The following is a 122,566-nucleotide window of genomic DNA, read 5'->3' as shown; positions in this document are numbered from 1 at the left end:
TTTGGTTGAATTTATTGTGAACAATCTAGAAAGGTTTTGCATTTGATTGAGAATTTACTTTGGTTAAATGCACGATCGCCCTCAAATTAATTAAGAATGTACTTTAATTAATTTGAGACTTAAACAATAATTAATTGAACAATTATTCGTGAATAACCGATGATGAATCTATCTTGGAAAAGCAGTGGAATTAGCCTTTTTAATCATAACTATTTTTAAGTTTCTTATTTATTCTTTAAACATTCTTCAACCATTACTTTTATTCTTAAGCATTGCATAACATTCATAAGAGTCAGATATTCGAAAGCAATTCCGTGTTCGTAGGGAGACGACTCAGGGTTACTTTAGCCCTATCTACTTTCTTGGATACTACTTGGCAATACTGAAGTTGCCTTGAAAAATAGTATTAATTTGATAGCTTCAATGACAGCGTATCAAATTTGGCGCTGTTGTTGGGGAATACGGTTAGTATTTTGAATATTTTGATTCTTTTTTTATTTTTTTTATTTTTATTTTTATCTTTATTTTTTTAACGCACATACATTTAATTTAATTTGAGTTATTTTGTAGTCTTTAGTCATTCTTGTTTTAGCAAAAATCTTTATTCTTGTTTTAATTAAGAATTTCTCTTGAGAAATACTTGAGGCTAGTTTGAATACACTCTGGCTAGGAAAGACTTGGTACTTAAGTTGTTCATTGTGACGCACATCTCTTTCCTGGGAGTAGACCCAACAAGTTTTTCTTATCTCTTATTTGAAATCTTTCTCTAAAGCAAGAACAAAAGAAAAAGAGAAGTAACAAAGAAACAACTTCAAGCAGATTGCGCAGTGCATGACCAGAGCTAACCTGGGATAATTTTATCAAATTAACCCGGTATTCGAAAGGAATTTGCGTAAGCTGCGGAGAAGATTGAAATTTGGGTGTTCTACTGAGGGAACACTTCTTACATATGAGGCCATACCACCTTCATTATCTCCAGTTATAAACATACCATCTAATCCTTTACCTCCTAACCCAAACAATATGGCACAAAGAACCATCAGACAGTTAGCCACCTCCCATAATACAGTTATCCGAAGTAACATTGAATACCTTAATGAGGAGTGGGAGTTGAGACCTGACCTGTTAAATGCCTTACCAAAGTTCAATGGGTTATCAAGGGAGAATCCACACAAGCACTTGAGACAATTTCACATGTTGTGTGAAAACTTTAGATCTCCCAAGATCACAATAGAGAGCCTTAAAATGAGAGCTTTTCCATTTACTCTTCAAGGAGCAGCTCAAGATTGGTGGTATTATCTCTCTGCACGTATTACAAATTGGGAAACTATTGAAAGACTCTTTCTTGAGAAGTATTTTCCTGCATCTAGATTATCAGCTATTGCCTAGGTGCATTTTTCAAATCTTCTAGTTCAGTTTTCAGACCTTTATTATCTTTTTTTAGGCTTTCTAATCTACTCTCTAGACACGTATTTTCACTTTTAAGCATGTTGTTTGCATATTGCAATTTTCTAGCTTCCTCATGCAATTCTTGAAAAGTATCAAGCAATTTATAATACATATCTTTTATGCATTCATTTTCAAAAGATATTGATCCAACCATCTAGCATAAATTTGTCTCCTCTTCAAAGCTTTCATAAGATTCACTTGAGGAGCTTGAGTCATTTTCTTTCCAAGCTATATAGACCTTTTTCTTTTTCTGATTTTTGGTGTCAAAGTTGTTCTTTTCTTCAAGCTTTTGCTTCATCTTTATCACTGGACATTCTAGTTTGAGTCCAACCTTGCCACATCCATAGCAAGTAGGTGCAACAACAAATTTTTCTCTCCTTCTATTTGATCTCCTATTTCCTGCAAAATCACTGTTAGCTTTATCTTTTAACTTCAAAAACTTTGAGAATTTCTTTACCATCAAACTCATTGCTTGACTATCAGAATTTTCAACATCTTGATCATGTTCAGAATCATGTTTTCTTCAGTTGGTTTTGGAGGCAGTTCTTGCAACTGTTTTAAAAGCAATGATGTGTCCTTTCTCTCCTTCTTCTTCTTCTTTCAGCCTTACTAATTAAAGTTCATGTTCCCTTAACGACGAATAGCGAACGACGTTATATCAGGAGTCGTTAACTTAACGTCGAATTTTATCATATTCGACGTTAAAGTTAACGTCGAATTTTGTCAATATTCGACGTTAATTAATTTTTTTATTTTTTTTAATTAATTGTGATCCTTTTTTACAACTCTACGAGACCTGAAAAGCAGAAAAACAAAAAATTTCAGTCTTTGGTATTTTTTAAAGTATGAACTATGAACGTGTAGTATCAACAACAAACAATACTAACCAACAACAAACAAGTTCAATCAAACAACAACAACAAACAAGTTCAATCAAACAACAACAACAAACAAGTTCAACAAAAAAACAACAAACAAGTTCTTCAAAACGAAAACGAAAACGACAACGAAAACGAAAACGACAACGAAAACGAAAACTAACCTTCAAAAGGTGGGTTCGTCGGAATAAAGTTTCGTCACAGTGAGAGAGAAAGCAGAATACGCCTATGAAAGACAAGAGAACGAAAATAATCGGTTCAAACAAACAAAAATCATACATAAAGTAATTAATTAACATGCATTTGTATAAAATTAAAGAAAGATTACATGTGATGCTCATCAAACCTCGTTTGAGAAAAGTTTGAGAAGAGAAGAGGGTATCACGCGCTAAGATAAAGTGAATGAATTTTCAATCTCCCGCTCAAATTTTTATTGAATTCACTAACATTTTGACGTCGAATTTAAAAGTCATTCGACGGTTTATATCCTTTTACGTCGAATTACAATTCTAAACGACATTTAATAATTGCATTTATTTACAAAAATGTCACCGCTTATTTTTAACGTTGGTAATTCAGTGGTTAGACGTTAAACGCATGACATTATAAGCTGCTTTTGTACGGCTGTAACCTTATGTGTGACCTCTAAAACATCACACATTTCTTTACCTGTTTCACACATAGAAATTCTATAGAATTCATCAATTGTTAGTGTAGGAGAAATAATACTTTTGGCCCTTACATCATAATGAGCTCTCTTATTTTCTTTTGTTGTCCATTCAGAGAAGTCTTTAGGTTTGGTCTTCCCATTCTCAATCTTGGTTGGTTTGTAGGGACCATTTATCACAACATCCCACACACCTTTGTCAATTGGTTCCAATAAAATCTTCATTCTAATTTTCCAAAAAGGATAGTTTTCATCAGCACATAAAGGTGGCCTATTTGTGGATGCATCTTCTCCAAAGGTTTGAGATATATTAGTCATTTGGATCTGTTTAATCGATTAAATTTCGGTAACCCAAGTTCTAGTGCCAACTGTTAGAAAATTAGCCTTTATATCTCAAACTAAGGGGGTTAATTGGATTTTAAAATCTTTTTCAAATATTTGAAGATCCTTAAATCTTGAAATCAATAAACAAATGAATCAGCCAAACAAAGAAAGATCGAAGAAAGATCAAAGCACACAAAGATTTATACTAGTTCAACTTTTCTCAAGCCTACATCTAGTCTTCCCTCAACAACCTTAGTTGGGGGGCAATCCACTAATCAAGATTTGAGTACAAGAATACAATGATGCTCTCAATTGCTATCCTCACACCACTCAAATATGAAAATAATAACACTAAAGAGAATACACTCACTCTCAATCAATACAAGAGATTATTCACTCAATCTCTAACCATACAAGAAAGGAAACACTCACTCTCTAACTTGGCCTACCTAGCACAGGTGCTAAATCAAATACAAGGTACAAGAACCTGATTGTATAACACTCCTATAGTGTAGAATAATCAGAACATATGAAGTCCAATGAATCTGGAATGAAGTTTTGATTGCTTGATCATCAATGTAGCTTGAATTCCTCCAAGAATGCTTCTTGAGAAAATATGTACTTAAAAATTAGAGAGAATATTAGTATATGTCAATGAAAATGTTAAAGTGTCAGGTCTCAAGTCTAGTTTATATAGAAAAACCAAATCTTGTCGTAGTTTAATCGATTATAGTTTAATCGATTATGTTAATTGCGTAATCTATTAGGCTTTTCTTTCTGTTTTAATCGATTAAGGTACTTATGTTATCGATTATTTTGACATTTATGCTTATAATTGCTTCTTTCAACTAATCTAACATATTAGGTTATTTGTATAATGGATTAGACCTTTCTTTCTGTTTTAATCAATTATGTAACTTATACAATCGATTATTTGCCACTATGCCTTATTTCTCATCCATTTTCCTTTCTTAACATATTATGTTATATGTATAATAGGTTATGTCTTTCTCTTTGTAATCGATTATGTAACTAATGTAATCGATTATAACAGACCATTTTGCCCTATTATGCATTCTTAGTGTTATGACTTAATCTAATGGATTATATCAATAATGTAATTGATTATTTCTACCAGAAACCTACATTTTCAATCTGTTTAGGCTTATTTCATTAATCATTTTATGATTAATACATCTAGCACTAACATGTTAATGATTTAAACACTTTTATGCAATTTTGTTGTGCAAAAATGATTAAAACCATTTCTAATCATTTTAAACCATTCATCGTCAAAAACTAATATAAGTAGAGTCTAGGATCCCCCTATCAACACATATAACGAAAGAAAATATTTCAAGTTACCAGATTTCATTGTATTGTATTTATCCTCTCTTTGAGAGTTACTAAAATTTGTACTTGTAATCAAACACAAATTGTGTTTGGATATTCTAAAGAGAATCAAAACACTTGTATTATTTAGCTCAGGAAAATTAAACGTTGTCTATGATTGATACCAGGAGTGGTTAAACTCGAACTAGTCAGGATGGACTAGGGAAACCAAGAGTGGTTACTCGTTTGTAATCTTTATAAGATTAGTGGAACCCCTTAAGAGTTTTTAAGGGAGATGGACGTAGCTTAGGATTGAATGAACCAGAATAAAATTCTTGTGTTATTCCTTTTTCTATCTAAATAGTTTTCCTAAATGCTTGCTTGAAAAACACAAATGTTTAACAACTACTACAGTTTAACAACACTCACATATGTGAAAAACATTGAAGATTACGATTACATTCTTCATTTTGGAGTCTTCTTTCACTTTTTTTATACAAAAACTGGGATGTATTCTTTAAATATTACTTTTTTCATAATTATTGAATAACAATTTTTAAAAAAATTAATTTTAACTCATTCAAAAATTATTTCATTTTTCTTTAAACATAAGGGCAATTTGGTAATATTTATTTACTATCTATTAAATCTTTTTCTTTTATCTATCACCAGAGTCAAGTTACTCAAACTTTCACAAACTTCACCCACAAATCACCTACTTTCATTTTCAAATCTCTTAAAAGAAACACAAAATCTTTACCTTCAAATCCACTTAAATTCATTCACCTAATCTTCCTCAAATCCTTCTTCACAAGAGAACACACCCTTAATTTGGCTCGAATAAACAATTTCAGAAAGTCTACAAAGAGGAAAAGCATAAGCATGTTGTTTTTGGCAGTTATGTAGTGATTGCTTTATTTTATTAGTATTTAGGGAATGAGGATCTACTTAAAGCTTTTTGTCACGCCAACAATATTTTAAAACTTAAGTTAAAGTTACTTTGTTTCATCAACAATATTTTCCTTAACGCTTGTATTATAGATATGTTATTTACGTAATTTCAGGTAAAGACTCTTTGAACAAGGCTTAATAAGTCTGACCAATATTAGGGATGTTTGAAAAAGAGAAGTGTACTTAATGGATCTTCCACTAGAAAGCTAATTAAATGTAAGGAAAATACTTAAGTGAGTATAAAACTGACTCCATTTTTTAAATTATGGATTAAATTAAATCCAATTCATTCAATCCACATGTTAAACGGATTTAAGTTGAGTTGAATGTGAATTGACTCGTAATCCTCTAGTAACAATCCATTATTAGTTTTTTAACCATTTTTCATAAGTTTTTTATTATAATTATTTACTACTTCTGATTATGTAAGCTAACAATTTGATATTTTAAAATACTATAATATTGTTCAATAATGTTTAAATATTTTAGATGTTTAATTTATTTTTAATGTTAAGTTACTATGTTGACACTAACTTTTATCTACTATTTTTATAACAATGTTTGGTGACATAGATGAACACTTTGACTATAGTGTTATATAAAAATAAATCAAGTCAATTTCATTATATAGTTGTTCCAGTAGATATTAAATTTCAATATATACTTTTTCTAAATGAAATCAAAATATAGTTGTTTCAAAAATTACTTCATTCAATTTCATTTATTAAATCAACTACCCATCTTAATTTCTTTTAGAGTGTGTTTTCTTTCAAGGAATTATTGTTGGCGAGGATGGAAGAGGTAGTGACTTGCATGTTTGAATCAAAGAGTTTGCATTGATTTGTAACGATGGATTAAAGGGAGGGAGGTCCCATAGCATCCTTGCTAAAATGAGAAGATTTACATGGATTGTGAGTGAACTAACATAAATGGCCCTTCTTGTTTGTCTTTTTCATACATCAAATCGTGTGTGTAGTTATGCTTGAAGGGCAGAACTGATTCAGTAGTTGGGGAATTGATTCTATTTTGAGAATACTTGTTGGTCTTATGGCGTACTTTTGACAAGTGAATGAATCTTGGTGGATTCAATTACCCCTTAGTCTTCCAGAAGGCAAGTTCATTTGTTCTTAAAGTATGCATGAGATGAGAAGGCCTACTGCATGAGATGTTTTGTGATGAAAGCTATAAAATGGAATGTGTGAATATGATTATGGAAAATAAATTCATAAATGAGTTTACACGTGATGTATATGTTTATGTATATGTCTTGGGTATCTGTTATTCGAAGTTAACTTACCCTTTCACTTTGTGGATGTGTGATTTCTACATGTCATGACCATGTTTATGCATGTGAGTAGATGGTGTAGCAAGTTAAATGGATGTTTCTTAATAACAGTAGCATGAGGAACCTTTGTAGTGTAGGAAAACCTTTGTTTGTAATTGTGAATCATGTTTTGTAACATCTTTTGGAAGTTTAATGGATATGATATGAATGTTTTGATTGTATGCTTAATTCGCTATGTTTCATATAAAATATAACTAAATTAACAATAAACTTAGTTGAACCTCATTAGATTCGTCTTGTGGTGCATAAAGATGGTAGACGAATCTATTGTTCATGTTCCTTTAGATGACCTTCTAGGTGTGATAACATGTAACACTATATTTGCAAGGTGTTACATATTAACCTTACTCCTAATCAGTGTTATGTAGTTTTTTTTATGATAAACTATTTGAAAGCGTGTATATTTTAATTTTGAAAGTTATATATATATATATATATATATATATATATATATATATATATATATATATATATATTAATATTCTTATACTACCGAAAAGGAAATATATTAAGTACTAAGACCACATGTGCAATTACATGAGTAATCATACTTTTATTATAAAAATGTCAGAGCATATGACCTTATAGACATTCAAAAGTTTAAATCAACTTAAATTATTAAAACTATTTTATTCAAAATATAAAACCTATTTTATTTAGTTTATAAACACTATATGTGAGATGACATACATGTATCTTATAAAGATAGTATAAACTAAATCTCTAATTTATAAAATTTTAAAAAATATAATATGATATAACGCTAAGGATCATATAGAGAATTACTAAATGTTCGACTATAGGAAGTGGGTAAATACATGTGAATGTAAAAGATGCACATACAAAAATTACCCCAAAGATTTAACTTAAAAAATGTGATTGTATTTGTAAGACCTAGGAATATAAGGATCTTAAAAATAAAGTTATATTGAGACTTGAGTATATTTCTTTTAAGAGTTTATATGTTTAACAAGGGGTTGTGTAGCTCACCTAGTGAGGGCCCTTTGATGGGTTAAGTGGTCTTGTGCGTACATTTTTGTTAGAACATAATTACTATGTTATTTCTTTGATTTTATTTTAATAAAGTGCAACACGTGTTTTGGTATGTTTGTTCGATTGTGAGATGTGCGTGTTATTACCAATGTGATGTGTTGACTTGTTGATAGAGATGTAGTCTAGGATTGAATGGTTGTGGGTTTAATTACTAGTGAGATAGTTTAAGTGAAAACCTTAGTTTTATGTATTATTTTTGCTTAGGGGCAAAAATGTATTTTTACTCTTATTAATTTTGTGTAAAAATTAATAAGGGGGTGTAGGAAGTAAAAACATGCATGAGTAATATGAACTAAAATTATAAGTCAAGTGAGTTTAAGATAGGTTGGCAAATTTGAAAATGGGATATTTGATGGGAGATATGATTTAGGTGGGTTCAAAGGATTTGAAACAAATTTTCTAAAAAGACAGAGATAGGGTTGGAAAATTAAATAGAGATAAAAGAGGAAGAGGAAAGAGGGGTTGCACTTTAAGAAACCCCAAACCTAACGTGAAAAGGAGAGGAAAAGAGAGAAAACTAACGTGAGAAAATAGAGAGGGAGAGAGGGAGAGAGCGAAGCTCTACGTGTGAGAAAAGAGAGGACTGCACGTGGGAGATGGAGGATTCAACTACAGAAACGTGTTAGGCTTGGGTGTTGTTGCTTGATCTTTGAGGATAAAGCCTTAATATTGACCAAGGTATGGAGAAGCTTACCTTGTTTTTATTGTATGTGTATATATTCTTGATTATCAAGAATGATAATCTTGTCTTTGATGCATGTGTATGTATGGTTAAGGGGTTGTGATATGTATGTATAAGAATGTGTTTTCGCATTATGATATGGTGAATATCATGGTGGTTGTTGGGTTTTACTATGAAAGTATGAATGATTTTTGTTGGGTTTTTCCATGATAATATTTATTGATGCAACGAAGGGATAAATGTATGTTGTTTGGAAGTTTTACTAAGCAAATATATGTTGTACCAAGTGGTATGATGATTATATGCAGTGTGTTGGGTTGTTGGGTTGTAATCTACATAATGATGGGTTTTGGATTTTTTAAATGATGTAGTGTATGTATTGTGGGTCTGTTTACGGGTATGTGAGGCTTGAATGCATGTATGATGTGTTAAGTATGTTTCCTCATGGTTTGAGATGATCTTTTTGTGTTTTGAATAATGAGTCTGGGTTCAACAATAATTTATTATTGTAAATGATAATCAATTATTTGCATGTTATTTTTGAGTCTCGTTACTGGAATAATCGTTTATCCTTTCATATGTTGTATATTTAGAAAATTGTTGTGTGAACCTTTCTGGAATAATCAAGTATCATCAGTGATAATCGATTATCCCAATGAATTTTTGCTAGAAAAGTGCATTTTTTAGAGGAATAGAGGAGGGACAAGCTTCAAGGGCTGCAAACCGTGATATTGAAAAGGGAATGGAGTTGTGTGACATGGTTGGGGTTAGATTGGACTCTTAGTTGACATTGGAACATGGATATGTGATGGGATGCACAAAGGTATGTGGTTGATCAATAAGCATGAGATGTGAATGACGTGTTTGCTTGTTGTACCTAGTAAATCCTAAGATTATCTACCATGCAATATGGTATAACGACTCTCTTTGGCCTTGTGTGGGAAAAAGGAGTGGTGTTCGAGTGTTAAACCTTCTTTATATGGGGGAATGATGTTTTTCCTGCTCCATGTGTGATAGGGAAGCATGTCCTTTAGCCGAAAGGTGAGACGACTTGAGCAAGCCTGTATGGGAAAACTACAAGTGTGGTGAGGTAGGGTACAAGTGTGTGACTGATTCTTTCATGATGGAGATCATGGTGTGGATGCTCATAGTGATGCTTATAATGGGGATATTCATAATGGAGGTACATGTATTAATGATCATGATGAAGATAATGCTCTAAAGGATGCTACGTTGTTATTGATTAGGCTATGATTGTGATGTTGTTAGCATAGGTGATGATGAATGGATAAATTGTTGGTCTATGTGTGTGATGTTCGTGATGAAATAAAGGATCAAAGGATCGCTGCTGATTTGCATTGGCGATGGAATCATTGATTCATTGTGTTGTTAGTGAATAAGATGGGGTTGCTTCTTGATGTGATATACTATTATTTGTTAATCATGTTTTATATTGTTATGACTTGTTTTATGTGTAGTTTACCTCATACTTGTTTGTGTTTGTGTTTGTAATTGAAATTATCGACTATAATTGTATGATGTATTATATGTGAGTATATAGTGTTGCATGTTTCATATGTATGATAGATTCGCGAGATGACAGAAAAAAAATTGAGTTTTCTTTAAAAGTTTTTTAGACTTTTGAAATAATATAATTCAAAATTATTTTTATTCTTTTAATATTTTAATTCGTGAATAATGAAATTTGAACATTGCTTTTGAAACTCATATGACTTTGAATTATTTTTGCAAATATAAATATTGAAGTTTTTGATAAATATATTTTCATGTTATGAGAAAATTTTGAAACGATCGATTTTTATAACAACTCATAACACCCTCATTTTTGGACACTACCTTCGTAAATATAAGAAGTACTATAATTTAGAAACTAAAGATGTCTAAGTTATAAAAGTTCAAAATATAATATGAAATTATGCGTACTTTCATACACATATTTTCATAATTTATTTTATTTATTTATAAAATAGTAAAATATAAAATGATTATTAATATATTTAAAGTTTAGATTTATAATTGTAATAAAAATGACGTGGTTATAAATAAAAACTTTACTATCTAATTATAAAGTAAACATTAGATTTGATAACTAATGCATTTTTTGTTAAAAGATGAAAGAATAGAGAAAAAGAACATATGTGAGTATGTTTTATTAAGCCATTTTTTCTTAAAATAACAAACGAACCTCATGGACTAGTACAAGTAGTAATAGACAAAATTAACAAATTAAACAATAATATTATTTTGTGTATCACAACCTCCACTTAAATAATTAAAATGTATATTAAAATAGTACTTTACCGTGCAATCACGGGATTATTTTTAATAATATATATATATATATATATATATATATATATATATATATATATATATATTTATTGCATAAAATATGTATGAGATTAAATTAAAATAAAGGGTAAAATAATAAATACCAAAAAGAGACAATATAATATATATTAAAGAATATGGATTATAGTAACATAAAATACAAATTGTTGTTTTCTAATCATACAAATTAAAAAATAATACAAATATGTAACTATAATTTTGTAATTACTTTTTGATTCTTTGCACTTTAAATAACAATCCAAACTTTCTTCCGATTTGAGTATTATAAACCTCCAGTCAAGGAAACATAGTTATTTGCTACAAAAGGCTGCAATTAAGTTGCACAAAAACTGAATTTTAAAATCAAAACCAATTATACATAACCATAATTTATTTAATATGTAAGTAAACAATTGACACAGAGATGAAAGTTGTATTGAAACAATAATGTATATATAATAATTAACATTAATTCGTGATATAATGATGAAATATATATTAGAAAACTTTTGAATGTTTCTATAACTCAAAATAGTTTATTGTTGATTGCACAAGTAGATTATTTTTTAACCACAAACTAAATTTGCTAAAAATCTCCACCATTAAATGGTTTTTCTTTGTTTGCATCATCAACATTTTTCATAATGGTTCTCGATGTTCTATCAAATGCTTCAAATCATAGTTTATTCATCATGGATGCTTTATCCCAAATAATCAATTTGGTTTATATTAACAATTTAGTACAAAGACTACCTTGAGTGATATTGTAAGTTGATTTCTCATTTATCAAGGTTGGTATGCAAAATGTAGATAGTGTTGATTTTCCATCGAGAAGTAGTAAATGATAATCCCACTTAAAGCTACGTTTAAAATAATTATTCTCCTACTTATAGTAGTTGTCAATGCCATGATGTGTCTCATACACACGTAGTTGTTCCCGAGTGAGTAATTTTAAAAGAGTTTCATTCTCCTTAGTCATCTCTTCTTTATTATAGTTTAACTCATCAACAATAATTTAATTTCAAATAAAATTGAATCCAAGTTCAATATGAGATAAGCAAGCACAATCTTTCAAAAACCCTGCCATTTGACATCAAGAATCCTTCAATTTGCAAAAGGCAAAGGTTTTTTTAATTCATTATCCCGAATTTGAAGACCTAAAAAACAATGAGTATTGAATGATATAAACTTGTAACAATATGAGCAACATAGAAATATGATTATGCATAATATTCAAGCAAGTTGAAGTTTTTTCTCTTTTGGTATAAAATTCCATCAAATAGTAACTTTCAAGCAACATTCCAAACTACATTTGGTTTAGACATTATATTCATTATTAACAAAGTAATAAATAATCTTGCAAGTTTATTTCTATATGCAAACTCACTTGTTTCTTAAATTGCATCAATAAATTCTTTATCACTTGTCAATAATCCCAAAGCATAACAAACTTCTTCGTACGTTTCAAAAGTTAGTCCATTAGTTGTTTTAGTGCTATCGTGATAAATACAACACTGACATGAATATTTTTTGGCATAGGTGAACTTTAGTCACCTCATTTTTTTCATTCATTCTTTTCTTATCTTTTGCAAGTGGAGGATTGTTGTTGAAATACAATATTAAAAAAGTGGCAATCATATACAACTACCGTGTTGAGTTTTTCTTTGCAAATGATCAACACATAAATATGAAGTTAATTCTCTTGTGTTTCTAGGTGGAACGCTTCATATGCAAATGCTCCATGTTATATGTCAATTATTATTTGTTGCAAATCTTTAAACGCAACATGCGGTTCTTCTTTCACAAGCTCCTATTTTTCATATTATGAGATTTCTGTGTAATTAGAGGGCTATTTAGTTGATGACCACAACTCCCTTCCTTATAAATAGTTCTTTATTCCTCATCCGGAAATTTACTTCACTAATTCATCTTCTTTTCATTTTTCCTCTATTTTCTTCTTTTATTATCCTGAGTTTATTTATTACTCATGTTTGTTGTTACTTTTGAGATTCTTGTAAATTTTGAGAAGTTTTATTGTATAACAATCTTAAAAGAAGAAAAAGGAAACTTGACCCACAATTAATTATATATGTATAATTTTAAAGTGTTGTTTTAAAATTTAAATATATTTTATATATTTGGTACATCTAAAACTTTTATATAACTATATGAAAGTTTTTACATATTCAAAATATTTGTTGAAAATTAACCACTAAAAAATTTACAAAATAAATCATGGTTAAGTCTCGAAGATAATGGATATACAAAGAAGTATATCTAATTCGTATTTTCATTAATTTTATACCAATAACAAAATAATAATATATCTTCCCAGTATTTCAAAATCATTATAATAACAAATCCTTAATTATTGAGATCTTAATTGATATTAGATATAAGCAAATTACATTCAACAACTATAATAAATAAAGAATATAAATAATTGTTTTTAGTCATAAGATAAAAGTGGACATATAGTTCATGTGTTCCCACTAGTGTGTATATATATATAGTTCATGTCTTCCCATTTAATTTTATTTTCAAAATATAAGTTCTTATTTATAAATTTTATTAAAAGTGTTAATTAATCTGTTTTTACAAACTGAGATAAATTCGCCGAAAACAATCAGGGTCGAAATTCACGAAATAAAAGGAAAACAAGAATGCAATAAAATGTTAATTCATTACAACAATATACTTTCTAACACCGTAAACGTTTTTTCATGTTAAATTTTATACACTTATTGCTTATATTTTCTTTATATGTTATTCATTTTCAATAATTTAATTAATAATTATCCTTCATTTAACAGTCGTTATTATGCTCATATCTATATTATGCTAATTTAATTCATGAAGTCACATTTATACATTTTCACATATTTTTACACAGTTTATTTAATAATTATAAATATTTCTTAGATTATACACAATTCTAGATCAAAATAGATTTTTGTTTAAATCCGACAATCTCTTACACAACAATTAGTGAACATACAATGAAAAATTCAATCAAATAAGGTTAATAATAATTAAAGTAGCGTTTAAAATTTAAATTGATGAATTCAAAATTTAAAATGAAATATATCCGTGAATATTAGTAATGGTGCAATTTCTTGAAAGGTCCCACGTTGAATTGAAACAGGACAGTTTAACACGCTAGCATGGAATAAGGGACAAGAGAATAAGAAAAGAAGTTTGAAACCAAAAACGTTGGGCTTGGTCCGATAAAAGCACATGTGTGAATAAATAAACCGGGTTTTTGGTTCATCTAAAGAACCGAACCAGAACAAAGGGAACAAAGCTTTATTCCCATGAACAAGAAACAACATAGAAAAGTTCGCCTATATATATATTCAATTTTTTCACGTTCGCCTTCGACAGAGATCTCACTCAACTCAACCGCCTCCACTCTAACCAAACCATCTTCTCTGAGCCATTCATCGCTCCCTCGGAGGTACCTCTTCTTTTCTTTCCTTCCATTTTCCTTTTAAATTATTGTATACGTTTTCCTAAGATAGTTTCACTATCGATTTTCGTATTCTTCTCTGATCCATTTTTACCTTATCTCAGTGATTAATCTCTCAGTTCCTTTTCTTTCTTTCTATCTCCGTCGTTAGGTTTTAGTTATTATACGTTTTTAGTGTATCCTGATGGTTGATTAGGGTTTGGTTGTTAGCCTGGTCTGTTTATGATTTAGGGTTTGTAAATGGAAAAGGTTTAAATAAAAATCGTGTGTGTTAGTCTCTTTTAGATGCTATTAATATTATTGTAGTTGTTTTTTTAATTTAAAAATACATGATTGAATGTTTTGGAATGGTCGTTGGCTGTGGCTCGTGTGTTTTGTATATATGTTACTTGTTAAGATTGAAGGTGTTGTGTTGGCGTTGGTTTTATTAATGAGGGTTGTGGTTGATTGCGTTTATTCTTTGAATGATTATTTGTTTTCTTTTTCTTTACTATGGTTTTCCGGAATAGTCGTGTATTTGCCTTCAAGACTAATCTTGTGTTGTCATGTTGTAGAGATGGCAGTGTCGGATGGATCACCAACCCCTCAGATGGTTGGGAATGCTTTTGTTGAGCAGTATTATTCTATACTGCATCAGGAGCCAGACCAAGTTCACAGATTTTATCACGAGTCTAGTGTCCTGAGTCGTCCTGAAGAAGACGGTTCCATGACAATGGTGACCACTACTGTGGTAAGTACAAGTGATGGAGTGTTAGTTATTGCAAGGGCATGTGGAGTTATGTAAGTGCAGATTTAGCACGGGCTTAATGTGGTTTGTTTTAAACTACTCCTTTAATTTATCATTTACCAAACTATTATTGGTGAACTAGCCATTTGCTTTTTCTTTTCAAAATGTGGTTACTTGTATAAACACAAATCAATCTAAAATATATGGAAATCACTTTGGGTTATGTGCATTTCATGAGAAGTGTTGTGCCATTTTTTTGAAGTTTGTTGTATATTATTAATTAATAACATGCATAGTCAGCAGGAAAAATTCGGGAGTTTCCCCTACTACCACCCTTTGCCTAAGCTCTAATTTTACAGCTTTTCCTGTCAAAGACCAAAGGAGTATGTAACATTCTTTGAAGTATTTGAAATCACGTGTCCCGTGTTAATTGATCCATGCTGGAAATTCCTTTTTTTAGTACCAATGCTCATGTTTATCTGAGTTTATTGGGAACACATGCTCAAATCTTGTGTATTTTATTTCCTTGACTAATATGTATTGTACAAATGATTTAAAATTCACTGATTCAAATGATCTTACTCTTCTATGCTACAGGAAATCAATAAAAAGATACTCTCTCAGGATTACACAAGCTTTAGGGTAGAAATTCTGAGTGCTGATGCCCAATCTTCACACAAGGATGGGGTAATAGTTGTAGTGACTGGCTGCTTAACTGGAAGTGACAATCTGAAAAGGAAGTTTACTCAGTCCTTTTTCCTAGCTCCGCAGGACAAAGGCTACTTTGTTTTGAATGATATTTTCAGATATATTGATGAGTATAAGTCAGTTGATATTGAGTCTGTGCCTGTGAATGATGCTGATGAAAGTGCTCCAACAGATTCTTTTACCCCTGAGCCTGGTAGATCTTCTGTTTACAACTTCTGGTTAAATATACCTCGTAGTCCTGTAGTTTTCATTTCCTTCTTCTAACATTTTACTTTTTGCGTGTTACACGATTTAATATTTTTTTTTTTTAATTTTGATTGTGAATAGAGGTCATTCAAGCTGCCGAAGATGTTCCAGATAGCCAAACTACTGTTGTTGATGATGACATTAGTGTCAGCAAAGATGTCAGCCAGCCACTGGAGAATGGAAAATTATCAGTTCCTGAAAAGATTGTTCCTGTCAATCATGTTAAAGAATCCAGTCACCTGGAACATCATTCACATGCTGAGAAAGCTGCTTCTAGTAACTCACAGGAGGATACTCCAAAGAAGTCTTTTGCATCAATAGTAAGTTTTAATTATTTGTTTTTATGCCATCAATGTACTTTTCATAGTGTCTGACCGTATTTCCTTTATGCCAACAATAGTAAATTTTAATTATTTTTGTGCTTTCATTGTACTTTTTGTGGTGTCTGATAATATTTGCATTTATTAATCTTAGGTGAATGCACTGAAAGAAAATGCTGCTCCCTTCCATATGAGGGCTTCCCCTGTGAAAGCTGTAGAACAGCCACGTGTTCTCAGCATACCTGCATCGGAAGCACCAACTCCTAGTGTTGAGAGTCCAACCGAAAAGAACAATGAGAATGGAGGTAGTTCCTATTCTGTGACTAGATTGGTTAATTATGAACTGAGTTTGTGATTATAGTTGATCCAGATGCTATATAACTTTCAAAATCTATGTTTCACAGGCAAGGCTTATGCAATATTTGTTGCAAATTTGCCCATGAATGCCACAGTAGAACAACTGGAACGTGTTTTCAAGAAATTTGGGCCCATTAAAAGGGATGGAATTCAAGTTAGAAGTAGTAAGGTTAGTCTGTTACAAGCATTGTACTTTCAGTTACTTCCCAAGCGATGATACAATATTTTGCCCTTCTTTCCAGCAACAGGGATCTTGTTTTGGGTTTGTGGAGTTCGAATCTGCTACTTCAATGCAAGGTGCACTTGAGGTACGGAAACATACTTGAAATCTCCCTCTTTAGATTTGGATTTGATGAAAATGAGTTTCTTGATGATAATGTTGCCTTCTGTAATTATATGCTTAGCCTTTGCCCATATGAAGGTGTTGTAACATGATTCCAAGTTCATTTTCTTTTTGAATGTCCCTTGACATTCTGCAGTTGTCTTTGTTCTTTGGCAAAAACATTATTTATTGTAAGTATTTTACAGTTGATTTCATGAGCTTTTTTCTTTTAATTATAGTGAAGTAGAGAATATATCTATGGAGAACATCTGCAATTGATGGGTTATCGGGGTTTAACATGCTAGGAGGAAAATTGAGGGTTTCAAGTTGTAGTTTTTCTTCCTGTATTGTGTGTTGGATCCTATTAACCTATTGCTATAAGAATTTGATATTAGTTCTTTGCTACTAATCCTTGGGTTGTTTTGGGTGCTTTTTCTACAAAAGCGTGTTATCTGATTTTGTTTTTTAGCCTAATTTTGCATGTTTATGGTTATCCTGTTTTATTTATTTCTGTGTATTATTTCAGGCTTCACCTCCTGTCACCTTGGACAACCGAAGGCTTTCAATTGAAGAACGAAGAGGCAAGCCAGCCTAACATTTCATGTCAAATTCAAACGTTTTTAAATAGTTTATCGATCTAGTTTATTATTTGCCACGACTGCAATGTCTTATTGATTTATGCTCTTAAGCATGCTGTTCCAGTTACTTGCTTTCCACCTTTAGATTCCATAAAATAAATGAATTTATATTCCATAAAATAAAAGTGTTCGTAAAGTTTCTAGGGATATAGATTCTTGCAAAAAGTTCTTGTGTGATATTGCAGACATGTCACAAGCTCACTGTGCTCCGGACCCTTTGTTCTGTGAAATGTGTATTTTTGTTTGTTGCAGCTAACAGTGATGGTTATTATGTCATGTGTATTCTTGTTTGTTGCAGCTAACAGTGATAGGGGGAGATATTCATCAGGAAGGGGTGGATACCGGAATGACAGAAATGATAACTTCAGGGGCCGTGGAAACTTCGGTGGTGGTGGTGGTGGCCGTGGTGGCTATGGAAATAGGAATGATAATTTTGAGAAGCGGGGTGAGTTCACTGGCAGGCCTAGAGGAGGAAACAATGGTGGTGGGCGTAGCAATGGAGAAGTTGTGGCAAGGAGTTATCAGAATGGAGGAAAAGTCACTCGTCAACCAGTGAAAGTTCAGTGAAGTACTTCATTTTGTTGGGAATTGAGTGACAACGGCATTTACTTATAGATAGCGGCATCTAAGGATTTTGGTTTGCAACTGCATCATTTAGAGTCTTTTTTTTTTTCTTTAATAGCTGCCATGATCCCTTCGTACAAGAGTTTTTCGGTTAATTCACATAATTCCCCATACCTACTTCTCTTCACTTTCATTTTTTCCAATTTTGTTACATTTTGTATCTATTATTCTGGAATAATTGTTTGGATTCGGCTACAATTATATGCCATTTTTTTTTATAATTCCTGTATGCTTTGTTTGCTTGTTTTTTTCAACTCGGTTCTGTTTGTTATATCTGTCATTTAGATAATGTTGGGTATTGAGAATTTTTCATCGTCATTAGATTACTTTGTTGGCTGTTCTAAAAATAATATTTTCTAAATTGTAAAATGTGTAGTTGTATAACTTGAAAATGTTTATGGGAAAAGTTTGATAATCTTAGAAATTTCTTTTTGAATTTTAATTGTTTGATGGAACCATTTATCACGTAACATTGAAATGCCTTATCAGTTAGTGTGTGATCTACGTCACTTTGCTCGAATTGACATTTTTTTTTTCTTTTTACCCTTTAACTCTGTCCCTCTCCTGAAGAAGTTTTCAGTATTGGGAAATATGCATATTCTGCAACTGTAAAGGTTAACATTGGCTTTTCAATGATTGAAAATCACTTACATGTTTACGTACACCACATAAGCTCAAGGGAAATCAAATGCTTTTATGAGCCATCTTTATTTTAATTTTCATGAACTTGTCCCACCTTAAATACAAGAGTGGGTGTTATTTTGTGGCAACTCACGTAAATGCAATCATGCATCTAATCCAACAGTATAAAATAACATTAATCCAACAACTGTTTTTCAACATAATTGCTTGGAATAAGTTTCAAGACATGCCAACAAACTGCCGTGTAGCCCAAATAACAGTAATAACAATCAGTTCAGAACATGTTATAGTGTTAATTATTCGGCTATTAAGGAACAAAGTTGGCTTAAGAAAATGAAAGTAATTTGATTTTATCTATTCTGCTAGTCAAATAACCTGATACACAAAATGTGTGGATAAAAGATTTTGGATCTCATCAATGAATGAAACTAATATGATATGGTAGCAGCTGAATTCGAAGAACCTAATCTATTAAATTAGATTCATGATGAATTCAACTCTAATTAATAATGACAAGCAAGTGCTACAGGAAAAAAAAAAGAGTAATACAATATATTTGACAGCGCACTTCCATCAAACTTTTACCTAACATAATCAGATAACCAATAAAATCAAATCCTAGAATCTCATAATGAGAAACAATATTAGTTGTGTCGCAATGGTCCTCACTTCTCACGCATATAAACAATTATGGCCACTAACTTGCAAGAGAAGGGAATTTGGTTAGTGTTTGCAAAGAGAAGTTTTATCAACTTCTTTTTAATCTAAAAAGGTTTTCCATCTTGGGTGCCTTGGTGGGTGTCAATTTGGAGTGCTGAGCTTTAAGAGTGATAGTTTTTTCTTTCTTGATTATGTCATCTTGTTCCAGCTTAGCTTTTCAGTGGACATGTCTCACTTAAGCACCAAAAATAACGTAAACAATCTAAATTTCTAAACAAAAGGTGTGCATAAAATGCAATAGAAATAGGTTTCTATAACAATAAAAAAATTAAACAAAGGATTTCTAAACTAAAAACAATACTAACAAGAGTAAAAGCACTGAAATAAACATGAAAAAAGTGCAAAAATGAAAAATAAATGATAAAACTTGCTATTCAATACTTTGAATCCTAAATTTATTTATAAACAAACATTATTCAATACTTAAACTAACTAGGATTGATCAAGGAAATAATACTTGTAATAAGGAGTAGGTTAAGATTAGTGAAAGCTTTTAAGAGTTTCTAAGAAAGAATTGGATGTACCTTAATTCATGTTTTATTGTCTTTGTTGTTCAAAAGCTTTTATAAAACTTTTTCTTAACGTTATTGTCCGAACATATTCTTATTTGTTAATCTTTTGAAAATTCATCAGATGAATTTTGCGAAAAGTTTTAATAAACACTATTCACCACTCCTCTAATGTTTACATGTGTATTTCAAAAGAACCTCTAAAAGTTAGGGAAGAGAAAATTTTAAGCGCTAGAGTTGAAGAAGTTCGAAGAGAGGAAATAAAAGCTAGAGTTGAAGAAGCTAAAGGAGTTAGAGAGGAGGAAGTTATAAGAGAAAGGGAGGAGAGAGAAAAGAAAGAGAAAGAAGAAAATGAGATAAGAGAAAAGGATGAGCGACAAAAGAAGGGAAAAGAAGAGATTGAGAGGAGAGAAAAGGAGAAGGAAGAAATCCTACTTAAAGAAGTGCTACTCAAGAAACCTCTCATTCCCCAGTCATAATTGAGTTAAGAGTTTTAAAAGGGGTTCTCTAATCTTTTAACTCTTCTCATGTCAACAATAATTCACATTTCTTGATTTCAACCTTTACTTTTGAAAATCTTTTAACTCCACTTCCACTTCCACTCCCCATTATTTTTAACTCCTTAATAACTTTTGAAAAATCACACTTTGAGTTGTTGTTTCCTAACAAGTTACAAACAATTCAATGTGAACAAAAACATTTTTGTAAAGTAGGTCCTATTACTTTAAAAGAAAAATCTAAAGAAACTAGAACAAGAGGTGTTAAGTGCTTCAAGTATTTTGAAAGAGGGAACAATTATTTTGAATATTTATTATGGCATTGGATAATCGATCATTTCCATCAGAAACTTCAAGTATGCTAGTTTTAAGCCTTTTGGACTGTCCTCTCGAGTAGGATGTGATCAAACTTAAATGTTTTCATCTTCAAATGAATTCACTCCTCTATCCTATAAATAGGAGTGACCACCTTTTGTAAACTTAACTTGAAATTAATGAAAAAAATCTATGCTAAAATCTGCAATCTCCTTTTCTTTAAGTTTATTATGATTGTCTTTTAGTTGACTTCTCTTAACCTTTTTCTCTTGATTGTTGGCTCAACCTCCTTCAAGATGCATTTCCATACCACTCTTCACATCTCATATCCTTCATCATCATATACTTCCACTAATAGATTTTTTTTCCATACCACTTTGTACAAGCCTATTCTCCCAAGCTTCATCATATGATAAATTATATACTATAACAACCCAATGTATTATATGATCTATCTCAAAGTAAATAATAACCTTCACCAAAAATAACTTTACAATGAAACTTCAAATATGTTTTTCTGAAAGTTATCCTATGTGATCAAAGAGCATCATCTAACTTATTATTCAATATCTCTTATTAAACTGCAGAGTTCTTTTAAAAAAATCTTAGTTGTAAAAATTATATGAAAAATCTCACATTTATTAATTAAAACATCACAGTAATGTCTTGCTACTAATGATGGCTCACTTACGAAGTTTACAAATTTTAACACTGCTAGTTTAAGTAACTTTTACTTTCACCAATTTAGGTACATAATCCACAATAAGTAAAATATAATTAAAAACAAAAAGAAGATTTTTTTTGGATAAAATCAATACTAAATATATTAAAGGTCTTACATTGGGATATTTGGTGCTTACCAGTTATATTTCCTCCAACTTATTTTCATTGGTCACATAACATCCATCTTTTATATTTTCATTTGTATTAATTAAATATATTATTATTTTTTCAAACAAAATAAGGCTAAATATTTTTTTCCAAAAATCTCAAAATATAGTAGATGACATTGCATGGAATAAAATTTAAATTTGGAGAATACATTTTTCTATGATTGAAGAATTTTATAATGTTATTATTGTAATAAATTTTATAATGGGATCAACTTATAAGAATTTTCTTTTTTTTGGAAATGTTTAGATTTGAATAATGAACATATTTTGGATTATTTTCCATATTTGATAATATCTTATTTATAATTTCATATTTGTTTTTGTTTCGGATGTGAAGGGTTGTGTCGTCCAATGTCTCCACGTCCTTCTCTGCTCGTACTCCGTATGTCCGGTCCTCCGTCCTCGCTCCTCAATTTCCTTCTCAGTGCACGGGTGGGAGACCTACGAAAGATTCTCCGATGCCAAAGTCAGTTTGAGAGCAATGGCTTTCTCTATCGAACAGTAATAAATATGTAGTAAATGCAACCTATCTACCACTCACCTTGGATCTGTATTTATAGTTTTCGCTATGGGCTTGGGATTAGTGTAAAGTTAATCACGACCCAAATTCAGCCCAATAGCTTTTAACCTCAACTTACCTTAAACCTGGTTAATTAGTAGCATGGCCGGCCGGTCTCCCAAAGTTTGGCCTTTCGGCCAGCCAATCCCTATAGGCAGCATGGTTAGCAAGCGGTATGACCGGCCGACCTCATTGCTGTTTACTCGGATGACGAACGACAAGGTTGCGTGATCGCGGACGTACGGGCGTCCGACTTGGCGCGCCCAACCCTTCTAGATGATAAGTAGAAGGGTAGCGTGTTTGGTACATTGTGGACGTCCGGCCTATCTGGCGTCCGGTCCCTACTGGTACACAAGCCCCCCAAGCCCTAGTATATGCAGTGTACGTAGGACTTTGAGCGTGCGGGGAGGATCAGCGGACTGGCATTGGGCCGAACTTCATGGGCTTTTGGATTTGGATTTTTGGCGGGAAATACGTGCCGCATCTGCAGTGGCGGAAGTTGAAACGGCTTCGAATCTGGAGCGTTGATCGTGCTGGCTTTCGATGGTGCAGATGCGCTTGATGGTTACCAAAATTGTTCTATAAATAGGGAGAGGAGTCGCTGTCATTTTTCACTTCACCTTCTTCGTTTTCACTTTCAACTTCGATATTCTTTTTCCCTCAGGTAATAAATGACCGTTGTCCATATTGATTCTTTTTCTGAGTCGTCGGGTGGGAGTTCGGCGAGGGGCGATGGTGGGCACGGGGCTTCTCTGAGTTCGGTGTCGTCATCATTTCTGGAAGAGACCGTCTGCGGGCATGGAGGGCGACCGAATCACCAACGGAATTCCCATATTTTTACTGAAGGGCGGGATTCGTGTCGACGGCTCCCCGTATGAGCCGGATGGTGATAATACCGTTGTGACAGAGTACGACTGGGCACCTTACGGTGCCAGCCTATTCGCTTCAGCGTACGGTCTCAGCGACGTGCTGGCCAGTAGGGTCAGCCGTCTCCATATCGTCCCGGACGTGGGGGATTCCCAACTGGTCCGGGCGGGGATTAGTATGAGGAACGAGAGAGTTTACTATGGGAAGAGGTCGAGTCCGGACGACTTCTTCTACATGTACGCCAACGTTTTCGCACAACTCTTCGTCTGGGTGCTTTTCACGGAGTTTCAGATGGCTGTCCTCCCAGAGGCTAACGTTGCCCCGACACAGCTTCATCCCAACTCTTGGGCGGCCGTGCAGGCATTCTTAGCGATGTGCCTGCCTGTGGGCGTGACTCCGACCATCCCCGTCTTTTTTCACTACTTCGAGGTCCGTCCGCCTCCTCAGGGCGGTTGGGTGTCCCTAACTTCTGTCCGGGATAGGACATTGTTCCACCCGTATTCCGACTCTTTCAAAAATTTTAAGAACCAATATTTCAAGATCATCATTGATGCCGCCGGCCGTCATGAATTCCACGATTCCGCGGGGAATCCTTTGTTCCCTTTTTACTGGACAAGGGTACCCCAAAAAATAAAAGCTTTCCCCGTGGGGGTGTTGGGTCCGGCCGATTTAGAGGCCGTGCGCACCATTAATGCCCTTCCGCGCCGAATTTCCGCTCGTTTCCTGGTCGAATGCCTTCGTCATGATGATTGTGAACGAAAGGCGTTCGGTATGGTATTAATATGTTGAATTCATTTTTCTTTAGTGTCAATCTTACGTTTCTGAATTTTCTTGTTTTTTCAGATCTAATGACTGCTCCTACCCCCGCCAATCCAACTTTATGGCCGCCCGGAAAGCCTCTCGAGCCAGCTCGTCCGCCCGGCCAAAAGGGGCGTCGAATGCTCCTCGCCCCCCTCTCGTGAGGCGATCTTCTTCCAGTGGCTGACTGCCCCCGACTCCCACAGCTCCACCTCAATCAGCCCCCGTCTAGGCGACCAAGGGACTTGCTACCGCAAGCCGGGCGCCCATTGTGGATGCAGTCGCGAACCTCGCGGCTGTGCTTGTGGATCCCTCTTCTGAGGCGGCCACCGACTCTATCGCCCCCTTGGTGAGAAAAAGGAAAGACCCATCAGGTCAGGGTCACAAAGACAAAGAAGCCTCGTCATCTCTGTTGGCGTCGAAAAAGGCTCGCAAGGGCAAAGAGAAGGTCCCCTTGGCGCCATTGCCGGGAGGTATATTTAGTCCGACATTCAACATGAGTGACCGAACCAAATTCCATATGAGCTCTTCGCAGCGAGCTCTAATCGAGCCGCTTTCTGAGGCGGAGCTTACCAACGCCATGCTTGAGATGTCCACTCGGGCGGCCTCCCTGGCGTGGTATTTGAAGGAGTTCGCCGACCGCCCGGGGGTGAAGGATGTTCGTGCTGAACTTTTGGCCGAGAAGAAGAATTCGGCTTCACTTCAGGCGGCCATGGAGCAGTTGATCTTGAACCAAGATGAATATGATAAGAGGATCGAGCAGCTGGAAGCCGACCTCGAGAAATCCAAGAGGGAATCTGCTGACGCCAACGACCGCCTGGCAGTCGCCCAGGTCGATCACGAACGGCTGCTGGAGGAATGTAGCCAATTGAAGTTGAAGGTTGCTCGCCACAGAAGCTCTGAGGTCGGGCTCCTGAAGGCAAACCAGGCGCTGACCGATGACCTTGCCTGATCAAAAGAGAAGATATCCGAGTTAGAGGCGGACATCATCTTTGAGCACGAGGAGGGTTTTAACAAAGCCCTTCGTCAGGCGGCCGTTCTTGCCGACATACACGAGCCTTTTGCCTTGGGGTTTGACATTGAGAAAGACATCTTTGATGGTGTCTTGCTCGATCTTAACTCCATGGCTGATGACGTGGGGCGGGAGAACGAAGAACCCTCTGGTGCCGCGGGAGCAGACGAGGCAGTGGTGGTGGAAGATGACGAGGAGGATGGTGGTGACCATTAGGATTTTTTGTTTTTTATACTCAGATTTTTTGCTACATGTATTCTTATGGCCGCCCGTCCAACATCTTGGGTTGTCAAAATGTTGGCTGGGTCGTCCTTTTATAAATGCTGGCATGTTTTGGTGCCTTTGCTAATGAATACATAACTTCTTCATTTGTTCAGCTTCTTTTAATTTCCTCGATGTATTTATTTTTGCTTCTTGCTCCATGTATTGGTCGTCCAGGGAGAAACCCTTTCTTTTATCAATCTTAGACTTTTTTAAGGCTCGGACGACAGTGGTTCTTCGGAAAGAACTCTCCGTTCACTGTCTGACCAAGTTGATAGTGGTTCCCGGAGGAACTCTCCGTTCATCAACTTGGACTTTTTGAAGGCTCGGACGGCAGTGGTTCTTCGGAAAGAACTCTTCGTTCACCGTCCGGCCAAGTTGATAGTGGTTCCCGGGGGAACTCTCCGTTGATCAACTTGGACTTTTTTGAAGGTCGGACGATAGTGGTTCTTTGGAAAGAACTCTCCGTTCACCGTCTGACCAAGTTGACAGTGGTTCCTGGGGGAACTCTCCGTTCATCAACTTGTGCTTTCGTCGTGCTTAATGAGACTAGTAATGAGAGAAGGCATACGTCCTGTCATTGAATTAATCGTTGAAAATGAAAATACAACTTTTTAAGAATGATTCAACTGAAATAAAACTTTAAATGCGTGGCGTTCCAAGTGTTTGGAATTGGCCGTCCGTCCGAGTGTTGTAGCCTGTACGCCCCATTTCCCAGTGCTTCAACTACCCGGAATGGTCCTTTCCATTTTGCTGCCAGTTTGCCGTGTGTAGTAACTCGGCGAGCCTCTCCAACCTTCCTCCATACTAGATCTCCCTCCTGAAAGCTCCTTGGTCGCACCTTGGAGTTGTACTTCCTCTCCACCATGCACTTGCATGCTTCCGCCCGATCTCTGCGCTCGTCCAGAGAGTCCAGTTCGATTCGCAGCTCTCGGTCGTTCAACTGTAGGTCCTCTACCTGTCGTCGTAATGAGGGTTCTCCTAGTTCGACCGACAACATGGCGTCTGTGCCATACGTCAGGTTAAAGGGGGTCTCCCCAGTCGTTCCATGGGGCGTGCATCGATAGGCCCATAGGACTTCGGGTAGCTCGTCGACCCATGCTCCCTTTCTTTCCCCTAATCGTCGCTTCAATTCGGCGACCACGGTCTTGTTCATCGCTTCCACTTGACCGTTTGTTTGGGGATGTTCTATAGAGCTAGTGACGTGTTTAATCCCCAAGCTCTTAAAGAATTCGGCCAGTTTCTTATCGATGAACTGGCAGCCATTATCCCTGATGATTGTTTGAGGGAGGCCGAAGCGACATACCAACCTCCAGCAGAACTTCTGGACCTGGGCGGCCGTTATGGTCGCTAAGGGTTCGGCCTCCACCCACTTAGTGAAGTAGTCCAAGGCTACCAGGAGGAACTTCTTCTAGGCCCGGCCTATGGGGAATGGTCCCACAATGTCCATGCCCCATTGAGCGAACGACCATGGCGACACAATCGTATGTAAGGTATGAGGAGGTAGGTGAGTGTTATTGGCGTGTTCTTGGCAGCTTAGGCATCTTTGGACGAACGTCTTCGTGTCTGCTTCCATGGTCGGCCAATAGTACCCTGCTCTCGTCACCTGGGTCTTTAGAGCCCGCCATCCGGTGTGAAAACCACAGATGTCGTTGTGGAGTTCGTCCATCACATAGCGTGCTTCTTCCTTCTAAGCACTTAAGAAGGGGGGTGGAGAACCCTCTCTTGTACAAGTTGTCCCCCACCAGTAGGTAGCGGGTGATCCTCTTTGCTTCGCTCGGTTTGATGGGCCGTCCGTCATCCTGCCGAGACATTATTTCTCTGATCTCAGATCACTAGTCCTTCTCCTCGCTTGATACCGCCAGGCACTCGATTGAGGGTTGGAGTAGTACTTGACGTACGATAGTCGTTAACTGCCCCTTCTCTTTTCCCGACCTGAGCTTGGATAGCGTATCCGCCCGGGTATTCTCTTCCCTTGGAATGTGTTGGATGTCGACCTTGTCGAATGATCTCGCCAATTCCGTTGCGCGATGGAAGTATCGCAGCAATTGTTCTTCTTTCACCTGGAAGTCACCATTCATCTGGCCGACGACCAGCTGGGAATCCGTCCGGCAGGTGATCCTTCTTGCCCCCATGTCTCTTGCCAACTCTAGGCCGGCGACCAGGGCTTCGTATTCAGCTTGATTATTAGAGACCTTGAACTTGAATATCAAGGAATGCTCCAACAGGAATCCGTTGGGGCCCTCCAATACTATGCCGGCACCGCTGATCGACCTACCGGACGCCCCGTCCACGTATAAACTCCACTCGTCCTGGTTGGTGGGGGGTAACTCCGCCGCGAAATCCGCTAAGTGCTGGCCTTTGACCGACCCTCTCGGTTCGTATCGTAAGCCGAACTCTGACAGCTCTACTGCCCATGCCACCATGCGCCCTGCAAGGTCTGGTTTCCTAAGGATTTTGGAGATGGGGAAATCGGTTCTGACGATCACCTGGTGACTTTGGAAATATGGCCAGAGCCACCTTGACGCATTTAGCAAAGCCAGCGCTATCTTCTCCACTTGCTGATAGCGAGTTTCTGCATCCAGGAGGGTGCAGCTGACAAAGTACACCATGCTTGGTTGGGGCCGTTCTTGCGTTAACACGACGCTGATGGCCGACTCCGATACGCCCAGGAAGACATGTAGATCTTCTTCCGACACAAGGCGGTTCATTACGGGCGGATTAAGTAGGATGGTCTTGACATCCTGAAAGGCTTGTTCGCACTCGGCGTCCCATACGGAGCCGGCTCCCTTCTTCATCTTCCGCAGGACAGGTTTGACTCTCTCGGACAACTTTGGGATGAATCGTGACAACGCTGTAAGCTGACCGACGAGCCTTTGGACTTCTTTAAGGGTGGTTGGGCTTTGCATCTGCAGTACTTCCTCACAGTTGTCGGGATTAGCCTCAATCCCCCTGGACATAAGCATGAAGCCCAGGAATTTTCTGGCGGCTACCCCGAATGTGCATTTGGCTGGGTTCAGTCACATCCCGAACTTCCTAACTTGGTGAAAGACTTCCTCCAAGTCCCTCACGTGGCCAACACCGTCCGCCGAACGGACGACCATGTCGTCCACGTAAACGTCCATGCATCTGCCGATTTGTTCCCTGAAGATCCGGTCCATTAATCGCTGATAGGTGGCCCCGGCGTTATTCAAACCGAAGGGCATTACCTCGTAACAGAAGTTTGCCCTCTCAGTGATGAAGGTCATCTTCTCCCGGTCAGGTTCGTACATCGGTATCTGATTATACCTAGAATAGGCGTTTAGGAAGCTCAACATTCGATGTCCAGAGGCGCCATCCACCAATGCGTCTATGCTTGGCAGGGGGTGAGAGTCCTTTGGACATGCCTTGTTCAAATCGGTGTAGTCCGTGCACATGCGCCACTTCCCACTGGTCTTTTTTACCATTACCACGTTGGCTAGCCAGGTGGTGTAGGTGACTTCTCTGACAAAGCCTGCCTCCTTCAGCTTTCCCACCTCCTCCTCGACAACTTTCCTCTTCTCCTCGCCCATCCCCCGCTTCTTCTGTGCCACCGGACGGGCCTCCTTAAATAGTGCCAACTTATGGGACATGACCGAGGGGTGGATCCCCGGCATGTCGGCCGCCGTCCATGCGAACAGGTCTCTGTTCTTCCACAAGAGCGACCTAAGTTCTTCCTCCACTCTGGGCTCCAAACCCCGTGCCATGGCAATCGTTTAGGAAGGATCCTTCCCTATTAGGATGGGTTGGGTCTCCCCCATAGGTTCCAACCGGTCTTCCGTGTTCATCCTTGGATCGAGGTCGACCATGGCCACTTCAGAACCGGTCACTCTTCTTTTTCCCTGTCGGGTATATAGCTTTAGCGTGGCGGCGTAACACTCCCTGGCGGTCTTCTGATCCGCTCGAACGGTGCATATGGTTCCCTTGTCGGAGGGATACTTCATTGTAAGGTGGTAGGTAGACACGATTGCTTCGAACGCATTAAGGCATGACCAGCCTAACAGCACGTTGTATGAGGTATTTGCTTCTACCAGCAAATACTGGACCCTCTTCTCCTTGCTGGACCGCCCGGTCCCCAACCTTGTCCTTAACTCCACATAGCCTCGATTGTCCACCCTCTCTCCCGCGAAGCCTACTATCTGTCCGTTATAGGGGACGATGAGATCCTCCGACATATCCATCTACTGGAAAGTTTTCCAGTAGAGGATATTTACCGAACTCCCCTGATCCACCAAGACCTTGCTGACACCGTAACGGGCGATCTCAACCGTTATCACCATCGGATCATCCTGGTCGGGATCGGGAGCGTGGAAGTCCTCGTCCGAGAATGTGATGGGCGGCATCGTGCAACGGGGCTTCTCTAATGAGTGTACGGACTACAAGGCCCGTACATGACACTTCCGTGCGGATAAGGATGACCCTCCCCCAGCGAAGCCTCCAGAGATGGTGTTGATGTGTCCCCTCAAAGGGCGCTCGAGGCTCCTACTACGGCTCCTGCTCCGTCGCCGCTCCGAGCGTGGGCGTTCGGCCCGATCATTTCTAAACCTGTCGGGTCTGTAAGCTTGCCGGGGGGTGGGTCGTTTCGCAGGTGCCTGAGGACGGTCAACCCGAATGTACTTTTTGAGTTGCCCCGCCTGGATCAACTCTTCAATTTTGTCCTTCAGGGTCACACACTCCTCGGTGGTGTGACCCATATTTTTGTGGTAGGCGCAGTGTTTGCTCTCGTCCGCTCCTGATGGAGTAGGTCGCTTTACAGGTTCGGGAAGCAAATCCGCGCTTAGTGCCTCCCGGAGGATCTTCTCCCTGGGGGCGTTCAGGGGAGTATACTGCTAAAAATGGGATCCTCGTCGTGGTTCCTTCTGCCTGTTGCCGCCCGACTTTCCTGCCAAATTGCCGGGCTTTCCCCCGTCCGCCCTTTCCCCCCTAAGCTCCTGGTTCTCCTTCTCATAAGATAATTTCATCTCTTCCACCCTGATCTCGTCCGTTGCACGCTCCCTCAACTCTTCCAGAGTTTTTGGAGCCCGTCGGCAAACGCTATCTTTAAACGGTCCGGGCTTGAGCGCCGGGAGGATGTAGTGGAGGGCGAGCTCCGGGCTTAATGCCTTCACTCGCTGGACGATCTTCTGGTACCGGTCCATAAACGCTCTTAGCGTTTCTTCCTTACCCTGTTTCAGGGTAACCAACTCGAACACGGTCAAGTCCTGCGTGCTGTTGGCCGCAAACTACCGGTTAAACAGTCGTTTTAGGCCGGCGAAGTTCTCTATGGAATTGGGGGGTAGAGAGTTAAACCATTCAAGTGCTTCGTCCTCCAATGACAATGAAAATGCCCGGCACCAGATAGCGTCGTGTCCTGTTCTAAATGCCATTGCGTTTGAGAACGTCTTGATGTGGGCCTCGGGATCCGTGGTCCCGTCATACATCTTGAATTGTGGTGCAATGAATTTTTCCGAAATCTGAACATCCATTATGTTTTGGGCGAAGGGAAGCAATAGTGTAGATGAAGGTTCCGACTTCACCACCATCCGCCTATCTCGGCAGTGCTCTCCTTATGCACTGATTTGGCCTTACTCCCTTCGGCCTCGGACTCCGTCGGCCTCCAGGTTCTGTCGCGTTCGCTGTTGCGTTCCGTGTGGTCCTCCGCGGCAGCCTTTCCCTTCTCCTTTGCCCGCTCGTCCTCTCCCTCCTTTCTGGCGATCTCCTGGGCTATCCGGGCCTCACAATCGGCCTTGACAGCCGCCAGTTCGTCTTCGTGACGCTGTTGCATCTCGTCCATCTTTTGTTGTAACACTCTGATCATCTTAATCGGGTCGTCCATGCTCATGTTTCTCGTGGTCACATTTGGGTTTTTAAAACTACACGGCCCCACGGTGGGCGCCAAATGTTTCGGATGTGAAGGGCTGTGTAATCCAATGTCTCCACGTCCTTCTCTGCTCATATTCCGTATGTCCAGTCCTCCGTCCTCGTTTCTCAATTTCCTTCTCAGTGCGCGGGTGAGAGACCTGCGAAAGATTCTCCGATGCCAAAGTCAGTTTGAGAGCAATGGCTTTCTCTATCGAACAATAATAAATGTGCAGTAAATGCAACCTATCTACCACTCACCCTGGATCTGTATTTATAGTTTTCGCTATGGGCTTGAGATTAGTGTAAAGTTAATCACGGCCCAAATTCAGCCCAATAGCTTTTAACCTCAACTTACCTTAAACCTGGTTAACTAGCAGCATGGCCGGCCGGTCTCCCAAAGTTTGGCCTTTCGACCAGCCAATCCCTATAGGCAGCATGGTTAGCAGGCGGTATGACCGGTCGACCTCATTGTTGTTTACCCGGATGACGAGCGACAAGGTTACATGATCGTGGACGTACGGGCGTCCGGCTTGGCGCGCCCAACCCTTCTAGATGATAAGCAGAAGGGTAGCGTGTTTGGTCCATTGTGGACGTCTGGCCTATCTGGCGTCCAATCCCTACCGGTACAGTTTTGAATTTTTTTAGAAAAGTATTTAGGGTTATTGAGCTTTGAAAAAGTATTTACATCATGCATACCTATAACGAATCTTCAAGTATATTAGGCTAATAAAAACCAACATCTAACATTTTTTTTATTGTTCTTTGTAAGCTTAAATGGCCCCTTACTAAAAAGAATGGAAAATTGTAGAACAGAGTATAAATGATTTAGAATACATTTCCTAACCACTATGCCATTATAAAAATTCGACAAGTATAAATCATCCTACATAGATTCATGTTTATTGTTATCTTTTTGTCTAAATAAAATATTATTAGAATAAAAATAATATTTTGAATATCTCTATAGTAATATGGGGAAATATATTTGGAATCTTCCTACTTATTTTGTCATAGGGTTTTAGTTATTACACATAAAAACGATGAGAATATAATTTGAATTTGAAATCAATAAAATAATTTTATATTTTCTAAGTTGGTATAAGATTCTTGATATTTTGAGCCTTATTTTCATAGTTTTTTTTAGGGTTAAATATGTTTTTAGTCCCTAAACTATTGGTCGTTTCTGGTTTTCGTCCCTATTTCAAAGTAAGGTACAATTTGGTCCTCATTCTTTTCGAAACGTTCGTTTTAGTCCTCGAAAACTAAACACTGTTTAAAAATTTGGTCCTCATTTAGCAACAAATGAGGACTAAAACCAAAATTCTGAGGATTAAAACGAACGTTTCAAAAAGAATGAGGACCAAATTGTACCTTACTTTGAAAGAGGGACGAAAACCAGAAACGACCAATAGTTTAGGGACTAAAAACATATTTAACCCTTTTTTTTAATTGTCATTATTGTCATTGTGTGGAGGGATATAAAGGTATGTCTCATTTGATGTTGCCATAGGTAGGGTTATTAATACCTCTTAAACACCAAATGTTTTGTTTAATAATTAAAACAATAAGGATTAAATCTTTATTATCTCTTTGTTGTCTATTTTATAATATTTAATTTGAAAGCTTTAAGGAAATAGATCATTAAAAAAAATGATTGAATTAATGATTAAGTCCTATTAATCACATACCCTTCCTACAAAAGGTCAGAGTACATTCAAAACTTGATCAAGGAGAAATTGATCATATGACCCATTTTCCTAAGCTCTTCATTTTGTATGTCAAAATGATTAAAGAAAAACTTATTACAATTACAAATGGTGATAATGTACCCACACGTGGATCTAAGAACGTAAATTTGGAATCATCTATTGTTTGAAAGGATGTTGTAAATGTATCACAACCGATCAATAATCTTATCTCCATACAAAAACTTACAAAAGATTTGAATTGTTTAATAACTTTTTTATCCACTTATTATGTATTTCTAGACCTTGGTATGAAAAAAATGATTTTAATTACTAATGAGCAAAATGAGTTGTATATATTGAAATCTATGGGTAGAGTTATCAACTTAATTCATGGTCCATGAGCCAATCCTAACCCACTTTTAAAAAGGTTCTCTTTTAAGAAACCCCTCAAGTGGGATAAAAAAACAAGTCTCAATCTCTAGAGCCTCGTCTCAAATTAGTTGGAGTCAGGATTAAGGTGAGTTTAGTCCCACTACAAATGTTACTTCCTGCAACATATAATTACTAAATGAACTCCGCTTAAAAGAATAAAAGTTTTTTTTTCAAAAGTTCTTTCCAGAACATTTTATATATTCTCGAAAATTTGTTCAAAAATTTCATTTGAACAAATTTGTTTCAGAAGGTATTATATGACAAACCAGTTCCAAAATGAAATTTATGCATTTTAGAAAGAAATCCCATTCCAGAAATATTGCTTTGAAAATTTGTTATTAAAATATAGTTATGAAAATTATACAGTGAAGATTCTAAAAATTTTCAAATGATCCAAAATTCACTTTTGAAAAGGATAAGATAGCTATTTTCAAAATTTAGGGATGCATTAAAAATTATGGGGTGGAGAAGAGAAAAAGGCTTCATTTTTGTAATGAAATATCGAAGAAAAGAACAAATTTCTCAATTGAAGTAGAATGGCTAACAAGATAATAGAGTAATTTTTAATTTAACTATAATCTACAAATAGTGCAAAATTCTATTTTTACAATGTTGCATGGTTATATATATTTCGTACTTTTAATAAAATATGTTTTTGATTTGATATGCCATAAGCTTGTTGAATTTTTTTTAAATTATATTTAAAATATTTTTCAATTTTTTAAATTATATTTCAAATGTTTTTCTATTAGTTAAGAGTTAAATTAACAGTACTAATACATAGCTACCACATTAAACCACATTAAATAAAAATTATAATGTGAAATGAAGAAATCTATGAATAGTCAACCAAAAAGTTAAATAATAATAAAACATTAAAGTAAGCTTTTAAAAGAGCCAAGATTGTTATTATTTGACATCCAATTTTTTTTAACTTTCATTTTAGGTTTAAATGTTTGCTTCGTCTCCAAATTAAGAGGTGAATTTCTGTTTAGTACCCTGTTTTAAAAGTGTAGACATTAGGTCCCAAAGTTGTCCAAATTGTATGAATTGAGTCCCTTCCATTAAATGAGTAATAACGAAGTTAATTTCCAGCTCACATGGCAAAGAAATATGCATTTTTTCTTCTCTCTCCTCTGCCTTTTCTTGAATTGCCCCCAACTTTTTCTCTCTTTTCTATATTTTTATTAAATATATTTTTTCTCTCTCTCTTTGCTCTCTACAACATCTACCTCCCAAATAATCATTTCTCTGGTGAGTTCCCTCTGAGTCTCACTCGCCTCACTCGCCTCGCTCGTCTCACTCGCCTCACTCGTCTCACTCGCTTGGATCTCTTCTCCAACAACTTCACCGGTCAAATCCCTTTCTCCGTCAACAACTTAACCCACCTCATCGGCCTCTTCTTGGAACACAATGGCCCGCAAGAAACGTAGATCTTTGTGGCCCGATGTTGAAGGCTTGCAACCCCTTTTTCTCGGCTCCGGCGCCGTCTCCCTCCTCCAATTCGACCCCGGCCACGACGCATAAGAAGTCCAAGAAGCTCTCCATGGGCACCATTGTCGCAATCGTTGTCGGGTTCGTTCTAGTTGTAGCGTTGCTGCTGCTGCTATGCCTCCGCGACGACAGCCAGCGAAACTGCCGAAGCCTGTTACGACAACACGTGCCATGCCCGTGGAGGCGGGAACGATGTCATCGTCGGAGGATATCACCAAAGGTTCTGCGGAGGCTGAGAGGAACAAGCTGGTATTCTTTGTTTTATTTGAAGATTTCACTTTTAAGGTTTTATTTGAATTCTTCTCTTTAGGGGGTTTTGTTTTTAACAAAAAAAAAAGACGATGTTTGATTTTAATTGAAGCCTCAGATTCGGCCGGAACCTGAATCAAGCTTGCCAACTGCAGTGAATGGATCCTATAGGCGTTACAGTATTGCAGACACATCACCAAGATTGATCTCAAAGCCTCTATTAGTTGTTGAAACTTCTAAGGACCTCCATCCACCAAAATACGTAGTTTCTTGTCAAATAAATACTCTGTAATTTTGTAATTTTCTTTTCCTTGTATGGTTTAGTTGTGTTTGATACCTAGTCAAATGGGGCAAAGTGGGGGAAAATAACCTACACTCTATGTGTTTGTGAATATTCCAATGTATATTTTACCAACATGGAGCAAACATTCATTTGATGGTTTCAACCTTATTCTATGTAATGCTGAAGTATTTTTCAGAAAAGTAATCTTAAAGGGTGGCCATGAAGTATTTCAACACAATTTTATTAGTTTTGTTGTTGTTATTGCCATGAAGTGTGTGTTGGGTGATTAGCTTATTTGCATGAAGTGTGTGTTGGGTGATTAGCTTATTTGCGGGCAGTAGCATGGAGGTGTTTTCTAAGTTGATAATGGAGGTAGGTTTTGCAGGAAAAACATTTAATAAAGATATATAAAAAAAAAGCTGGGGCATTTTAGGAAAAGGCAGAGGAGAGAGAAGAAAAAATGCAAATTCCTTTGCCACGTGAGCTGGAAGTTAACTCTGTTACTGCCCATTTAACGGAATGGACTTAATTCATACAATTTTGACAACTTTGGGACCTAATATCTACACTTTTAAAACCAGGTACTAAACAGAAATTCGCCTCTTAACATGGGGACGAAGTAAGCATTTAAGCCTTCATTTTACAACATATTTTAACAATAATACTATATTTAACTAATAAAAATAAATATAAATAAAATTTTAAATTCTTTTTACAAACTATACAGTGATACATATATAGTTTAATATGTTGTAATATAATTTATGCAATAATTTAATAGTTTAATATGTTGTATTTTGTTTATTCAAAATGCATATTTTTTTTTTAAAAAAGTTCATGGATTGGTCTTGATCCATAGAGCTTATCTAGATATTTTGGCTTAGTGAGCTTTTTCTATAGGATACTTTTTAGCTTGGTGAATTTTTTTGACTCCAACTCACATGAGTCAAGGTCAATCCATGTTAAGAGGACCAAATTGATGGGTCTATATATGGGCCAAAACACCATAAAGGTCATAATCCAATAAACAACATCTTAAAGATGGAAAAAATTCTAAAATAGGGCTTCATCATAAAAGACTTTTGCATCCGTCTTTCAACCTTATAAAATCTTTATTCTTTCAATTGCTCACTACAAATTCTTTTAAGTATTTAAAATGTAATATTTATCAATTGTTAAAGCATCATCGTACATCTTATCCCATATCTAGTAAAAAAAAGTAATTCTCCATTTAATTTGATCTCTCATTGGGACCTACTTTAGAATCTACTTTTAGAGTAAAATGGTTTCTTACTTTTATTGATGATTGTACTTGTGTTATGTGGACTACCTTATATAAAGTAAACATGAGGTATTCCAAATTATTATTATTTTTGTCTTGTCCAAAATCAATTTGCAAAAAATATCAAAAGAATTAAGTCTGGTGATGACACTGGACATGAGAATCAAGAATTGTTCAAATTTTTGTCTCATAATGATATTGTTCATGAATTAACATGTGTTAACACTCCACAACAAAACAAAGATGCAAGTAAGGAAAATTGTCATCTTCTAGAGATAGTTAAAACCCCTTTTTCTAGATGTCTATTCCTAAAACCTAATGGAGAGAAGTTGTGCTAACTGCTATTTACCTCGTCAACAATTTATCCACTTATATCTTAAATGACATTGAGTCTTTTTTGTCTTTTGTTCCCTTTATTCCTTTAGTGTGAAGTCTATCTAGTCAAGTACATGGATGTTCTACTTTTTGTTCACTCTCATCATCCTAATAACACATTATAAGAAATTACGTAATTATCAAAAAATTTATTAACAGAAAAAATATGTCGGTAAAACGAATACTTGTAAACCAGGAGTGGTCAGAATACTTGTAAACTAGAAGTGGTGAAACTTGACTAGGCAACATATCGAGGAGGTACCAAAATTGTCTATGATATCAGAAGTGGTGAGAATACTCATTATAAACCAGAAGTGATGAGAATACTTGTTTAATTTTCTTAAAGATTAATGAAACCTCTCAAGAGTTCTTAAAGAAGAACTGTACGTAGCTTAGTTTGAGTGAACCATATAAAAGTGCTTCTTGTTCATTATTTTATTTTATAAGCCACTAAAAACGTCTTATAAAACCTAATGTTTGCATAACTCTTCCAAAATACTTTCATAAATTATTTTCTAGACGCTGAATTCAGAAGCATATTTCTTAGTACTTACTACACTACTTTATTGGTTATATCTTTCCACAATATTAGTAAAACAACATCTAGATAATTCCTATTTATCAACTTCTTTCATACACTACATTACAAAAAGAATTTCAAAACATTATTTAACTGACACCGTATGTATACTTCTCCAAAACTAGAGTTTTATTGATTTATTTATGTTTAATATTAAATGAAGAGTTTAATAATTTATATCTAATTTCAATTTAGTTAATATATTATGAAACGCAAGGCATAATTTTATAAAAATAAATAAACATATCCTTGATTTTTGTTGTTTATATATATATATATATATATATATATATATATATAATATAATATATGAGTAAAAGATTATGTAGATGAACATGTAGCTAATAATTTTATATTGTATTATATTGTGAATATGTAAATAAAATATATATTTTAAATTATACACGTTTAAATAATGAAAAACTTTTTGTACTTTATAATACATTCATGTGTATGCCATTATATAAAATGGATATCAACTCTTAATACTATATTGAAGTAAATTGAAATACATATTTATATTTATTTCGATAGAAATAATGAAATTCGTCCAGGTCGATTGTCATCCCCGTACACCCATTTATAAAAAAAACATATGAATACAAAAATAAATAAATATGATATCCTATCAAACAGCCAACTAATCTCATCATTTTCTGTGTAAAAAAAGAGAGAAGATAAAAATTTTAAGTAGGAAGAAAATTATATTCATGTTATAGTAAAAATATGATTAACTCTTAACTTTATTTGATTTTTTTTTCTGGATGAAAATTTGTTAATAGTTTCTCGGTTGATATTGAGAGAATATTTTCTTAATTGATATCAAGAAATATTAATAAGTTTGTGTTAGTGATTGGAGAATTTTTTTGTTTGATTTTTTTATTATTGTGTATTACAATTTTTTTTCAATTAACATTACTAAAAAACAGTTTAGTTAATATTAATCACAGATTTCATAATAAAAAATAAAAACAATGACCATTTAAACAAATTTAATTTAATATGTAAAAAATAATAGTCTTTCCAAAATTAACTAAGAAAACATTCTAATACCTGCAAGAAATAACATTTGTTACGATAAATATAAAGTAAAATTAAAAAAAATCCAATTAACATAAATAAATAAATAAATAAACCTAATCAATATCAATAAATATCATTTTAACAATAACACTCAAAACAAAATCAAAGAGAAGAGATAACGCAAAGAGAAGAGACCGAATTTAATATAAAAAACTTTAAATTCTCACTATTTTAAGTGAAATTATTTACTCAAATAACTTCTTTTTTTTCATTTCAAATTGATTAGAAAGAATAATTACGATGTTATTACAGTCCCATTTGCTTTAATTTGATTTGAGGTATATATTTTTTCTATGCGTATCGTTTTATCTTAAATGGACACATATAGAAACCTGACTATGTAAATGTGAAAAGATGACAAGTGTAAGGACAATAAAAAAATCAGCTCGTACAAAAGAGAAAATGTTGATCTTCGTGTTATGTTGTCCTTTGTTCCCCACCTGTAACAGTTGATCTCATTGTGAGTGTTCCAGTTTCCACTGTAGCAAAAAGGACAGTCTTTTATCTACATTCTCCCCACACAAGAAGGAAAAAGCTTTCGTAGAAATGTTTCATTTTCATGCGTAAAGATAACTGCGAAGGTACAACTCCTCTCCAAAATATTGGTAATGCTCGATTCTTCTGAGCTCAGAATTCTGACAGCTATTAATTCAGATATCTGATTTGCCTGTCGCAGTTGTCCCTATAGAAACTTCACGAAGTAAGTTTCCAAGTAGCCTTTGATCCAAAATCATATTAGGAACCTGGAGACCAAGCTGAAAGGTCAGGTCTGTGAACAAGGTCAGACAGATATTAGCATAGCTGGTAGAGGAAGCGAATACCTTATCACCGAAGAAAATTTTTGTGTTATTAGCAATGGCTTCGATAAACTTTAGCTGAAGAAATTCAGGGGTAAGCTTCAAGGTATTTGCTTCAGCTTCCTTAATTACTCTTGACATGCAAAAACAATAAAATTAATAATTTATTTTTTCCAATTCCATAAATTGTTATATCTTATTCATAAATGTACATTCAGCAAATACACTAGGAATGGGAAAATCTCACCTGTAGAAGTCTGCATCTGCCAGGCTCTTTTCCCGGGCCAGATACATTGCATTCTCTATTTCTTCTTGTCTTCTAGTACTGTCCTTTTCCAACAATTTTTGCTCCATAAGGATCTTACTAACATTGGCATTCTTCTCAGCCTCGCTAATGGCCATCTTCTTCATAGTCTCTGCCTCCTTCTCCGCTACTTTCTGCTTCTCAATAGCAATTAAGACCTATCCCATAACATCCAAAGCACCTTCCTTAACATCATTTAGTAGGGAGAAGAAATAAATCTAAGATACAATGATGGAGGATCTAGCATAAAAATTCCCGCTCGAAGCATTTATAGAACTCAAGAAAATGCACAAATTTGAGAGAAATAACCGCGCAAATCAATCATAAAGGGAAAAAAACAGACACGAGCATGTGCTTACACATGTTTAATAACCGTCTCCTTCAATGAAATTATCAACTAATTACTTACATAGCTCCACACATCTCAACAGGAAAATGACAGCTCTTACTGAAAGTATACCTTAGTACGCTCCTCTTCCATTTGTTCGAAATTGCGTCTTATGCTATTTGGAATAGTTGGCTTTGTGACCCGGACACTAATGATCTCAATTCCTGGAGCATAGCGGGTGCAGTCAACTTGAAGAGCATCTTTCATCTTTTCATCAATCTGAAAGGATCCAAATGATGTATTATTCAGACCACAAGGAGAAAAACCATAAACTAAAAAGATGCACATCGTTTAACTCATCTGTACAAAGCACGAAAAGAATCACAAAGTACGGTACAATAAAAAACTTGCATAAACTCCTTTTCAGTGGATGACAATAGAAGCTACAAGTGACTAAGCATACATCAAACTGTTTAATATCAAGTCCAACCATCATCTTGTTCTTAAAAATTACACTATAAAATAGAAGATAGCAGCATAAAATAAACTATGGCAGTAAAACTCACTAATAAATATTAATATTTAACCTGATCAAACACATCAATATAGACTTGTTGTAGACTGTGAGAGCTGCAGAACTGATTGATCTCATGATGGATCTTGTCATATATCCATGTCTTGTCATAATGTACACCATAGTTGAGTAATGTCTCAAAGACAAATTCCTTATGCAGTCGGTTAACAACCTAAAAGAAGAATATATACCACTTCATATAAAATTATTAAATATGTGATAAAAAAAAAAGAACACTAGTAAATATAAGATTCTAAAGAAAAAAAAAACTATCACCTCAATCTTCTCAAAATTGATCATAACACCGCCTTTAGTACCGCAGGGTATATCAGTCACCTGCAATGATCACCACAATTTCAAAAATTCAAAGGGATAGAGCCAAAACAACTGAAATTCCAATCCTGAACTTTCTCTAATCAAGTTACCTGATCAGTCTGAAGAGTCACTTGTACAGGTTCATACTGAGTAAGAAAAGGCATCTTTAGGTGGAATCCTAGAATATTAATATAAAGAAAAATAAGCAAACCGTTGCACCAGTATAAACTGAAGAAAATAAATGAATATGCGGCACCTGGCTCTGTAATTGTTTTCAGAAGGGCGCCTCCTCTCCAGTATACCCCCACATGGCCTTCTGGGACTTGGTGCAGAATGGATAAGGTATTTTGGAAGGATGGTGATGCTGAAGGAACAAAAACCTGTAGATGAAATCACATGTCTCTCTAAGTTTCAAAGCCTGGGCAGAATCAGTAGAAATATTTTCCAATTGTAAGAAATAGTACAGAAATGAGGACAAAACTAAACCTTATCCCACTGTGGCTCGTCTACAAAGATCATTTATAAAAAATGTAAATATTTGGAAAGCCCAATTAGTTTAATAAAAGTTTCAACATACTCAACATTGATAAACAAGTAAAATATGAAAATGATAAGGAGAATATCTTTATTCTCCGAAGTGATCTTCCCAAAAAAAAAAAATAGTTAAAAAAATGCCAAATCAACATCGAAACAAGACTTATATCCTATTCACCACCATTTAACTTCTGTTATTTAGAACTTTCAACTATTCCTCTACCTAACAATTGTGAGCAGATAATTGAATGTTTACATCCCTGCCAATTGCACACGTAGGTATATTACATTCCCTTTGTATAACTACAATCTCAGCACTAAATGCAATGATAGTAAAATTCATTGAAAAGTGATTAAACATAATAATAAGTATATCAAGTTTCTGGTAAAAACTACTGCAATTCAACTCTACTTTACCTATTTAATTAAGGTCAGTCCACTGAAGGAATGTTTGTTATTCAGAAATAACACATAATGTTTTGGTGAAATATTCCTAAACTATGATACAAGTTAAAGAAAACATTGAAATCAGAGAGTTGGCAAACCAATTAAACAACCAAATCAGATATGTGCGTAATGAATCAATAAAGGACTACATATACAAGCGAGATTCAGCGGAACGTCATTGTAGTTATACGGCATTAGCTTTGGAAGTGCAATAAAGTAAGGCATTGTCGCTTATAGGAAAGTGGAAAATGCAAGCGAGATTGAAAGTGGAATGACATCGAGAGAGACAGAGAGAGGGTTACCAGAGCGACAACGGCAAAGAATGAGAGGAAGGTGAAGAGAATGGCGGTGGAATCGCGGCCTTGCGGTGACGGAGGAGAAGCCACTGTTCGGTGCTGCGAATCCATGGCGGTCGATAGCTTTTTTTTTCTTCTTTTTGTTTTGTAGATTCTTTGAGTTTTTTCGGGGTATGTGTCTCCTTCACTAGCAATACTTTTTGGACAATGTAGAGTAATCTTACTGCTTCAATCGGTACTTTCTCCAACCGCTACCTCCAAACCCAACTTTTGAAAATTAATGTTCGGCCTAAGTTTATTTTTCTTCTATTTTTTGTTGAGTCTCTCAACAAATCTTTTAGACACCTAGTCTCCCCTTTTTATTACATGCCTATGCCTAGCCTTTCTCAACTTATTAAATAACACTTTTATTATGTAAGTTTCATATTATTATCTTAATATATATATATATATATATATATATATATATATATATATATATATATATATATATATATATATATATATATATATATATATAAGTTCTTTTCTTACACAAATAAATATTATGAAGTTATATATTTTAATGGCTTTCATAAATCGATATTGGATTTGCTTTCTAAAGATTAACATGACTCATTATTAAAGTCTATATTGAAATATTTAACTTTTTATATAATCATTACATATACTTAGAAACTTCCACAAACTTCTTATTGTATAGTATTTTAATTTACATTGTTTAAACTATATATATATATATATATATATATATATATATATATATATATATATATATATTCAATCACTTGTCTCAATCCAAAACTATCCATTTACACTCCTCACATTTCATATTACAATTATATAAATATTTATCCAAAAATATCATCATAAAATATTACTAAGTTAAAATAAACAAAATATAAATTTTTATATAAAAGGATAATATTTAGTAATTATATCGCACTAGGACGTTAATATTCTCTATGAGATAGAATTGACATCGTCTCTCATTTTTTGAGGGTCCAATATGACACTTATGTAAGCAAACTTTCAATGAAAAAAAGAGAATTGTATTTGTATCTCTCTCAAACCACCACTTTGGAGCTTAAGCGTTACTATATGAATGATCAGATAGATGTTTTTGAGCGATGAAAATAAACAATAAATTTTAATCTCTTTTAGTCCAAATGGTTATGACAATCAAACAATTTCAAAGACAAGCTTATTCAAAACTAAGAGAACACATTCACATTTAAAATAATATTCATTCATATCATTAAAAATTTACTAGTTTTTCAAATTTTTAATAAATTTTAATTAGGACGGATTCTATTTTCAACTACTTATTCTTAATTAATAACAATAAATAACTCTTTCAAAGATGTTTAAGCTAGTATAAGACAAAAGCATTAAATATGTTAAGTATTGTTATTTAACACTTAAGTTTTTATCATAACAAACAAGATAGTTTTAATTTATTTATTTGGTATGTTGGAAACATATATAAAAATTTCCAAATGATTCTTAATCATGACTAAAGAACAAGTTTTTATTTTAAGGTATAGTTGTGATTGCATATTCAAAGAAGTGAGAAATCACTAAACCATCGTGTCATCTACATATATTGTTTGAAATTCTTCAAGACAAAAAGAATAAAAATTGGCAAAATGCTAACACAAGTACCAATTATAAATGTATGTAACCCATTTTTCATATTATTAGTGATACAGAGGCATTTATAGATATATAATAGTGTGTTTCAACCACTTTCATATACCACAAGTAGAAGGAAATTGAGGAGTGAATTCGTTTGTTTACATATCTATCTAGGTTTTAATGCTAATACCCAAGAAATTTGGGCAAAAAATTAGTTTTCTGAATTCTAGTGAAGAAAATGCAAGAGGTGATTAATGAAAGGTGAAAAAAAACACTCTTTCTAAGGGAGCAAGAGGTGATTAATGAAAGGTGAAAAAAAGCACTCTTTGTAAGGGAGACAACACTCAAAGTATGGGAAAAATTCTTTGATACAGTCAAAGAGTTTTGAATCACTCAATAAGAGAATTACTTTCACTAATTTAAAAGAAATGAAACTCTAATATTTTTTAATAAAACTCAATTGATATTCATTTAATCAAAATGGTTCAGTTTATATAGAATATTAAACCATAATAATTAGAAAAAAAATCATTAATTGCAATTACATTCCATTTAAGTTGATAATGATCTCATTAAACTAATGGTTGATTGCAACTACAACAGTAGTAACTAAGAGTCACCCAACAACATTCAACTTTGCATTCTTTTGATCTCCCAAAGTCTGATAACTAAGTGGTCACCTAGGCCATTATTACAACTTGAAATACAAAAAATAAGGCTGAGTTATTGATAGGCTGTCGTTGAAGCTATCAAATTAATACAAATTTTCAAGGCAACTTCAGTATTGTCAAGTAGTATTCAAAAAAGTAGATAGGGTTAAAGTAACCCTGAGTCGTCTCCCAATGAATACGAAATTGCCTTTTAATATTTGAATCTTATGAATGCAATGCAATGTTCAAGAATAAAAATGATGTTTGGAGAAGGTTTAAAGAACAAATAAGAAACTTAAAAACGATTATAATGAAATAGGCTAATTTCACTGCTTTTCCAAGATAGATTCATCATCGATTATTCACAGATAATTGTTCAATTGATTATTATTTAAGTTTCGAATTAATTAAAGTACATTCTTAATTAATTTGAGGGCGATCATGCACTTAACCAAAGTAAATTCTCAATCAAATGCAAAACCTTTCTAGATTATTCTTCAACCAAAGTACATTCTCAATCAAATCCTATTGTGCTTAATCATGTCTATTCTTAAATCGCCTAACCAAATTAAAAATTAATCAATCAAAGTAAATTCTCAATTGATTATAGTTGAAATTAATACTACCAATCAAAGTACATTGTCAATTGATAGTAAAAACCATTTAATCATATGAAAGTTCCTAAATTAAATCAAAGTAGATTCTCAATTAAACCTAGAAACCCTAGAACTCATATACTCAATACGCATGTAGATTCAAACATATTATGATGCAAAAATCTTTGCTTTTAATTTGATAGAGAGATGAAAGACATATAGAGAACAACTTAAATCAATAATCAAAATAAACAATTGCGTTAACTCAACCTAACCTCAGAATCCATAATGAAATTACAGTAGAATAGCCCTAGATGCTTACCTCTCCATGAATGAAGTTGAATACAAGATGAAATAAGAGAGAGAAGTAGTGAATGAATGAATGAATTCTTTTTCTGCCTCTCCTGGGTCTCTTTATATAGGGCTTGATTGGGCTTGGACTTTGAATATTCAGTTGACAAAATCTTTTATCTTATATCTTCCAAATAACTAAAAGATTTAGATAATTATAACATTATTTAAAAGATATTTTCTGTTGATATTCCCAAATTAAATTAATTCAACAACTGAATTTTATCTTTTAGCTTTTATGACTTTCTAAAATTACACAAATGCCTTGAAATTTCCTTTATCTACACTTTAGCCCCTTCACAATTCTCCAAAATTGCACCATAACCCCTGTTGACCAACTTTGACCAGACTTAAGCAGTGTTGACCGGCTTTGACTGAGGAAGGGTGCGGCCAATGAGAGCTTGCCACGTGGCAGCCCTCTTTCTCACCCAATTAGGGTTTCAGCAAATTGGGGAAAGAACTTCCCCTTTTCTCTTGCGTCGTCATGAGTAAAAGAGGAGGAGGGGCTTCCGGCGTCGCTGTTTGCGAACTGCTCGTCGATCATGGAGTGAGACCGCGAAACGGAATTCGCTTCTCTAATGGATGCACGAGGTGATTTTCTGATGCAGGTTTGGTGAAGAAGATGATCGTGATTTCGCATGGTGGCTCTGCAATGGGGGTTCTGTTAGGTCTTGCATTTGTTGTTTTTCTGATGCAGGTTCGGTGATGGTTGTGCGTTGAGGAGGATGGAACTCGCGAGATGATGGTGCCGCTTGAAGATTCTCGCAGCGGAGGTGAAGATTGACGGTGGTGATTCACGACGTCATGGAGTTGGTAGCATAAGGAGATTTTGGACGTTCATGGTGGTGTCACGGCGGCGCCTTGTGGCATGGTGATGACATCAGCACGACAGTAGTGACTAGGGTTAGGTTAGGATAATGAAATTAGGGTTTATGTTTGGAGAAGATGATGATGTGTCAAGGGTGGTGATGTGGCAACAACTGATTGGTTAATTTGGTGTGTAGAGGTTTAATGACATGACAACTTCTTGATGGTCAGATGTGTGGGTATTAGATTGCCACGTGGCGTGATCTGGTGGAGTTTAGTTTAGGAGGGGTAGGAGTAGGAAACTTAGGGAGGTGTAGGAGAAATGGCTTAATGTTTGGGCTAGGTTATTGGCCTGTTTCAGAAATAGGAGTGTATGTGATAACGGTTGAAAAACCGTTATTTTTATGCTTAAAATTGATACCAAAAGCAACCTTTAAGACTTAGAAACTAGCTTGAACTCATATTTTTGCTTTAGTTTTGTGAATAAGAGAGTTGAAAGTGAATTTAATGGTTTTGTGCAAGATTCCCTTGATTTTGTAGGCTAATTGAATGATTTGAAAGAAGAATTGAAGTACTGAATGATTGGAGTGCTGAAAAGTCAACCAGAAACCAGAAGAGTCAACCAGTCAACCAGAAAAGTCAACCAGTCAACCAGAATGCTGAAAAACCAACCAGAACGCAGAAAAAGTGTTACCGAGTGGCGCTGAGCGGTAAAATACCGCTGAGCGGCACTTTTCAGGTGCCAAAATCACCGCTGAGGGGCAAAAACAGTAGCTGGTGGCAAAATGGATCATGCGGTATTACCGCTCAGCGGTAAAATACCGCTAAGCGCCATTCTAAGTGGGCTTGGACCGGTTTTCTTTTGTTTTTATGGGCTTCGACTTGTTTTATGTTATTTTTATGCCCTATTTAAGGACTTGCACGTCCTAGGGTTGGTATCTTTGGAGAGACGAAGCAAACACTCTCTTTTCCACCCCTTGAAGGAAGATCTTGGATGCTCAGGCTACCTCCTCCTCTTTCTAGGGTTCTATCTTTCATTCTTTCATTATTGTTCATCTAGTTTCACCATGAATATGGTGAACTAAACCTTGTATTGTTGTTGGGGAATCAATGTAGTCTTGTGAAACTCTCATATATGGAATTTGTTTTAACGTCTTATATTAAGATATATGCTTTCTTTCATCTTTAGCTAGGGTTTTTCCTCTTTGCTTATTGCTTGCTTTGTTTAACTCATTCATTGCCATGATTATTGATTTTGTCGATACGGGAACGTACGGGGAAGTCTAGATCCGGGGAATTTCTCCCAATAGCATATTGGTTGCCTTTAAGCTCCTGCACTTTAAGAACTAATTACTAGGAATGCTAGGAATTGTATGAACTCGTAATTAAGGATAGACCTTCTTGCAAGGTGATTTAGAGAGTGGCATTAACATTGATGATAAGAATGATGAATTCCTAAAAGTATATGAGAGTGAACAAGATGAAATTGATAACCCCAACAACATACTCATCCATCTAATTCATTGAAGTGTTTGTATTCTGTTTTTCTCCATTGATCAAATTCATGCATACATATTTAATTACTGTCTTTTGCATTTAAACCTACAATCAATTTGTTCTTAAGTCTTAAATAATCAACAAATCATATAGCTAACTAGGCCGTGAGTCCTTTGGAAAAACGATACTTGGTCTTACCTTGTTTTATTACTTGATACGATTCGGTCACACTTGTCGATTGTTAAACAAGTTTGTGGCGCTGTTTTTCGGTGTTCATAAATTTGTCATCAGTATGTAGGAATTTTAGGAGGTGCAAGGGTAAAGTCTGTCTATTTGGCCCATTTGTATATTATTTTTCAAACAAAATCTGATTTTGGGCCTTGAATTGCCATTTGGACCAATAAAACTTATATTCTCAGCTGCACAATTAAACGTAAGAATTTCCAAGAATAATTTATGCAACTAAAAATCACTTTTTAAGTCCTTTTTATTCCCAAACCCAACAATTTCAATCATCACAAATTCACGTAAAATCAACCATTTAAGCACAATTATCCCATAAAAAAAATTGAATTTTAAAGCATAAATGTGGGCATAAATATGAATTTATCACACCCCACGCTTATCATTTTGCACTCCTGGGAAAAATTGATTAATTCCAAGACTTTCTTCTAGGTCATTTTATTCCATATTTGCATTTGGATCAAAAGAATGAACAACACCAGACATAGATCAATCATCTAGACATCACTTTGTCATGGACATGCAAATGAAATCACTTTATTCTTCACACGTGAGTTAACCTTTTCAAATTCCTAAGAAAATCAAATATGAAAGACAACACTCAAGTCAAAATGTATCTATTTCTCTCTCTCTCTCTCAAGTGTTTTTGGCTTCTATTTACACTCAAAATACCCATCTAAGTAGACACCCTTGATATTAACAAGACTCTATCATTCACATACTTCAGAAAACATGCAATTATTGATTATGAGGGATTTTTAAAGGTTGTATTGAGGCCAAGGCAAAGGTAGGAAATTTTCTTGGAATTTCTGAGCTTTTGAAATTGATTTAGAAAGAGTAATGATACTTGATTTCAAAAACAAATCTATTTCTTGCTCTTGTAAGAAAGATTTACTTTTTTTTTCTTTTTAAAACTCCATTTTTTTCATCTTCCTTTTTGCCCTTTTTATTATTTTGTGGGTGAGGTACTCACGCACACACTTATTCATCACTTTACTTCTAACAAAATCCATTACTCCTTCTTTCTTAAGGTAAGGAACATATGATTTTTCTTCTTTTCTCATTTGACAATGACTGGAAACAAGAAAAATAGGCTTAAGGTTCAAACGGGTATCCAATGGATTAATGTTAGGACAAGTTTATTTGACCAAGTAGCTAAAACAAGAAATGTCTCAATCATATCAAATCATACATATTTATCTTAGTTGCATAACACATAATCAAGCTAACTATTAGAGTAATCACAAAACATGAGCAAATCACACAAGAAAAATAGGTATGACACATGGTGGTCCATCCTTATCATTAGGCTCAAAATTCACATGGTTCAAATTTCTTTCACAAAAGATTTAATCAGGAAATTCTCAAGTCAACTCAATCAGCAAATCATAAAAGCAATCCACTCATGACTCATTTTTTTTCTCTTGAATTCATGATCCTTCCACTTATTGATTCAAACTCTTAAATCCAATGCAAATATTTATTTTTTAAAAAAAAAAACAAACAAAGTAGGGAACAAAATTAATTGTTTCCCCACACCCCCACACTTAAACTATGCATATTGCTCAATATATACCTTATATATGGAATACACAGAAAAAGTACGAGGGAACTTACCTCCTTCATGGTGGAAGGAATGCTAGTAGGACTTTATTGGAAAAGTCATCCTGGATAGGAATATTATCTTTTCCCTTTTCAATCATACTAAGATGGTCAACTACTAAATTATGTGACCCACTTCTTTCTTGAATATGAGTCAACTTATCCTTCTCGTTCTTAACCATTGTGATTCCATATTTCTTGGGAACCACATGTATAGGGCCCACCAAAGTGCTGTCAGAATTTGAATATATAAGACCCGTTTGTAGCAACTAGGTGTCCTTTTTCTTTACAACCCCCATCAGTTGAGGATTGAGTCTTCCTTGAGGTTGTCTCACTGGTTTAGCATCTTCCTCCAAAAGTATTCTATGCATGCAAAAAGAAGGGCTAATACCAGAATATATGCTAAAGTCCAGCCTATTGTTTTCTTGTGGTCTCTGATAAACTGTAATAGTAGTTTTTCCTGCTCATCAATAAGAAATGCAGATATAATAACAGGGAGTTTCTCATCCCTCTCAAGATAAGCATATTTCAAATGGGATGGTAAAGGTTTCAACTCCAAAATGGGTGGTTGTACCACAGATGACAAAATTTTACTGCCTAAGGTAATCTCAGCCACCTCAGCATCACACTCAGATGCCACAAAGGTATCATCTATTAATACCGCATCCTCAATATCACCTGCTTTACGGTTTCCTTTTTCATCCAAAATTAAGCACGACATATTTGAAAAAGAAAAATTGTTTACAACATCACTTGATAAGTCAATACAAAACAAAGAATGATCTTTAATCGTGTGCTTCACAGCTTCCAACACGTTGAACCGCACCTTCTCGTCTCCTATCTCCATTGTCAATGATCTTGCATGCACATCTATCTTGGTTCGTGCTGTCATCATGAAAGGTCTTCCCAAGATAATAGTTGTTGGGCTGATTCCTTCATCATCCTTCATGTCCAAGATATAGAAATCTACAGGAAAAATTAACTTGTCTACTCGGACAAGGACATCCTCAAGTACACTTGCAGGGTTAACTGTGCTACGATTGGCTAGTTGAATGACCACACCAGTAGTCTTAAGAGGTCCCAAAGATAGAGAAGTAAACACTGATAAAGGCATTACATTTATGGAAGCCCCTAAATCTCGCATGGCATTGTCAAACTTTGAATTTCGAATAACACATGGAACAGAAAACATATCCTTGCATTTTCGCGGTATTTCAATATGCTTCTTAATCAAGCTTGACACATTTCTTCCCAAATTCACAACCTCATTATCCTTAAAACGCCTTCTATTTGTGCAAATTTATTTAAAAAACTTGGCGTATTTAGGGATTTGCTGAACAACATCTAGCAAGGGAATATTGATCTCCACCTTTTTGAAAGTATTTAAGATCTCTTGGTCTAATTCTTCTACTTTTTTTGTTTCTCGGCTTCAACCGATTTGGATATGGAGGAGGTGGAGAATAAGATGAAGAAGAATTTTTAGAAGAGTTAGAGGATACTAACCTGGATTTATCAGTGGTAGTCTCAGGTGATGGTTCACTTGGTCCTCCATTGTCATCAATTTGTGCTCCTTCTTTCTCCTTATCTTCATCCTTTTGGGCTCCTTTAGGGCCTTCTACTTGCTTACCCGTTCTCAAAGTAATAACAGTTACATTTTGTGGGTTGATCATTGTTTGTGCAGGTAGTTTATTTGACTCCTTAGCCTCTATTTTTTCCACCCTCTGAGTCAGCTCTACAATTGATTTCTTGATTTCTGAATTTTGCTCAATTATTGTCTTCATGAAATCTTGCATTGACATTTCAGGTTGAGGTTGCTACCTTTGTTGAGGTGGAACATAAGGTTGTCTGTTTTGTTGATACCTATTGGAGGATGAATCATGATAATTCTGGTATGGTCTATTTTATCCAATCATGTTTGCAGCAAAAGCTTGAGATGGGTTTTCTATAGTGGTTCCCACCAAGCTAGGACATTCATCAATATAATGGTCAGTTGAAATGCAAATTCCACACTTCTTAGCAATTTGTGGAGTTGAGGTTTTAAACAAGCTTGCAATCTGATCGAGTTTGCTTTCTAGCTTATTTAATCTTTCATCTATCTTCTTCCCATCAACTGCACCATTTTCAATTTCATGCACTCCCTTCAGCAAAGTCACTAAATTTTCTCTTGTGCCATACTGTTGATTGTCTACTGCCTTCCGTTCTATTAGATCTAAACCATCTTCTGGTGACCTGTCTAAGAAACATCCTCCGCTTGTAGCATCTTTCTATGACCTATCAGTAGGACTTAAGCCTTCATAAAAGCTTAGAATAAAATCTTCCATTTGGAGTTGAGGGCATGAAGCACATAGTTTCTTGAATCTTTCCCAATACTCACTAAGATTCTCTCTATCTCTCTGTCTTATGTCTTGGATTTCTCTACGGTTGGCAGATAATCTGGATGCAGGAAAATACTTTTCAAGAAAGAGTCTTTCGATAGTTTCCCAATTTGTGATCCGTGTAGAGAGACAGTACCACCAATCTTGAGTTGTTCCTTGAAGAGTAAAAGGAAAAACTCTCATTTTAAGGCTCTCTATTGTGACCTTGGGAGATCTAAAGTTTTCACACAACATGTGAAATTGTCTCAAGTGCTTGTGTGGATTCTCCCTTGATAACCCATTGAACTTTGGTAAGGCATTTAACAGGTCAGGTCTCAACTCCCACTCCTCATTAGGGTATTCAATGTTACTTCAGATAACTGTATTGTGGGAGGTGGCTAACTGTCTGATGGTTCTTTGTGCCATATTGTTTGGGTTAGGATCAGGTAAAGGATTGAATGATATGTTTGTGACTGGAGATAATGAAAGTGGTATGGCTTCAGATGTAGGAAGTGTTCCCTCAATAGAACACCCAAATTTCAAACTTCTTCGCAACTTACGCAAATTCCTTTCAACTTCCGAGTTAATTTGATAAAATTCTCCCGGTTTAGCTCTGGTCATGCACTATGCAGTTTGCTTGAAGTTGCTTCTCTATTCTTGACTTCTCTTTTTCTTTTCTTTTGTTTTTGCTTTTAAATAAAGATTTCAAATAAGAGATAAGAGAGACTTTGTTTGTGATCACTCCCAGGAAAGAGAGGTGCGTCACAATGGAAAACTTAAGTACCAAGTCTTTTCTAGCCAGAGTATATTCAAACTAGCCTCAAGTATTTCTCAAAAGAAATTCTTGGCTAAAACAAGAACAAAGATTTTTGCTATAATAAGAATGACTAAAGACTACAAAATAACTCAAACTAAATTAAATGTGTGTGCGTTAAATAAAAAAAACAAATAAAGATAAAAATAAAGGTAAAAATAAAAATAAAAAATAAGAATCAAAATATTCAAAATACTAACCGTATTCCCCGGCAACGGCGTCAAATTTGATAGGCTATCGTTGAAGCTATCAAATTAATACTACTTTTCAAGGCAACTTCAGTATTGCCAAGTAGTATTCAAGAATGTAGATAGGGTTAAAGTAACCCTGAGTCGTCTCCCAACGAATACGGAATTGTCTTTTAATATTTGAATCTTGTGAATGCAATGCAATGTTCAAGAATAAAAATGATGTTTGGAGAAGGTTTAAAGAACAAATAAGAAACTTAAAAACGATTATAATGAAATAGGCTAATTCCACTGCTTTTCCAAGATAGATTTATCATTGGTTATTCACAAATAATTGTTCAATTAATTATTATTTAAGTTTCAAATTAATTAAAGTACATTCTTAATTAATTTGAGGGCGATCATGCACTAAACCAAAGTAAATTCTCAATCAAATGCAAAATCTTTTTAGATTATTCACAATGAATTCAACCAAAGTACATTCTCAATCAAATCCTATTGTGTTTAATCATGTCTATTCTTAAATCGCCTAACCAACTTAAAAATTAATTAATCAAAGTAAATTCTCAATTGATTATAGTTGAAATCATTACTACCAATCAAAGTACATTGCCAATTGATAGTAAAAACCATTTAATCATATGAAAGTTCCTAAATTAAATCAAAGTAGATTCTCAATTAAACCTAGAAACCCTAGAACTCATATAATCAATACGCATGTAGATTCAAACATATTATGATGCAAAAATCTTTGCTTTTAATTTGATAGAGAGATGAAAGACATAGAGAGAGAATAACTTAAATCAATAATCAAAATAAACAATTGCATTAACTCAACCTAACCTCAGAATCCATAATGAAATTACAGTAGAATAGCCCTAGATGCTTAGCTCTCTATGAATGGAGTTGAATACAAGATGAAATAAGAGAGAGAAGTGGTGAATGAATGAATGAATTCTTTTTTTACCTCTCCTGGGTCTCTTTATATAGGGCTTGATTGGGATTGGACTTTGAATATTCAGTTGATAAAATCTTTTATCTTCCAAATAACTAAAAGATTTAGATAATTATAACATTATTTGGAAGATATTTTCTGTTGATATTTCCAAATTAAATTAATTCAAGAACTGAATTTTATCTTTTAGCTTTTCTGACTTTTCAAAATTATACAAATGCCCCGAAATTTCCTTTATCTGCACTTTAACCCCTTCATAATTCTCCAAAATTGCACCAGAACCCCTGTTGACCAGCTTTGACCAGACTTAGGCAGTGTTGACCAACTTTGACTGAGGAAGGGCGCGACCAATGAGAGCTTGCCACGTGGCATCCCTCTTTCTCACCCAATTAGGGTTTCATTAAATTGGGGAAATGACTTCCCCTTTGCTCCTACGTCGTCACGAGTAAAAGACGAGGAGGGGTTTTCGGCGCTGTTTGCGAACTGCTCGTCGATCATGGAGTGAGACCGCGAAACGGAATTCGCTTCTCTAATGGATGCGCGAGGTGATTTTCTGATGCAGGTTTGGTGAAGAAGATGATCGCAATTTCGCGTGGTGGCTCTGCAATGGTGGTTCTGTTGTGGATTGATGGTGGCGATTCGCGGACCGATGTTTCTGAAATTGGATGCACAGACCTGGATTTGGGTCTTGCGTTTGGTGTTTTTCTTATGCAGGTCCGATATGGTTGTGCGTTGAGGAGGATGGAACTCGTGAGATGATGGTGACGCTTGAAGATTCTCGCAGCGAAGGTGAAGATTGACGATGGTGATTCACGACGTCATGGAGTTGGCAGCACAAGGAGATTCTAGACGTTCATGGTGGTGTCACGGCGGCGCCTTGTGGCATGGTAATGACAGCGGCATGGCAGTGGGGGCTAGGATTAGGTTAGGATAATGAAATTAGGGTTTATGTTTGGAGAAGATGATGATGTGTCAAGGGTGGTGATGTGACAACAACTGATTGGTTAATTTGGTGTGCAGAGGATTAATGACATGACAACTTCTTGATGGTCAGATGTGTGGGTATTAGATTGTCACGTGGCATGATCTGGTGGAGTTTAGTTTAGGAGGGGTAGGAGTAGGAAACTTAGGGAGGTGTAGGAGAAATGGCTTAGTGTTTGGGCTTGGTTGTTGACCTGTTTCAGAAATAGGAGTGTATGTAGGAATTTTAGGAGGTGCAAAGGTAAAGTCTGTCTATTTGGCCCATTTGTATATTATTTTTCAAACAAAATCTAATTTTGGGCCTTGAATTGCCATTTGGACCAATAAAACTTATATTCTGAGCTGCACAATTAAACGCAAGAATTTCCAAGAATAATTTATGCAGCTAAAAATCACTTTTTAAGTCCTTTTTTATTCCCAAACCTAACAATTTCAATCATCACAAATTCACTTAAAATCAACCATTTAAGCACAATTATCCCATAAAAAAATTTGAATTTTAAAGCATAAATGTGGGCATAAATATGCACTTATCACACCCCACACTTATCATTTTGCACTCCTGGGAAAAATTGATTAATTCCAAGACTTTGTTCTAGGTCATTTTATTGCATATTTGCTTTTGGATCAAAAGAATGAACAACACCAAACATAGATCAATCATCTAGACATCACTTTGTCATGGACATGCAAATGAAATCACTTTATTGGAACAACTCGCTTATAAAAACTACGTGTCAAAAGACTTAAGTACTTCAATAAGACATTTGTTGGAACAACTCGCTTATAAACGAGGTTAAATAAAACCTAAACTCTTTTTGTAGAGGACTGGACTAGATCATCTAATGAACAAGAAAAGCAAACAACATAATAGAATTTATATTGGTTCAACCAAATTCATAGACATTGTCCAATTCTTCTTTAAGCAAACCACTTAAAAGTTTCTATTAAAAGAAATAGTTGTTTAGAAGTATACTAACCACTCCTAGTTACAAAAGTAAGTACACATACTACTCCTTATTCTCACAAGTACATAAATCGTTCTTGGTTATATCTTCTTAATCTCCACTTAAGATTAATATACCTCTCAAAAGAATACAACACTCTCAAAGAGAGCACAAATCAAGCTCAGTGGGGTATACTTCATTATGTGAAGGATTACAAAGGTTATCACTCACACACAAAGACTATGTGGAATTACTATAAAATATAAAAAATTGTATAAAAAAGTTATGTTTTTCGTCTTCTACTCTATCACTTTATATATGCTTGGAAAATGAGTACTTTAGTTTTGTACTTTATCTTTGTTGATTGAATTAAATCTTTGTTGATCTCCAATTCAATGCAATACATTAGTTCTTTACTTCTAAATCATAATTTGAAGTTTATGCTCTTGAACATTTGATTTTCACTCTTCCATCTTAACAAGACTTAGTTATGCAGTGAATCCAAAATGATCACTATATTATAAGGATTTCATAATTTTAGAAAGCAAAAATAGGATTTTAACTTCTGGTTTAGAACATAGTTTTTTTCTAGTTAGCTGATAGTAAACTTGTTCTATAATATTTTGAGTCTTTAATATGTTTTTGATCAAATTTACATTCCTTTACTTGTTTTTATATTATTAAATTCATTACAATAATTTGATTTTAATTTCAATTCAGATTTTTCAGTTCTTACACTTAGATAGTTAATCTCGTTAATTCTCACGCCATCTCATTATCTCTTAGTTTGAATGTTGATTTTCAGTTTCTGCCGTTAAATTCCAATTCTAATAATTGTTTCATTATTGTTTCTACATTTGATTTTTTCTTATCCATTCAATTCCAGTTTTAATTCTATGTTTCCAGTTCTTACCACTTAGGTTTCTTATAGTTGCTAGTTTTAAGAACTTAATTTTGCACTTATTCTTTCTATAAAATTTCAGTTTTATTATTCAATTAGTACTATTTCCAACTTTGTTTTTGTGACATCCCAAAATATCATATACACATATAATATAATAGAATTCAGCTATTATAATATGTAAAAACAGTTGAGAGATAGAGATAATAGTATTTAAATATGTATACAGTCATCCAAAAGATAGAGGGAATTAAAACGAAAATCAAACTTGAGTACAAGTTTCCAAAGTTCTCCAAAATACAAAGGCTATTGAAATTTTAAAGAGACCTAAAAAGTTTTCCAAAAGTGTCGAACTATATAAAATAAAAGCTAGGAATTTTTAAAAATAACACGCTAATCAACTAAGAGCTAATAGAGGGCCTAAGTACTAGGGGTTGGGTCTTCTTCAACCTCCAAAGCTTGCTCCAATGGTACATCATCACCTACTGCTCACATCCAAAGGATTGGATGATCATCGCAAAGGAGAAGACAAACACATACAATGCAAGGGTGAGCTAGGTCTCAACCAAACATACAGATAATTTCAATTCAATCTAGCATTTCCAAGAACGTCCATACACACATAAACATGTAAGTAATCAGAAACATAAATATTTATTTCACAAAACTCATTAAAGCAAGCATCCCATCATGTTAAGACTCCTAGACACGTCCGGACATAGAATGTATGTAGAGCTGGGGCGGATTGTGCACTTGTGATGGCCCCTACTGCTTTGCAAAGCCATTGCCGAGGGGTTCCACCCGACCATACACAAGGCTAGTCCGTTACCGCGGAATAGACCTTCAGTGATAGCGCCTACCTTAGGACCTCCCACTACTCCCACCACACGCGTCAATCCTCTCGAGAATGAAAGACCGTTGGAGTGTTAGGGATAACCCCCCATATGGAAGCCTCTCACATTCATTCAATACACTAACTGATCCCACCGAGAGATCTTAATTTCATATTCAATCCGACCACTTTAAATCACATGATATTCCTCTTGGATCACTAATGTACCTCATAAACCATTTTGATTCATCAAACATAAACTTTCATAGTCGTTCAAGTGCATTCTTACTATATTGTCTCATACCAAACCCATACACCATCATACAACATCAACCATGTCATAAAAACAACTCATACATTACATACTTTCACAAAACACTAGTGCAGAAAGGGGTTTTAACATCTCCCAATAGACGTCCGTCCACAAAAGCCCCAACGTATATAATTGACCGGTGGCATATTAGTAAATAAGTGGAACTGTAGACGTCCGTCCTGGGGCTAGCCGGACGTCTATAATGTTATGAACGTCCGTCCTTGGAGACGGACGTTTATAGGCTGAACAAAGTGAACACGTGTCAGCCCTTTGGACGTCCGTCCTTGGTCGAGACGGACGTGTATAATGTTCTGGACGTCCGTCCTGGGTGACGGACGTTTAATAGGCTGAACTAGTAAACACGTATCAGGTCTTTGAACGTCCGTCCTTGCCCGCGACTGACGTTTATACGTGAGTGAACGTCCGTCCTAAGTGACGGACATTTATTAGGCTGAACAGTGAAAACCATGTGCAGCCTTTGAACGTCCGTCCTTGGCCGAGACGGACGTTTAAAATTGAGTGAACGTCCGTCCTAAGTGACGGACGTTTATTAGGCTGAAGAGTGAAAACCATGTGCAGGCTTTGAACGTCCGTCCCTGGCCGAGACGGACGTTTAAAATTGAGTGAACGTCCGTCCTAAGTGACGGACGTTTATTAGGCTGACGAGTGAAAACCATGTGCAGGCTTTGAACGTCCGTCCTTGGCCGAGACGGACGTTTAAAATTGAGTGAACGTCCGTCCTAAGTGACGGACGTTTATTAGGCTGAAGAGTGAAAACCATGTGCAGGCTTTGAACGTCCGTCCCTGGCCGAGACGGACGTTTAAAATTGAGTGAACGTCCGTCCTAAGTGACGGACGTTTATTAGGCTGAACAGTGAAAATCCATGTGCAGCCTTTGGACGTCCGTCCCTGGCCGAGACGGACGTTTATACTTGAGTGAACGTCCGTCCTAAGTGACGGACGTTTATTTGGCTGAACAGTGAAAACCATTTGCAGGCTTTGAACGTCCGTCCCTGGCCGAGACGGACGTTTATAGCTGAACGTTTATAGCTGAACGTTTTCAAGTACCCATTGCAGCCCTTAAACGTCCGTCTCAGGGCGACGGACGTCTACGAGGCTGAACGTTTCAATTTCCCAAGTAGGGACCTTACATGTCCGTTTTGGGAGGGCTCTGACGTCTATAATAAACACAGACGTCCGTCCCCTTATAACGGACGTTTAAGGTACTGACAGGGTGGTTGGATATTTAATTCTCTTCAGGCCCTCAACGTCAGTCCTAAGAGGGCACGGACGTCTATAATATTATAGACGTCCGCGCCCTTATAACGGACGTTTAATGTACTGACAGGGTGGTTGGATATTTAATTCTCTTCAGGTCCAGAGACGTCCCATATGCGGGGCCAGACGTTTATACTATTATAGACGTCCGGGCCCTCTTAGGACGGACGTTGAGGGTCTGCCATGGGAAGTTGAAACGTTCAGTTTGTTCAATATAATAGACGTCAGCCCCCCAAAACGGACGTTTATCATATTACAGACGTCGACGCAACCAAGGACCGACGTTTAAACCCACCCGCGAATATCATTTTTAAATCCTCAAAGACGTCACATTAGTGAAGAACCGGACGTCTATACTATTATAGACGTCCGTCCACAAGCTCGCCGGACGTCTAAGAGTATAATATCGTGCTCCCGCGAACCAGTGACCAGTTAACGTTTGGAAACGCACTGTTCATCGTCTTCGTCCGCAAAACGCTGCTGCGCCATTGATTTCCAGGTGAGTTTTCTCGTTTTTGGACCGTTTAAATTCATTTTCAATCCGATTACATTGCTCTGTGATGAAATACCTTTGATTTGAACCGATTAAAAATCGTTTTCGGTCCGTTTTTTTGCAGACTCTTGCGTGTTCTTGGAGGCTTCTTTGACTGTTTTTGGACTGCGTTTTAGGCCGTTCACTCCTCCGTTTTCATCCTTTTCATTTCGAATCTACTTTTCAGGTTAGCTTGTTGGTTGAAATTTTTTTGTATGCATGTAATTGAGTTTTGTGAATGCACGTTTTTTACTGTAAAATGTGACTGCGTAATTGGCTTTTGAATATATCTGTATTAGTTGTGTATTATATAAGTATCAAATCATTGAGTGACACTTAGTTCCCGTTTGAAATTTAAGACAAACGATTAATCTTTTAATCGTTTGTCTTAAATTTTGAAATGTCCGATTGGACAGTTTGAGAAAATTAATTTCCATAATTTGCAATTCCATGTCATTTGGAGTTTAAGGATAAGATTGATAAAATTTCGGTTCAGTACTTGTGTTGTTCTCCGGATGCATATTTGATTGTGGTCATCGTTGACTACTCTCATTTCGTGTATTTCGGAGACCAATGCGAAATGCTGCCGAAATCTTATCAATTTTATGATGTAGACTTCAATGCACGTGGCTGATATAATTATGAAAATTAGTTTTTTTGAATGGGTAGGGCCTAACCTTGTGAGAGTTAAAACACTTGAACTAATGATTTTACGAACATAGTATGGATCGAAGCTGGATGAAGGAACGTCGCATCAGTGAAGAGTATGAGAAGGGTGTTTCGAAGTTCTTGCAATACGTTGAACAAAATGCTAAGTCCGTCAACGGGAAATATTTTTGTCCTTGTGTGCGTTGTCTTAATCAAATACGGCAAGACTTAGGCAATGTGCGTGACCATCTATTCATGTACGGCATAATGAGGACTTATACCGTTTGGACTTGGCATGGAGAACTACTGGAGCAGCAAACCACGTCACGAGGAACGGATTATGTGGAAGAATGGATGAGTGACCATTTAGAGGACATGATACGTGATGTCGGTGAAGATAATTTTGTAAGGGCTAATTTGTATGATTCTCTTATTAATGATTCAGAGCAACCGTTGTTCCCAGGATGCTCGAACTTTACACGTCTGTCTTCAACTTTAAAATTATTTAGTTTAAAAGCAAGGAATAGATGGACCGATAAAAGTTTCACCGAGTTGTTGGAGTTGTTGAAGGAGATGCTTCCAGAAAATAATACTCTACCTATTCGTAATTACGAGGCCAAAAAAATTTTATGTCCAATGGGTCTTGAATATCGAAAGATACATGCTTGTCCTAATGATTGTGTTTTGTACACAAAGGAGTTTGCTTCGTTAAAGTATTGTCCAACATGTGGTTTATCCCGTTTTAAAAAGAAATCTGACAGAGTCACTGGTGATGAAGGTAATGATGGTGCACCTGCTAAGGTGATGTGGTATTTGCCTATAATACCTAGGTTCAAACGTATGTTCTCTGTTAAAGAAGATGCAAAGAACCTTAAATGGCACTCTGACGAAAGAAAGTGCGATAATCTTCTTCGACACCCTGCTGATTCTCCACAATGGAAAAAGATTGATGACAAATTTCCTGAATTTGGTGCAGATCCAAGAAACTTAAGGCTTGCACTTGCAACTGATGGTATGAATCCTTATGGAAACTTAAGTAGCAAACACAGTTTGTGGCCAGTTATGTTGATGATTTACAATCTTTCTCCTTCGTTGTGCATGAAGAGAAAATATGTGATGTTGTCCATGATGATATCGGGTCCTAGACAACCTGGAAATGACATTGATGTTTACTTAGCACCTTTAATTGATGATTTGAAATTGTTGTGGGAAGAAGGCATCGACGTGTTTGACTCACATGTTCAGGAACAGTTTCGTTTGCGTGCAATGTTGTTTTGCACTATAAATGATTTCCCAGCATATGGAAACTTGAGCGGTTATAGTGTTAAAGGTCATTTTGCATGTCCCATATGTGAAGAAAACACTAGTTACCTTCAGTTGAAGCATGGTCAGAAGACAGTATATACAAGACATCGAAAATTTCTTCCTCGTAATCATCCTTATCGTAGATTGAAAAAAGCATTTAATGGAAGTGCTGAGGATGAGGTTGTGTGCAGACCCCGAAATGGTGAAGAGGTGTACAACGAAGTGAAAAACATTGACATTGTGTTTGGAAAACATCATAAAAGTACCTATGCAAAGAACATCTGGAAGAAACGATCGATATTTTTTAAGTTTCCATATTGGTGTGAACTTGATGTTAGACATTGTATTGATGTGATGCACGTTGAAAAAAATGTTTGTGACAGTGTTATCGGAACTTTATTAAACGTCAAAGGGAAGACCAAAGACGGAATAAAAGCAAGACAAGATTTGGCTGACATGGGAATCCGATCTGAGTTACATCCACAGATAATAGGAAGACGCACCTATCTGCCCCCAGCCTGTCACACACTTTCCAAAAAAGAAAAACAAAGTTTTTGTAACTGTTTAAGAAGTGTGAAGGTTCCGCAAGGTTATTCTTCAAACATTAGTAACCTTGTGTCTATGCAAGACTTAAAGCTAGTTGGTTTAAAGTCTCACGATTGTCATGTATTGATGCAACAGTTGTTACCAGTTGTTATTCGAGGTATATTACCTCCTTCTGTTAGGGGTATTCTGACACGTCTGAGTTTTTTCTTTAATGCCATTTGCAAGAAAGTTGTTGACCCTCGAGGTTTAGATGAATTGGAAAATGAGGGAATAAGACTACTATGTCAATTGGAGATGTATTTTCCACCTTCCTTTTTTGACATCATGGTACATTTGATTGTTCATCTAGTCAGAGAAATTCGAATATATGGGCCGGTCTTCTTAAGGTGGATGTACCCAGTTGAAAGATACATGAAGATCTTAAAGGGATATGTCAATAATCAGTATAGACCAGAAGCTTCAATCATAGAGCGATACGTTGCAGAAGAAGCCATTGAATTTTGTTCAAGTTATATGCCATCTTGTGAACCCGTCGGTCTTCCGAAGAGCAAAAATGAAGGAAAATGTGAAGGTAAGGGTGTTCGAGGTGTGAGAATTCAAAGTGTTAGCAGAAAAGAAATTGACCAAGCTCATTTGTACGTCTTAAACAACACTGTTGATGTGATTCCTTACATTTCTGACCACGTTAATGAAATAAAGGCAGCAAACCCAAAAATGAGTGAAAAATGGCATCTTAATGAACATGTGAAAACCTTCTTGGGATGGTTTAAGAAAAAGATGTATGCGACTCCACATGTTTCTGAAACTTTATTGAGGTTATCTCGTGGGCCGAACACAGAGGTCATTACATATGGTGGGTACTATATAAACAATATTTCGTTTCAGACAAAGGTAGAAGATGACAAAAGCAGAGTTCAAAATAGTGGCGTCACACTACAAGCTGAGGTTGTGCACTTTGCTAGTTCTAAAGACAAAAATCCAATCACAGCATCCATCAGTTATTTTGGAATAATACAAGAAATATGGGAAGTTGATTACGTTACTTTTAGAGTACCAGTTTTCAAGTGTAAATGGGTTGATATAAATTCTGGTGTCATGATGGATGACCTTGGTTTCACATTGGTAGACTTGAACAAGATGAATTACACTGATGAACCATTTATCATGGCTAGTCAAGCAAGACAAATATTCTACGTAAGTGATCCATCGAATAACAAATGGTCAGTGGTTTTAGAAGGTAGAAACATGCATGGACATGAGGATGACGATTCTCTTGATATACTTGAGACAACATCTGTTGCATGTAGACCCACTGAAGACCCAGTTGATGACGTTGCCGATGTAATGCAGGCAATTCGTAGTGATCACAACGAAGGCATTTGGGAAAAAACAATTAATTAATAGGTTAATATTTTCACTTTTATTGACTTTATATGTATGTTCATCATAATTGAATTATTACTAACGTTGTATAATTTTTCAGGTATGTCGGCCTCAGACTCAGGATCGGGAAAGAGCAGACGTGGACGAGGCGTCACCCGAGTGGCAGATGAGACATCCGGACGCGTGGATGGTTAGAGGAGGCATGTTGACATTGACCCCAGATCAGGTCATCCATCAGGGCCAAATGCTGATAGGTTTAGGAGTTATCTGGGCAAGTTAGCAAAAAGTCATGTCTCTATCCTTCATGCATGTTGGGATGACGTCCCAGAGGTCGACAAGAACCTCTTATGGCAAGATGTTCAGGTATGTTTATACTTCATGCAATTTGTGATATACTTATCTGTTATGTTTTCTTTTGGTAACAAGTTTTTGGTTTTAAACAGCAACATTTTGATATTCCAAACACAATGCAAATCAGAAAGAAAGTGTTATCGCATATAGCGATAAGATGGAGGGATTTCAAGACAAGGCTGACACGACTATATGTCTTTGGAGATAGACAACATGAAAATCCATCTCAGCATTATACCTTCACAGAGGAGGATTGGATGCAGTTTCGTGCATCTAGAGAGTCTGAGGAATGGAAGGTATGTTTCTTAAGATCGTCTTTCATTGAGTTTTTATGATTATACACTTACTTATATACATGGTTTCACAGGATAAAAGGTTAGCCGCCCAAGAAAGACAAAAGTTAAACGACGCACCCCACTTGTTATCACGAGGTGGATATGCAAAATTGGAGAAGAAACTGAGAAAGTCTAGAGCCGATGCCTTGGGACTTGAGTCGCCGGACCTAGCACCTGCACCTGCTAGGTACGAGCTGTGGAAGGCTGCTCGGACTAAATCTGATGGGAACATGACATCTTCCTCAGCTGCCTTGATCTCACAGAGAATTGTAAGTTCAAATTATAAGCAGTTATTTGATTGTGTATCTATCACAGCATGTCTTCTAAGTAACTTGGTTTTTTTATGTGCAGGATGAGTTGGTTGAGCAACAGACTCAGGGCACATTTGCTGGCCAAGGTAGGGACGACATTCTGACAACGGCCATTGGAAGGCCCGAGCACCCAGGACGTGTACGTGGAGTTCCTGGGGCGATTGGTCTTCGTGACTATTTTGGCCCTACACAGAAAACCCCCCAATCAATGAGTCAGGAGACACTGAGGCAGATGGATCTTCAATGGGAGGAAAGACTCAACCAAAGCATGAGATCAATGGAGCAACGATTCATGGAGCAGCTACAAGAACAAAAACAAATACAAAGAGCGCTTGAAGAAAAGCTGCATTCCATGACGCAAGGCAACATGGGGGTCGATGAAACTCCCACACCACCTCGTGTCAGCACTAAAGGATCATGCTCTGCTGTAGACCCCACTCAGTATAGCGGTCAATATGAGCTGTTGGTTGATGGGGATCCCCCACGCATTGTGGCTGTTAGACGAGTGCTTGAGGGAGGGGAGACCATTCATGGTGTTGCCATATTACCCCAGCACGTGCGTGTGACCATTGACGAGGTTCGGGATCCCCAGGCTCAGGTGCCTGTACCCACTCCAGAAATTAACTTTGTGGGGGAGGCCATAGGATCATTTATTGCATGGCCTAGAGCATTGATCATGTCCCACATCGCTACTCCACAGGTATAATGTCTTTTAAAATAGTATTTCTATGTTTATTCTTCATATAATTGTTGACAAAGCTTTGACGTAAATTCTTATCTTCAGTTCACACGTCCTCAGAAGCAGCCAATTCATGATACAGTCATACATGAAGATGATGAGATGGCTGAAGCGGAGGATGATCCTCTATCAAAGTTAGTGACAAAATTACCCAGATTAAAGAAAGCATCATTAGAACTCTACTGGGATTTGAGGGTATTTGGTCTTCCCCCACATGTGCCAGTTTATATCACATTTTCTGATGCATTGGAGGTGATTGGGGGAGACAGGATGTTGAATATTTCCATCATTCAGCTGTGGTGCATGTAAGTTACTCAATTTGGTCTTTCATATTACTTTTATTTACATTGTTATATAGTTTCTAACAACTTAACTTTGTCGTTTTAGGTACATGGACACAATCGTTGTAGACCAAGGTCAGTTTTCCGTGTACGGATTTGTTGAACCTCAGACCATTCAACCGTCTGGTAACACACTTCAAAACAGACAAGATTATTTGCAAACATGGATGGATGAGTCAAAAAGAGACGTATACCTTGTGCCATACATTGACGGGTAGGTGTTGTTATATGTGGTCAGTTTATTATTATAGTTTCGTTAATTAGTTGAATAACTATTTGTCCTTCGTGATAGGTCGCACTGGCAGCTGATGGTAATCATTCCCAAACAATGTAAAATTATATTTTTTTGTTCGTTGCACAGGAGGATGAAAACTGAGTTGAGAACCATGCTTCAAGGGTAAGTGTTTCTCCAAAAATGACTTTGAATTTGATGTTCACCTTCAACTTTTATGATAAAATAGTCATATTAATTATACTTTGTGTTTTCAATCTGTACAGAGTTATTGGTAAATCTCGTGGTCAACTGGTTCAAGTTTTGTATCCAAAGGTTGTAAGTCATTTAACGTTTCCTTTTCATTTATGTTATTGAATGATCTAAATTCTTAACTATTTAGTTTGTTATTTTAGTGTAACCACCAGGTAGATTCATGGGAATGTGGCTTCTATGTGATGTGTTGGATTAAGACCATCATTCGAGCAGTCATTACAGATGACTGGAATGAGGTAATGATGTATACCTTCAATACATTACAAATCATATTCATCTACAACTATATATGAAACAATAATGAATCTTTGTTGAATTTTGCAGCGCTTCAAGACTACATCGCCTATTACAGAAGACACAATTAAACAGATAAGGCAGGAGTGGACCGCTTATCTTCTGCAAAGATGGAGTTAGGAATAGTTATATTTCTTGTTGAACATTGTTTAGTTTTTTAGTTTAAGTTTTATGTTGATAGTTTGGTAGTGGATTGAACTCCACATTAAGTAGAACTTTGTTTATATAAAACGCATTTTTATATTATTGCAAAATTGTTCTGGGACATTTTTCTGCTTTTCAGGTGTGGTTTTATTGAAAAAATAAACTAATTTTTAAAAAAAAAACGCCCAATAGACGTCCGTTAGTGCACAGTCGGACGTCTACAGACGTCTGTCAGTGCACACACGGACGTCCACCCCCCAGCTCCTACCTAAAACATTTCAGCAAGGTAGACGTCCGGGGGGAGGAGGCGGACGTATATATAGACGTCCGTCCAGACACAACGGACGTTTATATAGGCGTCCGTCCAGACACAACGGACGTTCGTGTAAACGTCCCTCCTGACACAACGGACGTTCATGTCGACGTCCGTCATGACACAACGGACGTTCATGTAGACGTCCGTGCTGACACAACGGACGTTCATGTCGACGTCCGTCATGACACAACGGACGTTCATGTAGACGTTCGTGCTGACACAACGGACGTTTACAGAGACGTCCGTCCTGCCACAACGGACGTCTGAGCGACGTCACCCACATAAACGTCGGGCGTACGACAGACGTCAAAAGGCCAAAATATCGGACGTTAAAACCCCTTTCTGCACTAGTGAAACTATCACTTATTAACACAAATTTCTTTAGGACTTTTAATTTTCAATACTTAAGTAATTCAAACAGCTTGGAGACCCTCACCAATGGCTCCGGAAGGGTCAAAACCCCCCAGAACGACCTAAAGAATGTCCAAAACGGACATCCGGAACCCTGAAAACCACCCAAAACAGTCCTGAATGATTTTCCGACGACAAATTATCATATGATAATCGGTTATTTGCGAGAGCTTTGAAGAGGATACAACTCTCTGACTAAAATAATCGATTATCAAGTGAGATAATCGATTATTCTTATCAGTTTTTGACAACAACGTGATTTTTTTGGTTTTGGTGCATCTTAGACACTTTAATGAGTTTCTAACACTCCAAACTTGATCTATATGACGAAATAAACTTGTATAACTGATTCTAATACTTCCTAATCTTATTATCTAGTGATTTAATGTTGATTTAAACTCTAAACCCTCAATTTCATCAACCTAGGTACTGAATTCTGAATCTACCACTTATAAATTATTTTTAACACTCCTAATGAGTCAGAATTAACTTACCCAAGTTATCTAAACTGATCCTAACTGCCTGGAATACAAAATTCAGATTTTGACTACCTTAGTTCTCTTCATAGGTTATAAACTTCAATGATTCATATGGTTATTTCCTAATAAATTATTTAACAGAATTAATTTCTTCTAAGCATTCAAAATTATCACAACATTGTATCAATACCAGTTCCTAATCATCCAATTCACAGTTCATATCAACATCAACCAGCAGTATACGATCAAATAGGCAAAATCACAAGTTTTCAGATTATCCTTAATTAAAATCCAACCCATAAACTTTACATGCACTCTATCACTATATCTACTAAATCTAACTCATGCAAATCCAAGAATTTCACAGAACAGCACAAAAACCCCAGCTTCCCTTACCTCTAGTGTAGACAACCAAGCTCAAGTAGGAACCCTAGACCACTTGCTTGCACTCCCAAAATGTTAGAATCACCTATAAATCATCAATTGATGATGGAAAACGAATCTTAGAACCAAATAGAAGCTAGATTATGGAAGAAAACGAAATGGGTTGCATGCAACAAGTTCAATCGCATGCTTACAACCCTAGGGCGCACGAGAAAGAGGGTTTTCTTACCGATTGGAGAAAACGGAAAATCAATCGGTAGAAACGTAGCTCTTGGAGTCCTGAAGGTCTAGGTAGCTTCAATTCGAGAAACAAATGGTTAGATTTTAGAGTTGGAAGAGAGAGAGTGGCAAGACAAGGAAGAAAAGAGAGAGTGCTTGAAAGAAAGGGGGAACATTCTTCTGAAAGACAATTTAGATGTGATTTCTTTTTTTTAGGAGATTAAGTCTTTTTACTTTACTAATTTTGTCCAACCTGTTTTATGTTCATATTAATTTTCCTACTTATTAAATAATTTATTTATTTTTCTTTTCTAACATCAAATTTTAGTTTGTATATACCTTTTCTAATTTAACCAAAAAAAAATCCTATAACAATTTAGGATAACTTTTTAAAGTTTCTATGTTCCATATAGAAGTTTTTTTCACATATTAGTTTAAAGTTCACGAAGACCTTTTTTTGTCAATGCTATTCTATTTTTTTAAAGTACCTAACGTTTTTAATTAATTTACACTTTAATAACAAATTCTTATTTATTGTGAAGTAGAAATAAAAATATAAAAGAAAAACTTTCAAACATTTTATGAAAAACAAAGAACAATATTTTTTTTATTTGAGCATAAACATAACTTGAAAATGAAACCCAAATAATAAATAAAATTTATATCATAAATTCTTATTTAAAATCAACATGACTATATTATATTCTTCTTATTCACATTATCCTGTGTTAATGGCGTGAAGTCAGACATGAGAGTGAGGATGAAGTGGCAGTTATTTGTCAGAGCATTGGACATGGCAGGTCTGACATACATATGCCACGTTCCTTCACCTTAGCCTCTTTCTCTCTGGGCTTTTCAATTTCAGTTTTTTGCAATGCTATTACTACTACCACCTAAGTTCCCTTCGCAAACTCTCTCGCCTTTTCCCTCCACTCCCAAACTCAAGGTTGTGTCTGAAATAGATGTCTTCCCTTCATTTCTCCCTAAAGAAGTCCACAGAATCAAAGACCCTTTTGCGAGAAACCTTGCTAAACGGATTCAGAGACTTCCCGTTGCTGTAAAAATTCTGCATTTTTATCATTTCCACCTTCCAATTTATTTACTTATTTACTAAATTATGCTCTTTATTTATCGCCACTTTTCATATTCATTATGCTTGTATTCTAATACATATGCTAACATGTTGAGATATCCAATTATGAAATGGAACCATGTGATGGAATAATTTGGGGTTTTGGATAAACGTATTTTGTCTCTTTGATTCTAGTACCTTTATTTTCTCCTCCTATTTGGAGGGTATGCTTTGAACCAACTCTTTTGTTGACTAATCCCCTTATCATATGTGGTTCACTTCCCAATCAATGGAATCTTTCCTTCATTTCATTATAAAATGTTCAATAATAAATGGTATACTAATTTTGTTTCACATGCCATTCTTTTCTACTCATCATTAGATATTCAAGTGGTCTCTTAGGCGGAACTCCATTTGGAAACCCAAAAATTTTAGTTCAATGATCATCACAATCAAAGATTTTGGATAAGGTGTGCTTACACATGGAGAAAGAGTTAGGAAAATTTCATGTGGGACTGTCTGTCAATGAGTTTTTATAACAGGGATAGGGAAGGAAGTGATACTGTTACGGATAAGGAAGTGGATGAGTGAAAAGTCTGCTACATGTGAAGAAATAAATAAGATTGTCACGAAGAAGGAAGTGGGGGGAGGTGGTGAAAGAGTGTGTAATAAGCAAAGAAGTAGCAGAGAGAGAAATCTATCATAAATATCTAAGTGGGGGAAAGAAAGAGTCAAGTTTTAGCATGAATTGAAGTAAGGAGAACCTCTCATAGTTAGTTAGTTATCTTCAAATAAAGATTTTCAATTCTTATAATTTGTATTATTTACTGATCCATTTCATTGAAGGCTACCTATTGGCCCTTTAGAGTTTGGACTGTTGTGGGTGGTGTTTTTTCTATTTCCCTCTCAATCACTCAACTCTTAAACTAAATAGAAGCAATGATTTTTCTAAACAATTCCTTTTTGTGGGCTGTTTGGCAAGATTTTGAGCTTGTTCTCTTGAGAAAATTGCTCAACATTTACTATTGCTCATCAGTTATTTCGTGTAACACAATCAGGTTAGGTTCTTGGAAAATCCTATCATGAGTAGTTGTGTGAAGCCGATGATGCAGAACAAGGAAAATCCAATTGTCCTACTTCATGGCTTTGACAGGTCCTCAAAACAAGCAAGTGACAGAATTTGTACATTTTTATGCACAAGTTACCTTTGAATTTCATTTCACTCCTTCTCATTGTTCAGCTCATGTTTAGAATGGAGATACACATATCCATTGCTTGAGGAAGCTGGTTATGAGACATGGGCTGTTGACATTCTTGGTTGGGGTTTCTGTGATCTAGGTTTGCTTTTCTACTTCTCCCATCTTATGTTCATTCCTTTCTTTCACTTTAATCATGGTGTTTTCTCTTTTTCTTTTTATCCATCAGAAAAACTTCCTTCATGTGATGTGGTATCAAAGCGTGATCATTTTTATCAGGTAGTTAGGTGTTTATCAGTTCATCTTCTGAGGAAATGGTTATCTCCACGAATTGACAAATTTCTTTGCATCTGTGCTTTACTTCCTATTGTTTCATTGTGTTGTGGGTGAATTGGTGTTATCTACCAGTTTTGGAAGTCCCACATCAAAAAGGCAATGATATTGGTTGGTCCAAGCCTTGGCTCTGCAGTTGTCATTGATTTTGCAGTCAATTATCCAGAAGCTGTATGTGCTATCCAACAATTTAACTTCTGAATAATAACATATTTTAAAGGATTCTTTTATTATAAGCCAATTCTGTTGTGATATAGTAATTTATTTGAAGTTAATTTTTTCAGGTGGAAAAGCTTGTTTTGATTGATGCTAGTGTGTATGCAGAAGGAACAGGAAACCTAGCAACCTTACCTAGAGCAGCAGCCTATGCTGGGGTGAGTATATCTCCAACTTTGCACAAGCCATTGTCTAGAACATCATGTCTCTGTTTTTTTCAGCTGGATAAATTCATGTGTTTTGAATCAGGCATATCTATTGAAGAGCATTCCATTACGCTTATATGCTAATTTTTTGAGCTTCACAAACTTGCCTTTCAGTACTAGCCTCGATTGGACTAATGTGAGTTGCTAGATCTTATCATTATCATTTTCTTTAGATAATGTGGTCTACATATGTGCATTTGTTTTCATTTTCATAATGCACCATGATGTACGCTTAGTCACATAAATCTATCAAACATATATATATCATTCTAAATTTTAGTTTTACTATTTCAAAATTTAGGTTTGGAGGTTTTATCAGAAGGTCTGAGTTCTAAAGTCTACAAAAACAGTACAATTTACTTTCTAAAGAGTAATAACCAATTTAATGACAATTATCTATTCGTTATACCACTTAACACTCAACATCACCAGCTTAAGCATGTTTTTGTTCATCACACACTCCCTCAGTGGCACTCATTCACTGTGTCATCTTTAGATGTTGCAGAATGAAGTTGCATAACATGGTCCTATAATCTTAAACAGGTTGGTCGCTTGCATTGTTTATTGCCATGGTGGGAGGATGCCACTGTTGATTTTATGACTAGCGGTGGTTATAATGTTGTCTCCCAGATAAAACAGGTATTTTCACCCATTATCAGATTTTTGGTGTCTTCATGTTCTTATACTATTTGTTATAAAATCATCAATAATTCTCTCTTAATTTTAAAAAAAAAAATATTTTAATGAAAATTAGAGAAAGAATAATTAATCTATGTTGTGACATAGTGCCCACCATTGATGATGGAAGGAGAGTTAGCAACACCAAACACCGATATTTGGAGCTTCAGAGTTCAATTTGGATTATTCCAACTAAATTAAAGAAATCACAATTTTGAATAGTGGATGGTGAAGAGAAAGTTAAAGAGATATAAAGGAGTGAATACAGAGAAAGATAGAAAGTTTAAAGGTTTGTTTAAGTTAACAAGAAAACAGATTCAGAAAAAATGATTATATCCATAATTAAATTTTTAACATTAGGGATTCATCATCTCTTTATTAAGAAAAACATTTATAACCTGTAATTGATAACAATAATAAAATAGATTATTAGTTGTAGTCTGTGTTCACATTTTTTTTCTAAAAAATTACCCCATTTTTTCCATATAAAAATTTATTATTTATGTAACTGCACACAATCTTTAACTTAAATGGCATTTCTTAAAGTTTCATTTAAATTAATCGTTTTAATTTTATCTTTTAACAGAAAAGATAAATGAAAAGTAAGTCTTATCTCAAGACTCCATTAATGTTGAGCAAGAACTAAAGAAAAAATAAAATGTATTTCCAAAAACAATCAATCATCAAAATAAAAATAACATTAAATTTAATTTATTTAAATAAATTATCATGATTAGAAAGTTAACATCCAAACATCACATATTTGTTGATTATAAAATTCATTCTCTATTCTTATCTATCACTAGCCGTCTTAGCTCAAGATGAAGAATAATGTGATAAATGGCATTTTTATGTCTGCAACTTCATCAATATTTAGTTTCACATTAAATTTTTTGCCCCCATAGTAAATCAATTTTATCATCTTTTTAAGGTATACATGGCTATAATTTCAATTTTTTATTTACAGGTCTGTATGTTATTAGGAACAGGCTTATCGTAAATTTTTCATTCATAGTTTTTTCAGTGATTTCCATTAAAAGTTCATATTCTTTCTGAGAGTGTGGATTGAAGTGCTGCTATATACACTAGATCTCTTGCATGGTTGGTGGCACGTGTCAGCTTTTTTTATTTTATGTTAATGATGATTGATGCAATTTGAACTCTCATGTTTGGTAAGTTTTATTCCTATTAGTGTCTAACTTTGAATATGAAATCTCACACCGGATAAACAAAGAAGAAGTTGACTACGACATAGATAAGAAACACAAATTGAAATGCTTTAAGGTTGAGTTGAATGTTGTACTAAAATTTTGTTTAGTTGGTGAAGATGTCTCGAGTATTTTTTTTTTCCTCTCTTATTCTCTACACTTTGTGTATAACTTTTTTTACTATCTTGGTTTGAATTTAAGATGATCTCACACCTTAGAGATAAAATAAGGGTTCCAAATAGATAGAGACGGCCACGCTTAAGCTCATACCAAAATAACAAAATAAAGAGTTTTCATGTATACACATTTTATAATATATAAGTGGGTGCAAACCTCACTTACAAGTTGATTTTGTAGGATTGAGTTAGACTTAAAAGTCCACCTCTTAGATTTAAAGTTTACTTCTTAACAGACATAAATCTGTGTGAGCAAGGAATAAAATTAAGAGTGTTTGGGTTTCAAAGCAAAGTGAGTTAGATTCAACATTGGTTTTATGAGTTTGTAAGAGAGTCACTAAAAAGAAAAAACTTGAGTGTGTGAGGAATAAGCAAGTTCTTAGTTTATCAAATTTGTAGAATCTATTGAAGATGGCCATAAATTACAATATTTCTTGGTCTGGTCCCAAATTAGATAGGAAACTAGATTACACTTATTGGGCATTATTGATGTGCATCCATTTGAAGGCTCATAATATTTGGGGTTTTATTGAACCATGCTTACAATAAGGAGCTGATGATACAACTCGGAAGAAGGACCAGTTGGCGCTATCTCAAATTCTCCAAGGTGTAGACTATTCAATTTTTGAGAAATGCCAAAACAGCCAAAGAGGCTTGGACATTTTGAAGTTGTCATACAAAGAAGTAGAGAAAGCTCAGAAATTCAAACTACAATCCACGCATCGAGAATATGAAAAATATGAGATGTCTGAGTAATATTATTCATAGATAACCGACCTTGTGAATAAGATGACGGTGGAGAAAATTCCACCATGCCAATGAATTTTGATAGTGCGGTGACTATAATAATTGAGTCCTACAACAGAGGCACCATGACAATTGCATAATTGCGAGGGAGCATTGTAGGTGGTGGTATTGAATGTGATGGTGTTTTAAATTATTGTAAGAGAGAGTTACGTAGAGTGTAATGATGTGAAGCGTGAAGGAGAAAAAAATAGAGAGCCCATAGTAGTGTGTATCGAAAAGAAGAGTAGTGAAGTCACATTGGATGTGAAGCGTGAAGGAGAAAAAATAGAGAGCTCACGGTAATGTGTACCGAAAAGAAGAGTAGTGAAATCACATTAGAGTGTTCTTTGATTGTGAAGTAAATAAAAGTAGAAGTGTAAGTGTGTGTGAGCAATGAATACAATTAAGAGTATTTGGATTTCAAAGCAAAGTGTGAGTTTTCACATGTCTCAGTGATTTCCATAACAATACTTTATTTACATTCTAATTAAAATGACAACTCATTTTTTATAATCGAATTATTAAATAAAGTGTTTGTTCTTGTATATTTTTCATATTACTCATTTATAGTTAGTTAAGTTGAGACTCCCAACTCAGACGTGTGATATCATAACAAATTCAGCATTATAAGAGAAGTAGTTTTCTTCACTAAATCAATATGCTTTGATACAGAATTAAATTTGTTTAACAGATAAAGCAGAAAACTATAATCATTTGGGGGGAGAATGACCGCATAATCAGCAATAAGCTTGGTGTGGTAAGTCGGTACACAGCACATTTTCCACTTTTCTATTGATCCTGGGAGATTATATTTCCTATCAATGATTGCAGTTAACTTGCGAACTTCTACTGTTTCAGCGACTTCATTGTGAATTACCTGATGCCATTATACGCCAAATACCAGATTGTGGTCACCTTCCTCATGTTGAAAGACCAGATTCTGTTGTCAAATTGATTGTTGAATTTGTTCAGAGCAAGAAGAGCACGACAGAAAATGAATGTGTTTCACCTTTGTGAGAAGGAACCATTTTCTTATGTCTTCAATGCTTCATGCTCACTTTTAAGACATCAATTCTCTCTTGTTTCACGATTTCTGATTATGTTAATATTCTACCAAATACATTCATTGTATCACAGCCAATTTGTCAAAATTGAGAATATGCTAACATCAAAATTATTGTTCGGATCGTGAGAACTCGAAAATCTTATCACATTTAAATGTATACCTTACTTGGGTTTTATTAATTGAAATCTATTCAGTCAAGATAATAAAGGGTGTAATAAAAAACATTTTTAATCCTTAATTGGCTTTAAATTGTCTCAATTGGAATTTTATTTGCCAAGAAATTATCAACTTTTGATCGCATTAATTTTTAGTTGGGTAGTGTTATAATAAGATAATTTTTTAATTATATTACGTTGAAATTTTATTTAAACTAAATTCATTCGTTCAAAAAGATGAATAGGCGCGGTCTAACAGACAATTTACCAAAAATGACAATCTAAATGATTTTATGATTTTGTTTGATGATTTTCATAATCTTACTTTGCCACGATCATGGATGAGATCTAAATAAAAAATGCTGTGGAAAATTCTAGATCTTACAAATTTACAAATTAAATATTGATTTCAACAAAAATTATTACAACCGTTGTTTGATGTTGCATTGAAGTTCTTTTTAATGTTAATCAGTTTTACTGGTTGACCCAAAGCACCAAACTATGCCATATTTAAGATTATCAACTTCTAATGCTAATTCAAATTTGTATGTATTTTCGTGTTGAAAATGACATTGCCATTTTTTTTTGTCATTAATTTGGACGAAAGAACCCTAGAAAGCAATAGATCATTGAAAAACGTTTGTGACGGTGGCAACTGGCAACATGATTATTATTCATAAGTTAGCAAAATACATTAATTGCTGTGACTTGGACTCTTCTTCTCTATCTTTGTTCAGATTCTCTTACTACGGTGTTTACCAAATAAGTTACATAGCCTCAAACAGGTTGGAATTTCCAAACAATCATTCTATAAACATAAATTAGTTCCAACCTCAATATATTGGCGGAGTCGTGCACACCATCTAGAGGGGAAAAAAATCATGTAACTGTTTGATAATATTTTTAGAAAATAACACAAGAACTCAGTATAAAATGATTTTTATGCACACACACGTATATATATTAATCATTTGAGTCAAACGATAATTTTAAATAACATTTTATTATTTCAGTTGCCTTTAACAGTAGAAAAACCATGTGCTATTTTTTATTTCAGATTTGTCGGCTATGCATGGCATGATGTGAAACAAATTTATTCTCAGTTGGTGTTGTTGACTTTTAGAAGCAATTACGTCCGAGGAAAAAAATTGTTCCACGATATGAATGAAACGCCACAGAGGAAAGAGAAGGACATAGAAAATTCAGAAAACTCACAAGTTACATAGTATTATTGATGCAGGGACATTTGAACCACCTTTGCTTTTTCTATAATATATGCACTGGTTGGTCTGTTGGGAACTTAGAATTTTCAAAACCCCATTAGCCTCATAATAAAGTAGCAAGAGTACCATATCACAGGCTCCTAATTTTACACCGATTACTGTCAAATCAGTTAATGTGATACTTGTAAAACAGAGGAAAAAAACTCTAATGCATGTACCTCATAATAACATTAAAAAGGTTAAAATGTACCATGGCTTTAGATGCAATTGAAAAAGGTTAAAATGTGAGTGACGGAGACGTAGAGTAGCCAGCTAACATGAAGTTGAATGATGAACAGAATAGTTTATAAAAATGGGGTAGCCGGATTCCATTAAATTAAAAAATAGTGTCTGTCATAGTCTTAGATGTACAAATGGAGAAAAGCCAAGTGCTACTTCCAACCCCTCAATAGTAATCATAATCAACATATATCAGCACTAAACAAAGGAACCAAATTCCTACTTTTTTTTTCTCTTGCAAGGAAAAAAACAAAAACGGGTGTGCTTGAATTGCTTGTGGATGATTCCCAGAAGTAAAATTACATGAAAACCTCACAAGCTTTTCTATGGTGCATTGTACCTTTAGGCTACACCCTGATTGCTAACCACATGGTTAGCACAGATAGCAGTAGCAACTCAGAGTTGATGCCTCCCAAATTAGCTCCATTGCCACTCAAACCAGTTGTAGATGTTGGACTTATTCCAACTGGGGTAGGAGAACCAGGAGTTGTACCAGGTGGTGATCCAGTTGATGGTGTTGTTCCTGCATTGCTGCACGACAGCCAAAATAAAAGGAGCATCAAAACCTGTTTCATTTTATCATAACCTTGGGTGATTAATTAAATGTTATACATAAGTTTAGTCCTAAGAAATGTTTGTGAAACATCCTAATCATGCCAGCTCATATTTCAACAGAATATGCAAGTGTGACGTTGTTATTAGATAAATTTTCTGCAAGAATGTAATTCAGAATTTCTGCTTCAGGGAGGTGAGTGCATTAACCCAGAAAAAGGGATTTTAGTACATGAAACAAACTGGTTTCAGAGTCATATTGCCAGCTTTGGAATTAAAACAAATGAGTTCCAGTTTTTCAAAATGCCTTTTGGATTATGCTAAGTGAAATTTAGATGCTAATAAAATAGGGTATAATGCTAAAATTATCCAATGCCACCATTCACCTCAAACACAAAAAATGGAAACTAGAAAGAGACTTAAAAGGAACACAAAAGTGGGTTACAAGAAAAACCATTTATTATTGGATGGAAGACCCCAACAGTCACCCATAAAATGCCTAGCAGAAAGGGTTTTTCATCAAGATTCCAACCTCACACTCGATTGCCTCAAAATTCCTTGAATTTCCAAAGAACTTAACCGATTAAATGGATGCACGACAGATAAAACGACAAGAAATCAAATGAGACCCATAATAATCAAAGAACACATACCTAGGACTTGAGGGGTAGACACATCCAGATGATGTCGCTGTAGAAAAAAAAAAGCACAAGAAAGATAAGAGCATTAATAAAGTGAAATTCTAGAACATGTGGCCGAAAAAAGATGCATTTGGAAGTACACTTACCAGGTGGATTTGCACTGGTTGTGGCAGCACCTGCAAAATCACATGTTCCTTGAGCATTACCCTTTCTCTGGTAATAGCTATTAACTGCATAATTACAGTGATCCTTCACAGTGTTGGGTTGGTAACAAACTCCGTTTTGGAGAATAGGAGAACAGTCAGCTCCGGCTCCACAAGCATAATCTATTGCTTTCTGCAGGGCTTGATCACCAACACCATCTTTGCATAAGCAGTAAAGAGCACCTATTGCAAATCAAAAAATCAGAAACATAACAAAAAGGTTATTTCACACCATAAGTCAATCTAACAACATGGGAAACATGTTTTACATAAATAAAAAAAAAAGGTCAAAACTCCTTTAGTCCTTAAAATAACTCCAAAAACTTTCATCTTTCTGCAGAACAGTGGAGAAGACCCTTTATAGAAAAACCCCAAAACTAAAGCAAGGAAAAAGCCTAGGAACTGCAATTCATCATACGAACCCACCCCAGAAAACCAAAGGGCGTTCATCACTTCTGAAAAGAACTTTTAAAATCAAATGTTGAATCTTTAGAAGAAACACACAAGAATCAGTGCAGGTACTTACTTGAACGACGAGTCAGGGCCAGGAAAAGCACAAGATACACAAAAAGAGCCATAACTTGAGAACTATTTATTTTGTGACCAATTGAATGAGGCTGATGGAGCTATTTGTGTCAGAGGCTGATAGAAAGCAAGGAAGATGAAAAGAATAAGCCTTAGGAAAAGAATAAGCCTTAGGAAAATAATGCGTATTTTCTAGGACAAGAAAGGACTAATCTCTGTCAGAAGTGATTTAACTTCCTTTATGTTCTACATTATTAAATTATATATATCAGTAACAGACACGAAGAATGTGTGCGTTTTATGGGAAATTGTGTAAATAGCTTTTTGGAGTTCTAAGTTGAACGGCTGCTTTGTTTTCTGTCATATATTTTGACTTGAACCATGATCCTGTGGTTTGAGTTGAAAGTTTTTGGGTGTGAAAGGGTAATGGTTATGGAATGGAACAGCCATGTGAGACTTGTCATAAGAGAGGGTAATGCATAAGAGAGTTTTTTTTCAACTTGTGAATTTGGTAGGCTTAAAAAAAATTAAAACATCACCACTTCAGCAACAGTAGATTATTGTTTCTATGTCTTCATGATTAGGTAACATAATTTATCAATTTGAAAATATGTCATTCACTAAATAAGAGTTCTCAAATCAAATAGCCATGTTACCAAAAATAACTAACATTTCAAAGGATATATAAAGGAGTTATTTTTAAGGTATGGTTTAAATGGATCTTAGGTTCGACTAACTCATTTGTTGATATGCTAAACAGATAACAGTTGGAAATTTACAAAAAAAACATAAATATGACATGTTCATTTATAAAATTTAAATATTAAAATGACAGTTGAATCTAATTAAATTTAATGAAGTTAATTCTACTCAATAAATAATTAAATGCTTCACACTATTAAGATAAACAAACAAAACTTGAATTATAGACCGTTGTTGACTTTCAAATTTGAAATTTATAATAATCCTAACAAATAATCAGTTTTATGACCATCATTCTTTTTAAATGAAAACTTTAGAAGGTGAAAAAAAATATGCTGAGCAACATATAATAATTGACAAAAAAAGTAATACATAAATAATAGTTTTATAGTTAAATAATCACTATAAGTGAAAACTGACTAATAAATTAACTGGTAGATTATTATAAACTAGTTTTTAAATGATAAAGTACTTGTCAACATAGGAGTTTCACACTAATAAATTAGGTGGTAGTTTATAAGTTTTCAATTGGTTAATTAATTTATAAATTAGTTTATCACTTAGGAGAGTCTTTTCACATTTTTTTTTTCAAATTTACCCTTTAAATAATTTTTTTTAAATTAAAATAATTATTCTATCAAATTTACCACTTTTTATTTTTATTTTTTAATTTAACCATTTTTTAAATTTAACCATTTTTCTAATTATGAAACATCCTAAAAAATAAATAAAAACTATTTACAATAAATTATAAAATTATTTTTATTTAGTTTTATAATTATAATAATAACAATAATAAAACTTTTCTTATCTTTTATTATCATAAAAAATGGTTAAGACATATGTTTTTACTGGTATATATAAAAAGACTTAATATCAAGACATGCTGTTTTTACTAATATATATAGGTTTTTACTAATATATACGTTTTTATTAATATATAACTACATATATAAGATACACCTTTTAAGTGTTTTTTTTTTTTGGTTTTTTCAATTTTACCCTTTTAATTACTATATTTTAAATTTAAATAATTATTCATAATAGAAAAAACTATCTTTAAATTTTATCATTTTAATATCTATTTTTTAAAATTCAAATAATTACTTATTATAAAAAATATTTATTCTTTTATTATTTTAGTAATTACTTTTTCAAATTTAAATAATTACGTATAATATTATTTACACAATATTACTTATAATACTTTTTATTTTAATAGCTAAAATTTATTTTATCTATAATTATATTTATATTTATATACAATGTTTATTTTTTAAATTTTACTCCTTTTTACATTTAAAATTTAAATAATTTATAAATATTTATAAAATGTGTATACACGTACTTATGACGTTAAGCTAGTATATATAAAAAAAGGGTTGGTTTGGTAACTGATTATTTTTTTTGGTGTATACATCTCTACTTATTTTACCTTTATTAATATAAATTTCTTTAAACTTTGAATCTACCTTTTTATAATTATTTTTTAAAAATAATTTCTTTTATAAATTTAATACCATTTTCATTTTAATAAAAGATAATTTTTATCTTTTCATAATCATTACATAAATGTAATGTTGAATCTCTCGTGTTCTTCTCAGTCTATTTATGTGTTTTTCACTTTTATCCTTTAAACAACCATTTTCTTAAATTAAAATAATTATTTTACTAGTTTTATCATTTAAGTGATTATTTTTAAAATTTAATATTTTTTCATTGGATTGTTATTTTTAATTACTTTTAAGCTAAAGTAACTATATACAGTAAAATTGAGAAAATTATTTACATTAACTTTTTTTATAATAGTAAAAATAATAATAATAATATTTTTATTATGCTTTGTTAAGAACACATATTTATGTTTTCATTAGTATATATAATTACTTTTAAATTTTGAATAGTTTTTTTTCCTTAACTTTAAAATATAGTCAGAATAACATAAAAATATTAAATATGTACACTAAACGGAAAAATTCCTTTATATATTACTAAATATTACAATTTTTTAAAATATAATTAAATTCTTATTAAAAAAATTTATGTTTCCATTTATTTTTAAAAAAAACTGTGTATGTTATTTTTATTTAAAAAAAAGTTATTTTTATCTAAACTAGTTAATTTAACAAGAATTACTCCAATTTAATTTTACTTATTTTTAGAAATTAAAATATTTTATTTACCAATCTATATAACTTACTAGTCTTACATTAAACTTATCTCTTAAAATATTTATTTTGTTTAATTTCCTTAACTCATCATATATTAAAATTAGCTATGTTAATGTTAATTGTTTTAAATTTAAACTATCCATAAAAAATTAAAAAGTAATCTAACATAAATAAAAATAATATAACAATTAATTGTCTAAATGAAAAAAAAATGTTATAATAAGTAAAACAGAAATTTGAGACAATAAAAAATTAAAAAAATTAAAATAATTATGTGTTAATTAAAGTAACATCTAGTATACATTTTTTTAAAGTAAACTATTTTAAACATTTGATCAAATATTTACGCATTGAAGTTAACTTACAAGCTAATCAAATAAATTGATAATATCTTATTTAAAATATCAAATACACTATATATTAAAATCACTAGCCTTTTAGAAAGCAACACAGTTTATAAACTAATTAAAATTATAAAACTGTATTTTAAAACCAAAATTTTAATATCAACGTCAATCTAATGAAATAATTATCCATTATTCGTGTTAAAATCCTTAAAATCAATGACGATTTTAATTTAAAAAAAATAGAGATTTAAAGAAATAACATTAATGATGTACGTTGAATCATGATAAAGAGGTATTCTAATATGATCGAAGAGAAACCTCTGCAGCATGGAAGAAGGAAATGGAAAGAGAGGAGCAGCCATAGTCGGAGAAGGAAGAAACTCATTTTCGTTTTTCATGGTCCAAGTGCAAAATTACGAGAAACATGATTGAAGTCTCAAAAAACAAAAAATCTTTGAGTAAAATATGTAAATTATCCATTACTACAAACGAGAAGTTTAAGATATAAGGAATGTAAAGTAAAAAAATTGTAAACTAAAAATAAAAGCCGCAAGTAGAACTTTTCTAGCATTGTTTTTATATGTAACGAAAGCACAATAACTATGAAATAGCTGTAATCTGCATTTTCTGGTCCAAATGAACAGCAATGCTCCAGGCGCAGCAGACGTATCTTACCCTCAGTGCTGTAAAACAAACAAAAAGAAAAGTCAACGGAAATTATAAATACCAATAGTGCATCAAAATTGTTGAGCTTGTAAACCATGATTTCTGTTTGACCAAAAATGAAAATGAACTGATATTAATTGAAGCATTGACTAACTTACCATTCCAATGCAAGCATTTCTTAACCGAGTTAATTCTTGAGCTAGAAAATCATGTGATGCTTTTTGACCAAAAATAAAATTACTAGGCATTGATTAAAACGTTGACCATCCTACTCTAGCTGACACCCTTTTTCATTACAGGACAAACTATGAACTCATTTTACATCATTCTATTGAAACCACTTGATACAACACTCTCACAGAAATAATGCAAAACACAGGCGAAAACAATTTTATACTCAAACCTCAGGAGCAGCAGGTTTGATTTCTTCTGGTTTGATTTCATCACCTGCATGAGTGTTAATGAAGTTTTTAGAGTGAGCATGTGTTTATGTATGAGTATTACTCTTGTAAATCCTCACTATCGAGAAAGAAATTATTAGTATAATAATATATTTTATGATACAAGGAAGACAAAGAAGATTTTACTAAAAACAAGTAGCTCTAGAAAAAAGGGTGAAATTCAAAGGCAAGCAACTAATTCCTTTCACATTACTCTAATGTGATTTTCCTTCAAAGTTTCCAAGAGAGAGACACAGAGAGAGTAGTTGGCTATGAGACTCTATATATCAATCTCTTTCTATCTGTGTGAGACATAATTATTTCTCCAAAAGTAAGAGTTACTATAATAAGTAGTGAAAAGGGGTTTAAATTTATGGATCAATACGGTTTATTAATTACGAGTTGGAAATATATCTTTCTCATAATGGGCTTTAACTACTCTAATGATAATAATAACACAACTTTTCCAACATTTTTTCTTCACTAGATAATTAAAATTTATGAAAAACTTACTAATGCACATCATTAATGTTATATATAAAGTTTAAATGGTGACGACGATACCTCCATCCTCGGGCAAATCGGAGGTCCAGAGAGTGAGATTGTCTCTCAAGAGCTGCATGATCAAGGTGCTGTCCTTGTATGACTCTTCACTCAAGGTGTCTAACTCAGCAATTGCTTCATCGAAAGCTTGCTTAGCCAAATGGCAGGCCCTGTAAGTTTTATCAATAACTAAGTCTATGTAGCAGTGTTGGGAATGTGAGGAAAGTGACAACATCCTAGGTTTCAGAAAAAGTGTAATAATTTATGAACATGGATGGACCAAGATCATAAACTCAATGACATGAACCAATGGATTTTAATGCACACCAGACCCATTACTTATGGCTCCAAATGGCCACATAGAACTAAATAATTTAGGATTTTGTTTTCTGATCCTTAGCATGTAGCTGAAACAAAAGAGAAAGGAATATAATTTTACCTTTCAGGAGAGTTCATTATCTCATAATAGAAGACTGAGAAGTTGAGTGCAAGTCCAAGACGAATTGGATGTGTTGATGGAAGATCTGTGTTTGCTGCAGCTAAAGCAGCCTAACAATAATAGTTTGAACATCATCAAACAAACAGCACCAGATATAGATAAACAATAATATAAAGTATAAAAAAGTATAGATGAAGGAGTTCATTGCTGAAAAGAAAGACAATAGATACCAACCTCATATCCCTTCAGTGATTGCTCGGCTGCCTCCTTTCTTTCTTGATCGGTCTTGAACTCAGCTAGATATCGATAATAGTCACCCTTCCTGCATCAAAAAGAATTGATTAAGCTCAAGAAAATTCAACACAGAACCTAAGCATGCTAAAGCTATGTAAGAAGAAATATATAATGACACACAGTCTTCTTTCTTGTTACAAGATATTAGGTAGATTCTTTGAGGAAAGATACTAAAAAGTTCTGATATTAAGAAGTTATGAACAAATTGATTGAAGAGATTATCATGATATACAAGAAATCCACAAACTAAGGATTCTGTCACTTAAATGCTTAACAAATTATTCACCATTTGTGTCAAATTTAAAAATCCAAAAATTCTGAACAAGTTATTCACTCACACGAATTCGTCCTTTCTCTCAATAAAAAGAAAAGAATATCACACTCATTAATTATTTCTTTCAGTCCAATCAATAGTTAGTAAAAGATATTGATTTAAATATCCGTGAGTATTTCATTAATCTTAAGAATGCCTGTGAAAAATGTATAAATTTTTAAGATATATTTAATGCTATGAATTAAATTAACCAAACGACATAGACCTTTTAAATCTGTATCCTTGATCTAATAATGTATCAGTTCTAATTTGTAGAGTAAAAGATCAAAATTTAGATGGTATTCTCTGATCAGAATTTGAACAAAGTAAATAATTGAAAGAATATCGCTGCGAACATGACTCACATCTTATAGTAGAAAACGGTGGCTTCTCCAGAGGTGGAAGAAGGAACAAGATGCTTGTCAATAATTGAAAGAATATCGCTGCAAATTTTGGAGAGTTCCTCTTCCACTTTCTGACGATAATTCTTTATCATTTTTGCATTGCTCTCATTTCCTTTAGACTCTTCCTTCTGTTCAATCGATGACATAATGCGCCAAGAAGCTCTTCGTGCACCAATCACATTCTTATATCCCACCGACAGCAGATTCCTCTCTTCCACGGTCAATTCTAGATCAAGTTTTGCAATCGCCTTCATGCATTCAACCATTTCTGATGAATTTCGCATGTTAATATATATACAGATACCATTTTCAACAAATCATTCAAATCGTACGTACATCATGCCATGCAACAACACTCTCATCATTAATCAAACAAAATGAATCAAATGTTGTGGATCCTTTTAATTTGATTCGTGGAAAGATAGAAAAAGAAAATCTAGATTCACACGTACAACAAGGTGGCATAATAAAATAGAAAAAGTGATGATGATGACGACCTTCATATCTCTCAGCTTGCTCAGAGAGCTTGGCGATGTAAACTTGGGTCTCTCTCTCCTTCTCCGAGGACATTGTTATGTTGAATCAGAGGAAGAAGGGTTTGAAAATGTAAGTGGTTGTGGAGAAGAAGAAGAAAAAGATGATGAAGAAGAAGATGAAGAAGAAGAAGAAGAAAAATGCGAGAAAGAAGGCTAAGGAAGCGTGGAATGTATATATATAGAAGGAAGAATGCGGGGAGAGGGTACGACTGTTTTAATTCTAGTTTCAATCTTCCTTATTCTTAGAACAAACTAATCACAAACCCTAACTTCTAGGACTTGTTATAACAATCTTCTATATATATATATATGTATATAAATATAAAATTTTATTCATTTTAAAATTCATAATTATTGCATTTAATTAATATATTTCTTTCACATTCTACTCATATTGCTAGATCTGATTAAATACAAAAAAATTATGCTTAGATTATGTAGAGAAGAATAAAATATTAATACACCTCCTCTTACATTTTTGCATACATGATAAATGTATGCATATATGTTGTAAAGGATTATTTTTTTAAATAAAAATTAAACACATGCTCTTCTTCGTTAGTTTTTATTGTTCACCTTAAATGACAATATAAACATAAAAAATGAGGATAAAATTGTTGTATTAAAGAGTTTTACATTTTTTTTTCAAAAGCACGTGATGCAGTTTTTTTACTCACAAGCACATATAGTATTCAAAAGTTAAGTAAAAACAAAGACAGTAAAAAAAATAATAATTAATGTTAAATTCAACTTGAAAATAGAAAAAAAATGAAATAAAAATGAAATAAAAATGAAAAGAATAATTTTTAATAATTTTGTCTAAAAAACATTATGCTTTGAAATAGTAAGTTTAGTTTATTAATTAAGCAAATCTTGTGAATTTAGTTTTGTTTTCTTAAGGTTTCTGGTTATTGGTTTTCTTTTTAGTCTTTTTTTTTCCTGAAATTTAAAACACTAGTAAATTATGCCAATGTTAAAAATAAGTTATTTAATCATATCTCAAATCAATTCTTAGATCAGTACTAATACGTTGAAGATGTCTAACACTTGTCGAGAAATTTTAGTGTAACAAAAGTAAATATGTTAGGTAAATGTGTATTTATTATTTCAATTCTTTAGGGACTAACTGACTATATATAAATGTGACGAAAGAATCTTATTCTGACAAAAATTGTGATAACAACTAAAACAACTCAAATTAGAGAAGAGATTTTTGAAACTTTTTTTTTGCTTTTAGTTAAAATATGTTAATTTTGTTTAAATTTTTTTTTAAAAAAAATTTAGTCTTCACAAATAAAAAAATTTTTATTTTAACTCCTATAAATATATTACTTTTTCGTTTAGTTTATAGTCCCATCATATATTAACATGAATGATTTTAACAATATTTATATAATTTTTCTGGGGATTTTGGAATCTGAATGTACCTGAGATATTTGGGAGATATTTTCATAGTGATGTATCTTATTTGGAATTTTAAAAAAAAATGTTAAGGAAGACAAAAAAACTTGTAAAAAAATTAAAACTAAAACCTTATATATAGGACCAAAGAGTTAATTAATAATTCCTTTTACAAATTTAATTTAATTTTCAAATGTCATTATTTGCACACAATACAAAATGATAATTTCCACATAATATTTTATGGAGCATTAACTAAATTTATCGAAGTTACTTGAAATACTATGTACTATTGTCTCTTTCTGGAATACAATTTTATGAAGAAATATTAAACAGCTAAAGTTTGAATTGCTAAAACTGTTTGTTAACCTAATGAACCGGTTTGTTTATCTAAGAATAGGATGTTGGATATGAATAATTCAAAATATGTTCAGTAAAAGAGTATTTCTTAAATAATACCAAGTTAAAAATTTTAATTTAATAACTAGTAAAATAAAAAATGATTTATAATTTTATAATTGCTTACTGAAAATATGACAACATAGCGGTTTAAGGAACATATAAAACTTTATGATCTTATAATGACATTGTGGGAGAAAAGGTTTCAACATAATCTTGAATTTGAGACACTCTTATGTATTGTAATTGTTTTAAGGCTTAATACCTCTTTTTGTCCCTCTGGAAAATGTTCAAGTTCGTCCTACCTTTTTTAAAAAGTTCAATGTGGTTCCAAGTTGTGAAAAAAGTGTCCAATTAAATCCTTTTTGGTCACGGCGTTAAATATTTAACGATCCAGCTCACAGCGTGGAGTGATCTGTGCAACGTGGTTGTTTAGGTTTATAACGTGGTTGCATAAGGGGTAAACTTGTGATTTTCATTAAAGTCCACATCAGGTTCATCTTCCACCTCCACCAACCGTGAATTTAGGGTTTCTTCCCTCCACTCCTTTGTCCACCACGACACTCAAAGTCATGTGCCGTCGTCTCCTTCTTCCTCCCCCTCTCCCTCTCCTCCCCACAAAACCCACCAGCTTTCCAAGCACGCCTCTCCCTCCCACTCCGATTCCACCGGCTCCCACCTCCATTTCCATTCCAACTCCGATGATCTCTCTCCAAAATCTTATTTCCCTGGTTATTCCATAGCAAGATCAGATTAAATGATAAAGATTAGTGTTTCGTGTTTAATGGAATGGAGATAAAGCATTTTCTTTCATGGAATTGATTAAACTTGGGATTGTAGTTGGTAAATGAATCTTATCTGATATGTTAACTCTGTTTTGTTTCTGTTCTTTTTTCGATTTTGTTTCACCGGTCTTTATCCCCGTTAAAGACCTTGCCAACTACAACGATCTCTCCATTGAGGCGTGGCTCTAAGAACGTAGATCCTGATGCTGTATCAATTTGTTGCCCGCAATGTATGCAGAACTGCGAGCGAGAAGTAGCACAAATGTTGAAAGAAACTGAGAAATCAGACATTGAACTCAAATCAGAGGCAAGAAGAAAATCAGGTACTGTTTGTGGGTCCTGACAGAATTGACAAGAAGAAAATCCTCACTGCAAATGGTTTGCCAGAGGACCTCAGGTACCTCTCCAAGGATGTGAGAGAAGAAACCCTAAATTCAGGATTGGTGGAGGTGGAAGAAGAAGATGATGTGTCAAGCAATTTTTTTTTTAAATTCAAAATTGACACGTCACTAGGCCACGTAAGAGAAAAAATGAACAGCTCATCAAGTTTAGTCCAGAGGAGCAGTTTCATCGTTAAATATTTAACGCCGTGACCAAAAAGGATTTAATTGGACACTTTTTTCACAACTTGGGACCATATTGAACTTTTTAAAAAAGGTAGGACGAACTTGAACATTTCCCTTATAAAGAGGGACAAAAAGAGGTATTAAGCCTTGTTTTAAAAAGTTTTATCAAATAAAAATATAAATGGGAAAATATTTTTATTGTAATTATGCACTAAAAAATTATAAGTCAATGATCAAAATTGATCGAAAACGTTAAAAATCTGTCGATAACAATTTTTTTTCGATAGATTTTTGACGAGTTGAAATTTGTTGATAGAAATGGAGTCAGGTAATATTATTGATGAAAATTTATGTAACATCCCATAATCTCATACTTAATAATTCATAGTTGATATATTTTACTATTACATTTAACGGAACATCTCATAATCTCACACTTGATAATTCATAGTTGATATATTGTGACATTACACCATCATTCACAATGAATATAAAGGATTTCATACATGATATATATATATATATATATATATATATATATATATATATATATATATATATGTTTTAAACTCAGATTTCAACAGAAACTCATAAATATAACTCGAACTCTTCTAATTTATTCTTCTATCTCTTTCTTCATTGGCACTGAATCGGACGACATTCCTTCATCTGCTCCCGTATAACGAATTATACGATCATCGCACAAACACAAACAAGTAGGGTGAGCTAACATGCAACAAATCATTTATAAAACATGCATAATTACTTTGATACACTCAACAAACATCATATAATAATTATGTCAGACACCCTTTATCATACAACAATCGCACCATAGACACTCATCCCATCATACCACAATCCCCAATAGACACTCATCCTATCATACCACAGACACTCATCCCATCGTACCATAATCCCCAAATAGACACTCATCTGTATGATACGTTGATGAGCGGTCACGGGAGGTTATACACTTGTGATGACCTCTACTCCTTACAAATAAACTTCCAAAATATTTCATACCATCCACAAGGTTAGTCCTCAACACTATGTCCAAAACCGGCACATAGACCAGGATCTCCTGCCCCTCTCACCATATAACTCATCCTTCTCTACTTGAGACCGGATGATTATTAGAGTATCAGGATAACCTCCAACAACAGGACCCTCAACATCAACATATACACTAATACCATGTCATTACAGAATCTCTCCACGAGACTCATATCATGTTCATATTCCTCAACTCTTTACAAAATCACCATAAACATCAGTACATATGACTAGTCACAACTTACTGGATTTGACCAGGGTTGCTCTATGATCAGAAATGTACCAACTCCAGTTTTTAAGATTCCTCTATCCTACCATCAAAAATATAACCTTAATATAAAGGTTACGGGGAACTAAGAAGTTGAATCTGGCACCAAAAATTGTTGTGTCCTTTGTTTTGATATATATATATATATATATATATATATATATATATATATATATATATATATTAATTTATTTATTTTATAAAAATATATTTTTGGAGAAATGTATTTTACTAGGTTTGAACTCATGTCCCTAGTGTTACAAGGTGTTTACATCTAAACTACTGTAAATTTTTGTTTAACTTATCACGTTTTTTTATATAAGCTTATTAATTATATTTTTCATTCACAAAGAAATTTATTACTATTAGTAATAAAATTGTTACTATTAAGGTGAATTTTTTCATGGGTCTTACAATTTATATCTCTTGGTAATTACCGAAAGAAAAATTCATTGATAAATATCGCAATCTGATTCATCTTTCTCCTTTCTTCCTTCTTTTAGGGATTTTTTTTATTTGTGCATGGTGAGTCCTACGATGAAACTGAGACCAATCCATCTTCAACTTAATCTATTTTCCATCATCTATATATCCACTCTCAATTTCTTTACTACCAAAGCCAAAGTCTAATCACCTACAAACAACATATACAATCTCACTTCAATAATCGTCACAAATTCAACCTAAGAAAAAAAAAAGGGTGAGGTGGAGGTGACTCGTTGGCAGAGAGAAAATGTTCACAATGGTCACCAGTGATGTTTAAAGATGCAATAATGAGTGGCAACAATAAGGGTGAGACAGGCGACGACACTCTGACGATACCTATGGTGGTTGTTAATAGAGACGAAATGAAGATGAATGATACTTAACTCTTTTGTTTATAGATGGAGAAGAAATCCCAAATGGTTTTTAGGTTTGAAGAATTAGGGATTAGGGTTTAAAAAGGAAATGAAGATGAAGAAGCTTGAATGCACTTTTACACCTTCATTCCTACCACTTATGTATCTATTAGGATTTTTGAGCAGGAATTTATCATTATTTTTTTGACGGATTTATCAATGAAAAAATGATGGATTTATTGACAAAATTTTTTATTAATAACCATTTTAAATTATTGACAGATTTTATTGATGAATTTTAAGATCTGCAAGTATTGATAATTTTTATCAACGAAAAAATTTGTTAGTAAATGAAGTATATATTATCGGTGAATTTGTTCATCAATAAAAATTTATTAAAATTTGTCGATAATTAAAATTTCAAAATTCACTAATAAAATTCATCAATAATTTTGTTAGTAAAATTTCATCGATAATTCTAAGAATTTTTTAATATTGATAAAAAGATATATATTTTGTTGAAACAAAAAGTAATATATTTTGTTGTAATTACTGAAAAATATTAGTTGTGAATTCAAGTGTTTTAAACTATAAGTAAAATGTAAATAATATAAAAGACCACATCATGATTCACGAAACACATGTAATGTGTCAATACATTTCTTCTTCAAGATATGCTAAATAATTAAGTTTACTAATAAAAGTATCAAATGAATATTCTTATTATATTTTATATTTTTTTTATCAATAATAACAAATATAATTAAAAGAAATAATTTCATTCTCTAAACTCATAAAGAAGATAATAAAAGAAATTTATAATCATTGTAACCTCTCTATTCTAACATATAGGATTCTATAAAAATAAAAGAAAATAAAAATCTTAAAGAAGTCTCTTTTATACTATGAAGTACTTAATCAATATTATTCTTTTATCTAAAGGTACGAAGTTTTACATTGATTATAAATAAGGTTTTTCATAAAAGTGAGTATAAATATTATCTTACAGTTATTTGTTGAGTCTTTTATTTCACCTGTTATCAGACTGTTATTAGACCATTTATTAATGTTTAGTTCGCAAGATAAATATACTTCAACGTGAAAAAGATGTGTTAGAAGTTTATCATCGACTAGAAATAACAGAAATTCACAGTATATAAATAAATATAAATTTCCCCTTTAAAAAAGCCAATTTTGTCATATTGTCTTAAAGTTTCTTTCTTAACCTTAAATGCATTATTCAACTTTTTTGTATTGAATTACAAATCCACGTATCCTAGCACATGGAATTATATTGTTTTATATAATAATTTGATATATATATATATATATATATATAATTATTAATTTTTTATGTAATTTTATTTATTATGTACGAACAAAATTATTAAATATACTATTACTATAGATTATATTGAAATTAAGTTGCTTGTATATTGTACGAATACTAAATAAAGTCACTTGTATTATTTTAACTCTTTTTAATTTTGAAAAGAAATAAATATTCTCATTAACATATTAGTGTATGTATGTATATGTATGGATAATATTGAATACAGATAAATAAATAAATGAGTATGTACAAATCTAATTCCATTTCTATCTTAATTTGATTAAACATCTATAATTCATTAGATAATTTAAACAAAATTATTTTCAGTATTTTAAGATTTTCTAAAATTATTTTCTTGATATTTCACATTGAAGAAAATAATTAGTATTCTTTAATCCGTGATAATATTATTATGTTTTGTTTGCTATAATATTTAATTTATAATTGGAGTAGTAAGAAAAAGGATACAAATGTAAAATATAAGTATACACGTACTCTTTTCTTTTAATTAAATATGTCTTTCACTCAAACTATTTATTAAGATTGTATTTCTTCAAAATATGTACCAATCTTATCCCTACACTTTATAAAACAATGTAAAATGTTTTTAAGAGCAAACAATAACTAAGAAAGTTGAAGTTTCTCTCTTCTTTCTATCAATTTCTCTTTCCTCATTACAACGTTTTGTGCTTTCGCCAGCACTGAAATCTCCCTAACCATCATGGTGAGAAGAGAGAGAGAGTTGTAGTGAAAAGAGAGAAACGCTAACCGTCTTCACTACTATTGGCTACTAAGACACTTTACATTCTTTTATTACGTGTATCTCATATGGAAAATACTGTACATTCTTTTATCAAAAAAGTTTTTTTAACAACTTTTTCTTTAACAATTTTTTACAACGATAATTTATGATTGGTCTGTTTCAATTATTTTTTTAAAATAAATTCAAACAAATCAATAAAATGGTGACAATGTTATAAAAATTGTTAAAAAAAAATTATTAAAATATCATAATCCTTCTTTTATTATGTGTATATACGAATCGCGTGTACTTTTTGACAAAATACAATTTGAGTGGATAAAACAAATATTTAATTTTACTTTTTTTTTTCTTTAGAATTTAGGATCTAAGGGTTTAAGCACTTATTTTTCTATTATCTCTCACTATCTTGTTAACTTATTTTGTTTTCCATATTAAAAGTAAAATAAGAAAGCAATTTGTGTAAAACTTATAACAAAATTACAAACATATCCAAAGACATAATTTATTTAATTAATATTTTTAAAAGTTTCCTATATTTTCCTATTTATTTTAAAAAAAAAGTGTTATGATGAAATTTGTCATCGCCTGAACTTTTTTTGCAATTGTTTACACAAATTATTTTGAAATAAACTAATAATAAAAACTGTATAATTTTTAGAAGGAAAATTTAATTAATTTTCATAACAATGAAAATAAAATTTACAAAGTTTTAATTCTTAAATTGAATTTATGTTCTGTTAGAAATAAACATTTAAAAAAAAGAAGTTATTAGTGATGATTTTATATCTATTATTTTCTTGGCTATTAAAAGTGTTTTGCTTTTAAAGAATGTTTATATGAGAATAATGCCCTTTGAAATGCTTTTCCTTCGAAATATTAAATTTGAAAATTAGAAGTAAGAGAAACCACTTGCACCAGCAGATAAATCAAACTAAATTGCAATGTCAATTCCACATGTGAGTGGGACACACACGAGGGGAAGATTAGGTAACTATTCCACATTCTTCAATTTCATGCCCATTCACATTCTTTCTCAAAAAATTAGCGATTGTTCACACAAGTAATAGAAGTTCAATGATTGATAAAGAAATATTAAAGTAAAAAAAAAAATAAAGAATGCTAATAAGATATTGGAAAAATGAATTACTACAAACTTCGACAAAAAATAAAGGGTAACTAAATTCAACAAGAACCTTCACAATCTACAGCTTCCTCAATCCTCTGATCAGGATGTGGACACGATTGAAAACGTCAAGGCTCTGAGCTTTGTATATACAAACATGTGCCAACTAAACAATTCATTCTCTGAAATTGCACAACGCAGATTATATCAGTTGTATGCTACAGGGAATCATATTCACAAACTTCTTTGTCAATGCTCAAACTGGAATGACCGACACAAGTTTTGTAAATGTATCTAAAATGTTGTAATTTTATACTAAATGCTACCCACTTTTCTCAAAGTAAGATGTTACACTGCTTAGAAAGAAGGTTTAGAGGAATTACCGAGCAAAAAAATTGTATTCATTTATCATGGTGAGATATACTAGTGCTCCATAAGCAATTATTTTTTCAAAAAAGGTTTCTGGCAAACAAGTAGCCGCTGGTCACTTCCATTCTGAAGATCAATTACCCTTGCTTCCCAACGTACTTGCGTGGCAACCATGCGAGCCATCTCAATAGCTCTCATAGTATCAGAAAGAATGACCCAACCCTACAAAAACCATGAAACGTAAAAAAAAAGTAAGGCTTCATTGATCATTCCAATATACTGGGACTAAACTACTTGTCTTCAGATGGACAAATTCAATAACTGCTACCTTTGGTCTCATATGTAGACCCCTTTAACCCTCCACAAGAATTAAGAAATTTAGTAGATTTAATTAGTGGTATAAAATTAATCAACAATTTCTATAATTATTTTTTTCAGAATTATCCTTAAAATTATTGGGATACCGTTTTTAAATCTCTTTCCACCCAATTAATTAAGGTATCTCCACTTAAGTACTGACATTTTGCTTTCTATATAGGAAAAGATAAAGTGAATGAAAGGGATACTTCTGAATAGTGAGTAAATTCGTCTATCCTCAAGAGAGAGGATCTGGGTTCCATAAAAAAAATTAGACATTTGAAAGGGGTCTTATGATAAGAACTATGGAGAACTTTCGAAGAGATTCTTATAAAAATCATTAGAGGGAATATTTCATATTACCACCATCACAACATACCTCTGGACGCAATATTCTATCCATCTCCAGGAACAAGTCTATCGTGCTGCACCTCTCTGAGGAGAGATGTGAAAGAAGTCCATCTGCATGAAGCAAATCATATGTCCGGGGATAGGTGGGAAAAGGTTCACACCTGAAGATCAATGTATTAGTAGTCGTATACAAAAATGAATTACTCGGAAGTTCATAAGCGATAACTCTTTTACGAAGAGGTTGTCAATCAATTCCAAACAGAAGCATGACGTTCTTTAAAATTGGGTTTCAAAATAGAACTACGTCTACTTCCAAATCCAATAGATCAAGTGCATGTATCCACCTTACGTTCATCTTCAAATTCAATCTCAAAAAGAAAAGAAAAACAAAGAACATTGAACATTAGGTATTGAAATCTCAACATTGAATGTTAGATATAAATTATTGGTATTTTATGCATGCTGTCTACGTTTTTTAAAAATGTATATAAAATTATTTACTTTCTAAAGATTTTATGAAACGTAGAGACTATTATTTGTTTGGTGACAATTATAAAAAAATGCTCTTCATTTCAAAAGAGTGCTATACTTACATGCTTATTCCCCCAAAAGCAATTCAACTAAGAAATCTGTTATTTTTCAGATCTGATTTTAAATAAACATTTAAAAAAAAAATACGCTAATAATCTTCAAAATAAAATAGATCTTTCATGGAAAAAATAACTGAAATAAATGGACTCTAAATTAAAAGTCTACGTTAGCTGATCTAATGGCATTCAATAATTTACAACATAAGAAGTTGCTAAAGAACTATTTTTGTACATACATCACTAAATCATTTTCAATGCTGATATTTTCACATTAAGCAGTAAAATCACCATGGTTCTTGAAGTAAAGTATCTAAAATTGCTGTTACTTTCTCAACTAGCATACACCATTCTTATGTCATTTGTTATAAGAATGAGCCAATAATAAATAATAAGGCAAGTGAAATAGCTTTATCAGGCTTAGTGAAATTATCAGTTTATAACCCTCAAACAGTCATTACCTTCACACCTGAAACAATTTTTCATGTGTATGGAAACCTTGTTTATATTATGGTTTCACAGACAACTTTTTTAGATCATGAACAGTAAAACAAGCAACTCACCAGTCATGCATGACACCGGCAAAACCTCTATCTAGTATAAGAGGAAGAAGTGCATTAGAAGCTGTGGAAGAAACCACGTTCATAACCCAGACTGACTTTTTCTCCTCGAGCAGGGCAGCATTCAACCCCCCAAAATTAGCACTCATGTCCATAACATTCCGGACCATATTATATGGAGGGAATGGATCTTCATCTCCAAGTCTCTTTGGATGGTCAGAGAAAATTAGCGGGGTAAGTAACGACCAATAATTGTTGACAGCTGATCTCCAATGTTGCAAATCTTCATAAAATTCTTCAGGTTGAACTCCTGCAATAATAAAGAAAAATCATGAAAAGGAAAAGCATTACAGAAAGGAACAAAATTTGGAGGGGAAGAAACAAGAAGAAAGACATGCAGAAGAAATCTGTTAATACTTTCCATGAATTTTAAGTTCAGCCGAGCTCAATCCAGATTCAGAAGATCTGTTCTGTATTGCAATCCAGCGCTTGCTAGACGTCCCACTTATACATGGCACAAGAGGCCTATAATATGACTGAGTATCCTCTCCTTCACATAGCTGTATAGTACTCTGCTTACTACAATTAAGAAACAAATGTTGCTGAAAACCTATAGTTATAAGTGAAAGTGTTCAATGAAGAGCCAGCAGCCCAACTAGTGATAGTTGATGGTAGCCATCTCAGATAGAGAAACAATTTAGTTGCTCAAATAATTATTTATCATTTACATCACCCATGTTACTACAGTTATCCTTACCGAGATGCATAACATCCAACATCAGTAGCCTTCTGCCACACAAAACTTTCATCTTGCTGAGCTACGAGAGTCCAGCAGAGTTGTTGGGTGAACACTTCTATTGCGTTTGACATTATTCTCTTTTTATCCTTTGATGAACCCTGTGGTCTCGTTGTAGGTGAGGTTAAAACAAAATATCCTCCGGGTTTAAGAACACGATCAACTTCTATAAGGAACAATCCATCTGAGGGATGAAGTCAATGTTAGAAAGCAAGGGACAGCAGTTCATACAGAAGCTAAATGATATTCACTTATAGGATGGTCAATGGAATAATGGAAAGAGAATAAGGAAATGGTAATGATATGAGAGAGAGAGAGAGAGAGAATGATAAAAAATGGTCACATTCTCATACAAACATTTCAGAGACCTATTTCAGCCATCAATTTCATTCGTGACAAACAAATTACTCAATTCAAATAGTAAGCAACTTTTATGACTGAATGAAGGCCCACCTTTTTCTAGCGATGAAATTCAATTAAATCATAAAGAATGGATGTAACAAGGATCTGACTTCTAAACGTTTGAAACAAAGATATATCAAGAATCAATTGCCAAATACACTTGAGATGTTAGGTGAAGACCAAGAATGCTTTTTATATCTCCAACACAAGGTTACTGCACTGTGGCATTTCAAGAGTTGATGATAATTAGTCACTAATTTGACATTTGACAGACAGCCTAATCATACCTATTTGGCCTCAAAATCTACAGCACCAAATATTGTGCACAATACTGAGTCTTTTTCTCTCATTTGTTGTAAAATACAACTTTTTGAACAATTACGTGGAATTCAAATTCAGATTCACAAAAATATGAATCTGTTAATCAACATTTCAGTTAACAATACGGCAAAACACAAATAGAATTTGTAAGTATAATGTCAACAAGGAAATCTACTCTGCTAAGAATAAAATAGTGATGAATGCCCATAAACTGTATAATTACCTTTTTCATCCCACACAATGCCGCACTGAGCACAGTGAACCATGTCATATGATAATGACGGATATGGAAGCTGTCTGGAGATAAAGTTGCCAATCATAGCTGGAAGACCTCTCTCAAGAGACAATTGAACTTGGCTGCCAGTAGCTTCATAGGCCGCAATACAAACCACCATTATTTTCAGTGACAATAAATGAGCTCCAAAGCTACCAAATCCACAATTAATATCTAGTATATTGCGAATCTGTTATAAAGTAATTAATGAAGATCAGTCATATACATATTATGGAACAAAAACAACATGGTCCTTAATGAGAATCATAAAGAGGACATAATCACCTAAATAACATTATCTTTCATTACTGTTACTACATGGAACTATTTTGCACAAACCCTGTCCGTGTAAAGCATACTAGTTCCCAAAAGAATAAAAGTCAGTGGACAATGTTGGACAGAAGACTTACACCGGTTTGAGGAAGTTCAATGTCACTTCCTAAGCCTATCATCTCTGCAAGTTGGCGAGCATAATCTTTCACACTGTTGAATATGAACCCATCCTGCGAGTGAAAGGCGATTTGATTCTCTTCTAATAGCATCAACCTAGTGAAATCACCACAATATTTAAGAAAATGAAAATAAGAAAGATTAAAAAGCAATCAATCATAATGAATCAGAACAGACAGAAGCCATTCAAACAGTCTTTTCGTCTTACCACCCCCTCCCCCGAAAAAGATCACGCGGTTATAAGGTTCTTAAATTGCTAAGAGGCTTCTGCTATCACATTTCGACTGCAGTTACTCATAATTTTCTGCTATTTTAAAAATTGCAATGCAACTATAACCCCAAGTTTAAAGAATGGTTAGGGGATCAACTTCACACCGTATTAATTAATTACAGTAAGTACCTTTTGGTCATACTTCCAGAGGAAAGAAACTGATCTTTGGTGATCTTCACATTTGCGCTCCATATGACATCCCTCCCACTCGGCCACCGCAAGGGAGTCTTGTATTCCTTGGGAGGCCGAACCAAACACCTCTCCGACACCTTATACACCTCGCAATGCCGATCAAACTCCTCTCCGTCTTTAAACCCAGAAATCAAATTCGCAGAGACATTGTGACACGGCACGAAATTCTCCCTTTCCTTGCCGCAAAGCTCCACCTCCTTCTGCCTCGCGCCACCACTCGACACACTCCTTAATTCCAAGTAATCCGCCGCGGCCTGCTCCTTTATCCTTCTGTAATTCGTGTAGATTAGCGATTCCGCAGTGCGAGACGCTGAATCATCGGTGTTCGAAGAAGAAGATGAACTCAACACTGCAATCAGTGCAAGGATACTTATCAGACACAGGATTAACCAGCTCAGTGGCGGCTTATGGCCAATTACGAAAGACTGTTTCTTCAACCAAGAGCTTCTCATGTCCAAAATCGTGAGTCACACGCAGATTCAAAACGACACTAAATTGTAAACTCCTTTAACCCTAGTCCTTCAACCATGACACCGCAAATCCTCACTTCTCTCCTACCACTGAAACGACAACTCACGCAATTGAACCACAAACGCAGATTAGAACGCGAAATCACGAAAGTTTAGAGAGACGGTCGTGCAATGCCAATTGGAGGATATAGCGAGCGTGCGAAAGATCAACCAGATCGCCGGTAAATTGGAATTTGAAAAAGCGACGCGGATCCGATTGCGCCTGGCTTCGAACAGAGGAATTAGGGTTTGCGCGGAGATGATGACGATGATGAAGAAGAAAAAGAAGAAGAGCTTGAGATTGATTTAGAGATCGATTGATTCTGAAATGGTGAGAAAAAGAGCATTGTTGTTGTTGGGTCCAGATTATTTTAGATTGCTAACTTTCCTTGCTTTCAAAACTAACATTATCTCTTTCTTACTTTATATGCCTCTCAAGCTTCCATTATTAATCAGATTCAAAACAACAACATCATTATTGATCTTAATTAATGACCTTTTATACATTTAACTACTTTTGGAATTAAATTAAATTACTACCCTATAAAATTGGTGTCTTCTAATCTAGCATTCATTAAACAAACAAAACAATATATATACAAATTTTGTTCAACATAAGTGTGTTAACAATTTTCTTTGTGTGCGTCTCTCTCCACGTTTTTGCTATAATTATAATTATAATTATCAAAATACAAATAATAGTTAACACACCAGTTTTCATTAATTGCTATCAATTTTTTGCTCTTCTTTTTTAATCAATTAATATTTCTTTAATTAATTTCTTAACTAAGATACTTATTAGCATGGTCATTTATTAAATTTCAAGAATAGAACCACCAAAGCATTGACGACAACTTGTTAAGGAATAATCTTACAGCTACCAAATGGAGGCAGATCTGGTAGTTGCCAACCATGTTCCAGTTTTTCTCTTTTCTTTTTTTTTTTTAGAAAAATCGTGAACGAGGGGAAGAGAATAAAATGGATCAAGTTTTTATTTTAAATCGATTATGATCTTAATTTCTAAATTTTTATGGACAAAGAATTATTTTTGAGTGAAACTTTGATATATTTTATTTTTAAATTTTAAAATTAAATAAATAATTTTTTAAGAAATTATATTAAATTTTGTTCATTCAAATGTTATTAAAATATAAATATATCAATGTAAATAAATCAAATTTTAATATAAAACATTTTGACGTATATAAAAAATTTAACATATAATTAAGTTTAAAGAACTATAATTATTTATTTTTAAAGTTTAAAAACTAAAATACATTAAAATTTTAAATATATATTAATTTCAATTTTATATCAAAATTTAATGACCAAAAATGTATTAAATCTAATTAAATTTAAATTTAATTTTTATTTAAAGATTGATTTTCTAAACACTCTCCGTTCTTAATTATTATTATTATTTACTCAGTTCTATTTAAAAAATTACGTATGTTTAGTATTTTACGATTTTATGTATTAACTTAAATTATTAATGTGTCCATGATTATTATTTTTTAGATTTTTAGGAACTAAAGTATTTTTAATTATTGTTTGGACCAATTTTAATAATTTGATGTTGGATTATGAAATCTAGAATTGAATGCATTTCCATTTAGGAGTAGATGATATGTTCCAGGTATTTCATATTTATAGTATACTTGTACTTTTGTACAGGACAAAATCGTAATTCGGTGGTACACTTACAGCTATTACTGCAGCATGCATGTGTAGGCAATTTCTATTTAATTTCACGGATATATATAAAGTACTCGTGGATTAAAACAAATTATAAAATTATTTGCACTTTTTGAAATTATAAATTTAAATAAAAATAAACTTAAAGACAATTTTAATTTCATCAATTTAAATAAAAAATATAAATCAATGTTTAGAAATTCTCTCTTGGTGTTTATGTGTTTTAGACAGTTTTGTCCTTTAACTAGTTATGAAAACCATTCTTCAGTTACAAGTTATTATTACTAATAGCTTCCATGATCGTTAATAAAATGCTTTCAAAATTCCCCACCCAGCATGCACGTGTGACATGAGATAAATATAAACTCTTTTATTCATAGTAATTTTCAATAGAATCTAAAATATCTCTGATGTTAACGTAATTTCTTATTTTACTTAAATTAAGTCTTATTATTATGTTTTATTAATTTTAGATATCTTCTCATTTGCTCTGATATAAGAGTTTCACCAAATGTACATTTTTTCATCCCTTTCTATTTATATTTTAATTGTTATAATTTTAAATTAATTATTGTATTATCTTAAAATTAAAAAAAATATTATTTAGTATTAAGATCTGGGTTTTATTTTAGATTAGAGTTCTCAAAATTTAACCCACTCTTTTATGTAAGCTAAAAACAAATTAATTAAATAAATATGATTTATGTATTAAAAACTTGTAAAACTAATTGTAAAATAATAGCAATACTAATCAAACTAATTGTAAAAATTACATAAATTTGGAAATCAAACTCATAATAATATGTTTAAATAATAGCAATACTAATCAAACAAATGACATTACTGTATTTCTAAACTCATTGCAAATACTAAAAATGATTGGAAAGAATACCAATTAGTTGTGTATATAATGCATATGAGACACTCAATTTATTAATTTATAAAGTTTCTTATAATTGGTTATTATTGAATATATTTAAATACTTAGTTATTTCATTATAAAAAATAAAAATTAATTTCATGGTTGTTATTTTAAATATATACTTATCGATCACATCGTCATTAAAAAGATAGAGTTTAGCATTTTTACTTTTATGTCTAATATATTATTGAATTTTAAGAATTTGATATGATCATAACTAACTAAATAAGATAAGACTATTATTAGTAACCATACCTATAATATGGAGATTCGAACTTTAACTTCCTCTCGTATTAATATATACTTTTGATTTATAATTATTCGTATTCTCTTATTAAGTTTAATTAACATACGAAGGCCATTTGGAGGGGAATCTTTATTTGATATTAGACATTCAATTTTCAATGATCTGATACAACTTTTTTAAACAATAATCCTGGTTATTGATTAGATATTTTAAAATTCAGTGTGCAATTACATCTAGATATATTTTTAATATATCAATTAAATTTAGATTTTTTAACTAAATTATTTTAACTAAATTAAATTAAAGTTGAATTTACTTTGTTAATTAGATTTAGTGATATATTAATATAATATAATTGATTATTAAGTTTATTAGACATAAGTGGATTCAATTTAACTCAACATAGATTCAAGATTACTTATATCGACCTATATTTGGTTCACTCGATTAGACTTGAGTATGAGTTATTTCACCTTAACGTCATCTAAAATTGATTTGAGTCAACTTGAACATAGTTTGACTTTATAAATAATATTTGTATGAATTTATCATAGTTTAATGTATTATGTTAATTTTTATGATGTTGGAGAGTTACCAAAAGAGTTAAAATAGATATGAATATTAGTTTGTCCACCATTTATTAGTTTGGGCACGCTGGCCCAATGGTGGAGGTGTTGGTCCAACTTCCTAGGCATGAGCGACCTGACTTTGAATCTTTGCTACTGAGGGAATTAAATTCCTTAAGTGATCAAGCTCCTTCCAGCATGAACTCTAAATCGAGCCTTGGAGAGACTGAATTGCTTGTGTCTATGGCTTTAGGTGGGAGTACACCAAGCTCGGGTCGGGCTTTAGGGTAGTACTCGACCCATTTGTCCATGAGGACAAATTAATGTGTTGGATAATATTTTTGCTTAATTTCGGTCATGGATTAGAGGTGTCACAGTTTAGGCCTAGTTTGAGGGGTTATAAACCTTGGATTAGAGGTGTCACAGTTTAGACCTAGTTTTAAGGGTTATAAACCTTTGGCTTGAGTCGACTTTGGATCTAGACTAACTTAACATGACATGACCTTTTACTGCTTTAGTTTTACTTAGATACACCTTGATTTCAGATTTTCAAAATTCAAAAAAGATTCAATCTAAATCGTTTAAGTCTACATTTTCCTTGTATTCATTTAAAAAATATTTTGATGAAGGTCAAGTTTAATTTCTCGCATGAAAAGTTCAACACACAAAGGTCAAGTTAAATGTGAAATGACACTTAAAGTACTTTCATTCATATTCTAACATCTCTCTACCATGTGTTGGTTTTTCTGTTTTGCATCAATAATGATAGTTCTTTCTTTCCATTCATCGTTTAAGGTCATGATAATAGTTAACTCTACCTAAATCAAAAGTGGAATCATCTTAACAATCTTTTACTCACATTCAAAATTGATCAATGTTGTCATTTTCTAAATTATGGCCAGATATATTATTAATATAAATGATATGATATTTTTATTAAAATTGAATTCTTAACATATAAAATTAAACTAACTAATATTAAATTACTTTAATTTTATAATAATAATTATTATAATTAAAAAATGATTTGTAGATATTAATAATTTAAATTATTGTATATTTTAATATTTTTAATTATATAATAAAAAATATTTTTAAAATTATTTTTATATTTAATATTTTTAAAAATATTTATTTTATATTTTATTTTATGTTAAGCGAGACAATACTTTATTATTTATCATATAAATATTATTATATTTATTAAATAAATTAAGTTTCATTTAGAAAAAGTAAATATTTAGATTTACTATATTATTAATCCATTTGTTTATAAGATTGAAAGTAATTTATTTAAATAGAATTTAATAATATAATTAGAGTTAGTTTAAAATTAATTTCAAAAGTATTTAATAAAAAAATAAATTTTTATGTAAATATCAATACAAATAATAAATATGATTCTAATTTTGAGAAAAATAACTACTTCATTTAAAAAAATTAGGACTGAGTTAAATAAAAAAACATATAGAGACTTAATTAAATACAAAATAATGATAATTTGCAATCACACAAACACTTAACACTCATACTGACATGTGATATTCCTGTTACCTGGACACAAAAAAATTTACAAAAATAATTAAAAGAATCAAATAATAAAATAAAAAATTGTAAACTGACTCGTGAAATGTCTATAATGTCGTGGGTACGGTGCTAACAAAATTAACCTAATTGAATCAAATTTTCAAAAACTAAAAGGTAAAAAAGAACCTACTTCAAATTTTTTTAACCAAAATTGGGACCAAATGACTAATTAATTCTTTTTAATTTCTAATAAAATATTATAATAATATTATTATTAGTATAATCCATAAATTCAATGAATTTGTCAATATGTAATTTTCATACAAGATTTTGAAGATAATATTTGAATCATATTTTGTGATATTTTCCATCTCTCGCCCTTTCTCATAAAACAATGCTTTCCTACATTCTTTTGCAACTTCGGTTGGAAAAAGTTCTCTAATATAATAAAATTCAACGAATTGTAAATTATTTGTTTTTTTATATCTAACCAATTTTTTCATGAACATATACAATCCCTATTTCACCTTAGAATCATCAAGTCTAAAATTAGGTTCATAGTCAAAGTGAGGCTTGAAATAATATATTATGAAATTATTTATTCCAGTCAATTGGTTTCAAAACATCTTCGTAGTTACATTGAATACCAATTGTGGTATATTAGAAATAATTATTTACATATTAATAATTAGTTATTCAACCATATTTATTATGTGATCCAAGAATAATGTATATTTTAGACATCAAGATTTTTATATTTATTGACGATATTAGTGTTTATATTTATTTTGTACTTGATATCTCGCACTACAGTCTAGTTGTAGTTGAATTTATTTTGTGTTATGTTCCAGTAGTATAATTGGTGTGTAAGTTCAAATGATTTGTTGAAGACTTCGAGTATTGTGGAACTTAAAGTCTATAACGAGAGTCACACTTTAATAGATAATGTGTACAAACAAATTTAGGTTGGTTTTGAAAATTTGAAGCGAACATAAATATTTTGTGAGTGTGGGAAGAATGAATGAGATTTGTTAGCATTGCGTGTATATGAGTAAAACTCGAAAGGAAATATGTGTGGATTTTGAGAATATGATTTGTTTCTTCTTATGATTTAGGTTTCATGATAAGTTGACAAACTTGCTTTCTTTTCTGTTGGATATTGTTATTTCTAGACTTATATTTTTTCATCTTAGACAAAGTTGAATGATAAATCTCTCACCCAAATAGAGTTGTTTCATCATAATATGGATATAGCCCACCAATATAATGAGTTAAATTTTCATAAAGGTGGTGTATTTTCTATTACTATACCATTTTGTTTCAATTTTAATAAGAATTTACCCGTACATGAAATAAGTCTCTCTCAATCAACCTCTATTACAGGAGTGTCTCCACTTGATGTGTTACAACTTTGGTATAAAATTGAGAGAATAAATTATAGCAAGGGATATATGCTATTGGATATAAGTCAACTAAAACCTACACTTGTATCATGATTTTTCTTCATTTGTCCATGCAATGAGAGAAGAGAATGAACAATTGAAAAAAAAAAGTTACAAATAGTTTAAATTAAGATAGATGATAATCATCATAGAATGCTAAACAATGAGAGAAAATCAATAAAAACAATTGTTGCAAATGTTAACGGATGGATGTTCAACCTTCTTAAATATGAACTAAAACTAATATAATATTTTTATTGTCAAAAAAAGTTGTATTGTGTTGTTAAAATATTTTCTTAATATATTCTAAGAATATATTCTTTGCTTTCTTAATATATAAGATTTTTCTTAATATATTCTTATAATATATTCTAAGAATGCTTTCTTAATATATTCTAAGAGTTGGAGGTGGGTTGATCAGTACACCGACATTTATAATTTTAAAGACTAAAATGTTGTTGAATGCTTAATTTATTTGTGGGTGTTACTCCCTCCACCACCACATTTTCTCCCTCCACCTCCCCAATTCTATTACATATTTTTTGAATTACAAAACTAACCTTTTATAATTACACAAATAACCTTTTTATTTTTTAATCCTAATTATTTACTTTAACCCTAAAATCTATCTTTCTACCCCTTCTCACCCACCTCCCAACCCCTCAGATTCTCACCTAAACTACATCATATTTGTTTCTCATCTTCCATTTTTTCTCACAAAGGTTAGTGATGATATTTTTAATTTTTTTTAAATGCAATGCATATATCTCTGTGTTGTGCTCTGTGTTGTGGTGTGCTCTGCGTTTTTTTGTTGTGTGCGTGTGTTGGGAGAAAGGAAGAAGATAATCAGGCCAAAAACGGATGTCGGGTATCCGTTTGGATCTGAAACGGATGTCGATATCCGTCGACGGATGTTGACATCCGTTTTCTCTTAAACGGATGTTGACATCCGTTGACGGATGCTCACATCCTTTCAAAGATTATACGATTTATATTTTAGGGTTTTATTACGCACCTTCACGCCTCTGAACCTCTCACGCCTCTGAACCAGCACCTTGAAGCACCACCACACTTAGGAAAAATGGAAAATGATAAACAAATCTGATGGAGTTTAGGTGAGAATCTGAGGGGTTGGGAGGTGGGTGAGAAGGGGTAGAAAGATAGATTTTAGGGTTAAAGTAAATAATTAGGATTAAAAAATAAAAAGGTTATTTGTGTAACTATAAAATGTTAATTTTGTAATTCAAAAAATATGTAATAGAATTGGGGAGGTGGAGGGAGAAAATGTGGTGGTGGAGGGAGTAACACCCTTTATTTGTCCAATTATATAATATCACTCTTATATTTTCTTCTTATAATAATTTTTAAAAATATTTAGTGAAATAAGTGAAGAACTTAATATTGTAATTAATCATGGTTAATATTTAGTGAAATAAATCTTTAAAATATTTAGTGAAATAAGTTACTACAAAAATCTGTAATTTTTTCAGATGTTTTTTTTAGCATTTTCCAGGGTTTTAACCTCCGAAAAACACGTTTTTCGTGGTTGCAGAAAATCACTTGGAAAACCACCGTCACAAAATTACTGGCGATTTTTGGCTAAACTGCTCCTATTTTCAGGGGTTTCTGGAACCGCGAAAACTAACCAGGGTTTTATAAAAACCACCGAAAATAGCCGGGGTTTTATGTAAACCGCCGGAAATAGCCAGGGTTTCATAAAACCGCCCCTATTTGCAGGGGTTTCCTCCATAACCGCCTGAAATGTATACTACTTGCTGACACTCAATCTTGCTTTTACATACCAACTTTTGTAAAACTTAATTTGATATTTAGTGTAATGCTTAACAACCTAAAAACTAATTGTGTTTAGTACTATTTTTAACTGTGTAGACTGTGCTCAATAAAGTTATTGTGATCATTTATCTTTGTTTCTTTATCGATATTTCATTTTTTCTAGTTATTATAATAAACCATTTTTTATTTAATCTTTTCAGATAAATATTTTATTGCTCTTTCTATACTTTTCGTTGTAGTTATAATAGTAATTTTCTTCTTTTAGAAATAAATATTTGAATAATTATTCATTTTATCTTACTATATACATATATACAGTTGATAAAGGTATTGTACATTATGAACTTAATTATACATTTAATACCGTATAAATTTCTCGTAAATAGGTGTATCACTAATAAAACAACATAAGCTAGTTTGAGGATTTCCCCGTTCTTTTGTCATAACAAATACAAGAATCTTCAATGTTTTGCTACTAATATTATATACTTCTCTTTCTCTCAGTAACGTTAAATTAAAAAAATGCTAATGTATTAAGACCAATGTCAACGTTACTATTTACACAAAACATAACCATGAATGAAGAAAATTGTCTCTGTTTCCATCACCTTATTGGAGAAACCTTGAGAGACAAAAGGTTATCCAGATCTGTCTCATAGTTATTACTTACAGGTGACCCAAATACATTCCAAAAGCGAAGAGTTTCATCTGCTCCAGCTGACACAACTATTAAACCATTGGACTCTGCAAAACATATTAATAATCTAATTATACTTTTAAGAAGTAACTACCAAATCAAATATTAAATTCTTATTGCTGCATATTTAGTTAATTGCATGTCATTTTCTGTCTTTATTCGTGCAATTCCTGATTCTGTTCTTCCTTCTCAATCTTTGTTACCTATGAAAATCTTATAAGCTTGAAAAATTCACACGGCAAAAATAAGCATTGATGTTGAATTTGGATTCTTTGCTAGATTTTTCTGTGTTGTTTCTCTATAGTGTCTTCAAAATGCATTGATGAACTATGAATTTGATATTTTAAAATATATTAAAAATAATTTTAACATACCAACATCAATATATTTTTAATGCTTAGCAAAGGACTACACTAAAGAAACCCAACAGATAGTCTTGACTCATTGACGCAAGAGTTTTATATTATGACTTGCAGCATACCTGACATATATCAAGTACTCTAGAAGTGTGACATTCCAAGGCACCCACTTAAGTCATAGATGGATATCTCCACAAACAAAGTTGATTGTGATGTGCACTTGTGCTGAATCCATGACCACTTAATACCTCCTTACGATGTCTATTCCATTCTAATCCGCAAACCTGCTGATAACGGTTGAAAAACCGTTATTTTTATGCTTAAAATTGATACCAAAAGCAACCTTTAAGACTTAGAAACTAGCTTGAACTCATATTTTTTCTTTAGTTTTGTGAATAAGAGAGTTAAAGGTGAATTTAATGGTTTTGTGCAAGATTCGCTTGATTTTGTAGGCTAATTGAATGATTTGAAAGAAGAATTGAAGTACCGAATGATTGGAATGCTGAAAAGTCAACCAGAAACCAGAAAAGTCAACTAGTCAACCAGAATGCTGAAAAGTCAACCAGAATGCAGAAAAAGTATGACCGAATGGCGCTGAGCGGTAATTTGGCGCTGACCGGCAGTTTTCAAGTGCCAAAATGACCGCTGAGGGGCAAAACAGCAGCTGGGGGCAAAATGGATCATGCGCTAGTACCGCCGCTAAGCGCCATTCTAAATGGGCTTGGACCGATTTTCTGTTACTTTTATGGGCTTGGGCATAATTTTCTGTATTTTTTAGAATAGTATATAAGCTTTAGGACGTCCTAGGGTTTGTATCTTTGGCTGGGAGGAAGCAGAAACATACTTTTCACCCCTTGGGGGTAGATTGGGAGATGGTGACGGCTCTCCTCTTCTCTTTCTAGGGTTTTTCTATCTCTTTTATTCTTTCATTATTGTTCATCTAGTTTCACCATGAATATGGTGAACTAAACTTTGTATTGTTGTTGGGGAATCAATGTAATCTTTTGAAGCTCTCATATATGGAATTTGTGTTTAAACATCTTATTTTGAGATACATGCTTTCTTTCATCATTAGTTAGGGTTTTTCCTCTTTGCTCAAAGCATGCATTATTTAACTCATTCGATGTCATGATTATTGATTTTGTCGATATGGGAACGTACGGGGAAATCTAGATCCGGGGAAATTCTCGCAATAACATATTGCCTAGACATAGGAATATGAGGGTTGGTTGCCTTTAAGCTTCTGTGCTTCAGAATTAATTATTAGGGATGCTAGGAATTGTATGAACTCGTAATTAAGATGAAAAAAATGATGAATTCCTAAAATATATGAGAGTGGATAAGATGAAATTGATTACCCCAACAACATACTCATCCATCTAATTCGTTCAAGTGTTTGTGTTCCTCTTTTCCATTGATCAAACTCATGCATACATGTTTACTTATTGTCTTTTGCATTTGAAACCTATAATCAATTGTTCTCAAGTCTTAAATAATCAACAAATCATATAACTAACTATGCCGTGAGTCCTTTGGGAGAACGATACTTGGTCTTACCGAGTTTATTACTTGATACGATTCGGTCACACTTGCCGAGGGTTAAACAAGTTTTTGGCGCCATTTTTCGGTGTTCATAAATTTGTCATCACCTGCATGAAAGTTTGATGCCCAAGTCCAGATAAGAAAATGGTGATTTATTCTTTTTGGCTAATGACAATGCTTAATACTTAACAACTAATGCAACATGATAACAAGACAGTTACTGTGTTTATATGTTTATTCATTGGTCTCTCAACTACACTTAAGTGGTTTTCAAGTTCTAACCACATTCCTCTGCTTTCTATAAATATGTCCTTTCTGATAGGATATGTAATATATTAGACAGTTTGTACCAACACTTGCACATGAACCTTCCTAGGTATGTCATTTTCAACTCTATTGTTTCAACAAAAAAAATCCATTGGTCTCTCAACTACACTCAAGTGGTTTTCAAGTTCCAACACTGTTTTCACTACGAGGGTGGGCCAAATGTTCCTCATTTACACCAAGAATTGTGGACACCACACTGTGATGCACTCTCACATTGATGATAATACCAAATACATCTTCTTTTTCCTCTCATATATCTTTTCTTGGAGTGATAGATGGATGATTTCTGTAATGTCAATCTCCTCTCTCTTGAACATGAACATTACTAGCCATCAGAAAGCGTTGGGGAGGAATTTCTAACTAAATCTTTTTACCAAACAGATTAAATTTACAAAATGTTTATACTCAAAGTTCTTCATGTACAAAATAATTTTTTACTTGAAAACTATGAGGCAAGGATACAACAAGATTCTTTACAGTATAAGAAAACAAGGACTTGAAATCATAGATACAACAAGCCTTTGAGTTGACACACCAATCAAGAAAATTAGCACACATTCAATTCAAAATTAGCAGTCTTGAGTGAAAATGGTAACTTAAAAATTATAAGATTGAAGATTAAAGTAAGTGATGCTAATAATAATAATCGTAGTGACTGATAAAGTAACCATCCACGTATAAATTAAAAAAGCATATCTATTAAGACATTGGAGCAAAGAGCACTAGTGGGTTAAGAGGACAGTTTGTGTAGGAGTGGCTAAAGTATAATCCAGCTCCTTCAAGGAACTAATTAAATAATCGTAGAATCATACCTTCCAAGAATGCAAAGATTTTAGTGTAAACTCTGCTACTGAGTGTATCGATTCACTATAGCCTTCAGCATTCACAAGTTCAGATAACTTCAGCATAAATCAAAGCGGGAACGTGATTTATTAATCAAGAAATACTAGTGTCGCAACCGGAATCGCGACGGGACGACGATCCAAAAAGAAACGGGTTTTGAAAAGAGATTTGGAGTCGCCACCATAGTTTATTATGGAAAACTACGGAAAAACCATAAAAACGATAAAGCACGGTCCACGAAAACCAAAGATTGGGTTCGGGAGTCGGTTACGCGTGGGGAAGGTGTTAGCACCCCACAACGCCTGCCCTAAGGCAGTACCTTTAACTAAATGCACGAATATGATGTGGTTTTCAAAATGTTTAATTATCCCCTAAAAATAAAATTCTAAATAAACAAAACATATTTTTTAGTTTTTTGGGCCCGACAAGGATTGACCTTGCTCCTACGTATTCTCATTCAAAATGAGAAATCAGGGTTACGTAGTTCTAGTTAAGAGATTGTTTGTTGTTTGGAAAAGCAGATGTTTTTAATTTTTGGAGATTTTATGTTTTTAATATTTTCAAGAAAAAGAAGGTAATGAGTACTAGGCCAACGCGAACGGTCGCACGAGTACTCATACCTTTAAAACGATATTTAAATATGTTTAATTATTTTTTTAAAAAGAGAAATAACGATATTAAGCACTAGGAAGATGCGGACGATCACACGAGCACTCATACCGTTATTTACTTATTTAGGAAGACTTGAGAGTATTGAGTGCTAGGCTGATGCGGACGATCGCACGAGCACTCATACCCTCGTTTAATATTACGTAAATAAGAGAGAAAAGTATTGAACACTAGGACGATGCGAACGATCACACGAATGTTCAACCTTTAAACGTATTTTTGAAATTTTATTTAAGAAAAGAAGAAAAAGGTTTTTAGCACAAGGACGACGCGAGCGGTCACACGTGCGCTTAAACCTTTAAATATTTTTGTAATAATTTTTATAAGAAAAAAGAAGAAGAGGTTTTTAGCACAAGGACGACGCGAGCGGTCACACGTGCGCTTAAACCTTTAAATATTTTTGTAATAATTTTTATAAGAAAGAAGAAGAAGAGGTTTTTAGCACAAGGACGACGCGAGCGGTCACACGTGCGCTTAAACCTTTAAATATTTTTGTAATAATTTTTATAAGAAAGAAGAAGAAGAGGTTTTTAGCACAAGGACGACGCGAGCGGTCACACGTGCGCTTAAACCTTTAAAATATTTTTTGCAAATTCTTTTATTTAAAATGTTGTATTATTACATATATTTAAGGATAAATAGATGTTTAAAATAAATAGATAGAAGAAAATAAAATAAATAAAAAAAGAATATATAAACCAAAGAAATGGAAGTGGCCGAACGGACGTTGGGGACAGATTCAGAATAACGAGCGTTCGAACGTTCGTTGGGGGATATAATGGACATTTAGAAATGGAACTGAATGACGAGCGTTCGTCGAAATAAAATGAACGTTCGTTGGGGAATATAAAGGACAGACGTTGGTAACTAAGGCTGAATGACGAACGCTCGTTGATTAGAGGATGAACGAACGTTGCGAACGTAGGCTGAATAACGAGCGCTCAAGGACGAACGCTCATTATTGAAATGACGAACGAACGTGTAGACAGGAAAGCTCAAGGACGAACGCTCATTATTGAAATGACGAACGGATGTTTGGACAATGAAGCTTAATAACGAACGCTCGTTATCGAAATGACAAACGGACGTTTAGACAGGGAAGTCTAATGACGAACGCTCGCTGTTGAAATGACGAACGAACGTTTAGACAGGGAAGTCTAATGACGAACGCTCGCTGTTGAAATGACGAACGAACGTTTGGACAAGGAAGTCTAATGACGAACGCTCACGGCTGGAATGACGAATGAATGTTTGGACAATGCAGCTTAATGACGAACGCTCGTTATCGAAAATGACGAACGGACGCTTAGACAAGAAAGCTTAATGACGAACGTTCGCGGTTGAAATGACGAACGAACGTTCATAAATGGAAGATTAAGGACGAACGCTCGTTATTGACATGACGAACGGACGTTAAAAAATGTGAGCTAAAGGACGAACGTTCGTTATTGACACGACGAACGGACGTTCAAAAATTTAAGCTTAAGGACGAACGCTCGTTATTGAAATGACGAACGGACGTTCATAAATGGAAGCTTAAGGACGAACGCTTGTTATTGACATGACGAACGGACGTTCAAAAATGTAAGCTAAAGGACGAACGTTCATTATTGACACGACAAACGGACGTTCAAAAATTTAAGCTTAAGGACGAACGCTCGTTATTGAAATGACGAACGGACGTTTAGACAGGGAAACCTAATGACGAACGTTCGTTATTGGAATGACGAACGGACGTTTAGACAGGGAAGCCTCAAGGACGAACGCTCATTATTGAAATGACGAACGAACGTTCGTTGGGGAGATGGCTGTCAAACAGTCCGTCCAAGAGATGTCAGAACGGACGTTTGGATAAGGGGCTAAATAACGAACGCACCAAAAAAAGGCCCAAGGTTCCTGGACGTACGCTTAATTCTGGGCCTGGCCCAGTTGAATGGTTTCTAACCTAGAATTTCCTAGGGGTTCAGGAGGTTCATCCTCATTCTCCACTCCGAGCTCTCGCCTTCTCTAGAGACCCAAGGTCTCCTGCTCTGCACCACGTACTCACCGCCGCCTCTGCCATAGCCGGCCACCGTCGCCTCAACCAGAGCACGCCTTGGCCTCGCCGGCGGCAACTCGCGTCACCAGAACCACCACCCGCCACGACGCCGCCGTCTCCACCTTTCTCTTTTCGAAAACAGCGATTCTCAGGGAGGGTCCTCTGCGAGTTCATCTCTATTCCCTTCGCGTCATCAACACCCATCATCATCAACTTCACCATTGCTAAAACCTTCACGACGAACCCGACCACTGCTACGATAATGCTCCCCGTGCCTATCCTCGTCTACCTCCTCGGTCACCTCCACGGCCACCGGATTCCCTCTCAACAGCCCAAGGCCACCGGGACTCAACGCCATCGCGCCATTAACCTCACCGGTGCCACTGGCGCCACTCTTCTCCTTCCCCATTCGAGGATTTTCTCGAATGCCAAATGATCCCGCAACCCCACTTTTCCCTCTCTGCTTCCCCTAATTTTATCGTTTATTGATTGATTTTTTTTTTGATTGATTCCCGTTAATTTGGTATTGGAAGAGATGAGTGTGTTGTGTGCATATGAACGTGAAGGGGATAATTGATTCTGTGATAATGGTATATGGGCTGGCGAGAATGGGGTGAATGGAGTTTAAGCAGTAAGCATACATGATGAATCTGGATGCACAGGTGAACAAAAACTTACCTGCTGCTATGGTTGCTGCTATCGCTCTGTATCCGGTGACCTCCCCTAGCCTTTCGTTTTCTCTGCCGGTGCCAATGATGAATCTGGATGATAATTCCAGATGATGGTTCCTCGTGTGCCCTGTTTTCCCCCTTTTTCTCTCCCTGATCCAACAAAATCCTCCTCTCCCAAAATCTTGGCAAATATTCCCCTGTAACCACCTTGTCCCCCCTTTCCAAAAATCTTGGAAAAATCCTCCTTAACCACCTTGTCCCCTCACCCCAGACACGCATCCCATACGCGCCCTTTTCCACGTTTTCTATTTTTTTTTTCAATTTTATTTTATTTTTTAATTATTTTCAGTTTTAATTTTATTTTTCAATTTTTTAATTATTTTGATTAATTAACTCTATTAAAACAAATTGAAGATAAGAAATAAAATAGAAATTGAATTAAAAGCAAAGACCTAAATACATTAAAATAGAATAAAACAAAAGATAAAAAATGAAATAAAATGAAAATAATAGAAAACCAATAAAAACACATTTTTTACAACCCGGACAAAATTGAGTGTTGACAGCTGCCCCTCTTTACTTAGATATTACTAAATAATATGAAAATTTAATCTTTTCGTATTATTTAAGTAAAGCTAAGTAAAGATAAAGACACTAATTTTGTCCGGGTTTCAATCATGAAAGAAAACGAACAAAATAATTCAAGTCACGATGCCCAAATAACCAATGTCAAGTAGAGTACCAGTAACAACAAAAAAACTAAAACCTGGATTTGACCATTGTCTCGCAGAGGGCCAAACTCACAGAACTGAAATTTAAATTCGACCATTGCCATGCAGAGGGCCGATAACAGAAAACTAAAACCTGGATTTGACCATTGCCTCGCAGAGGGACAAACTCACAGAACTGAAATTTAAATCCGACCATTGCCACGCAGAGGGCCGCTAACAGAACAGAAATTTAAATCCGACCATTGCCACGCAGAGGGTCGATAACAGAAAACTAAAACCTGGATTTGACCATTGCCTCGCAGAGGGCCAAACTCACAGAACTGAAATTTAAATTCGACCATTGCCATGCAGAGGGCCGATAACAGAAAACTAAAACCTGGATTTGACCATTGCCTCGCAGAGGGCCAAACTCACAGAACAGAAATTTAAATCCGACCATTGCCCCGCAGAGGGTCGATAACAGAAAACTAAAACCTGGATTTGACCATTGCCTCGCAGAGGGCCAAACTCACAGAACAAAAATTTAAATCCGACCATTGCCATGCAGAGGGCCAACAATACAGAGCAACGAGCTGAAATTGACCATTGCCGAGCAGATGACCAGTAATACAACAACGAGATGGGATTAGACCATTCTTAGCAGAGGGCCATAAAACGAAAACTGGATTCGACCAATGCCTTGCAGAAGGCCAATATCGTAGGAGAAAAAACTTGAATTCGACCATTGCGAAGCAGAGGGTCGGTATCGCAGAAGAAAACTTGGATTTGAAACTTTCTGAAACGTTGGTAAACACTTAGCAAAACATCGAATAAACTTAAAAGCAAATGTTGTATTAACCTTTTCACAACTTCTCTTGTGCCTAAAGGATTTTTCAAACAAAATACCTTGCTTATTATGAAATGTATGATGTAATGTCATGAGAGTGCATGAATGAATAAACACATGAAACCTTTGCATTTTTTTTTTGACCACTCTCTCTTAATTAGACTGCCCATGTTTGAAACTCATTGTCAACATTGTCATCAAACCTGATGTACGTTCAAAACGTAATCATAAAATGTCGGGAGACAGTGAGCCCTCTAATGAGAAAGAGAAGGGTGTAACCATGAGTTCAAGTTCTCTTTATCGCTTCCTGCAATCCAATTTGGCCTGAACCCGAGAAAGTGAGGGAAAAATAGGGACGAGAAGTAGATAGCTGAATGATTGTATGTGGAGCTAACATTTGTGTTCTCCTCATCTGGGAGGTATGGTTAACATAGAAACATGTAGGGCCCACAAGACTGCCCCAATTTTGTTGTGCACAGTAAGTACGATTTGGGGCGGTGAAAAGGTTTGGGTAGGAAGGATTGTCCCAGTTGAGGGTTCCTTCTTGACATGACGATTGACGGGGAGACTTTACATTGTATTTTCACTTTTCATTTTCAATGTCCTTTCTTTTCTTCTAGTGATGATATCAGTCACCACATCATTCCTTCCCAGAGTTAAGTTCGTAAGAAAGACCAGGATGAACAAACTTCAGTCGGCGTGGACTTTAATCGGCTTGTAACGTGGCTAAAAGGCAAACGGGTTATGAAAGAAATGGATAATGAAAGCTCAAATAAGTGTTTAACGACTAAACCATTTTAACAAGAATCATCTGCAAAGTGCTGAGTCAACCAGTTTCTAAGAATTTAAAACTCTGGACATTCTATTATTATTTTTCCATTCATTCCTTTACTTTCTTTCTTTCCCTTTCGGTCACTTGTTTTGTTGCCTCTGTTGTAGCCCCCCCCCTTTTTTTTTTGGGCTTCTTTTTTTCTTATCTTTTTTTTACAACAATTTTCTCATTGATTTTGGATGTCCTTGATGTACCTTTTAGGTTGACGTTGATATGCGAATGACCCTTGTCTAGGGTAATGAAAAATGATTACGACTTACGGCTTAAAGTGGGTGCAATTGATTAAACCTCTTTTATCATTTGGATAAAGAAAACGACCACACGTCATCCTGAAGCTTGCTTGACTTGCTTTCCACAACCTTAACCATGAGACGAAATTCTGTAGCAGTTGACACATCGACTTCATTTTTTCAAAATTTTTTTTATTATTTTTGCTCCCCGATCGCGGATCATTGGGCATGGGTACAATGATGACAACTGCCCCAGTGTTATATCCACGACAATCCTTTGTTTTGAAGGGAAATGAAAAGGTTAGGGGTTCACGCAATAAGAAAGCGGATGCTTTAACGAGAAATGAACACAGGTTACCCCCGAAACTCTGAATCAGGAGAAGACTCTACATCTTTGCCATTTCCAGTTATTGTGTTTTTTTTTGAACGTACTATGCCCTAGACAACCTAATTGACAATGAATTCAACATGTGCATTTTTATTCTCTCCTTTTTTAGTCTTTCACGACATCCCTCAGGAACGAGCTGGTGCCAACCGAATATACCTGTGATGCTTTTACTCATGTGTGCTTAATTATCATTACCTTTATTTTCCTTTATTTACCTAAAAGCTCAACGCGACATGCAATATTTCAAGAAGCGTGCAAACAAAAATTATGAATGAAACCATGCAGTATTTATTGAATGAAATAACGCAGAGTACAACAAACTTTAAAGATCATGTCAATATCCCTTAATATTGATCCCCTATCACGGAATCATCATGTGTAAAACTTTTTGACTGCACCCGAATTAACCGGTAATGGTAACTCCTCTCCATCCATCCTTGTGAGAATTAGTGCCCCACCAGAAAATGCCTTCTTCACTACGAATGGCCCTTCATAATTCGGGGTCTATTTGCCTCTATGATCCTTTTGTACAGGCAAGATCATCTTCAACACCAGCTCACCTTCGTGGAATTCTCTGGGATGCACCCTTTTGTCAAATGCATTTTTCATTCTTAGTTTTTTTTTTTTTTTTTTTTTTTTTTAAGGTATTCCGGTTTAAGTGGGAGCTTGTGTTGCACAATATCGGTATCCAAACCTGGCATGTCATTGTAAGACCAAGCGAACACATCCTTAAACTCCTTCAATAGGGCTTGCAACCCTTCCCTCACTTCCTTTTTCATGCTAGTATCGATTTTTACTTCCTTTATCCTTCTTCCTCTCCCAAGTTGAGTACTTCAACCTCCTCCAGATGGGGTTTTATCTCTTTAGACTCTTGTTCCACTAATCTCAAGAGCTCTAGAGAGGGTTCCGGATTATCTTCATAATCATCTTCCGTATTATCGATAGGGTGTTCAAAATTAGGAATATCGACATTGTTATTTTCAAAACTTTCATTGTCACGTCTGCATTATTTAAATTTATGAAAAAAAAGGAATAAATAAAAAAGGAAAAAAAGATGACTAATGCGAAATGATGATAAAACAAACACGATTCGATTATCACGCTGAGCACAAAAACTAAACGTCAACCCGTAAGTCATGAATCCTAAAGCCTCGGGTGAAGCTATAGGATTAATTAAAACTATTACATTTTATACAAATTAAGCATCACGGGTAAACTCAGAGTTTCAATTGTTGAGTGGTGCATCTGGGGAGCCGGCCCGCACGAAACTTGAGCATTCAAAGCTATCTTCATCCTCCACGGCTGTTATATGACCCGCGTTGATCCAACCAGCACTACGAAATTTCTCCTTGATGTCACGAATACGAATCTTTTCCACCCTGGGTTCACGCCTTTCTACACGAGCTAGACCGCGCTCTCTCCTTTCTTCCATCAGCCTTCCCGTTTTGTAAGGAAAGGGAGACGACGCCCGGATGATGACAGACGACTTTTCTTCAGCCTCTGGCGCAGGGGTGGTTCGAGTGAAATGGATCTCCAACGGCTCAGGCAGAGTTACGTCGGATTCTCCACCAATCTGTGTAAACACTTCCCCCTCCTTATCCTTGTAGCATACTTGCATCAAACCCCGATCCAGCAGGTCTTGCAGAACATACTCAAATTCACCACATTCCTCAATAGAGTGCCCATCATCCGGATGAAGCGCGCATGTTACATCCTCGTCATAATCACCTTTTAAAAGGCCCACCTTTATCAGCGCCTTGAAGATAAACTTTCTGGAACTTCGGATTCCACCCGCGTCCCTTATCAACTCATGTTTTTCATCCTCGATGGCATTCGTCGAGGCACTCCCATGCCCAGAAAGTGGGTTAGTCTCAATGCTGGGTTTATCTTCTTGAAACTTTAACCACCCAGAGTCGATTAGAGCCTGTACTTTGTGTTTAAAAGCCAGACACCTCTCAGTTGAGTGACCAACACCTTCCCCATGGTAACTACATTTGGCCTCTGCATCATAACCCCTGGGATACGGAGGTTGCATGGGCTTCATTGGACAAATAGCAACCAAACCCCTTTGGACGAGTTGGGGTAACAATTCTGTGTAAGTTGTAGGGATAGGGGTGAAATTAACAAATTGGTTCCTTCTTGGGTAAGTATTTTGGCCCGCATTCTGATTTGGACCTGCAATTGCCCCAACCCTCCAAGTATCAGTTGGGGGCAATGGCGGTTGATAATACCCTTGTTGTTGTTGAGGCCTGGCTTGATGAGCAAACGCCGCATTAGCTGCAAGAGGGGGTTGCCCCAAGTATGGTCAGAAGCTATGAGCGGGAGCTTGACCTCTCCACACAGGCATTGCCGATGCCGCATGCACATCCCCTTCCTTCTTCTTTCCCGCATTGAAATTGGTTTTTTTGTAATTTGCAGTTGCGGGCGAACTGTATGCAATTTTCCCACTTTTAACCCCAATTTCTATCCTTTCGCCTATTATAATGATATCAGCGAAATTGGTAGACACGTTCCCGACCATGTGCTCATAAAATGGCGGCTGGAGAGTATTCACAAACATTGCCACCATTTCTCTATCATACAAAGGTGGTTCGACTTGTGCAGCTAACTCTCTCCACCGTTGGGCATATTCCTTGAAAGTTTCGTTGTCCTTCTTTGACATATTTTGCAGCTGTAAACGATCTGGTGCAACATGGGTATTGTATATGTATTGTTTCACAAAAGCATCAGCCAAGTCCGCCCAACAACGAATTCGAGTCGGCTCCAAATGAGTATACCAATTTAATGCCACTCCAGCCAAACTATCTTGAAAAACATGGATGAGCAGTTGCTCGTCATAAGCATATGCAACCATCTTTCTGCAAAACATGGTTAGATGGCTCTTTGGGCATGTATTTCCCTTATACTTCTCAAAATCTGGCGCTTTGAACTTATGTGGTATTCTGACGCCAGGAACCAAGCTCAATCTGGCAACATCTCCGAATCCATAACTTTCATACCCCTCAACAGCCCTCAATCTTGCCTTTAGGCTCTCAAGTTTATCCTTTGCTCCATCGACATTACTAATTACCCCCTGAAACGAGGTATGTGGTGCAGCCCCTGTAGAAAAGCCCTCTCCGGTAATCACAGGTGGCACCGGAGTTACTCGTATTCCATCAGACATGTTTGCATGCATTCCTTCGTTTACCATAGGTGCGGACATTACAACAGGTCCCTGAGTACTGATTGGCGGCACATTGGCAGTGGTAGGGAAAGAGAATGAAGCCTGCTCCCCTTCTGTGTATTCTCCCACAGGTGGGGTGTAACCTGGAGGCAATCCATACATTGGGAACGAAACAGATTGGCTCCCAGCATTGAACAACGGAGGGTAATATTGAGCATTTCCCTCAACTTGCGCAGGCGTCGCCCCTCCCGTAGTCTTCAGGGCTTCGAGAGCCGCCAAAATCTGGGCCATCTGATCCTTCAACTGGCTGACATCAGCCTTAATAGATTCGTGTGACTGCTCCCAATTCTCCATGACCTTCGAGTTAGCTCTGGTCCTGTACGGATGTCGTGGAAAATTTGCCGTTGTTTTCTCACTTGTACTGATGATTATTTTTTATTAAATTAAATTAGATAAGGATGAAAAATGCAAAACAAAAGAAAACATGATGCATGCTAGTGATAAGTGGAAATCACAGGATAACGATGACAATACTAATGGAAAATTAACACAAGCCGATACCAACAAACATCCCCTATCTTTCATTTAAATAAAATTTGATCCATTACATAGTCTAAGGAACAAAACGCATAATTCTGATGTACATCAATCCCGCGCCCGGGCAATGAAAGATTTCATCTCTACCACCAACCATTTACAATGATTAATAAACAATTCTATTTCCGCTAGTGAATTATGAAAATGAGTACTAGCTTCAGCATTCGACACCATCCTGGGGATGTCTTCAATTGCCCCATTTGCCAAAGCAGCCAACTGAGAGAACCTTTCCTTCCAGTGCTTTACAGCCATTTCTTGCTCTGCGATGTGCTCTTTCATTTGCTTGATCAAGGCCTGATGCCTTTCTTCAAATTCTATCGACCTCCATCGCTCCTCCTGTTCCTCAATATATTCCTCCATTTGTTTTATCAGAGTTCGATGCTCTTCTTCTGCTTCTGCTAGCTTCCAACGCTCCCGGTTCATATCCGCCTCAAACGACATGGCCATCTCCTTCATCTCATGCCCCGCTTTTTCTACCTGCACCTGCGCTTCTCTTAGTCTCTTCAGGG

At 34.4% G+C, this 122,566-nt stretch overlaps 8 protein-coding genes and 1 long non-coding RNA gene across 11 annotated transcripts; 4 read left to right on the top strand and 5 right to left on the bottom strand.

The window, feature by feature from the left end:
* The first annotated feature begins 14,330 nt into the window (after positions 1-14,330).
* Positions 14,331-18,673, top strand: LOC124847517 (nuclear transport factor 2-like). Of its 2 annotated transcripts, none has more exons than XM_047325023.2 (9): positions 14,331-14,490; positions 15,057-15,232; positions 15,827-16,130; positions 16,265-16,503; positions 16,658-16,808; positions 16,908-17,029; positions 17,109-17,168; positions 17,709-17,763; positions 18,119-18,673. In XM_047325023.2, the coding sequence occupies exons 2-9, from the start codon at positions 15,059-15,061 to the stop codon at positions 18,385-18,387; spliced, it is 1,374 nt and encodes a 457-aa protein (XP_047180979.1). In that variant the 5' UTR covers positions 14,331-14,490; positions 15,057-15,058; the 3' UTR covers positions 18,388-18,673. The 2 variants fall into 2 exon arrangements, with proteins under 2 accessions (XP_047180979.1, XP_047180977.1); XM_047325021.2 differs by having other exon boundaries at positions 17,103-17,168.
* Positions 18,674-29,911: 11,238 nt separating this feature from the next.
* On the bottom strand, positions 29,912-31,000 carry LOC148194965 (uncharacterized). Its single transcript, XM_088094426.1, has 3 exons — positions 30,825-31,000; positions 30,414-30,743; positions 29,912-30,338 (listed from the first exon to the last, which is right to left on the bottom strand). Exons 1-3 carry the CDS (start codon positions 30,998-31,000, stop codon positions 29,912-29,914), a joined length of 933 nt encoding a protein of 310 aa, XP_087950552.1.
* Positions 31,001-39,231: 8,231 nt separating this feature from the next.
* LOC124847518 (SPFH/Band 7/PHB domain-containing membrane-associated protein family) lies at positions 39,232-42,736 on the bottom strand. The gene is made up of 9 exons (XM_047325024.2): positions 42,444-42,736; positions 41,417-41,540; positions 41,271-41,338; positions 41,122-41,181; positions 40,859-41,017; positions 40,404-40,550; positions 39,887-40,101; positions 39,664-39,772; positions 39,232-39,585 (listed from the first exon to the last, which is right to left on the bottom strand). Exons 1-9 carry the CDS (start codon positions 42,546-42,548, stop codon positions 39,493-39,495), a joined length of 1,080 nt encoding a protein of 359 aa, XP_047180980.1. The 5' UTR covers positions 42,549-42,736; the 3' UTR covers positions 39,232-39,492.
* Positions 42,737-54,934: 12,198 nt separating this feature from the next.
* On the top strand, positions 54,935-65,843 carry LOC148194964 (uncharacterized). The gene is made up of 3 exons (XM_088094420.1): positions 54,935-55,056; positions 65,297-65,495; positions 65,580-65,843. The coding sequence occupies exons 1-3, from the start codon at positions 54,935-54,937 to the stop codon at positions 65,841-65,843; spliced, it is 585 nt and encodes a 194-aa protein (XP_087950546.1).
* Positions 65,844-66,198: 355 nt separating this feature from the next.
* On the top strand, positions 66,199-66,933 carry LOC148194963 (uncharacterized). The gene is made up of 4 exons (XR_015780715.1): positions 66,199-66,272; positions 66,376-66,422; positions 66,503-66,598; positions 66,687-66,933. It is a non-coding gene; the product is annotated as an uncharacterized LOC148194963 (long non-coding RNA).
* Positions 66,934-69,327: 2,394 nt separating this feature from the next.
* Positions 69,328-75,675, top strand: LOC124829234 (alpha/beta hydrolase domain-containing protein VTE7). Of its 2 annotated transcripts, XM_047302700.2 has the most exons (10): positions 69,330-69,666; positions 70,740-70,834; positions 70,922-71,019; positions 71,107-71,156; positions 71,286-71,381; positions 71,495-71,584; positions 71,676-71,768; positions 72,176-72,271; positions 75,172-75,237; positions 75,339-75,675. In XM_047302700.2, the coding sequence occupies exons 1-10, from the start codon at positions 69,484-69,486 to the stop codon at positions 75,495-75,497; spliced, it is 1,026 nt and encodes a 341-aa protein (XP_047158656.1). In that variant the 5' UTR covers positions 69,330-69,483; the 3' UTR covers positions 75,498-75,675. The 2 variants fall into 2 exon arrangements, with proteins under 2 accessions (XP_087950960.1, XP_047158656.1); XM_088094834.1 differs by lacking the exons at positions 75,172-75,237; positions 75,339-75,675 and adding an exon at positions 74,245-75,144 and having other exon boundaries at positions 69,328-69,666.
* Positions 75,676-77,267: 1,592 nt separating this feature from the next.
* Positions 77,268-79,521, bottom strand: LOC124829233 (Carbohydrate-binding X8 domain superfamily protein). The gene is made up of 4 exons (XM_047302699.2): positions 79,126-79,521; positions 78,543-78,782; positions 78,409-78,445; positions 77,268-77,734 (listed from the first exon to the last, which is right to left on the bottom strand). The coding sequence occupies exons 1-4, from the start codon at positions 79,175-79,177 to the stop codon at positions 77,551-77,553; spliced, it is 513 nt and encodes a 170-aa protein (XP_047158655.1). The 5' UTR covers positions 79,178-79,521; the 3' UTR covers positions 77,268-77,550.
* A 3,120-nt stretch (positions 79,522-82,641) lies between these two features.
* On the bottom strand, positions 82,642-86,115 carry LOC124829235 (14-3-3-like protein GF14 iota). Its single transcript, XM_047302701.2, has 7 exons — positions 85,941-86,115; positions 85,405-85,711; positions 84,667-84,754; positions 84,433-84,542; positions 84,015-84,163; positions 83,414-83,457; positions 82,642-83,027 (listed from the first exon to the last, which is right to left on the bottom strand). Exons 1-7 carry the CDS (start codon positions 86,011-86,013, stop codon positions 83,022-83,024), a joined length of 777 nt encoding a protein of 258 aa, XP_047158657.1. The 5' UTR covers positions 86,014-86,115; the 3' UTR covers positions 82,642-83,021.
* An 8,275-nt stretch (positions 86,116-94,390) lies between these two features.
* On the bottom strand, positions 94,391-100,358 carry QUL2 (QUASIMODO2 LIKE 2). The gene is made up of 9 exons (XM_088094546.1): positions 99,380-100,358; positions 98,940-99,075; positions 98,479-98,719; positions 97,494-97,716; positions 97,159-97,315; positions 96,740-97,047; positions 95,618-95,750; positions 94,896-95,103; positions 94,391-94,694 (listed from the first exon to the last, which is right to left on the bottom strand). Exons 1-8 carry the CDS (start codon positions 99,892-99,894, stop codon positions 94,954-94,956), a joined length of 1,863 nt encoding a protein of 620 aa, XP_087950672.1. The 5' UTR covers positions 99,895-100,358; the 3' UTR covers positions 94,391-94,694; positions 94,896-94,953.
* Between the last annotated feature and the right edge of the window lie 22,208 nt (positions 100,359-122,566).

The sequence above is a fragment of the Vigna umbellata genome, chromosome 7, assembly GCF_029865625.1.
Source record: "Vigna umbellata cultivar VRB3 chromosome 7, Vumbellata_1.0, whole genome shotgun sequence".
NCBI lineage: Eukaryota > Viridiplantae > Streptophyta > Magnoliopsida > Fabales > Fabaceae > Vigna > Vigna umbellata.
The sequence above is the reverse complement of the archived record's forward strand: the minus strand, read 5'-3'. Positions and strand labels throughout refer to the sequence as shown.

Bases quoted from the DNA above. Each gene is read 5' to 3' on its own strand.
- LOC124847517 (XM_047325021.2), top strand. From the start codon at position 15,059: ATGGCAGTGTCGGATGGATCACCAACCCCTCAGATGGTTGGGAATGCT. The intron at 16,504-16,657 runs GTAAGTTTTAAT...TATTAATCTTAG, and splicing joins AGAAGTCTTTTGCATCAATA to GTGAATGCACTGAAAGAAAA. The intron at 17,030-17,102 runs GTTAGTCTGTTA...CCTTCTTTCCAG, and splicing joins TTCAAGTTAGAAGTAGTAAG to CAACAGGGATCTTGTTTTGG.
- LOC148194965 (XM_088094426.1), bottom strand. From the start codon at position 31,000: ATGGATGTTCAGATTTCGGAAAAATTCATTGCACCACAATTCAAGATG. The intron at 30,744-30,824 runs GTTTAACTCTCT...TGCGGCCAACAG, and splicing joins GAGGACGAAGCACTTGAATG to CACGCAGGACTTGACCGTGT. The intron at 30,339-30,413 runs GTCGGGCGGCAA...GAACGCCCCCAG, and splicing joins CCCGGCAATTTGGCAGGAAA to GGAGAAGATCCTCCGGGAGG.
- LOC124847518 (XM_047325024.2), bottom strand. From the start codon at position 42,548: ATGGATTCGCAGCACCGAACAGTGGCTTCTCCTCCGTCACCGCAAGGC. The intron at 41,018-41,121 runs GTGATAGTTTTT...TTCTTCTTTTAG, and splicing joins TCAATTTTGAGAAGATTGAG to GTTGTTAACCGACTGCATAA. The intron at 40,551-40,858 runs GTTAAATATTAA...GGATCCTTTCAG, and splicing joins ATATTGATGTGTTTGATCAG to ATTGATGAAAAGATGAAAGA.
- LOC148194964 (XM_088094420.1), top strand. From the start codon at position 54,935: ATGGTGATTCACGACGTCATGGAGTTGGCAGCACAAGGAGATTCTAGA. The intron at 55,057-65,296 runs GTTAGGATAATG...TGTGGCTGTTAG, and splicing joins GCAGTGGGGGCTAGGATTAG to ACGAGTGCTTGAGGGAGGGG. The intron at 65,496-65,579 runs GTATAATGTCTT...TCTTATCTTCAG, and splicing joins CCCACATCGCTACTCCACAG to TTCACACGTCCTCAGAAGCA.
- LOC124829234 (XM_047302700.2), top strand. From the start codon at position 69,484: ATGCTATTACTACTACCACCTAAGTTCCCTTCGCAAACTCTCTCGCCT. The intron at 70,835-70,921 runs GTCCTCAAAACA...CTCATTGTTCAG, and splicing joins CTACTTCATGGCTTTGACAG to CTCATGTTTAGAATGGAGAT. The intron at 71,769-72,175 runs GTGAGTTGCTAG...AATCTTAAACAG, and splicing joins CTAGCCTCGATTGGACTAAT to GTTGGTCGCTTGCATTGTTT.
- LOC124829233 (XM_047302699.2), bottom strand. From the start codon at position 79,177: ATGGCTCTTTTTGTGTATCTTGTGCTTTTCCTGGCCCTGACTCGTCGT. The intron at 78,446-78,542 runs GTAAGTGTACTT...TTTTTTCTACAG, and splicing joins AACCAGTGCAAATCCACCTG to CGACATCATCTGGATGTGTC. The intron at 77,735-78,408 runs GTATGTGTTCTT...GCTGTCGTGCAG, and splicing joins GTCTACCCCTCAAGTCCTAG to CAATGCAGGAACAACACCAT.
- LOC124829235 (XM_047302701.2), bottom strand. From the start codon at position 86,013: ATGTCCTCGGAGAAGGAGAGAGAGACCCAAGTTTACATCGCCAAGCTC. The intron at 84,755-85,404 runs GTGAGTCATGTT...TTTTTGATGCAG, and splicing joins ACCGTTTTCTACTATAAGAT to GAAGGGTGACTATTATCGAT. The intron at 84,164-84,432 runs GTAAAATTATAT...TAAAACTTACAG, and splicing joins ATAATGAACTCTCCTGAAAG to GGCCTGCCATTTGGCTAAGC.
- QUL2 (XM_088094546.1), bottom strand. From the start codon at position 99,894: ATGAGAAGCTCTTGGTTGAAGAAACAGTCTTTCGTAATTGGCCATAAG. The intron at 97,717-98,478 runs GTAATTATACAG...TTCATCCCTCAG, and splicing joins CATTGTGTGGGATGAAAAAG to ATGGATTGTTCCTTATAGAA. The intron at 97,316-97,493 runs GTAAGGATAACT...TCTTAATTGTAG, and splicing joins GTTGGATGTTATGCATCTCG to TAAGCAGAGTACTATACAGC.